Source organism: Nyctereutes procyonoides, unplaced genomic scaffold (assembly GCF_905146905.1).
Source record: "Nyctereutes procyonoides isolate TBG_1078 unplaced genomic scaffold, NYPRO_anot_genome, whole genome shotgun sequence".
NCBI classification, from domain to species: domain Eukaryota; kingdom Metazoa; phylum Chordata; class Mammalia; order Carnivora; family Canidae; genus Nyctereutes; species Nyctereutes procyonoides.
Window position 1 is genome coordinate 54036777 of NW_026575043.1, and position 144179 is coordinate 54180955.

Genomic DNA, 144179 nt, shown 5'->3' on the forward strand with positions numbered 1-144179 from the left:
GAGCTAATTCAGAAGAATGTCCATCCTGTTCTAAAAGGATGGATAGATAGGCCCTTTGGGGCACTTCTTTTAGAAATGGTAAAATTCAACACAGAAAAATGAAGCCATGAAACCTTCAAATGTTTGTGGAAGCAGTCTTATGTAATTCATACTGATTACCCACAAAATCAGCTAATCCAGTTCTGCCGTAATCAAGCTGGAAATCAGCCTAACATCATTAAGTCAATCAACAAACACTGTCATTTCACATGTCACTCAGGCACGCTTTTTCTGATCTCTCACCTAAAATAGCATCCCACTGCCCCACAACCACCACTTCCATCATCTTTTGTTCCTTTTTCTATTACTGTATAACATTGTGATTATTTTTTTTAAACGCTTTGATTCGATCTTCTTTTTTTTATTTTTATTTTTATTTTATTTTTATTTTTATTTTTATTTTTATTTTTATTTATGATAGTCACAGAGACAGAGAGGCAGAGACACAGGCAGAGGGAGAAGCAGGCTCCATGCATCGGGAGCCCGACGTGGGATTCGATCCCGGGTCTCCAGGATTGCGCCCTGTGCCAAAGGCAGGCGCCAAACCGCTGCGCCATCCAGGGATCCCCAACATTGTGATTATTAATCTGTTTTCGTAATTATTCTTTCCTCTGCCACCTGGAAAAAAAAACCCTCAGGTCTTTGGTATTTGTGGCTCTGCCCCAGCACCTAATTCGGTGTCTGGCACATAGTAGGCCCGCAATAAGTATTGAATGAGTGAATGAATGAATCAAGGAACAAGGGAACAGCTCTTTGAGGTAGGCAGAACTGGTCTATCTTTGCATTTGAGTAAACTGAAACTCTGCCCACACCGAAGCAAATAGTTCAAAGGAGGGGGAGAAAGGGACTAATGGGGGTGCCTACCATGTGCCAGGGCCTGTGCCAGGTGTACTGTACGGGCTCCCACCTGAATCCTTTAACAATTGTGATAAGGGCATGATTATCCGCCACCCCCCCCCCCACCTCACAGATGGCCAGCAAAGTTCGAGAAAGGGAGGCAGAAAAATGCTTCCCCACCACCACCCCCACTGCTTCCCTGGCGTCTTCATTCGGATCCCTGGAACCTGGGACTAAGCTACCTTACACGACAAGAGGGAATTAAAGGTACCAAGCAGCTGACCTTAAAATGAAGAGATTGTCCCGGCCCGTCGCAGGGTCCTTTACATGTGGAAGAAGGAAGGAGATCAGCGTGACAGGTGAAATGTGAGAAAGACTCACCTGGCCATTGCTGTTTTAGAGAATGGAGGAAGTTGCCACAAGCCGAGGGATGCGACTGTCCTCCAGGACGCTGGAAAGTGCAAGGAGGAGCGTTCTCCCGATGGCTCCCGAACTGACACCTTCATTTCAGTCCATTCGGACATCTGCCCCCCAGCTGTGAGATAATGAATTTGTGTTTTTAAGCCACTACAAGGACACCAGGGAGGCTCAGCGGTTGGGCGTCTGCCTTTGGCTCAGGGTGTGATCCCAGGATCCAGATCCTTCATCCCTGTGAGGAGCCTGCTTCTGCCTCTGCCTGAGTCTCTGCCTCTCTCTCTCCATGTCTCTCACAAATAAATATTTAATTAAAAAAAGAAAGAAGAGGGATCCCTGGGTGGCGCAGCGGTTTGGCGCCTGCCTTTGGCCCAGGGCGCGATCTTGGAGACCCGGGATTGAATCCCACGTCGGCTCCCGGTGCATGGAGCCTGCTTCTCCCTCTGCCTGTGTCTCTGCCCCTCTCTCTCTCACTGTGTGTGTGTGACTATCATAAATAAATTAAAAAAAAAAGAAAGAAAGAAAGAAAGAAAGAAAGAAAGAAAGAAAGAAAGAAAGAAAGAAAGAAAGAAAGAAAGAAAGAAAAAGAAAAAGAAAAACTTTAAGCCACTACACATATGGCCATTTGTTACAGCTTGGGTGGTAAACCGGGGGTACCTCATGACCACCCCAGAGTAAGTGTTTGCGATAGATGCCTAGGTCACTGCTGCCCTCAAGGGGACTTGCACGGCTCCCAGACAGACCGTCCTGTCCCTGTGTTGTGCCCAAGATCGCGAATCCGAGAAACCACCAAAGGAGCCGACACCGATGCAAACACACGAGGGTTTATCTACAAGCTCGAGCTTGGGTCCAAGTGTACCCGACACAGCGCAGCAGGGACTTGGACCCCGAGGTGGGTTCCAGCTTAGTTTTAAGGGCTGGTCTCGGGGACCTCCAGAAGGGGGGGAGGAATTTCTCAAGTTCTGTTTACATTCTGATATGGGGCTTTCAAGAGCATTGAGCTCTGTTCTCATTCTAACAGGGGCTTCCTGCCCCTGGCTTGGGCTCTGTTTTTATTCTAATATGGGGCTTTCTAGGGCGTTAAGCTGTAAGCTGTTTTCTTCCTGTAACTGTAGTAAGGTAAAGTTCAGCTCTTATTCACAGGGGCCTGGGATGGCTGTACTTGTGCTAACGCTGAACTTAAAGCGGAATGGCCTTAATTTCCTCAGCCTCCACACCTGGCTGAGTGGGCAGCAGGGCCATGACCTCTCTCCAGCCATGGTTGATTGGACCAGAGAGGGACAACCAAGCCCAAACAGGTGAGAGACTCCGCCCAGAATTTGAAATGGACACAGATGCTTCAAATTAGTTTCTGTTTGGAGCAGCCTCAATGCCAAATCTAGTTTGTGAATGGGTTTTGTTTTTTAAGATTTTATTTATTGATTTGAGATAGAGCAGGAACAAGGAGAGGGGGGCAGAGGGAGCCTGATGTGGGGCTCGATCCTGGGGTCCTGGGATTGTGACCTGAGCCGAAGGCCAACACTTAACCTACTGACCCACCCAGGTGCCTGAGAACAGGGTTTATTAGACCTGCACTATGCTATAAAATATTTTTTTCTTTAGTTACCCATATGTTTTGATCTTAAAATTTTTTACTTGCAAAATCTGGATGACCTGCTACTCAAAACCCAGAGGCCCTGGCAACCCCAGGCCACAGCCCTGCACAGCAGTAACCGGCCAGAGTGGTGTTCAGTTCCTGTCCTTAGGAATCTCACACTCCTCTTTGCCGCACGTCATCCCACTCTCCATTTCCTTCCCAACACCAAGAGCAGGCACCCATCAATATCTACCATCCTGCCTGGACTGTTTGCCTCACAAATAGAGAGATGTTTCTCCAGACTCACACTTGTCAGCCCCTCCACACCTGCTCTCCCTACTCCCCATCCTGGCCAAAGCATGATGACCCTGTGGACAGCCCAGTGGGTTCCCAGGCCCTCTGGATTCCAGCTGGATTCGACCACTGGGAGGTGCCAGTAAGAGATCGGGAGGCAAGAAGGGTGTGCTGTTGGATTATTTATTTTACTGACTCCCTTCATATGGGGTCAGGAATGGCTGACTGCAACCTTCCACTGAAGGCCACAACCCGTGCCCATAACTCCAAGGCATCTGAGATTCTAAGCTCAAACCTAGATCTCCGGGTCCTTCAGGTATTTGCACCAAAGTAGGAGGACAGATGATGTTTGATTTAAGTTTATTTGCATGATTTGTAATTTTCAAATATGTAAACAAACGGCATATGGGCCTCCCTTTGCACTCTTGCCTCGAGGGCCGCATGTGTTAGGTGTGGATCTGCAAGGTGCCCCCATCTCCCCAGGCCAAAATGTGGGCATGAACCCCAGCTGGGCTGATTGGATGCCCCCTCCCCACATGCCGAGCCTTCTAGGGATGCCTTTGACTTAACGGGGCCTGAGCTGATTTCTGTTGCTTACAATCAAAAAACCCTGACAGACACACAGGTCTGCTCAGCACCCCTCCTCCCCGTCTCTTGTTCTTCCTGTTAGACAAGGAAGTAAATACATATACATACCAGGCTCGCACAGAAGATACAGAGGATTTACAGAGAGAGGAAGGAGAGAGCAGGAGCGCATCCTCAGGTACATCTCACAAGAGGAATCCAGAGAGAGAATTGGACCCACTGCTTCCCAGTGTCCTCCTCCCTCCCTCCCCTAGGACCAAACTCTTAGGTCCCATCCCCCATTCCCTATTCCCCCTACCCCAACTGACTCAGGGAAATTGTGCATGAAAATCGCTGAGTTGCATTAAAAGGTTGTGCCTTCAGCTCCAACCTCTACCCTCAAATATATCAAACAAAACAACAAAAAAAACTTTTTAAAATTTTCACTAGAAAATCCTCAAAGCCTCTGCACTTGATTCGCCGTCTTTTGTAAATATTTCTCATTCCCTAAAAGTGATCTCGCTGAATGGATTAATACTAATCTGGAGAGAGGACCGAGGAAATTTACATCATTTAAATGAGAGCCTCTATTATGCAAAATTATTATTCAAACTATGCAAACATTGGGCTGGACTGGCTGCTTGACTAGTGGCAAACCACCATGTGGGGTGGCCCAGGAGGTGGGCAGAGAGAGAATCTGGACACAAAGCAGAATGGCTAGAGGACACCGGAACCTGGGGATAGTCTCTGGCAGGTTGGGTCCTGGAACATTGTTTGCCCGTGCGTCCATCTCTCGCTTAAAATATGCAAAAGTCTGAGTCATTCCCCTCGAAAATCACAGGAAATGAACCCCTCGGATGTTGTGGCTATAGATCAAAACTACTTGTAACAGCAGCTCCAGATATTCCTGAAGACTGAGAAGGATGAATTCCCTCCCAGCAGGATGTTTTGTAAAGATGAGACAAACCGCCCCACCCCCCAAAAAATAGCTTTCAGGGTAAATGGGGAAAGAACAGAACATTTGATAGAACAGAGACCAACATTATTACCATGGGTGCTGATACCACTAATAAGAACTCCATTCCTTTGTCATGGCTTTTTGTTGTTGTTGTTTTGTTTTTGTTTTTGTTTTTTAAGGTAATCCGATTGGGATGTTCACTTGCCTAAAGCCTTTTAGTGGCTTTCCATTGCACACATCACACTGAAGTCTATGTCTCCATCGTGACTGGACCCCTTTCTCATCCCCAGAGTCTTCCTAGGCTATTGGTCTCCTCCCTCACCCTCTGCTATCATGCCATTAACTCCTACAATATGCACAACTCCTTCTACCCTAGGACCTTAGACTGTGCTGCTTCCTCTGCCAGAAATGCTCTTCTCCCTGCTTTCTGACTGGCTACCTCTTTCTCTCGCTTCAGGCTTTATCCTAAATGTCCCCCCTCATACGGGCCCCTTCCCTGACCTCCAACCCAATGTTCCTTAAATATTCTCTAATTATTCACTGCTAGACACACATAGCTGCTCTTCCTAGCCCCTACCATTCTTTCTTTCATGAAATGCAATTATATACTTATTTGTGTCTTTGCTTATTTTCTTGTTTACTCTCCGCCACCACCACCAAGTTATTATAAACTCCTGCCTGCCAGGAACTGTGTCTTTCTTGTTCAGGGCCAAATTCCCAACACTTTGCACCATGCCTGGTACCTAGTAAAGAGGGATCAAGACCTGAGCCAAAGGCAGACGCTCAATCACTGAGCCACCCAGGTGTCTCAGAACACAGATCTTCTGACCAGTTCAGAATCTGGGGCTCCTTCTGCAGGCCACGCTGCCAGATATCTGACTATCACTTCATGAGTTCAAATTCCCCTGAAATCTGGTGAACCTTTTCTTCAGCCAGAGTACAGATTCATGTGTAGAAATAAGAGTGGAAATGTTTTAAAGGATGAAGTATTTTCAAAGGCCCTCAGTAATTAAGAAGTTTTCATTCATTCATTTATTCAAGATTTGATTGATTCTCTGTTCTGTGCCAGCACTGTTTCCATGGACTTGGACCTGAACAAGCTGCCTCAGTGATCCTGATGTGCACCCAACTGTGGAAACCACTGATCCAATGCCACCCCTTCCTTTGACAGATTGTGAAACCGAGGCCCAAAGAACAGTCATTCACCCAAGTAGGAGAAGAAGGCTGTGTGCCCCAGGCCTTTCCCATGTACGATTGCACGTGATGCACACAACCACAGTGAAAGGTAGGCATGATCCCCATCTTACAGATAGGAGTGAAGAGACATGGTCAAGGTCCCAGGGTCAGTCTGTCAGGAGGAAATGTAATGACCAGACACTGTCCTAGGTTGAAGTTCCCAGAAATCCTACTCTGAGACAGTCTAGCATACTGGCTACTTATGAAGGAGGATCCTTGGGATCAATCCCTGTGGAAGGAAGCAGGAGTGGGCCGAGGGGGAGCCGAGGCACAACCGCATCCTCAGCCTACCCCAGAGGGAGTCAGGGAACTAATGTGGTGATGTTCCCAGTGGGTCTGGATGGCTGGGCCTTCATGTTCCTTCTTGATAGGTCTTAAACTGTAGGCTGGCCTGGAAGGGGACACGAGCCAGGTGGCTCTGCAGCCGAGGGATCCTTGAAGGCATGAACAGAGAGGCCTTCCAACCCCCAGCATCTGGGGCCATGTGTCCTCTGCTGAAGTGAGATCAGCATGACACTTGGAACTGAGGTTTCATGCATGTCTCATAGATGGAAAGCAGGAGAGTTAGGATCTGAACCCAGGTCTATCCTAGGCCAACATTTCCCACCCCCTGCACTTTTTTTTTTTTAACCACTGGTCTGCACTGCTTAGTAAGAAGCCGAAAGCCAAAGAAGTTCATAACTACTTGGACAGAGGGAATAAAAGAGAGAAGATTCCAAGATTTTATCAATCCAAGGTTTAACAACCTAGGAGCCTTGAACACATGACATCTTCCCTGACAAATAAGAAAGTTGGGATTTGGAGCCAAAGGAGGGAGAGGGATGGCGGGTTAAGATCTGACCAAGCTGCTCGTGGCAGAGGTGGCTGGAATGAAAATTTGCATTCAGGGGCAGATAATGAAACCATCATGTTTTGACCTCTCTGAGATGGCAAAGGGCAAGGAAGACAACCCAGCATTTGTCTGGAGCATTGCATGATGGGAAGTGCCATTAACACCTGGAAAAGATGAAATGCAGCTGGGGAGATTAAAAAACACCACCACATGTCCTTCCAGGGAGTGTGAGGACTCAGGCTTGTCCCAAGAGGCAGGGAGCGATGGAAGACAGTTTCACAGATGATGAGTTCCAGCCCCAGCTCAGCATTGACAAACATGCTGTGTGTCCTTGAGCAAACCACTTGCCCTCTCTGGGCCTCAATGAGAGCAAATTAACAGCGAGTACAGTGAGTTCTGCCTTACGGAAGCCAGACATATTATACAGCAAAATCAGATGGCTTTGCCTCCTGATGATGTCTTAGATTGTATTCTTTGTCCCAGCCACACTAAACCTCTAGGAAGACCATTATTTCCACAAGGAAAAATGTTCATTCTTCATCTGCTTCTAAGACAAAGCCCTCTCAACTTTTGTTCTTCCTCTTTTGAAAGGGCCTTAAGTAAAATATACATTTCACTTTCCTCTCTACTGTAACAGCAGCTCCATGCTGATGCACACCATCTGGGGCCATTTGATCTCTACCTCGTGGAGGCATACCCAGTGGTCTAGGAGGAGCCCCCAAGGCAGGAGAGGAAGGAGAGGCGGGCTGTTTCCCTCCTGGCCTCCTCTGCTATGATAACCACTGCACACTTCATGACTTATCAGGAGCTCCCGTCAGCGGCCCCTCTGCCACAGCGCCACCGGTCTCTGGGTGTCCCCCACCCCCTGCCCTCCCTCTGCCCCAGCGGTGGTAACAGCTCCTTGCTCTGCTAGCTCCTCAGTTCTTCGATATACCCTTGAGATCCCTTCTTTGCACCTACATCATTATCAACAGTCTTTGTACCAAACTCTCCCCAACTGCTCAGTTAAAGTGTGCTGTCTCTTTCCCACGGGAACCTAGCTGACATGGATGAAAAAAATAAACAAATGAGTAAATGAATAAATGGGTGGCTGGAAATGGTAACATGTGACAAGTGTGCTAATTACTGGCTGATATACCATCACTTCACAGTATATACATATGTCAAATCATCACAGTGCACATGTTAAATATGGATAATTTTTAAAGGTTTTTTTTTTTTTATTTATTCATGAGAGACACACAGAGAGAGGCAGAGACACAGGCAGAGGGAGAAGCAGGCTCCTTGCAAGGAGCTCGATATGGGACTCGATCCCAGGATCCCAGGATCATGCTCTGAGCGGTAGGCAGATGCTTAACCACTGAGCTGCCCAGGTGCCCAAATATGGACAATTTTATTTGTCAGGTATGCCTCAATAAAGTAGGGGGCTAGGGGTTAGGGGGTAAGTGGCCGAGCGGGTGGATAAAGGGGAGAAATAGCAGATCAGGTAAGGATTGTGTTAAGGTTATGTTAGGAGTTAAGGGTAAGGTAAGCAAGAGGGTAGGGGTCAGGGTTAGGCTAGGAGTCCCCGTGCGGATCCCAGGCAGGGTTTGTTTGCAAAGCAGAGGGAGGTGGGAGGACTTGGAAGGCCAGGTGACCTGCCCACAGTCCCCTCGGCTGCAGGAAGTCTCCTCCCCTCGTGAGGTGACTGTGCTGTGCAAAATGCCCATTGATTACGCTGGCCAAAGGTCGGCCAGCACGCCCACACTCGTGCATTGGACAGTACATTAAAACCACCTTCAAAAAAAATAAAAATAAAAATAAAACCACCTTCAAGAGGCAGCTGGCACCTCGACAAAAGGACACTGGTCCTTAGCCTGGAGCAAGGTCAGATGGAAGGAGTCCGGCATGCCTGGCACCCTCAAGGGAGTCACCAGCTCCGTGGCCATGTGAGGAAGACATTTCTCATCTTAGACAAGCAATTCTGGAAGCTACCAGTGCTGTGGCTTAGAATAGACTCAGGAGCCCCCATCTGGCTTCTTCTTATGCCTAATGCAGGCATTTTCCTCACGTACAGAATTTCAGATTTCTACAGTATCCAGCATTTCCCACAGTTCGGTGACTCAAAGCTGAAGTCACAATTGGTCACAATTTTGTCATATCCCCATCGTGCGTGCTTTTATTATTTATTTAATGTTTTCTTTGAGATTGACACTCATCCAGCACTCCCCTTTTTCTTGAATACATTTTTTAAAATATTTATTTATTTGAAAGAGAGAGCATGAGCAGGGGGAGGGGGAGGGACACAGAGGGAGAAGCAGACTCTCTGCTGAGCAGGGAGCCCAACAGAGGGCTTGATCCCAGGACCCTGAGATCACGACCTGAGCCAAAGGCAGATGCTTAACCACCTGAGCCACCCAGGTGCCCCTTGAATATGTTTTAATAGGAAACATTATTTCATGCCTCAGCAAAGTAGAAGGGTTCCAGAACTCTGGAAGCAGACTTTCTGGTTTCAAATCCTGCCTTTTGTCCCTACTAGCTGTGTGACCTTGGGCAAGTACTACTTTCACCTCTCTGTGATTTGGTTTTCTCATCCATAAAGTGGAAATAATAATAGTATCTTTTAAGAGAATGAAATGAATGCAAAACCTTTAGAAAATTGCCCAGAATAAGTACGGTTTAAGTGGTGGTGGCTGCTCTTTTTTTTTTTTAAAGATTTATTTATTTATTCATAAGAAACACACAGAGAGAAAGAGAGAGGCAGAACACAGGCAGAGGGAGGAGCAGGCTCCATGCAAGGAGCCCAATGTGAGACTCGATCCCAGGTCCCCAGGATCATACCCTGGGCTGTAGGCGGTGCTAAACCGCTGCGCCACCGGGGCTGCCCGGTGGTGGCTGCTCTTGCTGGAAATGGAAAACTAGAAAGAACGCTACATAGAAGGTAGAGGGAAAACATAAATTCAAAATAAAAAAAATTATGAAATTCTCTGTTGGAAAGAGAAATTAGCAAGCACCAGGCATGAAAGCCATAGTGGCACAAAGCTGAATTTTTCTTCATGGGATAATCAATCAGAGACTGAAAGAGATCTGAACAAAGCAGATCACCTTAACCAAGTGATTTAAAGCCCTGTCCTTGTATCAACTACCATCATCCTTTGTATAAAAAAACAAAACAAACAAACAAACAAAAACAATCATCCTTTGTACTCTACCCTGCATTCCACTCTGGTTTCCCCCTCCAATTACAGGGGCAAACAGGTCCAGGAGATGGAAGAGACCTGGCCCAGGACACAGGTAAATTCATACTGTAGTGTAAGCGCCAACAGCAGCTGTTCTTGGTGTCACCAAGTGTCTGACTTCAGCTTGCGTTGCAGAGACATTCACTTCCAGAAGCATCCATTTCAGAGAAGCATCCAGGGCTATCTTGATAAACACACGGTCAGCCATCCCGACTAAATAAAGAGCCAGCCTTCCCCCACTAAGATGCCTCTGTTTTAGAGATTTTGGTTGATTTCCATAATTGCCCATTGGGGCCACTTTTTTTTTCTTTTTTCTTTTTTTTTTTTTTTTTTTTGCCTCTTTGGGCACTTTGAATTCCCACTCTTATATTTCAAATTCATCAGTAAAGAGAGAGCCCAAGAAACCCTAGGACCCATTCTCAAGGACCCACTCTCGATCCCCAAAAAGCAGAATCTCTCTCTCTCTCTCTCTCTCTCATTCCTCAAACCTTTCCCTTTACCCACCCTCCCCCTCGCTTTGTGGTGCCTAGCTCACGTTGTGTGCTCTGGGGCTTATAAGTAATAAACTGCTTTCCTTTAAAGTTTCCTAATGGTTACTGCTGATGGGCATCTTGCAATCATAATAAGAACCACCAGGATAGGGCACCTGGGTGGCTCAGTGGTTGAGCCTCTGCCTTCGGCCCAGGGCGTGATCCTGGGGTCCTGGGATGGAGTTCCGCATCGGGCTCCCTGCAGGGAGCCTGCTTCTCCTTCTGCCTGTGTCTCCACCTCTCTCTGTGTGTCTCTCATGAACAAATAAATAAAATCTTTAAAAAACAAAAAACAACACCAAGGTAGGTCCAGTCATAACCTTGGATTGGAAAGGGGAAGTGTCTGTAGGAAGCTCCCCCGGGGTATTCCTTGCAATAACATTACTATGAAAAGGCTGAGAGCAGCACCACACAAATAAATACAGGTGTCACTGCCAGATGCTTTGGACACGGACTCCTGGAATCTATCTTCAACATGAATAACTGAGAACCTCAGTCTAGCTCTGTTAAATGGGTTTATATCTTCAGGCATCGGCCATAAAAAGGCCTTACGTGTAAAGAAAGGCCTATATGAAAATTCCAGAAAAATGTGAGAAGCAGTCAATGGCCATTACACAAAATGACTTGCAGGAGTCTCTGAATATTTTCAACTTCACCAAACTGCCTTTATGAAAAAGAGCCATAAAAGGAAAGACTTCAGCAACCTCCCAGAGGTTATGAACACTGGTATATTGCAATCAGTGTTGCTCTAAGGCTCAGGAAACTCGATTTTCTTTGCCACTAAAATTGCCTGCGATATTCTCCTTCAGTTTTCAAAATTAATTAATTAATTTTTTTCCAAAATTAATTTAAATGTGCATTCCTCTAGACAAAGAAAAAGTAACAAATAAAAAAATTAAAATGCCAGGCTGGAGGTAGTAAAACCAGGAGATAGGGGTCGCCATGAGGGGGCAAGCCAATTATTTTCCCTCTTTCAGGGTCTGGGTTCCTGGTGTGAAGAAACACGGAACTGAAGCTAATGGTCTCTGAGCACCAGTCATTTTGCTTCCCACATACATAGGCAAGCACATGCATGCACACATATGCACATATGCACCATACATACACGTGCTCATGCATATACACACTACACATATGCACACACGTGCATGCAACACACCTACGCAAGTGCAGGCGCGCACTCACACACACAAGGGATAACGCGACAAACTATCTGCTCCTCCTTCCCACTTGGTCCTCCTCCACATAATTCTTAGTCCCAGGTAGGCCGGCACAGGAACCCAGACTCCAGACTTGAGATCTCCAAGCTCCTTATCTCCTTCGTCACACACATCCAAGTATCATGCCAAATCTTGCTCTCATTTTGTTATTTTCTTTTGTTTATTTATACAATGCTTATTACTGTCCAGAAAAAAAATGGATTCAGAGGACAGCAAGCATTATCGCCTAAAATTCTTACAACCTCAGGCACCTGGGTGGCTCAGTCCGTCAAACCCCTGACTTCAGTTGGGAGAATAATCTCAAGGTCCTGGGATCAAGCCCCAATCCAGCTCCCTGCCAGGTGGGGAGTCTGCTTGTCCCTCTGCCCCTCCCCCCACTCATTCTTTCTGTCTCTCACATAAGTAAAATCTTTTGTAAAAAGATAGAGTGCATGCACAGAGGGAGAGGGAGAAGCAAACTCCCTGCTGAGCAGAGAGTCCCACAAGGGGCTCAAAGAAATAAATCCTGTGACTAAGTAAATGGCAAATTTTATTTTGCAGCCCAGCACCTATTTCTTCTTTTGGAAACACCCTTCCCTGGCTCTCAATCCAAGAGGCTTGGGAAAAGCCCAGGCTCACCCCCTGCCAAGGAGCGGTCACCTGGCCCAGGCCTGACCAATGAGAGAATTCCATCCGCTGGCCAGAAGGATTGGCTCAGCAATGCGCATATGACCTATAGTGCTCTAATTAAAACCAATCCCTTAATTTTTATAAGAACTGTTAGGAAAGAGGTACTCTCTCTTCATAGGAGCTGCCTAGGGGGCAGGAGTTAAGCCTGGAGATACACTGGTAGCCATCTTGCCACCATGAAGAAAGAAACAGCCTAAATAAAGCCAACACCGACTCAAGAGATAAATCTTTAGTAACTTTTTTAGAGCTTCTGGATGTAGCCATACCCAAAATTAGATCCATCTTTAGTGAGCATACAACACAAGTAGTTGCCTTAGGGTAGCCCCGGTGGCACAGCGGTTTAGTGCTGCCTGCAGCCCAGGGAGTGATCCTGGAGACCCTGGATCGAGTCCCACGTCAGGCTCTCTGCATGGGGCCTGCTTCTCCCTCTGCCTGTGTCTCTGCCTTTCTCTCTCTGTCTCTGTCTCTGTGAGTAAATAAATAAAATTAAAAAAAAAAAAAAACAAAAACAAGTAGTTGCCTTAGTAGGAGAACAAAGAAAGAATGTTTCAGGTACAAGAACAAGTGAAGCTGATGCAAAGGCTCTGAGGCAGAAGCATTTTTGTCAGAAAGAAAGCCATTGTAGCTAGGGTTCAGAGACAGGCACCAGTGGAAGAAAATGAGATCTGAGAGAAGGATAAGGACCAGACCATCCAGGGTAGATATAATTCTAAGGATTTTCATCCAAGGAACAATAGGCAAATTTTTAAGGAGAGGGTTGGTAATTTAAAGTTTGTAAAGAGCACGGGAGGCTGCCTTAAGGAGAATGGACTGGGATAAGGAAGCAAGCAGGGTAGATGTTGGAGGGACCATTAGGGGACTCTTGTAATCAGGTTAGAGAAATGGTGGCCTGGAACATAGTGGCACGTGTCCACATTGCTGCTCTTGGAAAAACCATATGGAGGAGGGGAGGCTGGCCACGTCCCATCTTTGTAACTACACAATTTGAAAACTAATGCGACCACCAAGGAAGATTTGTCGCACCCAGCAGCCCGCCTGAACCACCAAATCGTGGAGAGTTAACACAACCAATAAATCTACAGTTGCTGCGTGACAGCGCTGCTTTGCATACATACAGCCACAAAGCAAGGAGCCATGAGCTGTGTTTCTCCGTTGAATGCAGTCGCTCTTCAGCTCCTAAGAACCTGGAAGCTGTCAGACCCCTTGTACCTGTTTGTCCTTTCCCCGCTTACACCCTCCAATGGTTCTTCCCTTGAATGGCATTCCTTTTGAGTTAACAAATGGCAGGTGTTAATTGTGAAGCAAAAAGACTCCTTTACGGGAGAGAAATCAGATCCATCACCCTAACCGCGTGAACTAGGTTAACATCATCATTGCTAGGATATTGCACCTCCCTCTAGGACCCACTGGGAACACAACATCACCCACAAGGCATTTTTGCCAAAAACGTTTAACCTGAAACTAATCATAAGAAGCAATCAAACAAATCCAAGTTGGAAGACTTTGTACAGAACAAATGGCCTATGGTTTTCAAATATCAGTGCCAGGAAAGAAAAAAAAAAAAAAAAAAAGCAAGGAGACTATTCTAAATTCCAAGAGACTGAATAGAAAGAACAACTAAGTGCCAAGCACGATCTTTGGTTGGATCCTGATTCGGAAGGAAAAAAAAAAGTCTGTAAAAGACATTTTGTGGACACATGGGGAAATTAAAATAATGACTTCATGGTAGACGATAGTATTGCATCAATGTTCAACTTCCTGAGTGTGAACATCATGTCATGGTTATAAGAAAGGATGTCCATGACCTTAGGATTTGCACACTGCAGTGTTTTGTTTTGTTTTTTAATTTTTTTAATTTTATTTAAATTCAGTTTGCCGGGCAGCCCGGGTGGCTCAGCGGTTTAGCACCTCCTCCTTCAGTCCAGGGCCTGATCCTGAAGACCCAGGATCCAGTCCCATGTCGGGCTCCCTGCATGGAGCCTGCTTTTCCCTCTGCCTATGTCTCTGCCTCTCTCTCTTTCTCTCTGTGTGTGACTCTCATGAATAAATGAATAAAATCTTTAAAAAAAAATAAAAATAAATAAATTCAGTTTGCCAACATAGAGTATAACACTCAGTGCTTATCACATCCCATGCCCTCCTCAATGCCCGTCACCCAGTCACCCCATCCCCCCGCCCACCTCCCCTTCTGCAACCCTTTGTTTGTTTCCCAGAGTCAGGAGGCTCTTATGGTTTGTCTTCCTCTCTAATTTTCCCCCACTCAGTTTCCCCTCCTTTCCTTATGGTCCATTGCACTATTTCTTATATTCCATATATGAGTGAGACCATATGATAATTGTCTTACTCCAACTAACGTTGGAGTAATAATACCCTCCAATTCTATCCACATAGACGTAAATGGTAGGTATTCATCCTTTCTGATGGCTGAGTAGTATTCCATTGTATACGTACCATATCTTCTTTATCCGTTCATTTGTTGAAGGACATCGTTGCTCCTTCCACAGTTTGGCTATTGTGGACATTGCTGCTATAAACATTGGCGTGCAGGTGCCCCGTCATTTCACTACATCTGTATCTTTGGGTGCACACTGTGGTAATGAACGTTAAGTGCCATGCTGTCTGCACCTGGTTCTTAGATAAACAATGATAGGTGATATATATAAAGGTAGAAAGAGATACATAGTATAAACATGACATAATGTCAAAAATGGCTCCATCAGGGTGACAAGTATATGACTGTTTATTGTGCTGATCTATTATTCTTGCGCATCTTTTGCAAGTTTGAATGATTTCAAATTAAGAATTGTGAGGGAAAGTCAGTAACTGTTTTATATCCACGCACGTGTGTGTGCAAATACAGAGACATACAAGCCAATGGCCTGCTGTCACTATGGTGAAGAACCATCTCCCAGTGGGGAACATTGGGATAACCAAGCATCCTGGTTTGCCTAGGACAGGCATTATTAATATCACCCCCTAAAAAAGTGCTCACCCTACTTATGTCAAGGGCAGTTGCCAAAAATGGGAGAGAAAGTGTCACCATCATCTGACATCTGCTATATCGTCTTCTAGTCATTCACTCCCCGAACATGTACTGAGTCCCTAATGGTGTGCCAGCAGCTAAGTATACAATGCTGAGTAAAATCAACCAGGTTCCTGCCCTCATGGAACTGACCATCTAAAGTCATGCTTGGCCAACTATAACCCACTGGCCAGATCCAGCCTGGTTTTTCATAACACATGAAAATAAATAAAAAATAAAATTTAAATGGTTGGGAAAAAATCAAAAGGAAAATGTAATCCCATGACATGTGAAAATTAAATGAAATTCAAACTTCAGCATCTATCAAAGTTTTTTGGCACACTGCGCTAGTCATTCCTGCATTATCTCTGGCCGATGTCTTGTTCCAGCCACAGAACTGAATGGTCATTAACGGGCATTGTGTGGCCCACAAAGCATAAGAGATTTACTATCTGGCCCTCTACTGAAAAGGTTTGCCAACCCCCAGTGGAAAGCCATGTTTCTGGTGTAGTGCCCAGGGTTACTGGAAGATGAAATAAGATAATGCAAGAATAACAGTACCGCCGGTGCCTCACACATAACAAAGCATTCAATCAATGTGCATTGGCTATCTGCCTCAATTTGCTGATCTGTAAAATGAAAGCAAAAAGAACACCTCTCTGGTGTGGTGGTTGTGTGAATTGTAATAAGAAAATGCGTGTCAGGGATCCCTGGGTGGCGCAGCGGTTTAGTGCCTGCCTTTGGCCCCGGGCACGATCCTGGAGACCCAGGATCGAGTCCCGCATTGGGCTCCCGGCATGGAGCCTGCTTCTCCCTCTACCTGTGTCTCTGCCTCTCTCTTTCTCTCTGTGTGACTATCATAAATAAATAAAAAAAATTTAAAAAAAAAAGAAAATGCGTGTCAAAAAAAAAAAAGAAAGAAAACGCGTGTCAAGCACCTGGCACAATACCTGCATATAGTAATCACTCAATAAACAGTAACTACTGGCTGTGAATGCATCTGGCTGCAGCAATGCCCCTTCTATTGACAGGATGATTGTTACATTTATTAGCTCGGTTAATCTGTTTAACGGAAGTATCTCCAATGTTCAACAGAATAAATGTAACATAAAATCTTATATGATCTTCTATAGTAGGTAATAAAAATTAACAACCTTGCTTGCTTATTGGTTTGTATGGTTCATCTCCCCCCAAATGTGATCCACTCCTCTCCTCTGCTGTATCAGACATCAGCAGATGGGAAACACCCCACTGAGTCCGTCCATTCTTCTGCAGAGGTGGCCATTTGGGGCATCTTCCATCGCTTTGCTCCTACAAACAAATGGCTATTCTTGTGAATGCCTGCTAACTCATGGTTCTGCACAGTTGCACAGGCAGTATTTTACAACCTTTCTCAGCCCCTTTCTCAGTGAGGCTCTGAAATCTTAAGTTACTTGCGGAAGTCACACAGGCAAGACTCATGACTGGGTCTTTATTCTCTGCCTTCCCCAAACTCACCTCTTTCAAATCACCCCCACCTCACATTGAAGCAATTTGTCACTTTTCCAAAGCAGAGGATGCAATCAACTCATTTCTGTTCCCAAGATTAAAAGCCACTAGCAAAAAACAAAACCATGTTGGAGCTTCCAAGGTGTGTTTGAATTAAGTTTTGCATTTCTGTGCCGCGGAGGAAGGCTAGTTGAGGATTTGCAATACTAATTGACTGTAAAGGAGCAAAAGATTTTTACTCAACAATTACTTTTTTGAATGGCTGTGTAAACCCTAATGGAATCCATGAATTTTATTCATATCTTTCCTGCTATGTGCCATCAACTGGTAAATTTGTATAACACAGAAACAGGCTATGTCAGGGGCCTGCAAGACCTTTCCAAGCCCTACAGGAAGAACATAGATGTTTATTGAGCATGTACTAACTATGTCCTAGAGATAGCACCTACTGCCATAAACTTCTCAATAGTCTTTCACACTAGATACCATGATTTACATTTTCCTAAAGAGACATCAGGATCAAAGCCTTAACTGACTTGTCCAATATCACACAGCTAGTAAGTGGCAAAGCTAGGAAATAAACTCAAGCCTGTGCTGTCCTAAAGCCCTGATTCTCCAAAGAAATCCATACACCGAGGACAGAAATGTCCCATCTCCACCTGGACCCTAAAATTCAAATGTATTTATTCTAACTTACCCTTATCAGAAACCTGATGGTTTAACCTAAAATCTAAAGATGAGAATATATGGTCCCAAGCAAGGATTTAGTCCATTTTCAAATGCGGAAAAGGTATTAAACACGATAAATCAGTTCACAATAGGGCAGGACTAGAGGATCATTCATGTGGCTGAAACTCAGGGATATTTTTCTGTCCATAACTCAAAACTTTGTTAGGTATTTTCTTTTCTTTTTTACTTGAGAAAGAGAATGAGTGGGGAGGAGGGGCAGAGAGAGAGGGAGAAAGGGAGCCTGACACGGGGCTCCATCCCAGGACCCAGAGATCATGACCTGAGCTGAAGACAGACGCCTAACCAACTGAGCCACACAGGAACCCCTATTAGGCAATTTCTAAAGACTTCATACAATGTAACACTTGGGGTAATCAACTCTTTAGAAAGACGGAAAATGATTTTAATGAAAAAAAAAAAAAAACCATGGTAATATGGAAAGCAACAAACATGTATGAATGAAAATGAAAAAAATTGCTTTTACAAGTCTAGAAATCTATCAGGACCCAGACATCTGTCACCTCCTGAACAGACTTTAATTTTAGAGTTTGCTTCCTTTAAAAAATTTCCCCCTTCTCTTCCCATAGTTAGATGGATTTCACATATGTTTGGGATTTCACAAACTCGATCTTGGTAGGTGTGATATCTAAGAATATCTGAAGCTGTTTCCAAGTGTGGGATGACGCTTGTCTTGTTCTTTGAAATCCAACCTTTGGATTTTTCTTACTCTTTGTGGCTACTCTTGTGACGTCAGGTGATTCTCAAATCCATGTCTGCAGACACGAACTGACCCAAGCCTGAGTATCATTTCCAGTGGCCTTTATCTCCTCCTAGACATCCTCCAGTGCATCATGTTACAACCTATAAATGTGTTTCTACATCCTCTGGTGATCTTGTAAAAATGCAGATTCTGATGCAATAGGGCTGAACACAAGACAGGGTGACATAACAGAGAGTGCCTTAAGGTGGTTCATAAGGGTATCTTCAGGAAGATGACATTTGAACTGAAATATATATGACAAGAAGCCAGCCATGTGAAGACCTGGAGGGAGAGCATTTCAGCAAAGACCTGACCCTGGAGAGGGTCAGCATGTGCAAATATCCCGTAGCTGGAATTCACTTGACAGATGCTATGAATGTAAAGCTGTAGGGAGATCCCAGCATGGACAGAAGCCAGGAAATCACACAGAGCTTCTCAACCAGGAGAATTTGGTTATGTACGGGGTTTTGTGGTTGCCATATGGACTATGGGCACCATTGGCATTTACCAGTTTGGGATCAGGGATGCAAAATACTCTAAAATATGAAGGACAGTGCTATGCAGTGAAGTTCTCTCCACTCCAGAAGTCCAGTAAGGAATTGGGATTGGATTCTGAGTGGGACAGGAAGCCACCAGAGACAAGAAGACTATTGGAATCTGATGTATGTGTTTAAAAGACCCCTTTGTGGGGAGAAAGGCAATAGTGGAGCATGATTGGAAATGGAGAGGCCACTTAAGATCTTTCCGGGTTCCAGGAACACTGTTGCCCTGCATCCTTGACCTGCACAAGCAGCCGTGGCTGGATTAGGGTGGCAGTAGTAGAGATAGGGAGAAGACATGATGGGGTATACGTTTTGGAAGGACCAAACCAGCTCTTGGGGTGGACAAGCCAAGGGTAGAAAGTGAAGCACAAGGAGTCGTGAGCGAGCCCCATGTTTCTGGCCTCAGCAACTGGGTGGCAGTAATGCCATCTCCTATGCTGGTGAAGTAGGTGCAAAGAATGGCCACCCAATCTTGAGTGCCCCCAGCACTGAGAGTGACTGCTCACAGCTCACAGCAACCCCAGCAGGCCGGGTTGAAGCTTCCTCCATTCGAAACCATGTTTGTCCATCCATCCATCTGTCTCACAGCACTTAGCTTTTTCCCTGGCCTCTCCTGCCTGTCTTGAGGGCTTTCCTTCTGCAGATCACTTCCACGGGAACCCCCGTCACAGACTCCACTTCTAGAGAACCTGTCCTCCCTGTAATCTTATGGGAAAAGTCTCTCTATAATCTTATTATTTAAATGAAACCTTTTTATTTAGAAAAATTATGTCTGTGCTTTGGAATAGGACGGCTGGGGAGATAGCCACAGGGAACAGGGTTTCTTTGGGGGACGATGAAAATGTTCTAACGTTCACAGGGGGTAGAGTTGTACATATCTGTGAATATACGAAAAACCAAATGGTACATTTTAAATTGGTGAATTGTATGAAATGTGAATTATATCTCCATAAATCTGTTTAAAATAAATAGTTGTCCATCTTCTATCCCAAACAAAAAAACGAAAAAGCCCAGCCTCCTTGATCATGGCCCCCACTTGGTTTTTCAGTTGTTATCTCCTTCCTGCCTTCAGATTCCCTCTGCTCCAGCCAGAGCCAACTGCTTCCAGCCTGGTCCCCCAAACCATGTGCTTTTCTGCCCTCCAGGGATGCTCTCCTGGGTCCCCCACTCTTCCCCTGCCCAGGTCCCCAGCCATGTGTGATGTCCTCCCTTGGGGCTCCTGTCCTCTCCTGGGGTTCTGCAGGGCTCAGCGTGGTGATGAGGAAGCACGGGGACTTTGGAGAAGTCGGTTAATGTCCTGGATCCTGAGTTTACTCACCTATAATATCAAGATCGGCCGTTCATCCTATGACTGAGCATCAGGTGCCATGCACTGGATACACACAGCAGTGAGCAAAATAGACTGGAGATGGTACCGACCTTACAGGTAAAAAATAATCTGTCCAAACCTTCCAATAGTGGCTGACACATAACCGTCACTTAGTAAATGAGTGGGAGCGTGGTCATTTCCTTCTACTCCTTTAGTCTTTTTTTTTAAGATTTTATTTATTTATTCATGAGAGACACAGAGAGACAGGCAGAGACATAGGCAGAAGGAAAAGCAGACTCCCTGCGGGGGAGCCCAATGCTGGACTCGATCCCAAGCCCCCGGGATCACGACATGATCTGAAGGCAGACGCTCGGGATCACGACATGATCTGAAGGCAGACGCTCAATCACTGAGCCACCCAGGAGCCCCTGCCCCTTTAGTCTTGAGCCAGGCCTCACCCAAAGCTGTTTTATTTTCCATCTTGTATTCAGCCTGTGTGTCTCCTTCCCCTAAATGGGCCATAAAGTCCTTTAAGCCATGCATTAAGACAGACACCTGTTTTGTATTCCCCCCAGCACTAGCCTGATGCCTGACTCATTGTACTTATCAATAAGTGGTTGAATGGATGCATGCTTGCATGCATATTGTTGGGCACTTTTGAATATGAAAGAAAATCTGAGTCATTCTCAATCCAGTTGCTGGGATAATTAAGACGGGTCTCATGTGGTGGCTGATATATAGAGCTCCAGCATCCCGAGAGTGCTGAGAACGTGTTTCCTGGACTGGTCTCTTCATTCCCCTCTGAGAATTATAATCACAGCAAGACCAAAACCACAACTCCCAGCCCAGACAGGTGTATCCCACATGCACCTACAGAAGAGTATTTCACAGAAATTGATCCTGGTGACTCAGTAATGCCAGCCACCTCAATCAGTTGCAGATAATTAAATATCTTTATTCCCTTGGGGCTGGGGAGAAAATAAAATAAATTTAAAAATATATATTTAGGGCTCCTGGTGGCTCAGTCAGTTAAACATCTGCCTTTGGCTCAGGTCATGATCCCCAGGTCCTGAGATGGAGCACCAAATCAGGCTTTCTGCTCAGCAAGGAGTCTGCTTCTCTCTCTCTCTCTCTCCCCTTCTGCCCTTCCCCACCATTCATTCTCTCTCTCTCTCAAATAAAATCTTGAAATATATATATATGTATGTATATATATACATATCTTTATTTCTAAATGCAAAACAAGACAGATCCAGAACTCAATAGAAAAAAAAAAAAAAAAAGTCGGGATCCCTGGGTGGCGCAGGGATCCCTGGGTGGCGCAGCGGTTTAGCGCCTGCCTTTGGCCCAGGGCGCGATCCTGGAGACCCGGGATTGAATCCCACGTCGGGCTCCCGGTGCATGGAGCCTGCTTCTCCCTTTGCCTGTGTCTCTGCCTCTCTCTCTCTCTCTCTCTCTCTCTGTGACTATCATAAATAAATAAAAAAAAAAAGAAAAAAAGTCAAATGACATAAAGAGTTCACAGAAAGGCATACAAAAGCACTTGAAAAAAAATGCTCAGCCTCATTCTTGTGACAAATGCAAACTTACTTACATCGAACTATGATTTTTTTACCCATCGGATGGACAGGAGTGCAGGTTCGAAAGCATGTCCATCTGACGAAGGTGTGAGGAAACAGACTGCTAGAGATAAAGTGGGTTCAGACTCACTGAGGGACAATTCAGCATTACCCACCCTAGTAAGAAGTGTAAGACCCCCTGGAACCAGCACTTTTATGGTGGGACATGTATTCAAAGTTGCTCATGGTCCTGGGGATATGATGGGAAACCGTCCATGGGAGAAAGATGTGGAGAGATTTTTCCCTGTGTGCTCTACTGAACCTTTTACATTTTGTTCTAAGTGGATGTATTACCTATTCAAAAAATACACAAAATTCCAAAATTCAGAAGAGACTTAAGCCTCGGGGAGGGGGATAACTTTATTTTTTTTAAAGATTTATTTATTTATTTTATGATAGACACAGAGAGAGAGAGAGAGAGAGAGAGAGACAGGAGGAGGGAGAAGCAGGCTCCATGCCGGGAGCCCAATGCGGGACTCGATCCTGGGTCTCCAGGATCGCGCCCGGGGCCAAAGGCAGGCGCCAAACCGCTGAGCCACCCAGGGATCCCCTGAGGGGGATAACTTTAAAAACAGCTGTAGGGCAGCCCCGGTGGCTTAGCGGTTTAGCGCCACTGTCAGTCCGGGGTGTGATCCTGGAGACCCGGGATCAGGTCCTGCCCGCGTCGGGCTCCCTGCATGGAGCCTGCTTCTCCCTCTGCCTGTGCCTGTGCCTCTCTCTCTCTCTCCCTCTGGGTCTCTCATGAATAAATAAATAAAATCTTAAAAAAAAAAAAAAAAAGAGACACCTGGGTGGCTCAGCGGTTGAGCATCTGCCTTTGGCTCAGGGCGTGATCCTGGAGTCCTGGGATCAAGTCCCACATCAGGATCCCTGCAAGGAGCCTGCTTCTCCCTCTGTGTCTCTGCCTCTCTCTGTGTGTCTCTCAGGAATAAATAAATAAAATCTTAGGAAAAAAAAAAGTTGTATTGGTGAATGGGTGCAGAGTTTGGGTTGGGATGATGAAATGGTTCTGGAGATGGACAGTGGTCATAGTCATACAACAGTGTGAATGCACTTGATGCTACTGCACTGTCCACTTAAAAATGGTTAAAACAGTCAATTTTATGCTTTGTGTATTTTACTATAATATAAATAGTTTGAAAACAAAACAAGCACACAAGACTGAACCATGAGGCCACATTCAAATGCCATCATTTGGAAGACTCAGTCACACTGAGAAAACTCAGGAGCTTAGACCGCTTGAATTCTCTACAAATAGTCCTGCTTGAATATAATGTTATCATTCTCTCTTTTTTAAAAAAGATTTATTTACTTATCTATTTATTCATTTATTTACTTTATCAGAGAAAGAACACAAGCAGGAGGGGCAGAGGGAGGAGAATCTCAAGCAGACTCCACACTGAGGGTGGAGCTAGACACAGGGCTGGAGCTCACAATCCTGAGAACACAACCTGAACTGAACCCAAGAGTCGGATGCTTAATTGACTGCATCACCCTAGGCATCCCATAATGTTATCATTCTTGATAAAGGAACTTTATCCATTGTAAAACTAAATTGCTATGTTTTTTATTTATTTAAGTAATCTCCACACCCAACACAGGGCTTGAACTCATGACCCCGAGATTGAGATTCACCTGCTCCTTGGACTGAGCCAACCAGGTGCCCCAACTAAACCATAATTTAACTTTTGTGAGTTTCTATGAAAACACAATGTGGGGGAAAAAATCCTTTGCCCCTACTACACGAATTTGATTTTTCCCTTTAAAAAAAATGTGATCTTAAGAAAAATTAAAATAAAAATAAAATAATGTGATCTTGGGGCACCTGGGTGGCTCAGTGGTTGTGCGTTATCTGCCTCTGGCTCAGGTTGTGATCCCAGGGCCCGGGGGTCGAGTTCCTCATCAGGCTGCCCACAGGGAGCCTGCTTCTCTCCCTCTGCCTCTGCCTGTGTATCTCCTGAATAAATAAATAAAATCTTTTTTTTTTTAAAAAAATACGTGATCTTGGTGATGATCACATTCAGAATGAAATGGTTCATTCCAAACCATAATGTACACTCTAAATTATACTAGGAAGTCTTATCAAAACTGACCTATATTACCCAAAATATTAATTTATTTTTTTATTTTTTTAAAGATTTTATTTATTCATAGAGACGCAGGCAGAGACACAGGCAGAGGGAGAAGCAGGCAGAGGGAGAAGCAGGCTCCATGTAGGGAGCCCGACGTGGGTCTTGATCCTGGGTCTCCAGGATCACACCCCCGGCTGCAGGCAGCACTAAACCACTGCACCACCGGGGCTGCCCCCAAAATATTAATTTAGACATCAATAACTGAAGTAAAAAATACAATGGATAGATACACAGAGAATGGAAACACTAAAATATGTAAATATGTACTGTTTTGTTGCAAAAATGTGCCCAATAAAGAGAATTATTCTTTGTTCAGTGATAGAGATGCAAGAATTGAACAAAGAAACAGCTATTTGTCTTGCACGTTCATTTTTAGAAAGAGATCTAGACATATACACACACACACACACACAGGTTCCCCACTGGTCAAGAATAAGCTCAAGTGACCCCCAGCACTGAATTCTAATTGCTCTCTAATTCACTCCTCTATGTAACTTTCACTTTACAGTAATACTCTGAATACTGTCTACTCCAATCCAATTATAACTATCTGCCTCCCTGGGTACACCTAGCTCCTGGAAAGCAAGAACTATTTTGTTCATCCATTCCTCAGTGCCTAGTCCCTGGGTGGAAAGGGGGTGGGATTTCATCTTTGCTAAATGGAAGAGAATCTGAACCCAAAATCCCTGCCAGTGCGGTAGAACAGCTGTCTTATAAGGTAGAGAGGACTTCAAGATTGAGTATCACCCCAACTCCTTTGTCCATACACTGCCACCAGATTTTACAGTGCAGTATCACTTTCTTACAAAAAAGTATTTAGTAGTGATTTTTTAATTTAAATTCAATTAGCCAACATAGAGTACACACTTCCTTTCAGATGTATAGTAGTGATATTTTTTATCATGTTACTTCAGGATTTAAATCGTCTGACCTCAGATGACAAGAATATCAGCTCATTGGTAACTGCTGTTATTGATAAAACAGCAAATCTCTATTTCTGGCTCATTATCATTCTGCAAATTCAGTTATTTGGAAGCTTTAGCTAGTTCCCAGGGGGGGAAAACAGCACTTGCAGTGAAACCATTCACCCGAGATCATGACAATCCCTTTTTGTGGTGTCTCACAGAGCCAAAGCAAATGGCTGGCTGCAAAGCATACACATGTAATGTGATCCAACAATGAGTAGGAACTCTCTTCAGAAGCTTTTCACTGACAAGATGACCGTATCAGCCCACAAATGATTTGTCATGGGACATCCTGCTTTGCATCTTTTTATTAATTTTTTTAATTTAAATTCAATTTGCCAACATATATAGTATAACACCCAGTGCTCATCCCATCAAGTGCCCTCCTCATTGCCTGTCACCCAGTTATCCCATCTCCTTGGATGGGAGACCTGCTTTGTCTCTAATCTGCACGTTTTCTTGGGGATTTTTCTTGTAAGTAGGAATTATAGAACTAGAAGTCTCTTTCTTTCATGCCTTCTAATTTAACTCAGGATCTCAGGAAGGATGATGGGGAATGCGGTGTCTCCAGGCCGAAAGCGCATGCAGTACCACCTCTGAAAACCCAGAGGATAACCACCAGGGTAGCGCAGAGGCCCTCCTTCTATGGGAAGTCAGGTTACCCTGGAACAGACACACCCAGAGCCCCTCCTCATAATCCTCATCTCGGTCTTTCCTGCTGTGTCTTGGCTGCCTGTCTCCAAGCAGTGCTGTGTCCCAGTTAGAATTTCTGCCTTCTGACTCCTGTGAGGCCCAGCTCACCCTAGGACATCAATGCGGCAAGGGTGGCCCCCTATCTGTCTCAGTCACTGCTTGGCCCGAGTCTAGCACATGGGTGGTGTCTGGCATTCGGTTTGTATGTTTCCTGATCACTTCCTGTATGTTTTACAGACATATTTCCTATTCGTCGCTTACTCATAAGTTCTTGGAAGTGGAATTCCCTGCCTGTCTCCTGAAGCTATTCATAAAGTGGGCGCTCAATAAATGCTTGAGGAACTGACTCGTGTATTCTGTATTCTGACTTAACTTCCAGATAAGAGCCACTAAATGTCAGCATTTGGCCAGTATAAGAGGCTGAGTGACCTATAATCCCAGTTTTTCCTGGACATCTCCAATGAAGTAAATGACATACCATAATATAAGAAAATGGTTTTATTCCTAATTTTTAGTTCCCATACAGTTTACAAATACACGTCTACTCTGATAATACGGCTTTGCAACTAGCAACGCAGTTGAACTAACACCCATAAATACAGGTGGGGAGACAACATCCACTAATGCTTCTCTACATAAACTATTCTTTTCATGTCATTTTTTTTAAAAAACAACTGCAAACAGACTACATAATACGTGGGCAAAAAGGCAATTAAGTGAATCTTTTGAAACACTAAATGTATAATAAACAGTGCATATTATCAACATTTACATGATTCACATCAAAATGATGACATCCTAAAATGTATTCCTTTTAAAGGATAGATTTATCAATAAAATATTACATATCTTTTAATACTCTGGTACAATACTTCATATACTGCAGGAAAATTAAATGTAGGTCTAGTCATCAGCTTAATAAAGGATCCTTTTCCATTAGCTTTTATTAATAAAAGAATCACAATTATGTCATAAATAAACAGGCAAATTATTAATTACATGATTTGAGGTTTAGGATGAAAACTTGTAGAAATTAGTTTGATATACAGTAAAGTTATATAACACACTAAAATCAACTGTTTAATATTTTTGCCTTTGTGTGAACTGCCCATATGAAAAAAAGAACAAACTTTTTAATGATGGAAGATACAATAAACTGTATTTTGGAACTTATCTTTCAAGAGGAAGAGGGAGAAAGGTTTCCACAACATTAAGGGCTAATACAGATCCTAATAAAGGCATCTCGAAATCAGGGAGGCCATGTGCTTGCTATAGAAAACTTTTTCCCCCCAACAACAGAAAACAGAAACTGCACTGGGTGTGTCCTTATGTCTACGGCCTAAATTCCCCTTATGGACTAATAAGCTACAACAAAATACTTCACAACTGCATACCTTTCCACATTTCCCTGAACTAGAAATAACCCAGGATGTTATATTAGTTCTTAAGAGCCCCAGTAAAAACAAAACAAAACAAAACAAAAAAAAACTAAAAATAATCTTGATAATCTTTGCTGTTCCAAAACAACAAGGCTCCGTAAAGAATGTACAAACACCAAGTAAATCATACATCAATTTGCTCATCCCCATTTAGCCACATCTGAAAAGTCACTGATTCAATGGGAGAGAGGACCATAATTTTCAGGAGGGTCACATACTGGAGGTGAGGTGTCTTTTTATTTTTTTTTAACCAAAGGGGGGGAAAAAAACTATTAAGACTCTGAAATTTGGCTTTTAAAAAAAGAAAAAAACAATAAAACAAAAAACCCCAATACCATGTGCCAGATAATTTCTTCACCCCAAATATAAAACCCTATGCTTATAATTTTTAAAATACTTGACCAGCTATGGGATATTGTGCAAATTTAATGTCTACCAGCAGCTCAGAAGCAGACTGTATCCCTGTATCTATCACACCTACTTGCCAGGTTACCCGATTCAACCTATTCAAGTACTGACGCTCTGGCCCCGCGCACTCTGACCTCCTCGCAAACCACCTCTTTGGAACTTTCATTTCCACAGTTTTTTAACACCTGCCCCTCCAGCTCCCCACATCTTCACGGCCTCTCTTCCTGATTTCATCTCATGGAGAGTAACCTCATCTGAGAACCTGCAATCACCTTTCACCAAAAACATGACAAACCTTTGCAACCCAGGGACTCCCACAAAGTTATCTTGGCATGAATTCACATAACATGATAGTTTGCTGACTTCATGGAGGGAAATCTAAATGAAATCAATGTCCTGTAACAAAAAAAGCTAGCCAAGATCAGGTATTTCTGTTTCAAGCGCAAAATAACTTGATCTTAAGCTACCGGCAGAGACGTTAATGTAGCAGATATATTTGTACAATCAAACCCTTGTGTGCTGGTGAAAGACTTTGCCCCCCAAGTCCAGAGTCTAAACTATACTACAAAAAAATCAAGGCAAACAAGAACAATCAATGTGACAATGAATGAAAAAGAATATGATTCAAGATCCTTGCTGCAAATACTGAACTGGAATCTCTTTCTTTCCAGGCTTGACAAGAAGACAGTAGTCATTGACCTTCCTCTCAGAAGGTAATTACCTCTGGGCCATACCTGTGTTCTAAAGCAATTCTAGGTTCAATGGAGGGGGGGCAAGGGGGACCAATGTGCATTTTGTCTGTGAAAATGGCAGTGAAGGCAGTCTTCAAACTACCTCAAGGTTTCATGGGAGGTAAAGACCTCAGTACTACCAGGACTGGATCTGGAGCCAAATCAAGAAGGATCTGCCATCAGGAGACCATAAGCTAACAGCAAAGCTGCCATGCATTTTATGATCTTTACAATGTCAACCAATGATACTTTAACTGAAACACATTCAGTGAAGGATGATCCAACACATGGGGCAAAGAGGATGTCTTTGGAGAAGGCACTTCAGGTAGAACGGTAGCAAATCTTACGGCTTGATTAAAACAAAAATGAACTACTGCTAATTCAATCTGATTAGCGGCCTTGTTTGGACTGCCCCTTCTTCTCCGCAGCCTGAAACCACTGGCAAGGAGAAAGCACCACATTCACCTCCTCCTGTGGGTCAACAGCAACAGGTAGTTCTGCTTTCAGATGCTCTGCCCCTGAAACACATCCATCCTTACGAGACTACTTTCCCTAAGGGATGGTTCAGAAAATATGCTCAGAGCCAGCAGAAGTGGTTCAGGGAGCTTCTAGAAGGCCCTCTCTGTTTGACCTCCAGCTTACACCAGCTCTTGAAAGCAACTTCAATTTCCCAACATCACTAGCAGCTTCTACTTTTGCTAACTATTGCTGTTTTCCTGTGGCACTGATTCTGACAGTCTACTACTCTGACCCCCCACCCCCATCCCCTGCGGTGAATCATACCTCCACTTGGCACCCTTGTGCCATCTCCTCTTCCTGAATCTGGGCTGGGCCTGTGATGCTTTAATCAACAGAGGATAGTAGAAGTTCTGGGTTTAAGTCTCAAGAAGGCCTGGCCATGCCTGCTTTATACCCTGCGGGCTCTGAGCTGCCATGTAAGCAGTCCAGCTACCGTGCTCTTGTGGCCACTGGAGCCACATGGAGAAGGAGAGGCTCATGGAACTGCAGAAAAAAGCCCAACCATCCCAGTGTCTTTGGCCAACCTGCTGACCAAATGGGTGACACCAGCGAGAGGACAGAAACAGCTCACCTGAGCCCAGCCTAGACTGAAGAATAGTGAGGAGGGGAAAAAAAAAGGACAAGCCACTGCGTTTTGGGGTGGTTTGTCACCAACAATCGGTAATCACGACTCTAGTTGGTTCTCCACAGATGCATTTCTTTTTTCTAAATACAAGACAATTACTCAAATGAAAAGAAAATATGACAAACATTTTCCCACCACATCCTCCTCAGCCAATAGGCTGAAGGTAACTGGTCATCTGCTAAGAAGAAAACATGCCTATTCTCCCAAGTTTCCATGACTCTTTTTTTTCCCATGATTTTTTAATGGCAATGCAAAGGCAGACAGTCGACTTCTCACGGTCTGGACCACTGGCTTAATTATCACTCAGCCAAAAACTGAGGCCATCAAATGAATTATCCACTACTGGATAAACAATGATAAATGAAACTGTTCTCACTCCCACAGGATGCTGTCACCTTTTCCAGAACATTTTCCTCTTAAAAGTGCCGTTATCCCTCACAAAGAGAAAAATAATTGAATTTTTAAGGTTATAAAAAGAAAAGAAAATGCCAATATAAGTAGAATTTGAATCACCATCATCTGTAAAATATAGAGCACAATTAACTGCTTCCTCAATTTAAAATAAAATTCTATAAAATATAACACTGTCTACATTGTAGAGATGATTTCTTCTTATCTGAGGAAATGAGTAATTGGTAATCAGGTATTGTTGAGTTAGAATAAAGTGGTCTTTAAATGGTTTCAAATTTTGCTTCTCCAAAGGTCCACAACACAAGCTTTCCAAATTCAAATTCATTCTCGCATATTCTTTCTTGCATCTGTTCTTGATCTTTTTAGGGAGAGGGTAAAGGTCCATATCTAGGGAAGAAATGTTAGAATTTTTAAGGAGTACACATCTCAAAGTTTCTCAAGGCACTAAACCATTTTCAAGTAGATTGAAAGCTTCTAGATATACCACCCATTAAAATGGGAATTGCAACATGCAATATTCAAACTGTGAGTTTCCAAGATATATCACAACCTGAGTCACTGTCTACAAAGGTGACTGACAGGGAAGAGACATACCAGGGAGAAGAGTTCCCAGCCACAGAGCTGGAAGGGGTGTGGAAGGTGAGGGGGTGGAGGCCCATGAGGCCAGAGCCTTGTGTCACACAGCCAATAAGAGGGCCCAGGGGGATGAGAATTTGGGCATCCTGACTCCAACCCTCTGGAGCTGTGTATCCCTCTGCTTCCCGGGTCCCCACAAATCATCTCTCAGCACAGACTGGGGTATCCAACTCTAATACAAATTTAAGGAACAGTGATGCCCGCTCTTCATCACCCATATCAACCATCTCTCCACAGTAAGGGCCAGCTTTGCCCCTCACAGAATGAATTCTGTATTTGGTTTCAATCCTTAATGAACTTGAAGATAAATCTAACTTAGATAAAGTTTAGGAAGAGAAAAAAAGGAGGCTGGTTTGTAAAACTTAGTTATGGTACACTTCACTAGAACACTCACAAATTATGTGCCACGAATGATGTAACAACCAGTGAGCGCATCCATTTAAATACCTACGTCTGTGCTGAAGTCTTGGTGGGTGTTCTCATCTGAAACTTTTCTGCTGCTGCATCAGACCCACATTTTCATAGACTCTAGCATTATCTTCTCTCATTCTGAAAAGGAAAAAGAAGGAAGGAAGGAAGGAAGGAAGGAAGGAAGGAAGGAAGGAAGGAAGGAAGGAAGGAAGGAAGGGAGGGAGGGAGGGAGGGAGGGAGGGAGGAAGGAAGGGAGGGAGGGAGGGAGGAAAGAGAGAAAGAATAAATACATGAATAAAAACACAGACCATGCTGACCAAGCTTGCACAGTATTTATAAAGTACACACTCCATTCTTGGGGGGCCCGATATGATGCAGACACAGCCTGTAAGAACTAAAGTTCTGGGACGAGCTGTAAAACATAAACGTACAGCAGTATCAACCTAAAAGTGGAATAAGAGCCTTAAGTCCCTGAGTTCTCTGGGGTTGGAGGAAAGTGAGCTGTTTTTTTCTGGTGGGCAGAGCCAAGGAGGCCTAGACAATGAGGACTTTGAGTAAGACCCTGAAGCAGGGTGAGACGTGAGCATGTAGAAAGGCTAGGTATTCATTCCAAGTGAGCAAGAGGTCCAGGAAAGGAAAGTGCAGGAGCAGTGAGGCAGGGCCTAAAGGCCCATTTGGCCCTGAATCCAGCTACATGAAGGGCAAAAATGAGTGTGAAGCTCCATGGTGCTTTAGGGCCCTGAGACAAAGGTCCAGTGAATGCATCAGAGGCCAGACTCCATTCTGATGAGCAGGGAGTGGAGATCAGAGCAGTCTAGGGGGACAGGGTACCCAGCAGCCATCAATGCCAACCCAATAGGGACAAGACAAAATGGGCAGAAAGGCCTCAGGGTCTGGGGTATCCTGGGTGACAACCTGCACAGGGTATAGGCCACCACCAAGAAGGGAGTCGTCAGATATTCAATATTCGGGGAAAGCCCTGATATGCAGCTGCCATGGCAAATTACTGCAGATAGCAATTTAAAATATCAACTTTACCCATTAGTCCACTGGGAAAGGAAAAAGCAGGCAGGAGGAAAAAGCAACTTGGTGGAAAGAATACTTTTGCTGTATAATTTCATTTCAACATTAACTAGAAACCAAATGTAAATATAAGTGCCATATTTGTTATCTAAAATGTTTATATAGAGTATTAAAGTCAGCAGGGGTTTAAAAATCCACATCAGAAGCAAACAGAGATAAGACTCATGGGGGAAAATAAAAAAGTAAATGTTATACCAAAGACTACCTTAGAATTTATAGAAAAGCAACGATTTACAACTGCTGTTCACATAATCAATTTAACAAATGTTTTCCTAATGCATGTTTTAGCTTAAACAAGGGGATGGCAAAGTTTTTCTATAAAGGATCAGAAGGTAAATAATTTAATCTCTGCAGGCCACACTCAGTCTCTGGTACATAATATTCTTTGTGCTGGTGTTTTTTAAAAAATATATAGCCCCATAAAAATCATTCATGAGCTGTACAAAAACAGGCCATGGCCGGAATTTGGCCTGGAGGCTGTAGTTTACAGACTCTTGGTTTAAAGGCCCAATAGATTTCTGTTGTGTGTTGACTGGAAAATCAGCAGATCCTGACAGTGTTGAGACATTAGTGGTCAACTGATCTATTTTTACTTAGCAAAGAATCTTACACGTCAAAAGGCCAAAAATACCTACCTTTGTTGTGTATCATTAATAACAGATGTTATCCCCACTGCATAAAAAGAAAAATTAGATTCTTCGTAGAGAACCACTACTTGACATACTTATAACCTCACATAATCATAGCTAGTGTACCAATTAGCCTTCGGTTGAGGTAAATTAAAATTTAGTTTAGAAAGCCATTGACTCGTTTGCTAATCAGCTGGGCAACAATGACAGGCTTGTGCTGCCAAGACCTGTTGTTTTTTAAGCTTTTCTATAGGACCGTGTTCAGATAGAAAGAATTTCCTTCATTACTACTTACTCTGCACAAGATGGTGTTGGGGTACAAGGCGGGAGGGGACTCTGATCTCCACTTGTCTGGTCCGTTAGAGAATACTTAATATTTGTATATTCATGCCCTTTCCTCTTGCTTTTCTGAAAGGTGAAGATTGATATATGAGGAATTGGATTTTTTTTAAGGGAAAAAGAAGCAAAGAAGGCATTTCACCAAAGAGCGACGGACACATAGGCAAACAGAAAGGTTGGACCCTAAATAACACGTTGATCAAATGTTAGGGAATTCATCTCCTCAATGTAAAAGTGAAAAGTACTTTTGAACCATGCAATTCAAAAGCAGAGTCATGCACTAACAACTTACTGTATTAAACCAAATGTATCTATTTCTGAGCTAAAAGAGAATTCTCACTTTCTTTGCTACATTAACATCTAATCATTTCATAATTCACTTGCAACACATTTAATGATTCTCAGATAAACAGTTGGGAAAAGAGCTCCAGAAATAAATTCACTCCGAGTAAAAATAGCACACAGGTACAAAAGATGGTAGTACTCTTAACAGAAACAGTAATATGCTTTATTATATCTTCCCTGCCTCCCACCTCCATCCCAGAAAAGACCCTAGCACCTTTACAACTTCATTTTTGGCTCTAATGATACTTTTTTGGGGAAAAAAAACTTGGCAAAGAAAACCAGTAGAATGTAATCTCCTCTTAGATGCAGAGTGAACTAACTATATATTTAGTAGGAGTCCCGGTTATATGATTTATCACTCTTCACTCCTAATTTCACCTAAAAATAACCAATTCTGAAAATCTAACCCACCAATCATCATTATATAATGTTGCCTTCATTCTAGGATTATTCCAGAAAACTAGCAAATATTAGAAAGGGTATCCACATACCCTTTTTTGAAACACTGACATACAGCAGTGACTTCCATTCATGGCTGGTGAGAGGGTAAATTAGTGCACTACTGGTCAGAACTCACAGTACTAAAAGTGGAATAAGAGCCTTAAGTCCCTGAGCTCTCTGGGGTTGGAGGAAAGTTAGTATCTAGTAATACTAGTACTAAACCACTTAGTAACTAGTAATAATAAAACTTTATTCTACAACATTGAACATTTGCTTCTTGAGAAACTCATACACAGGAGCCTAAAAGAGCTGTAAAAGGATGTCTGATGACATGTTATTCTTTTTTTTTTTTTTTTTTTTATGATAGGCACACAGTGAGAGAGAGAGAGAGAGGCAGAGACACAGGCAGAGGGAGAAGCAGGCTCCATGCACCGGGAGCCCCATGTGGGATTCGATCCCGGGTCTCCAGGATCGCGCCCTGGGCCAAAGGCAGGCGCCAAACCGCTGCGCCACCCAGGGATCCCTGACATGTTATTCTTAATAGTGTTTATACCCAGGGAAGGAATCAATGTGATGTATTCATATCATGAAGTAATATGCAATAGTGAGGAGGAACAACATGAGAGATTGTGTCTCAAAAAAGGCTTCATAATCAATGTTAAGTGGAAAAACACAAATTATAGAATAAAACAGTATGATACAGGCTGAGCATTCTAAACACATACAATAATGTTATCTATTATGTGTAGACTATTGGGGTTTTTAAAAAGATTTTATTTATTTATTCATGAGAGACATAGAAAGAGGCAGAGACATAGGCAGAGGGAGAAGCAGGCTCCATGCAGGGAGCCAGATGTGGGACTTGAACCCAGGACTCCAGGGTCACGCCCTGAGCCGAAGGCAGATGCTCAACCGCTGAGCCACCCAGGTGTCCCGATTTTTGGTATTTTTATTTTAAAATATAAAAAAGAGTGCAAGCAGGGGCACCTGGGTAGCTCAGGCTCGCTTGAGCCTCTGACTTTGGCTCATGATCCTAGCCAGAATCCTGGGGTGAATCAGGCTCCTCACTCAGCAGGAATTCTGCCTCTCCCTCTGCCCCTCCCCCTGCTCATACTCTCTCTGTCTTAAATAAATGAATAAAATCTTAAAAAAAAAAAAAAAAAAAAAAGATTGCAAGCCAAGCAATTGCCCTGGGGCTCCAAGGGTAGAAATAAGGGTTGTACCTGGGGCTGACAGCTGTAACTGCCACATTCGATTGCTGTTATAAAAGGAAAAAGAGGGATACCTGGCTGGCTCTCTTGGAAGGATGTGTGCCTCTTGATCTTGGGTGCAGAGATTAGTTTAATTAATTTTAAAAAGGGGAAAAAACTTGGAAGAAATGTAACAAAATAAAATGATCGACAACAGATATAGTACTAGTAGTATTTTACATTTTTTTCAAATGAAACATTAAATAAATTTAAATCCACTGAAGTTTCTTCCTCTCCTTACTCAAAACTCACCCCAAAACAACAGCGAATAAAAAGTAGAAAATCTTATTTCACATACAACAAGAGTTGTTACGACTCCAACCTATAAATTATAAAGCACCTGCTACCATATGTGAACATGAGAACAAAATATTAAGGATGCTGGACAGCCTAAAAGATTCATTGTCTGACTCTTCACAGAAAAAGCTTGACATTAACAGGCAGCTAGCTGCTTGCTGTCTGCTTCCTTGTGCTGTCTGTAACCATGTAGAAAAGGAAACATCCAAAAGGACAACTGGGGGACAAGATACAGAGTCCCAGATGACCCTATGGAGCGGAGCTGCCCACTTTCTCCCCAAATTGCCTGCCAACTTGGATTTTTATGTTAGAAGAGAAATGAGCTTCTATTTTGTTGAAGCTACTATTATTTCAACTCTGTTAAAGCAGCCCAGCCAATTTGTTAACTAAGTAGCCATCACAGAACTTAAGAGTCTAGGAAAGAAGTTGCAAAAATGAAATCCAAAGAGAAACTGTTTTGTTTACTCTACAGAATCTTTTAATGTTTTGAACAACTGTTCTTAAAAATCTAATGGCCTTGAAAAGCAGCCACAGGTTTTTAGCACTGAAATAGACAAGAAACAATTTCTTAAAAGATAGGATTTAAAATGAAATATTAAATGGAAGACCTGGCTAAGAACATCACTTATTTTAAAACTTATTCTGGATAGCTGGGCATCCAACTCTTGGTTTCAGTTCAGGTCTTGATCTTAGGGTTTTGAGTTCAAGCCCTGTGTTGGGATCCACACTGGGTATGGAGCCTACTTAAAAAAACTTAAAATTAACTCTTTTTTAAAATAAAAATTTGAAATATACAACCAGTAAGTTGAAGCATAAGCTTGCTTTCTACTCAACACTTTTTAAAAAATTGTTGTTAGAAGAAAAACAACAGATAACATGAGATACAGGCTCTTGACAAAATTTTGAGTATACACTACAATACTGTCAAGTATATGGTATCATTGTGCAAATCTCTAGAACTTTTTCACCTTACATAACTGAAACTCTAGATCCACTGAACAGCAACCCTCATTTTTCCTTCCCTATTAAATACTTTCTTGAAAAAAAATCAGTATTTCTACATAAAGCAATTACAAAAGAATTTTCTAACGGGGAACAATTAATACAAATGGGACAGGAATTATTTCAATGAACTAAATGGCTCAAGAAAAAGCATAAAAATGTTGGAGCTTCTTAGCTTATTTAGAAAGAACAAGAAATTAAACCCATCTACAAATTAGAGGAGTTTATTTCTCAGTACTATGACAGCCCAGGCTGTCCTTATAGAACAGGAAGAAATCTCAGGGGATAGGGGTTGTTTTCATAGGGAGGGGTGAAGGGAGATTTGTTACAGAGCCCTAAAAAATGGTCTGAAATTGATCTATCCTCCTGAATTCAAGGACAAAGCAGAGTTACCAAACCTTTTGTAATATTTATAATAAATCTTAGAGCCTTGCCAACAGTCAAGGTTGAGAGGAGGGTCCAATCGTCTCTAAAATCATCTGGCATTAAATATCTTGCCATATGAAGTAACTCTAGTCCATTTCTAAACTTTAAATTACAAAAAAGCCTGGGGTGCGTGGCTTTTTTCAGTTAGTAGAGCATGCAACTCTTGATCTCGGGGTCATGAGTTTGAGTCCCATGGTGGGCATAGAGATTACTTCAAAAAAAAAAAATTAAGACTAAAAAATAAAGCATATATTAATCAGAAAAAAAAAAAAAGATAGAAAGAAAAGCCCAAAAGCCAAGAGTAGGAAGAAAGGGTCAAATGAAAATGCTCTTGGGGCACCTTGGTGGCTCACTCATTTAAGCATCCCAACTTGATTTCGGCTTAGATTACAATCTGAGGGTCATGAGATCGTGGCATCAGGCTCTGTGCTGGGTGTGAAGCCCGATTAAGATCCTCTCTCTCGGGATCCCTGGGTGGCGCAGGGGTTTAGCGCCTGCCTTTGGCCCAGGGCGCAATCCTGGAGACTCGGGATCGAATCCCACGTCGGGCTCCCGGTGAATGGAGCCTGCTCCTCCCTCTGCCTGTGTCTCTGCCTCTCTCTCTCTCTGTGTGACTATCATAAATGAATAAAACATAAAAAAAATAAAGAAAAAAAAAAGATCCTCTCTCTCCTCTCCCTCTGCACCCCCACGAAAAAAGAAAAGAAAAGGGGAGGGGATGGGAAGGAAGGGGAGGGAAGTGAAGGGAAAGGAAAGGAAATGAGAAGAAAATGCTCCTATATAGGTTCCGGAGAAACAATACTACTTGGGCAGGATACTCTGGGTTCAGACATCAGGATTACAAACACCTTGATTCCCCCTTACATCTCATCACAAAATGAGATGATTACTAGTTCTGCTTCTCGCTGTGCTCACCATTAGCCCTCTCGTCCTGTCCAAACTGCTCTCAATCCTTGCCTACGCTGGTCACCTCTGCTTGACCCCAGAGCCCACTCACTCCTCACCCTCTTTTCAAAGTGAGGATCTTTTTATGTCACTCTCCCGCTTCTGAATCCTCAGTGATATCCCATTTCCCTTGGGATAAAGCCTAAAATCTTTAATATGGCCTGCAAGCCATACCCCCTAAAAATCAGGTTTCTGCTTACTTTCCCAATCCCACCTATGACATCCCCTGCCCCTCTCAACAACTTCTAGTCCAACCACACAGATTTCTTTCCATATCAGGAATATCATCACTTATACCCCCAGCACAGTGCCTGGCACCCAGTATAACCTACTTTAATTAATGTGGGAATGAATGAACAAATGTAAAAGGGCCTTTTGATTGGACCAAGGAACTTAGGAAGATATGTGAAAAGCACAAGTCCAGGGAAATGAATAAAAGACTTGGAACAAATGTAGACAAGGGCCTCATAGTAACTCAAACTTTGTATATGGTGGAATTTGAGTTCCATTAAGGCAATAGCTATGTCTGTCTTCTTCTATTACATCCTCAGCATCTATTCAGTGTCTGGAACACAAAAGGCACCCAAATATTTCTTTTTTTTTTTTAAATTTTATTTATATGAGAAAGAAAGAGAGAGAGAGAGAGAGAACACACGAGCAGGGGGAAGGGCAGAGGGAGAGAGAGAATTAGACTCCCTGTTGAGTGTGGAGCCCAACCCCAGGACTCTGAGATCAAGACCTGAGATGAAGTCAAATGTTTAATCGACTGAGCCACTCATGTGCTCCCAAATATTTCTTACAGGAATAACACCAAGGGCACTTTGGGTGGCCCAGTAGGTTAAGGGTCTCCCTTCAGCTTGGGTTGTGATCTTGGGATTCTGGGATTGACTCTTGCATTGGGCTCCCTGCTTCACAGAAAGCCTGTTTCTCCCTCTGCCTCTCTCTCTCGTCTCTTACAAATAAATAAATAAAATCTTTAAAAATACATATGTATTTTTTATTTATCTATTCATGAAAGACACAGAGAGAGAGGCAGACATAGGCAGAGGGAGAGGCAGGCTCCCCACAGGGAGCCCAATGCGGGACTCAATCCCAGGACCCCGGAATCATGCCCTGAGCCAAAGGAAGACACTCAACCACTGAGCCACCCAGGTGCCCCTGATTACAGAATTTTTAAAGATAACTTCTGTCCTACAATGATTCATTCAGAGCATACCACCTAAAAGCCTTTACACAGCAGTTCAAGGACGCTTGCTGTGGAATGTGGAATTATTTCCTTCAAACAAGAGTTGCCCACATGGTAAATTCGATTCTCACAGGGACACAGGTCTCTCTGAAACCATTTCACATGTATACTAGGGGTAAACAAATGAGTAAATAAATTGTAGATCATGGGAGCCAGGTTTCTCCCAGTTAGAGAAGTTACAAATTAGCAATGGGAAGGCTAGACTGAGCCTTGTGGTACTGAGTGAGAGCCGAGACATCAACAGGAACTGAGGTTTAGCTTATATAGATACACATTATTGATGCATGTAGACACGCATTAGTACACAGACATCATTTCCTAACACTGTCCACAGAGGGGACCCAGAAGCAGTAATACCCAGTAGCAACAAGCATACCCAACACCCAAAACTTTAATTTTAAATACTTGTCTTTAATAAACAGAACCAGGGCTCCATAGAAAAATGACCAATGCAAAGGCTGGGACAGGGAAGATATAAGATGAGCCTGGAGCATCTTGCATGCCAGAAAGTAAGCAAGTGCACAGGAGCAAAAGTCTACAGACATGCAAAAGGGACACAGGAGGCAACCTGAAAAAGCTCCCAATGGCCAAAGCTGCAACAATTTGAGCAACAAATAGCATAATATTGGATTATTACCCCAAGTATAAAATAAATATACATGAATCTATTAAGATATAAAGAAATAACTAGATAAATATGGGCACCTGGGTGGCTCAGTCAATTAAGGGTCTAACTCTTGATTTTGGCTCAGGTCATGATCTCGGGGTCATGAGATCAAGCCCCATGTCACATTCTGTGCATGGCAAGGAGCCTGCTTAAGATTCTTTCTCTCCCTTGGCCTCGCCCCCACCCCTCACACCCCACTTACACACATATACAAACATGGACTGTCTCTCAAAAAGAAAAAACTGAATAAACAGAGAGAAGAGACAAATTTTCCTTACAAAGGAATTCTAAATAAGTTACATAGAAACTACTCATTCCAGAAGATGGAGCTTAATTCCCCTTCCTTTGGGTATGATCTATACTAAATGACTTACTTCAAAGAACAAAGTAAGGACAGGGAGTCGTTACAGTAAGAGAAATCTGGCACCTTAGCCAGGTGATGAAAGTTTAATATCCCTAGGCCATGTTGTTGTTATCAGGTGCCCCTTGAGTGATGAGAGGGTACCTCACAAATCACCTTGCTGGTACTCTACCCAAAAATCCACTACCCCAGTCAAACAAGAAATAATCAGATAAACCCAAACTGAGGAACCCTCTACAAGATATCTGACTAGCACTCTTCAAGTGTCATGGTTCATGAAAAACAAGCAAAGACTAAGAAACTATTACAGACCAGAAGGGACACTAAACTCAATGTGGGATCCTGGATAGGATCCTAGAACAAAAAAGGATATTTAAGGGGAAACTGGTGAAATCTGAATAAATTCTAGAGTGTAGTCACCAGCAATTTATTGGGATTATTTAGTTTTGATAAAGGTATTACGGTTATGCAAGATGTTAACATTATGGGAAATTGGATGAAGCACCCAAAGGAACTCTTAACATTATCTTTGCAACTTTTCTAGAAGTCTAAATATTATTCCAAAATAAAGTTTATTTTTAAAAAGCTACTGGAGAAGTGTGCGTATATATATCTATTTCTCACATAATATATAAACCCCATATAAATATGAGGTTATACAGCAAGAGCTCAACAATTGAACAATTAAAGTGGTAATTAATTGGCTATTTTTTTTTAATTTTTATTTATTTGCGATAGTCACACAGAGAGAGAGAAGAGGCAGAGAGAGAAGCAGGCTCCATGCACCAGGAGCCCGACATGGGATTCGATCTGGGGTCTCCAGGATCGCGCCCTGAGACAAAGGCAGGCGCTAAACCGCTGCGCCACCCAGGGATCCCTAATTGGCTATTTAGCAATACAAACAATCCTATACCAGTACAAATAAACACAGCCAGTACCCAGCTCTTGGCTTCAAAATACCACTCTACAATAAAGAGGCTCCTGTGAAAATCAGGGCTCCTATGAAAAATAGCTGGGAAAGTACAAGATGAGACTTCATATTCTGGTGTCCAAAAGTGTAAGGCAGTAAGAAACTAAACAAACAATTACGGGAGAGAGGGTGCATGCAAGGCATAGTTTGGCAAACTAAGAAACAGACTCTTAACTACAGAGAATACACCAATGGTCACAGGGAGGGTGAACTAGGTAATGGGGATGAAGGAGTGCACTTGTTGTGATGAGTACCAGGTGTTGTATGTAAGTGCTGAATCAGTAAATTCTACACCTGAAACTAATATTACAGTGTATGTTAACTAACTGGAATTTAAATTAAAACTTAATTTAAAAAAAATTTTAAAAAAGTGTAATGAAGTACTCAAAAATGAGAACTATCAAAAGGACAAGAACCATTTTGAACAGATTCCCACTAGCCAAATTTGGGACAATTTAAGGAACAAAATAAATACTAGAAATGGATTATCGGGATCCCTGGGTGGCGCAGCGGTTTGGCGCCTGCCTTTGGCCCAGGGCACGATCCTGGAAACCCGGGATCGAATCCCACGTCGGGCTCCCGGTGCATGGAGCCTGCTTCTCCCTCTGCCTGTGTCTCTGCCTCTCTCTCTCTCTGTGACTATCATAAATAAATAAAAGTTAAAAAAAATTAAAAAAAAAAAAAGAAATGGATTATCACCCATTCTGACATGAATGAATGCATGAAAAGAGAAAGCTCTTCCTAAGAGTAGGCTCCAAACTAATGAATGAAAAGGGAATTAGGAAGTAGGAAATCACCATTGGGCAGATGTTGCAGTAGTCATTTTTCCAGGCAAGAATAGTGAATACATGCAAAATCAGTAGGCAAAACGTATTATGGAAAATAGGTTATTTATATAGTCTCAAACATCTTCCTATAAGATATTAATTTAAAAAGGGGAAATCGTTACTGTACAGTGGAGAAATGTGACAGACAACACCTTAATTAAGCGGTCAAAGAGAACGCTGCCAGGTATGATATGCATCAACAGAAGTGCTCCTGACGTGAGGTATCAGAATGCAACATGACTTCTGTGACAGCCCTGTCAAAAATACACGACCTGATTCTAATCAAAAGAGCACATCACACAAATCCACACTAGGGGCATTCTATCAAATAACTGGCCTGAACTCTTCGAAAATGGCAAGGTCACAGAAGATAAAGACTGAGGGACGCCTGGGTGGCTCAGCAGTTGAGCGTCTGCCTTTAGCTCAGGGCGTGATCCCAGTCCAGGGATCCAGTCTCGCATTGGGCTCCCTGTGAGAAGCCTGCTTCTCCCTCTGCCTATGTCTCTGCCTCTCTCTCTCTTTCATGAATAAAGAAGTAAAAAATCTTTAAAAACAAACAAACAAAAAAAGATAAAGATTGAGAAACTGTTCCAGACGAAAGTAAAGATACATGACAGCCAAATGTACCAGGGGGCCCTGGACCACTGAAAGATAGAAGGACAAACTGGTGAAATTTGAATATGGTCTAGTGCTCGCTTCGGCAGCACATATACTAAAATTGAATATGGTCTATATTGGTAAGTGCCATATCAATGTTAATTCCCTGGTTCTATCATTTTACTATGGTTAAATAAGAGAATGTCTGTATTTTTAGGACATACACAGGTCAAAATATTAAGAGGCAAAGGGGCACAGATATTTGCAACTTATGAACACTTCATTTTTAAAATTACATAAATGTATATAAAGAGAGAAAATACAAATGAATGATAAAGTATGTTAACATGTTAACAAGGTGAAGGGAATTACGTACACTGTTTTTGCAAATTAAAAAAAAATTAATGCTATAACTGGAAGTTAACAAATCTACCTTCAAGCAAATGGCAGAGTGTGGAAAGAATCTTTTATAAAAACTTGAGAATTTTCTCAAACTCGCCTCATTTGCACCCTCCCCTGGTCGCCCACCTATTTCTGCTTCGCCTCCTCCCAGCACCAGCACTACTTCCTGCTTCCTTCCCCAGGCTCAACACCCCTGACTCACTGTCTTTTTTCATTTACCCTCTTTCAAAAATTCCTTCATTCCCAAAGGTCTTTAACTCTTCAGAATTGTAGAAATGATGGTATTTAAAAGAATAACCAATGATCCTAAATGAGTTTCATTCTTTGGCTCAGTTTAAAACTCAGGTGGCTTCACTAGTTCTTAAGGCTACCACTTAAGCTTTCTACCAGAAGAAGGTACTTCTTAATTTTACCACAAAATCAGGTAGTAAGTTCATACATGGAATTAAATGGAACTACACGTTATAGGATCTCATTTTTAAAAATGAATAATCTAAGCCAACCCATCTTTTTAAACTCTGAAGGCTCAGATCCCAAAGAGCAATTAATGTGCTAATAAGGACAATACTGGCACATATTGGCAGCAAAAAATACTGGCTGAACGAATGAATGCATGCATTCATTTGAAGCACTCTTCAAATAGGATTATCAGTGACATCCGGTTTCGATATTCTAGAAGACTTAAATTATCAAGGAATATGTTCTGTTTTTTTCTACCCCCTCCTGACCCTGGGGTGATAAAGTTTTTTTTTTTTTAAGATTTTATTGATTTACTCATAGAGAGAGAGAGAGAGAGAGAGAGAGAGGCAGAGACACAGGCAGAGGGAGAAGCAGGTTCCATGCAGAGAGCCCGATGTGGGACTCAATCCAGGATCTCCAGGATCACACCCTGGGCTGCAGGCGGCGCTAAACCGCTGCGCCACCAGGGCTGCCTGATAAAGCTATTTTTAAAGGAGTTCTTAGGGAGCCCTGGTGGTGCAGCGGTTTAGTGCCGCCTTTGGCCTGGGGTGTGATCCTGGAGACCCGGGATTGAGACCCACGTCAGGCTCCCTGCATGGAGCCTCTTTCTGCCTGTGTCTGCCTCTCTCTTTCTCTGTATCTGTCATGAGTAAATAAATAAAATCTTTTAAAAAAAATAAAAATAAAGGAATTCTTAAATCCAAATTACATTTTGAGATTTAGGGTCAGAGAGACTATATACGGTAATTCAGAAGATCTCAAGTGCTGTAAGGCTGGGGAAGTCCCTACTAAAGTTGCCAAAACAAGGATAAATACCAAAACTTCTGAATGAAATAAAGAGAGCTTTTCCCCCAGCTTTTCCAAACAAGATTATATGCTTCAGGATATTCCTGAATTTGTACCAACAGTGTGCTACATTTTCTTTATATTTATTAGGAGGTCTTTCTATATGGGCAATTTCATGTTTTATTCCTGGCCCAAATTCAGTATAATTGGAAGACAAATAGAAAATAGCCTATAGCAACCATCTAAATATTTTGTAACAATTACGATAACACCAAATCAGATTTAAAGCACTGAAGGTCAAAACTGATACCATGTTGATTATTTGACCTTATATTTCTATACGTACACCGTTGCTGAAGATGTTTTTGTACAACGAAAACCATCTAGAGTTTTGGATTTTTTATTAAAGATTGTATTTATTCATTCATGAGAGACATAGAGAGAGAGAGGACAGGCAGAGGGAGAACAGGCTCCATGCAGGGAGTCCGACGCAGAACTCGATCCTGGGTCTCCAGGATCATGCCCCAGGCTGAAGGCGGCGCTAAACCGTTGAGCTACCAGGCTGCCCCTAGTGTTTTGGATTTTAAGATCTTATTTATTTGAGAGAGAGAATGCAAACGAGCAGAGAGAGGAGCAGAGGGAGACTCTGCACTGAACACGGAGCCCAGTGCCAGGCTCAATCTCACAACCCTGAGATCATGACCTGGGCTGAAATCAAGAGTCAGACACAACTGACTGAGCCACGCAGGCACCCCATAATCTAGTCTTTTTATGTGAACTGAGAACCTACTAAGCTAACTAACAGATATCTTACTTTGGCTAATGAAGCTTTTGATAATGTGGCTGCTATTCTGCTAGGCTAGAAGTCTCTCAATTCGCTGGCAGGTGCCATTCTGAGAAGCCGGGTTCTCTGGAAGGCAATACACAGGGTAAAGTACGCAGGTATCACTGCTGTTTAGACATTCCCCTGTCTGCAGCAGAGCAATTGGGGGTGGGGGGGTGGGGGGGAGATGCCCAGATCCCCAAAGGAGCAGTCTCCTCATTTCCCTCATCTCAGCGTATTCTTAATTAACTCAGCTTTGTGTCTGTTATGAATAGCTTCAAATGGAAATGCTCCAACTCCACATTCTTCTTCATTATGCATGGCTTATTAAAATTGAAATTTCACTATTTCCAACTCAACCAAGTTTATGGTTCAAACTGCTATGTGCTATGAAGAATGAAGCATTTGTTTAAGAGATGGGATCAGGATAAAGATGGCCTGGATCTAAACAGGAACAGGCTGGAAACTTCAAGGCTTTCAGTTCCAAACTTGCCATGTGAGAATCCTGGGATGTTGTCTGGGAAAATCCTAACCTTTCCACGTGGCAGTTCCCCAATCTGCCAGGCCAGGATGATAGCAGCTATCTCCAAGCTACCCTCTGCTGAAATACCAGAGTTGTGAAGTAGGGAATAGTTTCCAGAGAGGCCCTTCCTGGTTGGGAATGAGTTTCTCATTCCTGAACAGTAACAGCTATCTCTTAGAGACCCATCCTGCTCAAAAGCAGAGTGTATCAGAGCTGCCCAGTAAAGAAAGTACAAATATGCACACCAGCCCCCTCCAGGATTGGTACCTGCTCTTCCTCAATCCTGCGCTGTAGTGTTTCAATGTAATGCTGGACAGCCATATAAATGAATCGGTACTGTGCTTCTGTCTGGACCATCCCTGACCTCTGAGACCGCACCATCTGAATGGTTTTGGGAACATCAATGTCGCAGTCAACACCTGCAAAGCAAGCACCATGAAGCATTAGGAGAAACTGTGGGGCCAGGATGAAGTGGTTTAATGCACAACTTTTAGCAGACTCAGAGATATAGTAAATGTAGTCTTTCATGTTCTAACTGAACGTTTCAAGGGCTACATTGGCCTTCTGACTAATACAAATGATTCCAGAAAATGATCTGAATAAGTATCGGAGGTCAGGACTCTCCATCAGCACCATCCCAGAGACCACCACTGCATATTCAACAAAAGACCACAGCAGCGGGACCATGGCTCCTGGGCTTCATTTTATGTCAAAGGCTCAAATAGAATCACTTTTGTTCTCCTATAAACAACTGAAAGTCAAAGTCTTCAGCCCAGATTTTTGAAAATGTTTTAACATTCAAATTCTCTTCTCCAGGCTATTTTCACTAGCACTTTCCTTCCATAAACTAAAAAAGAACTTACAACCTCTTGCCCTCCAGATGACCCACCTTTCTCTCTGATGATGTCAATAAGGATATCAATCACAATGAACGTCCCTGTCCGGCCAATCCCAGCACTGTGGACAGAAGGACAAAGAGCAATGATGCTGGAGCCATTCATAGGGGTTTTGGACTCAAACCCACACTATTAATATGAACAGAAACAATGTCTGCTCTTGGGAGTATTTATAAGACTGCCTGTTTGTATTTGAGACTAGATTAGCTAAGGGCTTTGGGGTTAGTCCAACCCACACGTGGAGCCCAGCTTCTCTAGGACTTCCCAAGGCAAGTCCCATATCTCTTTGACCTTCAGTTTCCTCATCTGTGAAATGCAGATAATGGCACATACTTTACAGGGTTGTTGTGTGGATCAAATGTTAGTAATGTATGGAAAACACTGAGCACAGAGGCCGGAGTGGAGCACATGCTCAATAAACAGTAGCTTTTAAAAAAGTGAAAAAGTTTCATACACAGCTACTTGTCCGATGTATGGATGAGATTTGGGAAACTAAACTTCCCCCAGTATAATCATGAAGCCCAGACTTGGGTGCCAGGAGGCTGTAAACCGTGGTGAGATGCCACGGGCAGGGCTTCCAGAGGTCTGGGGAGGGAGTGATCCAAATCTTTTGAAGTGAACAAGTGTCTTAACAGGGGGAAAAATGCATCTTATTCCTGTAGCAGAAGAGAATAGGATCACAATCAAAGTGATTAATTCTAAATTACCATATTAAAAAAAAATCACATATACACACAAGCAAACATCACTAGACTAGGTAAAAGCTGCCTGAGGATAAGGAGTAAGTCCACCACCCTCTGCCCGGCCACCACCAATACCTGGCAGTACTGTAGGACCTATGAGAAAAATACTCTATGGTCAAAGTGTCCCTTCATGCAGTTTATGCATGTCTGAAACCGAGATGAAATTCTTCTCACAGTGAAAGGGCTGGGGGTGGGGAGGTAAAGACAAGCCCTGGGCATTAAGAGACGGGACAGGCTGCGGCCTGGAGAGGTGGCAGGGGCCGGTCACCTGCAGTGAACCACCACAGGCCCTGCATCCGTAATGCTCTCCTGCTTATGATGGACCTCCTCCAGGAAGTCCAGCACGCCCCCAGGGTCACTGGGCACTCCGTGGTCCGGCCAGGTCCGAAAGTGGTATTGCCACACGGTTCTCTCTGTATTCCCCTGGAGTAGAGCCAAGAAAAACCAGAAAAGAATTAAATAAATCAAGGGGTTGAGGAATCGCCCAGTTCTGATCTTCCCTGGACCCGATGTGAGCCAATGGAGCAGACCAGCACCAAATCTCCCCACGTTCCATTTAAAGGTCAGACAAGCTTCCAAATCATGTCTCCTTTCGGATCTGGCTGAGTAATCCTGAAGGCAACTGTTTGCCTCTGTCATAAGAACCAAAATGTCCAGTACAGCGATCAGTTCCTTGGGAGGCTACAACCTGAATCAGCTTTCTGAATCTTCGGTAGCAGGCAATGTCCACCTTCCTTGTGTGCGTGTAGCTCAATTCAGGAGGCAACTGAAGCCTCTGGGACTTGGGGCTTTCTTCCCAGCAGAAAAGAAAACAGCTACCCTATCAAGAGTATTCCTCTTTGTCTTTTTATACCCAGCCCTCATCCCCTCTCCCCAAACACCCACTTTTATTATAACATCATAGCAGTTAAACCTTCTGTTTAGTGAAAAGTAGGTAAGAAGACAGGCTTTGTGATCAGAAGGCTGGGTTTAAGCCCAAATTCCAGCATTCAGAATCACTGTCGTCTCCAGGCATCTCTAAGCCTCAATTTCTTCATTTGCAAATAGGAATAATCATCTCTCTCACTATACAGTGAGAGGGATTAAACAAGACCAATTAAACACACAGCCGCTACTCGGCAGCAATAAAAGAATCGGCCACCGGTGCTCTTCTGAGGAGAGGGATCATTAACCAAGGTCAAGACTACAGAAAACCATCCGGGTCTACCCACATGAGGTCACTGTAGCAGAGCTGCTGATTGCTCCATCTGCATCTTATGTATCTGAAGGAAATCCAAGCTAGTGACGTTATTTTTTTTAAATTTTTTTTAAATTTTTATTTATTTATGATAGTCACAGAGAGAGAAAGAGAGAGAGGCAGAGACAGAGGCAGAGGGAGAAGGAGGCTCCATGCACCGGGAGCCCAATGTGGGATTCGATCCCGGGTCTCCAGGATCGCGCCGTGGGCCAAAGGCAGGCACCAAACCCCTGCACCACCCAGGGATCCCGCTAGTGACGTTATTAAAGGAGATTTTGAAAAGAAAGAAAAATGAAGCCAGTGTCTACCACCGGTGACCTTCAGGACATCCAAGGAATCCAAACCACAATTAAGATCTTTTCTTGGGGGGATCCCTGGGTGGCGCAGCGGTTTGGCGCCTGCCTTTGGCCCAGGGCGCGATCCTGGAGACCTGGGATCGAATCCCATGTCGGGCTCCCGGTGCATGGAGCCTGCTTCTCCCTCTGCCTGTGTCTCTGCCTCTCTCTCTCTCTGTATGACTATTGTAAATAAATAAATAAATTAATTAAAAAAAAAAAAAAAAGATCTTTTCTTGGGGATCCCCGGGTGGCGCAGCGGTTTAGCACCTGCCTTTGGCCCAGGGCGCGATCCTGGAGACCCGGGATCGAATCCCACGTCGGGCTCCTGGTGCATGGAGCCTGCTTCTCCCTCTGCCTGTGTCTCTGCCTCTCTCTCTCTCTCTCTCTGTGTGTGTGTGTGTGTGACTATCATAAAAAAAAAAAGATCTTTTCTTGAATTATGTGCATTTAATTTATCGATGTCACAATAAAAAATTTTCTTGACATTACCAGTTAGCTAAATCTCGGGGGCTACACCGTAAGGACACTCAAGGAAGGAGACCCAGCTGCCCTGTACATCCTGCTCCCGTCCTTGGTATATCTCTGTCCCAAGAGATCTCTGACCCAGCTCCTCCCTGCTAAGAAACTTAAATGAGATCATGTCACAGCACTTTAGAAAAAAATGTGTTCTATAAAAAGCAGGTAAAAAATGTGTTTCTATAAAAAGCACGTGACCAGCAATTCTGGAGAAATGATCTGTCCTGTGTCGGCACCTGAATCCACGGGTATAAGACACAAACCCAAATGTCAATGTTTCCTGTACCTGCTGCTCAAAATCTCTGTTAACAAGAAGATGGATACTTTATCACTAAAACTGAAGAAACATCAATCTGCTACTCAGAAACACCTGATAACAAGAAGATGGGTGGTTTAGCCTAAATCTGAACAAACCTATCTGGAATCTTTGGCCAGTGTACTCTAAATCTTTTCCATTTCAGCTTGACAGCTATGCTTTTCCAGCTTCTCAATCTGTGCAGCAGAGTAACCCTCCGTCTCATTCCACCATCAGCAGAATCACACCCCTGCTAATGTCAAAAGTCCCAGCATCCCACCCTGGACCACAGCCACCCAGGTTTCCAGCTACCTTTGGTCCCCTGACCATCACCTTATGGAGCTCAGCAGACCACTGAGCCCTCTTCTATTCTCCACCTGCCTTCTCCTACCCTGCTGCCCCACATCAGGCTTAGATTCTGCATACTATTCTTTTTTGTTATTTTAAAGTAGGTTCTACACCCAGTAGAATGGTCCAGATAAAAGGTGGTGTGGTGGTGGCAGAGTGGTACTTTGGTACTTTCCATCTTTATTTTGGAGCCCAACATGTGGCTTGAACTCAAAACCATGAGATCAAGAGTTGGACGCTCAACCAACTGAGCCACCCAGGTGCCTCTTGAGTACTATTGTGACAATCGCCCTCCACTGCACAGCTCTGCTCCCTCCACTCTCTCTCCATCCACAGCACCCCTGGGAAAAGCCCCAGGCCTGGACAAAACCAACCACCCACCTTCACCATTTTATACCCGAGGAACAGTGTCCTTGGAGAAAAATCACACCAGGGAATTGGTGTCACTAAACGTTCATATTCACCTATTCAAATGGGCACTCAGTGCTGCCTGAAAATTCACTGGATTCCTCATCATTTCTATGCATTATTATTTGGTATTTTTCCCACTTTCCCCAGATAATTCATCTCTGATTCCCTTCTAATTCCAGTTGATGGCCTTGCTATAGACAATAGCAAGAAAATACATGTCAGCTCCTCTACCTGCATCTGTGATCACCTCTTCCTCTTCCCGTTCTGCTGACAGAAGAACTAGCCCTCCATTCACCAAAACCCAGCCAATCTGGGGCACCTGGATGGCTCAGTGGTTGAACATCTGCCATTGGCTCAGAGTGTGATCCCATGGTCCCACAGGGAGCCTGTTTTCCCTCTGCCTATGTCTCTACCTTTCTCTCTCGATCTCTCATGAATAAATAAAATTCTTAAAAAAAAAAAAACAAAAATCCATCCACCCATGATGCTCTGGATCCTACTTCCCCTCGCCATCCAACCTCCATTCCTGCCTCCCTGGCATCTTTACTTTGACATCTCAAAGACATCTCACACTCTACCTGTCCAGGAGGTTGTTTGCCCTTCCCTCTCCGCTCAAATCCACTGCCAACTCCTCACTCAAGATAGAAAGCTGGTGATCATCCTTAACCCACCCTTGCCCCTCACCCCCCATCCACACTGTCACCAAACTCCTTCACATCCACTCCTCAGTTACCTGTAGGCAGTCCTCTTCTGTCTACCACCCTGCCACCACCACACCACCTTTTACCTGGACCATTCAAGCCCTGCCATCCTGTATATCTTCTGCCCTCACCACAGTGCCATTGTCCCCTCACACTGTGTTGGTTCTTCCTCCCCCTCTTCCTCCAGCAGCCCAACCATTCCCACACCCTGCAGGTGCCACCTCAAGGCAGCCATCACCTCCATTGCTCCTCTTCCATTTATTCTGGCATTTTGCATATTTGTTTCTGGAGGCAGGAACAAGAAGGCAAAAGGAACAAGTGCCAGAGTCCCTGGGATCTGACCTCTGAAGAGGAGGCCACCAGACCCAGACCACCGCAGAAGCCTCCAACAAGCCTGCTGGCCACTTGGGTCACCTGGCCCGAACCTCCCTACCCAAAACTGTCAGACACCTTCCCAACACAAGGCTTTGTTTGTGCATTCACTTGGCAAAAGCATCACCACCATAGGTTCCGAGCTAACTAATGCACGGAATTCACATTTCTTAATGTAAGAATTAAGACTCTTTCCCAACTTGGACCCCACCTCTCTGGAGTTTATTCCCTCAATTCTCCACTTGCCTTCATTCCCCATAAATCCCATTTCCAACTTCAGTTGTCACTTCAGTGCCAGGGCTTACAGTGACACCTCCTCCATTTGGGAGGTCTCTCCATCATCTTCTCCAGTGGAAATCTTACCCAGAAAAGCCCAGCGTCTTCTGAAACAGTCTCCCTGACATCCCAGTCAGAAGAAAGCCCAACCTTTACAATCCCACATCACTTCAGATTTGTCACAGCCTGTGTCTGCTCTGAAGCACAGCTGTGTATGTGGCTTCCCACTGCTACATGATTTCAATTCCTTAAGGACAAAGACTTCATTCATCTGTGTCCCCAAAAGACCTTGAAAAAGTAAGTCCCCTCTAACCATGAAATTAAAATGAATTCAAATCTAACCCTGGTTTATGAAGTTAGTCACCCCAGTGACAAACTTAAACTATAAGCAATTGAGATCTGATGCCATAGAATCTGATCACGAAACAGGCCTCAGAGGCTTTGCACTTGCTGTTCCCACTGCTTGGAACACTCTTCTCCGGACTCTCTGGATGCCTGGCTCCTCCACCTTCAGCTCAAGTGATACAACCTCAGAGAGGCCCTCTCTGATTACTCCATCTCAATTACCCAGTCACTTCTAACATAACTTCCTGTAGCCTCCGTAGACTGAGCACAATCAAGCAAGCTGGTTGCTTGCTTTTTAACCTTCTAACCCCCTAGGTTCTGTGAGGGCTGGGATTGTAGCTATCTTGTTTGCAATGTACATACCTGGTACATAGAAGGCGCCTAATAAATGGCTACTATGTCAATGAGTGAATGAGGGCATGAATGCATGCACACGTGAATAACTGCATGACCCTGGAGTACTGCATATGAAAACTGCTTACCAAAGTCTGTAAAATACGACAATATACTTACTTGTCCAACCTTTGAAAGTTTAAGCTCTCTTAATGTATAGTCATGAGCAGCACTTTCTTTGACGTTCCTAACACGCATGACCCCATATTCTTTCAGAGCATACTCGTCAGGCCAGTATTTGACACATTTACTCTGAAAGGGATCAGAGAAAAGACAGTTAACCTCTGTGAACTCTGAAATTAAATCCTAAACAGTGGAAAATAAATATTCAGGAAAAAAAATATTCGAGTCTTAATGACCAATATAAGGAAAAGGATCCATCTAGCATCTGTTGGATTTTCAAAGGAAAGGAAAAATAAGTTCAAATAAGAAAAACAGGTACTGGGATGCATGGGTGGCTCCGTGATTGAGCATCTACCTTTGGCTCAGATCGTGATCCCAGGATCCTGGGATCAAGTCCCGCATCCCCACAGTGAGCCTGCTTCTCCCTCTGCCTATGTCTCTGCCTCTCTCTGTATGTCTCTTGTGAATAAATAAAATCTTTAAAAAAAAGAAAAAGAAAAGCAGGTACTTGCAAAGCCAGGAGAAGGAGAAGACAGAACAGACTTTGCAGAGCTGTGTGATCTAAGACGCATGTCAAAGGACAGTCAAGGATTCTTCATTTATCTCTAAGGAACCAAAGATGCAGAGTGAGGGACTAGCCAGTTTGAGGGTTCTATCTAGCAATCACTGAATTCTGGATTCCAGAGATCTGCCAGTCACTCTCCAGGGAAGGCAAGCAAGCAAGCTACCCTCTGGAGGTGGATGGGTTGCCCAAAGAGCCAGACTGTCTGGCTCATTTCCGCACTGGTGTAGGAGGACTCCATACCTTATCTAACTCAAGTGTGAAAAACTCCAGCACAGCAAGGCAGCTGATGGGATTTTGAACCAGCTGCTTCTTCTATATCCAGATCCATTTGCTACCTCCTATACACATCACCTTTGCTTCACTGGGTGCCTAGGAACACCAAGCCTACAGTAGCTGCTGGCTTCAGAGCAGACAGATTGAAATATATGGCACCAAGTAAATTATTCTTGTTGCCAGAGAGGATGATATTTAGCTCAATGAGAGATGAGTCTGTATATATATTTGGTGACATGTCCTGGGCAGATAAATATTTTTGTGGTTTTTTTTTTTTTTTTTTTTTTTTGTTTAACTGGGAGCAGACTTTCTACAGTCACCAATATGCCAGTATCAGCAAGAGAATTTTACCTTTTATATTAGGAAGACAAAGAAATTCAGTTATAAAACTATAAATAAGAGAGCAGCTGCAGGCATCCCCATAGTCAATGATTAACTGAAAGGAGAAAAAAAAAAAACATGGCAGAAGGAAATTTGAACAGAAGCATTAGCAGATAGTGCAACTTTTTTGCCTGGCAATGGTTTACATGGTCTTTTATTTATTATTATCCTGAATTCAGCTATCCCTGCAGTATTTTGTAGATACAAATACCTCTTTGATAGATTTGATACAATTTTTATTATCCCCAGATAAGCACTTTTAATATTAATTGTACTCAATGCTGTTGCTGGCCAATCAACTCTGTGACTCTTGGCTGCTGAAGAGATTCAGTAGAGAACAGAAAATTAAATCACAACTCTGAAAACATTTCAGCCGACTTTAAACATCACCAGGCTACCACAGCCCTCCTCCCAGTTTTCCAAACTCTTACAGAGACTTTGGCAAACATATTCTAAAATGTGAGAGCTAATACATCAGCTTTTAAACTAAAGACTTTCAAAAAAAATAAAAAATAAACTAAAGCCCAGGAATCGAGGGGAATCTAGAGTCTGAGGCCGAGAGAGCAGGTTATCAGAACTGGCTGTGGACAGAATGCATCCATCATTCTATCCTCTCCACCGGACTGAAGAGCATAATCAGGAAGCAGGTCCAGACTTGAAATGGAGGTGAAGAAGGGGCAGACTGATTGGCCCAATGTCTGTCTGTTCTAGAAGCTTCCAACGGCTCTTCTGAAAGGGACGAAAACTAATACCTCTGAAGTCTGAAGTGACATAAGAACCCTCTCTTAAAAAAAAAAAAAAAAAAAAGAACCCTCTCTTCATGTCCCCAGATCCCATCAGGAGAGGTCATCTCCTATGAATCAGACACCAGGCAGGACAGATGGCTCGGTTTTCTCTTCTATACTCAGGGCAAGTGACACTCATCTGAAGCAGAAACTAGCAAGACCTGTCCATTAAACACCTAATGTGGGATGCCTGGGTGGTTCAGCAGTTGAGCATCTGCCTTTGGCTCGCGGTGTGATCCTGGGGTCCTGGGATCAAGTCCCACATCGGGCTCCTTGCAAGGAGTCTGCTTCTCCCTCTGCCTGTATCTCTGCCTCTCTGTCTCTCATGAATAAATAAATAAAATCTTTAAAAAAAACACCACCACCACCTAATATTACTGCAGGTGGCTGCTAGAGGAAGCCTTTGTTTCACAATAACCAGATCTGGCCTCAAAGGTTTTCAGAAGCATAACGACTAGTTAGCACAATGATGAAAATCTTACAAAACCATGCTGCCCTTCAAAATTGACAGGAAAAATTACATTGGGAGAGCTAAAATGCAAAATCACCCATCTGTCTTAGGTTTAACTCACAGGTATGACTGATAAATTCCATGCAAACTTTATGTAAGCCAATTAAACTAACTACAAAAGAACTTTGACTAAAACACAAAAACACAGAACTTTCCCATATTAAAAACCCACATGGATGGACTCACGTTGGGATAGCACACAGAACTGTCACTCAATGAAATCTGTCTGCTTCACTGTGGATATGGGATGTTACAACTTTTTAAAAACCTGAAGTGTCATGAGGAGTGCGGGGAGATGATTACTTGACAGAGCAGCTGGGAGGGTGGGGGTGGTGCATGCTGGGACAACCACTCTGAGAGCAGTTTGGCACAATCTCTTTAAATTTACAACATGCAAGCCCGATGACCTAGCATTCCTTTTTTTTTTTTAAGATTTTATTTTTTTATTTATTCATGAGAGACACAGACAGAGGCAGAGACATAGGCAGAGGGAGAAGCAGGCTCCATTCAGGGAGCACGATGTGGGACTCGATCCCGGGACTCCAGGATCATGCCCTGGGCCGAAGGCAGGCGCTAAACCGCTGAGCCACTCGGGCTGCCCTAGCATTCCTTTCTGTGACATCTAACCTAGAGAGACACTTGCCACACACACACAAGCAAGAATAAGATTATTCCCTTGATCACGTTTATTAAGAGCAAAAACTGAAACATTTCAATGCCCGATACATAATGGTGAGATTTATGTAAATTATGGATCTTACTATGGACCATCATGCAATTACTAAAAAGAAGGAAATAGGCCACTATGTACTAACAGTAGATGTTAGAAGATTCATTTGGGTGGGGCCCAAGATCCACAACAAAGTTAAGATATGAAAACACTTTTACATGTAGTATTTTTCAGAAAATATTACTATATACTCACATAGGCACACACACATACATACATACATATACATAATTGCAGGTATGTAATGCCTATAATAATGTCTCTCCTACATGTATGTATGAGAAAGCCAGGAAGACAGCAAGGAAGAACACACACACACTGGTAACGGGGATTTCAAATGGGTGGACAAGAGATAGTGACAAATGCAATTTTAACCATGACCATAATGAGTTTGGATATTTATATGAATATACTGTTTGAATAATTCAAATTAATGTTAAAATGTTTACTCATCATAGTAAGTATAATTTATATGACCAGTGAAACCGCTATTTGTTAGTAGTCTAATCCTCTGAAGGTACTAGACTGGCCTTCTCAACACTCCCTTGTGGACCTCTGCTCCTGGATACAATATAGTAAGAGGGACTGGATTCACCTTCCCACCTTAAACAAGTAAAATACAGGCAGAATGAAGAGATATATATAACAGAATTAGTAGCAAGGACATTAAAACAGTTATTACAAATATACTCCATTTGTCCAAAAAGTATAAGCTAAAAAGACAGAAGACATTAAAAAAAAAAAAAAAGTAAAACTTCTAGAGATGAAAAAGACAACATCTGCTATAGAAAACACACTGAATAGTATTAATAGCAGGTGACATACTGCAAAACAAAAGATTAACTTAAAGACATACAGCAAAAGAAACTATCCAAAATGAAACAAGGTGAGAGCACCTGGGTGACTTAGCAGACTTAAGCGTCTGCTTTCTACCTGGGTTCATGATGTGAGGGTCCTGGGATCAAGCCCCACATCTGGATCCCTGCTCAGCGGGGAGTCTGCTTCTACCTCTGTGTGCGCACATGCTCTCTAAATCTTTATGGTGTATGTACTACAAACATCCTTTAAAAAAAAAATGAATCAAGGGGAAAAAGACAACTGCACAAAACGAGCAAAGCCTCAGGAAGCCAAAGGACAACATCAAGCAGCCTAATATATGTGTAATTGGTGTTCCATGTTTGAAGAAATAATAAGCATTTCCAAAGTTAGAGAAAACTATAAATCAACAGATCCATGAAGCTCAGTGAACACCAAGCAGAAGGAACTTTTATGAAAACTACACTAAGGCTTGTCACAAATTTCTTCTACTCCCTTTTCTCCAGAGGGTCAGTTTAGAGTAAGCTTAATTTGTTTACTCAACTCTTAACAGGTTCAATCTGACATGTCTGATATTTAAAAAATATTTTTAGAAGAGCACGGAGTATACCTTTCCTCTCTCCACTTCTTTCGTTGTCATGACAATCACTCGGGAGTTCTCTTGAAATACCATCCGCCAAAAGTCATTCACCGTGTTTTGCAGACAGCCTTGTGTGGCAATGTAACTCTTTTTGGGCTTTGAATTGTTGCATTTGGTTTCAAACTCAGGCTAGAAATTTATTAAGAAAATCCTTCAAACATTTGAACGTTGCTTTCAGGTTACAAGAAATTAAAAAAACAAAATAGAAAAAATGGGTAGCAATATATGGTCAGAAAACACTGTGGAAAGCAAAGATTACCATGATAATATTTGCATTGATGTAATCTGAAACAGGCTCATTAGGATCACCATCATGCAGGACAACCCTGGTATGATCAACTGGAAGAAAAAGAGACCACAGTCATACTTCTTCAGGATAAATCATTTCAGATCAGTTAATCCTCAACCCAATCCAAGTTTTATTCTCTTAGTGATAAAACCACATAAAAAATTAAATCTTAATGAGCACAACAATGATCTGAATACCACATGATGTCTCATAAGACCATATTTAAGAAAAATAAAGTAGCAACAGCAACTCCCTGGTCTTGATGATATACTATAGATACACAGGATATTATCACTGGGAGAAGCTGGATAAAGGGTACATGGGAACCCTCTGTATATTTTTATAACTTCTAATGAGTCTAAAAGTATCTCAAAACAAAAGTTTTTTTTTTTAAAGAAGAGTAAAGTACAGATAAATGACATAATGTCTGAGATTTGCTTCACATAATTTGGGGAGAGAGATACCCCCCATAATAAAAATGGTGGGTGTTTTTTTTTTTTAGTGAAGCAGAATGAAATCTAATCTAGAAGATAAAATTTTTTAAAAGATTTTATTTATGTATTTGACAGAAAGAATGCATGAGCGCACAAGCAGGGGGAGCAGCAGGAGAGGGAGAAGCAGGCTCCCCATCAAGTAGGGAGCCTGATGTTGGTACTCAATCCCATGACCTGGGATTATGACCTGAGCCAAAGGCAGACGCTTAACAGACTAAGCCACCTATGGCGCCCCAGAAGATAAGATTTTGATGGTATCAACTGACTAAATTCTGTAAAAAAGTACATTACTAAAAAAAAAAAAAAATACATTACTGGTATAAAAATCTGAGTGCTCTACTAAGCAACTTATTTTATAATGGGAGGGGTGCCTAGGTGGCTCAGTCGGTTAAGTGTCCAACTCTCAACTTCAGCTCGGGTCATAATCTCTGGCTGAGATCATGTGATATTGAGCCCCATGTCAGGCTCCATACTGGGTGTGGAGTCTGCTTAAGATTCTCTCTCTCCTTCTCCCTGAACACTTCCTACCTTCTCTCTCTTAAAAAAAAAAAAATTATTTTACAACAGGAATTAGTAATAAAGCTGTATGCCTTGGACTCCTCATGTCTAAAGAAAGAAGGTATTAACCAAGAGGAAGCATCTGACTGGGATCTTTAGGAGAGGAAAAGGCAAGGATACTCTATTCAGATACTACATACTATTGTTCCCGTCACCTTTTCCTACATCCCTGAATCTTATTAATGAGTTCCACCAGGTCCTCTGAGCAGAAAGGAAAACTTACGACGGAAGCAGGATGAGGCTTCCCTAAGGTCATCAGGACCATAGTGTGACTGAGATAGATTCTCTGCAAATTCGTATTGTCTATTCCCTATTTTAATGCATCCACTTCCTCCCATCCTCACCTACATATATCTCAAATAACTGTATCGATGTGATGTACATATGTACCATATAAGTGTACATATGTACACAGAAAGAGAAAGACCATGCTACACACACACACCCCCCAAGTTTCTGATACCTGACAAAATGACTTGGATGATGAGACATTTAAGCAATGCTCACCAAATTTGCGCATACATCCCAATAAAGAACTTAATTGTGAAGTTTTTGAACTCTGAAATATATACACATATATATACAAACAAGCCCTATTTTTAAGTTGGTAAATGCATTATGCAAGCACTGCTATCAATCTGTATGTCAGATTTAAATTTTCTTTGTTTCTTTTTTTAGATAAAGGATATAAATCAAGAGAAGTTATTTTTTTTAAGATTATTTTTATTTATTTATGATAGAGAGAGAGAGAGAGGCAGAGACACAGGCAGAGGGAGAAGCAGGCTCCATGCCAGGAGCCCGATGTGGGACTCGATCCCGGGACTCCAGGATCGCGCCCTGGGCCAAAGGCAGGCGCAAAACCGCTGAGCCACCCAGGGATCCCCTCAAGAGAAGTTCTAAATGTTCCTTCCCTTCCCCCCAGTGGACTGCCTTGCACAGACCACTCTGGAGATCCCTCAGAGAGCATGGTGCTAAGGGCAGTGGCTATGGGGGCTCCTACGTCAGTTCTCCAAGTTGCAATCTTGCTAAAATGGTCTATAAAAACCGGAAGAATAAGAACACCTGCTTTATGTGCATGTGGAAGGAAGTAAGTGAGACAAATGCAGTCTGGCACAGAGTCAGCCCTCAGGGGAGGTAGGCTATGACAACTGTTTAGTGTCATCTCTGGGATCTTCACCTAAGACCTTCATCCTTCCAGGCCTCTTGTTCCCTGTGGCTCAGCTTGGGTTCTACCAGGCAGCATTTGGGTATAAAATGCCTTATGGATACCTCGGGGTCCTTTTCAGAGCAAAGTGTAAGTATGTACTTGTATCTCCTATAACTCGAGTTCAGGAGCTCAGGGAGCAGACAGCAGTTGAAGAGTCTTCAGGAGGAAGCTGCCTGTTCCCCAGAAGAGGGAATGGAGTCCCAGAAGGTGTGTCTTCCCCAAGACCCACAAACGGAATCCTGAAGTACAAGGACACAAGCCTGGTACCTCTGAGGGTCTTGGTGTGGCCTGATCCTGGGAGATGGCAAGCCTTGAGATTTTCACTCTTAGGCAGACAAAAATAATCAACAGCAAGAAATAACACGGGCAGCCCGGGTGGCTCAGCGGTTTAGTGCTGCCTTCAGCCCAGGGTGTGATGCTGGAGACCCAGGATTGAGTCCCACGTCAGGCTCCCTGCATGGAGCCTGCTTCTCCCTCTGCCTGTGTCTGTGCGTCTCTTTCTCTCTGTGTCTCTCATGAATAAATAAATAAAATCTAAAGAAAGAAAGAAAGAAAGAAAAGAAAGAAACAAACAAACAAACAAACAACACACTCAAGACCACCTACCTGGTGGCAATTTTACCCAGGACCAGCATCACAAGAACTAGGTGAATTATCAACCATTCCCACCACATTTTCTGATTTTGGAAACCACTCAGAATTCAAAGAGGCTAAGGCCTCAGATCTTCTGAGAAGGCATGTGGCACCCAGAAAGTTACAGGGACATAGGAATCAAACTCTCCAAGAGTGACTATTATTGAACAGAATATTAATACTTACAAGGCAGGATGTTTTTATATCTATTTTTGTTCTTATTTTCTTGCCTCTGACCCTCTTTTCGGCTATAAAGAAGTTTGCACTCCTGTTGTTGTAGTGTCTGGAGAGGGAAAAAAGTAATAAATATTATTGCACATCAAAAACTTAAAAAAAAAAAAAAAGCCTGGCTCAGCATTTCTGCTTTGAGAAATTTATCCTAGGAAAGGTTCAGGGTTGCAGCAGCTATAGGGAAGTTCATCTTAACACTGTATCAATAGTGCCAAAAACAATTTCTAATAAAAAAGAACTGCCTATATAACACTACCATTAATTCATACAAACAAATATTCTGCAGTCATTTAAAAAGACGTTCTAAGAAAATTTTTAATGCCGTGGAAAAAATTATCAGAGTGTTAAGTGAAAAGAAGGTCAGATTTCCAAAACAGTATTATTACATAAGTCATATGTTTGCATTTGCCTATGTACATAAAAAATGGCAGGAGAATATATACCAAAAAAGTAATGTGGATTTCTTTTTCTGGATAGTGGGATTATGAAGGCCTTATCTTCATTTTTTTTTTTGCCTAAATTTTTTACAATGAAAAAAATATTCGTTAGTAGAGAAACTGTTTAAAATAATAATTATTAAGAATGAAAATCGGGGCACCTGGCTGGCTCAGTTAAGAAAGTGTTCAACTCTTGATCCCAGGGCTATAGGTTTGAGATCCACATGGGGTGTAGAGATTACTAAAAATAAATAAACTTAAAAAAAAAAAAGAACAAAAGCCAATGAGCATTGTAGAGTAAATAGATAATAGCTGTGATCACACTCTTGACTTTATGATCTGCTGCCTACTTTTACCACTGTTTAATTCAAAGCAAGCCACACATCAGCTGTCAAAGTTGGATACAATAGAAGTGGTACTGGGTACCACTGGATCATGGGCATGCAAGCTTTGCTCCTCCACACCAGAAACCCACATCAGTGTGCTAGGCAGCCAGCCTGCATCTACTGCGTCTACACAAACACCTGCTTCCTATGTTTTCCCCAGCCAGACAATGAGGAAGAGAATGTCAGGCTCTTGGAGCAAGTAGCCAGGAGGGACACTTCTGCAGGGGAAGGAGGCAGGAACTCAATCAGGGAGAGGCTACCTGAGGCAGCCACAGCGGGACTAGCCCAAGTGGAAGAGAAGACATAGGGAAGCAGAGAAGGACCACCTGCAAAAACAGATGAAGTGGACAGGCCAGGTTGAAGCATGTACAATGGGTAGGTTTTATTTTCAAAATTATAAAAAGTACCTTTTTTTTCTTTTTTTAAGATTTATTTATTTGAGAAAGAGAGAGCATGAGCAAGGGGACAGGTAAAGAGAGAGGGAGAAGCAGGTTCCCCACTGAGTAGGGAGCCTGAAATGCAACTCAATCCCAGGACCCCGGGATCATGACCCAAGCCGAAAATAGATGCTTAAGTAACTAAGCCACCCAGACATACTCAAATGTACCTCTTTAAGGAACCATTAGTTTCCAAAAAGTCTAATTTGTAAGCAGAAATCACAAGTGGGCAAATCAAGAAAGTGGAAGGCAAATTAAGAAGAAAATATAGATGTGTTATATACGCACATTATAAATTTCAAAATGGCTAGCTCATGAAGGTTTCCACCAGGAGCAAGAATCAATTCAGTGTTTTATAGCAAGCAGCCCACTGTATTTCCATTTAATTTATCTGAATTTCACAGACATGTATGAAAGTCAGGATTTTAAACTGTTATTTGACTCTCTATTTGAAAATGCAGTATTTGGCCTTGACACACAGCTCATAACAAAAGTAGTTAGCTAGCTAGAACCTGGGCAGGAATAAAATATAATGTACACAGAACTCTTGACGATGAGACAGCCATTCCAATTTTTAAAATGAGCTCAGATTAAGTAATTAAAGCCATTTGCCTTTTTAAAAGATTTTATTTATTTATTTGAGAGAGAGAGAGAGAGAAAGAGAGAACAAGCAGCTGGGGATGAGCAAAGGGAGAGGGAGAAGCAGGCTCCCTTGATCCCAGGACCCTGAGATCAAGACCTGAGTGGAAGGCAGATGCTCAACCAACTGAGCCACCCAGGCGCCCCAGCCACTTGCCTTCTGAAAACTGGCATTTCTTCTGATTTTTATTTTATTTTTATTTATGATAGTCACACACACAGAGAGAGAGAGAGGCAGAGACACAGGCAGAGGGAGAAGCAGGCTCCATGCACCGGGAGCCCGACGTGGGATTCGATCCCGGGTCTCCAGGATCGCGCCCTGGGCCAAAGGCAGGCGCCAAACCGCTGCGCCACCCAGGGATCCCCTGGCATTTCTTCTGAATTGTAAGCCACTCTTCAGAGCGATATTGCCATGTTAGGAGGAAGGTTCAATCGTGATTTTCAGACACAAAGGTGAGGTTCAAAAAGAAGCTCAAACACTGCAAACTGACTCAACCAATTAAAAGCCAAACAAATGAAGAGAAACATCAACAAAAGCTACAGAGGGAGTGGAAGGGGCTAGGAAATAATTAGCTGCTTGATTCAAAACCAACCTGATAGTGAAGCACTCAAGCGCTCACTTAAGAACCAAATGTCGTGTGACGCTTCACTGGTGGAGGCACAGATCCAAGCTAGCTCTATAAAAGGCAAATTTCACCCAGGCCCTCCCTGTTCAATCTCCTTCAATGTCTCCCCCTGCCTGAGACCAAGTCTAAGTTTTTCAGGACAACTCATACGCCTTCTCTTCTCTGAGCTAATGGAGACCCGCCTCTAACCTCAGCTTCTACTTCGCCAAGTGACGATCCTGTCTGTGCCTCAGCTTCCTCAAGTGTAAAGTGGGGATAATCCTAATTACCAACCCCACAGGGTTGGTGTGAGAGTTGAGATAGAAAACTGTGGAAAGTACAAAAACATGGCATGTTGGCTAGACCATCTACTCAGGTTGACCAGGGGCTCCCCTCATCCTGCATCAAGTTACCAACTGCCTCTTTCATGTGGATTTGGGGTCTGAGCAGCACACAGGCTGAGACAGGCCTTTGGGCCCCCATGTCTTCCAGAAAGAACAAGCCCAGAGCACCTGCGTCCCAGGCACAGTCGGTGCTAACTGGCAGTGGCCAGCAGCTGTCACAGATTAATAATGACTAACTATGTGTCTTACTGCCAGCTCCTTCCTCAGTGCCCATGAATCCATTCTCATCTGTGCCTGGGGCCCAAGTTATCTGAATACATTTCATTTTCCACAGAGGAAGGCTGCCATCCATCTAGAGGGAGGCTGAAAATAAAAAGAACTCAGAAGGGTGACTTGCCATGCTCTACCCACAGAGGCTCCCCAACGGAACCCAAGATGATCAGCCACCACCTGCCATGGGGTGTTTCCTCCCCAGCACCAGGCTGATGGCTGGAAGAAGCAGAAGAATATCCAACAAGCCTGCCCCTGCAGGTTATTACAACACTTTGCTGGTTTATCTTCCACAACCTCTCTCTCACCAGCAGTCCCTGGGGCACAAAAAAACTGCAAATGACCTGTCAAGCTAAATGTCACTTGTGTCTCCATCCCCAGTCTCCACTCGGTGGTGGCAGGGATGCTAATGATAATGACAAGCAGAAAAAGGAACAATGTAAAGCTGCAAGGACAGAGGCTGCAAGGTACCTGTTTGCCCAAGTAATACAAACAAAGAATTTGGATTAAATGATGAACCCTAAAATATGCCAGAGGCTAGTTACAGTCTCCTGATTGCATGAGTCAAAACAGATCCAGAGCCAAAGGGATTATATTAAATTTTAAGCTTTAAAAAGTCTCAAGAGAGAGCCAATCCCCTGATCCACATTGTACATTTTGAAGTGCCCAGGACCTGGGTTGCCTGGCTGGGTCAGTCAGTGGAGCATGCGACTCTTGATCTCAGGGTTGTGAGTTTCAGTCCCACATTGGGTGCAGAGATTACTTAAAAATAAAATCTTAAAAAAAAAAAAAAGTGCCCAGGAGCATGACTAATGGTGTATGGGACAAGTGTCCATTGAGCAGAACCATCCCCTGATGTTTATGGCCAATGAACACCCGTTTCCCACTCCCCGGAGCCCCTGCAGCCTAAATGCCAAGAGCAGCACCCCACCCCCAGTCACTATAATGACCAAGAGACCCCCACAGGACTTCCAAAGCCCTGATTGAAAACCACTGGACCTGACTCCTGACCAAAACGTCATGAATCCAAATGGAGGAACAGGATCAAAGAGAGACAGACAGCCGCTGTTAAACAAACTGGCAGATAGGACACTTGGGTGGCTCAGTGGTTGAGCATCTGCTTCAGCCTAGAGCATGATCCTGGAGTCCCGGGATTGAGTCCCACATCAGGCTCCCTGTGGGGAGCCTGCTTCTCTCTCTGCCTGTGTCTCTGTGTCTCTCATGAATAAATAAAATCTTTAAAAATAAAAATAAATAAAAATAAAATAAAAAACTACAAGGGTGTATATATTAGATGAGGTGGGGGAGGGGTGGTGATAAAGGAAAGAAGATTAATAAAATGTTAGTGAGTTTCAAAGTTGGGAAAAAGAAGGTCCATCACACTATTTTCTCTACTTTGGAGTATTTGAAAGCTTCCATAATAAACGAAGGGGTTTTTTACAGGCAAATTAATAATAAAAATGTAAAAGCTCCCACTCGCTCTCCCTTCCCCCCCCCTCGGCCATGGCCTCCTGAAGGACAGAAAGGGAGCCGAGAAAGGCTGGCAGGCAGATGGTCTCCCTGGCTCTGATGCCATGAATAATTATTAAGACAGTGGTAACCACCTGGGCAGGATCCAAAAGCAAGCATTCTACCCAGTCTGAATGAACTTCTGTTTTCCTTTGGCATCTGTCCTCTATGCAAAGGAACACTGCAATTTCTCATCAGGTCCTCTTTACTGCAAAGCCTACAGTGTCACCAGGAACCACGGGCAGGTGAAAGCCGCCCCCCCCCGGCCCCATCATCATGCTGCACAGCCTGTCACCATTTCTATGCGATGGATTTGGGGCAGCTTGTCCTGAACGAGCATTGCCCAGGAATGAAGGGGCAGCTGTAGACCTGCATCACCAGAGAAAGTCCCAAATGATGGATAAGCACTTAGGAAGTTGACGGACAAAACCAACCCAAGATCTGGTCCCCTCCCGGCTGCCTATTGTAAGCCCAGACACCCCCTTCCTCTAAAAAGGTGGAGAATCGGGATCCCTGGGTGGCGCAGTGGTTTGGCGCCTGCCTTTGGCCCAGGGCGCGATCCTGGAGACCCGGGATCGAATCCCACGTCGGGCTCCCGGTGCATGGAGCCTGCTTCTCCCTCTGCCTGTGTCTCTGCCTCTCTCTCTCTCTCTCTCTCTCTCTCTCTCTCTCTGTGACTATCATAAATAAATAAAGAAAAAAAATAAAAAAAATAAAAAGGTGGAGAATCAGTAGAAAAATGAATTAAAAGGCACAGTCCCTAGAGGAGAACAGTTTCTGACACAATTTGCTCACATATATTTTTTTTTTGCTCTATAATTTGCTCTATAATTAAGTGTGGAATTAATTATGTGGTGTGGAATTTAGGGAGTGATATCCACAAAAACTCACTGAAGCAGGTTTCTGGGAAGAGCTGAGGCCTGAAGCAGGTGAAGCATTTAAACAGGTCCAAGAAAGAAAGAAAGACACCTCACCAAGTTAGGGAAGGCAAGCAAACATGGCTAAGAGGCTAGAGTTACTAAGAGGTAAAGGAGACTGGCAGATAAGTCTAGAAGCTGTATACTAGGAAGTGGGGCAATGGGATTAGATGCAGAGGGTCAGAAAAACAATGGTGGGCCTTAAAAACTGGGCAGAAGAATCGTTAACAGCTGAGTGAAAAGAAGCATGATGTAGCAGACTCGGAGTCAAGTCTACCTGATCACACCACACAGCCAACCATTGCCCCACCCCCAGCCCCACCCCTGGGGACAAGTTTCTCACTTCTTTCAGTTTCTTCATCAAAATGCAAAGGGTATGTCTCAGGTGGGAAATAGGGAGCCACTGATGGTTTCTGAGCACAAGAGGCACAGGAGAAATGCTGAGTGCAGATTCGTACAAAGGGTGGAGGGTGATACACAGAGGGGAAAAGAACAGCTCCTGTCTTCTGGGGTGATGAAAGCCTGTACCTCTGGCATCAGATGAGACTCTATCTCCACCACTGCCTACCTGGGCAGTCCCAAGCAGGTGCCTTGATCTCTCAGAACACATGGATGCAATGAGATGCCTTCTCTAGCCCAATATGCAGCACCAAGTAGACAATAAATGAAAGTTTTCTTCTGTTCTCTAAGAGCAGAAAGACATCAGGAAAGGAGAATCAATAGCATTTGGTGAATGGCAAGGTACAGTAGAAAGGGGATAAAGAGGAGGTAGGAGAGGTTCTGAAGACTCCAGCCTGTGGAGCCAACGGATAAACAGCATGAGCGCCAGAGACAGTGAAGTAAAAGGGGGCATTTGGTTTGAAGGGGGAAATAATAGGCTCCTATTCATATCTTCAAATATGAAGAGACAGGACAGCCAAGAAATGTGGAAAATATAATTTAAAAGGCAAAACCAGAGCTCAGAAGCAAGATAAACTTAGGGGTTAGCCAGAAAAGGATGAGAATGGATGTACTACCCAACGAAAAGCAAATTTTCAAGCCAAATGAACCATGTCCATGTCTTAGGGAATGGCCATAGTCAGCCAGTCCAGACCATGTCTTAGGGAACTGTCAAGTAGCTGGTCAGAAGAAGGGAAGGTAGAGAGCAACCAGAGGCACAGGGAGCGGGAAAGGGCCAAAACCAAGCCTATGCTGCCACAGGTCAGAGAAAGCAAGAGAAGGAAATTGTTGGAATGAGGAGCTGACAGTGGTCTCAAAAGCAGCACACAAGGGAAAAGGGGCTAAAGCAAAGACTATTGGTGTCACAATAAGAAAGCTGCTGGGATCTTCCACCAGTGCTCTCTTGGTATGTGGGAAGAAGTCCCATCCCAAGGTTAAACAGAGCAGGAGCTCAGAAGAAACAGAGGCCACAGCCATGGCCCGCTCAGTGAGGAAGACAGAGGAGAATGGCAGACGCAGAAAGCAGCAAGGTCATTTAAGGGTGACAGGGAAGCCTGAGGCAGAGATGAGATATCTGTTCAAGGGCCTGAAAGCACCTTCAGTTCTTATTCTCTGTGAAGACACCAAGCTCCTCCAGCAAAAGGAAACAACTCTAAAGAGAAAAACCTGACACCAGAGGGGCAAAGAACAGAACAGAGAGAGATGCTGGAAGAGAAAGTCCAAAGGAAACAAAAGAATTTCCCCAGAAAGGAACATTAAGCTTGCAGAATAAAACCTCTAACCACTGTAGAGCTCTGCCCACAGGAAGGCACCAGCGCTTCTGTTAAGCAACTGGGAGCTCAGGCCTATGTGGAAAATCCTAGCTCCAGCTCAGGCCTGCCGTCCCAGAGCATTCTGAAGCACAAGGCCGGAGCCTTGATTGGGGGCTCAGCCACCAAGAGGAAGATGTCAGCTAGAGATCACCAGCAAGAATTATTATTCTAGACACAGCTTTGGGGTGCAGTTAAAGTCTTGTTTCCATAAAACTAACCGTCTCAAAGTAGAATTTATAGCTCCCCTGAGCAGGACGTAATCACTTTAAAGAAATCAAACCGGACTGTGGGTTTGAAGACAGGCATTAGCTCCTCCTAGAGACACGTCGGTTGGCAGAGCTGCTGGCAGAATCCAGGACATCTGTGTAGCTGTCAGGGAAATGACTGCAGCGCCCATGCAAGCTGAAAACAGCTTCAGACCACGACAGAGAGACGCTTGCGTAACAGAAGGAGGATGGGCTTGAAAAACAAAAATCAAATTACTAAGGAAAACAAGTTTAAAGCACTGGGAAAAAATAACCCCAGTTAATATGATGTGTAGGGTTTGTATGAGTGTGTGTTGTGGGTTTTGTTTTTTTTTTTAAGTCAGAACAGGAGGTTCAAAGCTAAAATTTTTCTGAAATTCATTAACTACCATGCTGAATTAGATTCTCTTGCGCAAGTATGTAGAAGGGTCTTGAAGACTAAAATGTGCATTTACACCCTCAAGCAGGGTCTCCACATGAAAAGTACACAGGAGTAAAGAGGAATATATCAAAGCAAAGCCTGGAATATTCCTCCATACTTTGTAAGCATCAGAAAGCTGTTCCCTATTGAATACATACAGTCTGAATCCAATACATCTCTCTCTCTCTCTACTAAAAAGAACTTATATTCAACACCCAATGCAAATACATCCTTTGTGTCTACTTGTGAGCCAGGCTCTCCTGTAGTCTCTCCTGGGGGATACAGGAAACAACACAGGACTATTTGTTCTTCTGGGGCCCACAGACTGCTTTGGGTTCTTTTCAAAGATAATATGCAAATGGCAGACTTATAATAGCAGAATCAAAGTATATCTCTTTATTTGTTCACCATTAGTTTAATTCGAGCAAAACCTCTCATTATTCCAACAGACCTAATGTCTTCTGCTTCTGTGAGTTCATGGTACGAGACAAGCATGAAAACAATAGCCACATGGAGTGCCTGAAAACTCCAAGAAGAGCAAGGATTATAAAGTAAAGGGCTGCTACCTAGGTGCGCCTGTAATAAGAACCAATCCATGGGATGCCTGGGTGGTCAGCAGTTGAGCCTCTGCCTTCGGCCCAGGGCGTGATCCTAGAGTTCCAGAATCAAGTCCCAGACCGGGCTCCCTGCATGGAGCCTGCTTCTCCCTCTGCCTGTGTCTCTGACTCTCTCTCTCTCTGTCTCTCATGAATAAATAAATAAAATCTAAAAAAAAAAAAAAAAAACAAACAAAAAAAAAACAATCCAGGTATGCAGACAGGGATCAGGGAAGGTTTCCCTGAGAAAATGACCCTGAAGCTGGGAACTGAGGAGTGTTAACAAGGTGAAGTGACAAAGGAACATTATCCTAGTATAATCCCACCCATAACATCGTATGAACAATCATATTCCCATCAGATGTCTATCAGGCAGTTAGACATCCAACTTTAACATTGTTCTTTCTGCCTTGAATGTTCTTTCTGAAGTTATCTCCATGGCTTGCTCTCTTATCTCCTTCGAAGTTCTGTTCAAATATCACTATATCAGAGAGACAGACTTGTGTAAAATGGTAATGCTCCCATTAGCACACCCTTCCTATCTGGCCCTATTTTATTGTCTCCATAGCATACATGACCTATATATCACCATCTCACATAACATTCACTTATTTGTTTACTCTCTGTCTCTTCCAGTTGACTACAAAGCTCCAGAAGGATAATAACTTCAATTTGCTTCCTGGTACATCCCCAGGCCCTAGAAGAGAACCCAGCATAGAGTCTGTGCTTAATAACTATTTGGTGAATGAATGAATGAATCACGCCACTACCAATGTCTACTGTTGGGGAAAATATTTGGGGGACATCTGTCTAACTCCCTAGAACACTCATCTCTAACAACTGTTTTTCCTTACAGACTTAGTTGTTCTAAGTGATCATGTCCTGGGTACCACTCCTTGGACCAGATATGGATGGCAACTGAGCCAATGAGAATCCTAGACTTTGGTACAAAGACTAAAGTTGCTGGTTTCAACCTGTAAGGGACCAGAAGTACGGTTTGTAAGTCAAGAACCTGAGGAATCTATGGAAGGAAACAAAGGATGAAGCAGGTATCTAGAGAGCAGGGATACTGGATACAGAGAGGGCAGCCAGATGGAGCAGGAGGGTGAAAGAAGGAGTGGCAGCTGAAGTTCTGTCAGCAGCAAGACTTCCACCCTGCACTTGGGTCTTGCAGTCAGATGTCCAGGTTCAGCCCAGTGTACCCTGGCAGCTCAGGCCCAGAGGACTCCAAAGGGAAGAACGGGTGGAGAGAGAGTACACATACCCTATAAACGTGGCCATACAATACAGATCTCACCAAGATGCACAAAGGCTGAGTTCTGGTTTCAGGTAAAGCACATTGCAGGCACAAAATTCTAAGATCATAACCTGCCTTTTCATTTATGTAGTGAGTGTCTCGTTTTAGCAGAACTTTGCTCCATTACAACAAATCTAGAACTATTAGCTGCCTCTTCACATTCATAAGCAGAGAGATGCAGGAGATACAAGATGTGTACACAGAGCAAAAATGGGCAGTCTCTAGGAACAAAATCAGACTTGGGGTTACAACGTTTCGTCCTACAACAAACCCTAGAAGAAGATCAACAACCTGAATTTATTTATTATTTTTTTTAGATTTTATTTATTAATTTATTCATGAGAGACACACAGAGAGAGGTAGAGACACAGTCAGAGGGAGAAGCAGGCTTCCCACGGGGAGCCCCATGCGGGACTCAATCCCAGAACTCCAGGATCATGCCCTGAGCTGAAGTCAGACGCTCGACCACTGAGTGACCCAGGTATCCCCTGAATTTCTTTTAGAAGCAAAGAAGAAAAGACCTAACCCAAAGAGCTTCATAAGAAGCTTGTATTTACATCCTTTGTATTTAAGGATGTATAAAATGCAGAAATAATCTCTAAGTGTCCTCTGGGGTAACATATCTGAAAGGACACATAGAGTTTTACAGATAACAGAGTTGGCCATAGAAACAAACAAAACACAGCTGTCGGAGTTAAATTACAAGAAGCATTGCAATTTAGAGTTCTGGTTCACTTTTAAAGAGCATGAGAACACACAGTAAGAAGAAACTGATCCCAAATGTATCACCTCCCAGGAAACAACTGAAATAATTGCTAAAATAATAATGCCTTGCTGTTGGGATCAAACTTCAGTTTCACAGGATTTAGAATATGAGTCTCTGCTTCCACATATCTCATTTTTTCTTTCATGGTTTGATTCTGTTCTTAGCCATCCTCCCTTCACCCCAACCTTAAAGGGCATTTTTTAAGAATTAACTGGATTTGAGGGACGCCGAGACCATCAGTGGTTGAGCATCTGCCTTCGGCTCAGGGCATGATCCTGGTCCGGAGGTCAAGTCCCGCATGGGGCTCCCTGCAAGGAGCCTGCTTTTCTCTCTGTCTGTGTCTCTACCTCTTTTTCTGTGTCTCTCATGAATAAATAAATCTTTTTTTAATTAATTAACTAATTAATTAACTGGATTTGAGAAGCGGGTACCTAAGAGACCCAGACAGCAGACTATCAGCTATTATCTACCTTTGGTTATCAGATTTAACACTCTGATGTAGTGAATGATGCTTTATCACATCAGACTGATCTCTACAGAGAAGACATGATCTTGTTTTTTCCACTTCCCCGAAAAGCCAACTCAATCCCCCTCACCTTTTTTGTTAATAATGTATAAAAGATGACCTGAATTTGAAATGCACAGAGTGAAACCAATAGGCCAGCATTTACAATCAACCTTCTTTTTCCAAGGCCAGAAAAGTAAGGCTAGGAGTTCAAAGCTCATATCTTGACCCCACCAAGATCTCGAAAAACACCCCTGCCACCACAAGCTCTCTGGGAAGGTCTGACTTTTCCCCTAAGCATTGCCTAAGTGAACTTAGTGTTCAAATATCCACCACTACGACAGACACCCACCTCACTGTTGTCATTTTTTTTGAAAGTTCAAAGTCACTGTAAAGGTAGTGTGTGTATGAATGATCACCTGAGCTACCATTTTAAAACAATGTGTCAGATGAACATGGATCTAGTCTGAAAATAGCTCACTACGTCTTATCTTTACCAAGAAAGTTCAACATCTTTTAATTTTCTTTTTAAAGATTGTATTTATTTGAGAGAGAGAGAGAGAGAGAGAGAGAGAAATCATGAGCAGGGGCAGAGGGAGAGCAAGAAACAGGCTCCCCACTGTGCAGGGAGCTCGACTCGGGACTCGATCCTGGGACTCCAGGATCATGCCCTGGGCCAAAGACAGGCACTCAACTGCTGAGCTACCCAGGTGTCCTGAATAAATAAAATCTTTTAAAAAACAATAACAATAATTAATAATAATAATAAAAAGATGAGTGACAACTATTGTGTTTTTTAACATGGAACATTAAAAATGTTACTATTAGGGTGCCTGGGTGGCTCAGTAGGTTAAGCTCTGCCTTCTGCTTAAGTCATGATCCCAAGGTCCTGAGCCCCATGTTGGGCTCTCTGCTCAAGGGGAGCCTGCTTCTCCTCTTTGTTGTTGCTGTTGTTGGAGAAAGCAGGGCTTTTGTCCTGAAAGTTCCTTATGGTTTGGATTTTGCTGAGTTGTGATTACTAAAAACAGTTTAATATTTTTTTTCAAAAATATATATATATTTTTTCTACCCCCAAAAGGTGATGATATTAAGAGGCAGGGTATCCTTCTAAAAGAAAGAGACCCCACAGGGGCACCTGGGTGGCTCAGTCAGGTGAGCGTCTGATTCTTGACTTCAGCTCAGATCATGTCTCAGGGTCATAGGATCAAGCCCTGTGTCAGGCTCCATGCTCAGTGTGGAGCCTGCTTGGGATTCTCTCTCCTCCCCCACTGCCCCTCCCTACTGCCCTCCCTACCCCTGCTCACATGCATGTACACACACTTTCTCTAAAAAAGAGAGAGAGAGATACCCCACAGAGCTCCCTCATCCCTTCTGCTATCTAAGCATACAAGAGTCTACAACCCAGAAGAGGGCCCTCACCTGACCATGCTAGCACCCTGATCTCAGACTTCCAGAACTATGAAAAATACATTTCTGTCTATAAACTATCCAGCCTGTGATATTTTGCTACTGAAGACCGAGTGGACTAAGATGAGGGAGAGGAAGAAGAAAGAGGGGAGGAAAGGATGGAAGGGAGCCAAAATATTAAGAGACATAAGACTTTTAAAAGAGAGGTATGTGTGAAGCATATCTAAATCATAATCCAACAATTTTTTTTAATTTTTATTTATTTATGATAGTCACACAGAGAGAGAGAGAGAGGCAGAGACATAGGCAGAGGGAGAAGCAGGTTCCATGCACTGGGAGCCCGACGTGGGATTCGATCCCGGGTCTCCAGGATCGCGCCCTGGGCCAAAGGCAGGCGCCAAACTGCTGCGCCACCCAGGGATCCCCCAACAAATTTTTTTAATTATAAAACAAGTGGCATAATTTAGTGATATCTGATGAACTTGTGTTCTTTTCTTCTAGATGTGGAAGAGTATTTTGATTAATTTTTTAAGAATTCCATAAATACTGAAATATTTACAAATAAAGTAATTGGCAAAGTTGATAATGACATATGGGGGTTCTTTATACAAATCTATATAACACATTCAAAGTTTTTTTTTTTCAAAGTTTTTTCTTTTTAAATATTTTTTTTAATTTATTTATTTATGATAGTCACAGAGAGAGAGAGAGAGAGAGGCAGAGACACAGGCAGAGGGAGAAGCAGGCTCCATGCACCGGGAGCCCGATATGGGATTCGATCCCGGGTCTCCAGGATCGCACCCTGAGCCAAAGGCAGGCTCCAAACCGCTGCGCCACCCAGGGATCCCTCAAAGTTTTTCTTAATCAAGTAGGAAGAGGCACTCTCCATTCACACAAACTGCATGTTTGTGCACACATGCACACATGTCAATCAGGAAAATGTGAACAGTGAATGACACCCATTTAACATTGTTATTATTAATAGTTCTACATGTGAGAATGATATTCTGGTTTAAATCTTTTGAAATGAAATAGTTATACATGAAAAAACACCTGGGATTTGCTTCAAGATAAGACAAGGCTGGGGGCACCTGGGTGGCTCAGGCAGTTGAGCATTCAGCCTCTGGTTTTGGCTCAGGTCATGATCTCAGGGTTGTGGAATCCAGCCCTGGGTCAGAATCCACGCTCAGCATGGAATCTACTTGAGATTCTCTCTCTCCTTTTACATCTCCTCCCCACTCTCACTCACTCACTCTCTCTAAAAATGAATATATAAAATCTTAAAAAAAAAAAAAAAAAAAGATAAGCCAAGGCTAGGGGAATCACTGGGGAGTAGCTAAAAAAGACTGGCCCTATATCAACAATTGTTAATGTTTGGTGATAGACACATTGCTGTGATTATGCTCTTCTCTCTGCTTTTGTATATATTTGATATTTTACATAGCAAAAAGTTTTGAAAAATAGGTTCTTCTTTCAAATTTTAATGCAAGGGCAGCCCCGGTGGCGCAGCGGTTTAGCGCTGCCTGCAGCCCAGGGTGTGATCCTGGAGACTCAGGATCCAGTCTCACGTCAGGCTCTCTGTGTGGTGACTGCTTCTCCCTCTGCCTGTGTCTCTGCCTCTCTCTCTCTCTCTCTCTCTCTCTCTCTCTGTGTCTATGAATAAATAAAATAAAATATTAAAAAAAAACAAATTTTAATGCAAGGTTTGTAAAATGTCTATTTCATGAGGCTTTATACATGAAATGAATGAAATAAAGTGAAAGTAATTAAATGAATAGAAATGCTGCCCTTTATTTTTTCTGCTGGTGGGACAGAATGAAGGGAGCAGTGAGCTTGAGGTTTAAAAATTCTGACTCATTATGTTGATCATCACTTTCTTCCCTCTCTCAACTAGAAGCTCCTTAAAGACAGAAACCCTGTCCATCCTGTTCACCATGATGTCCTCAGCGATTAACGTAATACCTCGTATGAACGAATAAACCTGAGCTCAGCTTCTTGTGGAGCAAGGACTGTAACTGTTCTATTCTGCACTCAACCTAAGTGCTATAGCACAATCAATATTTGTGGTATAGAGATTGGAGGATTTACTCAACCTCCCCAAGACTCAGGCTGCCCCCCTCCATAAAATGGAAATAACGTTTATCTCAACAAGTTTATTGGAAGTACTGTGGTTTCAAGGAATTCATGTGGCCATTCATTCATTTCACAAATATTCATGAATTCTAAAGTCCTACAGAAAGTATGGAATAGTCAATCATTCCCATAAACAGAATAGTAATAATAAAACAATACAACGTTACCTTAATGTAAATATCCATCCATGGCTCCATTCATGGAGTTTCTACTGTGTATTAGGTACTGTGCCACATGCTAGGGGTAACTATTAAGGTAAGTATGGTACAATTCTTGTTTTTGAGGAGGTTTCCAATCAAATGGATAAGAAGAGAGAACGACATTACGATATGAACTGGTAAGTAACATACCAGAGGGAAACAGGAACACAGCACATTCCCTCTGGAGACATTCTCCTACCCAAGTTGGTTTCAGGAAAGAAATCAGTTCACTTAACTTCCCAAAGTTATAAATGTCAACTCCCAAATTAAAACCACCATGAGGTATTTCATTTTTATTTATTCACTGCAAGAAGGCTATAGATTCTTTCTAAAGAAGCCAGCCAATGCTGGAAATCTTCCAAAGGAATTAGATCCTTTTGTTTTTCTGGTTTTTTGCCAGCAGTCCAAACCAAAAGAGCCAAATGGAGCTATTGGCTCATCCATTTAATATTAACTGCCAACTCCCTTCTCCCAGAACACAATGCCCTTCTATTTCAAAGAAGCCCCCTCAGCAACTTGTGTCATGTCAATCAATGGCTGAATTAAGAAAGAATACAGATTCAAGTCTTTTATCCAATTCCAAATACAGGGCCAACTTTTCTCTCATTAAAAATAGTATTTAATAAGTTAAAAAAAATTTTTTTGATAACTTACCTCAAATTCTTCCCAAAAGCCTTGTTTGACTTTATCTGTGGTCTCAGCTAATTTGCTTAGTTCTCGAACCCGGCTTTCTATTTCAGCTGCATTGATACGTGTTGTGTTGAGGGGCTAATCAAATTCAGCAGTTGGTGTGAAATGAAGAAAATATTACCAAAAAAAAAAGTGTTAATGCAAAAAAAAAATTCCATGTTTATATTCATAAGGCAAGAGTAAGAAATTCAAAGGACATGGTAATTCACAATCAAAGTTTTCCAATACACTTTCACTTTCTTTTCTATTTTGTGAGGAAATCTTTCTTCAATCTCCACACATACTTTACTCCAGTAACATAAATTCAAACCTATTTTTCTTTATAAATAGATCACAACATTACTTAGAGAGATGGTATAATCTGCCACTAGGTAAACTCTGAAATAGCAATAGCTCCAAAGTGAGTAAGGTAACCCAAAGTAACCAAAGGTAAATCTAGAATAAAAAATTGGTAAAAGCTTGCTTTAAAAACTCTAGGAGAAAAAAAAAAAAACAAAAAAATAAAAACTCTAGGAGGGGAACACCTGGGTGGCTTAGTGGTTTTGGTTCAGGTTGTGATCCCTGGTCCAGGATCAAGTCCCACATTGGGTTCCCTGCATGGAGCCTGCATCTCCCCCTGCCTGTCTCTGCTTTTCTCTCTCTCTCTCTGCATCTCACTCTGCCTGTCTCTGCCTTTCTCTCTCTCTCTCTCTCTCTCTCTCTCTCTCTGTCTCTCATGAATAAATAAATAAAATCTTAAAAAAAAAAAAAAACCTCTAGGAGGCCTTTTAGAGATACACATGAAGACAATCCTGGAAATGATGCAAGATCTGGAATTTGTTTCCAAACACTGAAGGTGGAGAACAGTGAGTGCAGTAACAATGAAACAAGACTTGGTAAATTGATCAGTGTGTGTGTAAGTTCATGACACTATTCTACTACTCTATATTTGAAATATTCCATCAGGAGTTTTTTAACTCTATAAGGAGATAAGAGTTTTAGCTCACCTGCTTAAGTTGTAGTACTGTGCCCAAAGTTTCCACCATGGGATTCTTCTTATAATGCTCCACAAGATCTGTCAAAGAGTCAAACCGTTCTCCTCCACCAACATCATATTTCAGTTCCTTTCAAGACCAAAAAAAAACAAAAAGTCCTGCTTTTTATCTTTATGTTAAATTACTGTTTTTCCCAACTGAAGTATACAGACTGACTCTCACCCAAAGATCAAACAGCTATAGTAGTACAAAGAGAAGGAAATGAGGACAATGGAAGGGCAAAGGCTGACCCAATGTGAAAGAGCTGACTGCGAAGTGTGAGATGCTCTAAGTATCTCTCAGCAACTCGAGTACAAAAAATTGTCCCCTTCATAAATTCACTAAGTAGTTAAAGAAATGAAAAACAGTATTCTTTACTATTTACTTACATTCTAGGCTAAGCAACTATACGGCAGGCTGCTGAAGAGAAGATAAGTAACAACTTCTCTCTGAAGCACAACAAATTCCAAGGCTGGGTAGGCAGCACTGAAGGCAAAATATACATGTCTCTACTTTCCTCTTGTAATGAAAATTTAAAAGGGAAATTATAAACAGACACTAGGTAACTTTTTTCTAATAAAAAGATCAAAATAGGATATTTAAAGGAAACAACAGGAAAGGATGTTATTATTATTATTATTACTAAGAAAATAGAATACCGTAGAAATGATATATGAAGATATTCAGGTACAATCTTTTATTTAAAAATAAAACTGATCGGGATCCCTGAGTGGCTCAGTGGTTTAGCACCTGCCTTTGGTCCAGGGCGCGATCCTGGAGTCCCGGGATTGAGTTCCACGTCAGGATCCCAGCATGGAGCCTGCTTCTTCCTCTGCCTGTGTCTCTGCCTCTCTCTCTCTCTCTATCTTTATCATGAATAAATAAAATCTTTAAAAAAATAAAAATAAAAATAAAACTGTGATGGGAGTGTGGGGAAGAAGTATTTTCAGAATGACAAAGGACTTCTGAAAATCCATTCTTCCATAAAAGCAACAAAAACACTAATAAAAACTGTCATCAGAGGTGCCTGGATGGCTTGGTCAGTTAAGCATCTACCTTCAGCTCAGGTCATGAGCCCTGCAAGAGAGCTTCTCTCTCTACTCCTCCCTCCTCTTTGTGATCTGTCTCTCTCTCATGCTTTCCCTCTCTCAAATAAATAACTAAAATCTTAAAAAAAAAAAAAAAAAAAGCTCTCATAATATTTCTCAGAACCCTCGAAATTAACCAAGAACTTGCAACAGTCCAAGAAACATTTATTCAAGAAAAATGACTAAGGAGCAAACCACAGCATTTTAACTTGCCCTATATTCCCATGTATCTCTCTTCAGCTCTTCTATAGCCTTGAAAACAAACAGCCTCATAACCACAGTAGCTATGAAAGCCAGCAACCTAGCACAGCTACAGAGGACAAAATGAATTTAGAGCTCTCTCATGGGACCTATCCCCAGAGAATAATCCCTCCAGGCAAACCTTGTTTCACTGCACTTTGCTTTATTGCGCTTTGCTGATATGTATTTTTTACAAATTAAAGGTTTGTGGTAACCCTCCATCAAGCAAGTCTATTGGTACCATATTTCCAACAGTATTTGCTCACTTTATGTCTCTGTGTCATATTTTGGTAATTCTTTCAGTATTTCAAACTTTTTCATTATTATTATATTTGTTATGGTGATCCATAATCAGTGATTATAACTCACTGAAAGCTCATATGATGGTTAGCACTTTTTAGCAATCAAGTATTTTTTAATGTTGTCCCCCAAAAAAGTACGTCTATTTTTTCAGACATAATGCTACTGCACACTTAATAAACTACAGTATAGTATAGCATAAATGTAACTTTTATATGCATTGGGAAACCAAAAAATTCATTTGACTTGCTTTATTGCCATATTAATTTTATTATAGTAGTCTAGAATTAAATCCATAATATCTCTGAGATACACCTGTATTTGGCCTGGTTAGCAGCTCCCTTAAAAAGTCCTGTTTTCAGAGCCTGTGTTTATTTGACCTGACTTAGAGCTCACTTAGTCCTGTCTTCAGGGGATCTGCTAAAAATAATCAACAGCAACTGTTTAGTATCACAATAGCCTGCAGCGGGGAATACCAGTTAAGGCAAATAAGAGACTGACCAAAAGGAAAGAAGGAAAATCTAGGCAATGTCTACAGAGGGCTTGGAAAACTTCTAACATAGAGAGGCAAACCAAAACACAGATTGTTAATTATAGAGAACTATTGGTTACTAGAGGGGAGGCAGGTGGGAGGATGGGGGAAATAGGTAATGGGAATTAAGGAGTGTACTTATTGTGAGAAGTACCAGCCTTTGTACGGAAATGCTGAATCACTATATTGTACACCTGAAACTATTATACTGTATGTTAACTAACTGGAATTTAAATTAAAAGTAAAAGAAAAAAAAAACTAACATATTCTCAAGAAGCTAGAAGGCTATGTGTATGTGCAAGGCCATGTGAAGTCCAGGGAAGATCCAAGAAAACCCTAATCTTCACCTCTAGCTCATCCTGAAGTTCTGTGCAAACAGAAGGTGAAGGCTAAGACAGTGTTATAATCTGCCAGAGCAATGAAACCGTGCCCCAATACACACACACGCGCGCGCGCACACAGCCCCCTTGGCAAAGGCTGGGAGACCTAATGATTCATGGCACTTAAGGAAATCTCAGTCCAATCATTAACTGACCACTAAGCTAACCAAGCAAAGACTTCAGTGGCTCCTCATGGCAAAGAATAAAGGAAAGTCACGAAACACAGAAAGAGCAACAATAACTACAGCAACAATAAAAAGTAGCAAAAACAAACCCTGGAAAAGATGTCATCTAATTTCCAGAATCACCATATTACTTAAAATGTCTTGTTTCCAACAAAAAAATTAGGAAACATGCAAAGCAACAGGAAAGTATGGACCAAACATGGGGGGTCAGGGGGAGTACTCAATAAACACTATCCTTGAGAAAGCCCAGATAAAGAATTGAAATCAACTAGTATAAATATGTTAAAAGAACTAAAGGAAACTGTACTTTATAAATTAAAATATGAGGATGTTGTCTCACCAAATAGAGGGTATCATAAACATCTATACACAAATGTTTATGTGTACATAAACAGCACTATTCATAATAGCCAAATGCCCATCAATTCTTTTAATGAATGAACAAAATGTACTCCAGCCACACAATGGAATATTTGACAATAAAGAGTTTGTTGGCATACACCACAATATGGATAAACCTTGTATGTAAAGTAAAAGAAACCAATGTAAAAGCCACATTTTATAGAATTCCATCTATATGAAACATCCAAAACAGGCAAATCCATAAAAATAAAAAAAGATTAGTGGATATCAAGAGCTGGAAGGAGGAGAAATAATGAGGTAATGAACACAGGGTTTCTTTTTGGGGTGATGAAAATGTTCTGGAATTAGGGTCAGTGGTTGCATAATATGTGCACATACCAAAAATCACTAAACTGTCCAATTTAAAAGGGTGAATTGTATAGTGTGGAATCGTACCTCAATAAAGTTGGGTTTTTAAAATATATATGTGATTTAAAAACAATCAATAAGTCAATAAGTGAATTGACTTATTTTTTAAGGAAACTATGTCAAAACAAAGTTTGACATAGTTGACGAAGAATCAACCTCCTTAGTCCTATTACCATATTAAAAACAATAAATAGGGCAGCCCGGGTGGCTCAGCGGTTTAGCGCCGCCTTCAGCCCAGGGTGTGATCCTGGAGTCCCAGGATCGAGTCCCACGTGCGGCTCCCTGTATGGAGCCTGCTTCTCCCTCTGCCTGTGTCTCTGCCTCTCTCTCTCTCTGTGTCTCTCATGAATAAATAAATAAAATCTAAATAAATAGATAGATAGATAGATAGATAGATAGATAGATAGAAAGATAGATAGATAGTGGGATCCCTGGGTGGCTCAGCAGTTTGAGCGTCTGCCTTCAGCTCAGGGCGTGATCCGGAGTCCGAGGATCGAGTCCCGCATCGGGCTCCCTGCAAGGAGCCTGCTTCTCCCTCTGTCTGTGTCTCTGCCTCTCTCTCTCTCTCTCTCTGTGTCTCTCATGAATAAATAAATAAAATCTTAAAAAAAAAAAAAAAACAATAAATAGTGAGTTCAGGGGCACCTGGCTGTTTCAGTCAGTGGAGCTTCACCTCAGGGTTGTAAGTCTGAGCCCCATGTTATGTGTAAAGATTACTTAAAAATAAAATCAAGAAAGAAGGGAGAGAGGGAGGGAGAAAGAAAAGGAGGGAGAAAAGAAGGAAGGAAAGACAGGAGGAAGGAGGGAAGGAATAAAGGAAGGGGAAAGGAAGGAAAGAGAGAGAGAGGGAAGAGAGAGAGAGAAAGAAAGAAGGAGTTCAATTTTCCCAGAATTAATGCAGGAACTCTGGACTATGAATGCAGTCATAGGCCACGCTGTGAGAATCGGAGAAGCTGAGGCCATCACTTCCGAAACATGGCAAATGAGGCTGACTTCAGCAAAAACAGATTAGCCAGTACAGGGCAAAAGGTGATACACTGAGGCATAACTTAATCTGCCAGCGAGAGACTGGAAATAATTTAATAAAGTTCTGAAACGATGAAACAATTATAATAAATAATGTTCTAAAAGCATATACGCCTATGATTGGAGGAGCCAGGAGATTCTGACCAGAAGTGATGTCCGTCTTCCTCCAGCAGAAGAATCACCCAAAGACGACATTCTGCCAGACCAGTAGTTCAAGTGGGACCTTACCTGACAACGGATCATGACATGGGTCACTTTAGACTTGCCATCATTGCTCTCCCCTTTGTCATCACCAGTGCGGACAGAGAGAACAAAATCTCCAGGGTGGCTCTGGCTCTCTCGTACCAGGAAGCTACCATGTTTTCCTTTCTCAGTTAGTAATTTCTCTGCTTCTTTCCCAGACAGGTGTCCATGAAACCACCTAAAATGAAATGTTGATTTTAAATGAAAAATCAATAGAGTTCTGCCACAGGTTCATAGTATTCTTTCACAAAACTACTATATAGAGCCATCTCTCCTGAACACAGTTAAAAAACAGACTCATTCCTCTAAGAGACTGGCCAATCCCACATGAGACAACATGCTTCCCAAACAGGCAGGAAAAAAATGAGAAAGATGTTAAGAATAATCATTAAACTTTTTAAATGGGCCCACAGTCATTTGTAAACAAATGCCCTCACTCTTTCCTATTTTCTTTCAAATCTCCCATCTTTTAAAAATACACTTTGCCATTTCTCTATGCCCTACCCTAAAAGGACTATTGAATCACGGTCATTTAAAGAAATTAAAATACTGGCGCCTGGGTGGCTCAGTCAGTTAAACTTCTGCCTTAAGCTTGAGTCATGATCTGGGGGTCCTGAGATCAAGTCCCACATCTGGCTCCCTACTCAGGAGAGGGTCTGCTTCTTCCTCTGCCCCTTACCCCCCACTCCTCACTCGTGCCTTCTCTCAAGTAAATAAATAAAATCGTAAAAAAAAAGAAAGAAAAAGAAAGAAAGAAAGAAAGAAAGAAGAAAGAAAGAAAGAAAGAAAGAAAGAAAGAAAGAAAGAAAGAAAGAAAGAAAGAAAGAAAGAAAGAAAAAGGAAGGAAGGAAGGAAGGAAGGAAGGAAGGAAGGAAGGAAGGAAGAAGAAGAAAGAAAGAAAGAAAGAAAGAAAGAAAGAAAGAAAGAAAGAAAGAAAGAAAGAAGAAAGAGAAAGAAATTAAAATAGGTGGTCATGGTAGAAACAAAAAAATTGGGCAGCCTGGGTGGCTCAGTGGTTTAGTGCTGCCTTGGGCCCAGGGCCTGATCCTGGAGACCCGGGATCGAGTCCCACGTTGGATTCCCTGCATGGAGCCTGCTTCTCCCTCTGCCTGTGTCTCTGCCTCTCTCTCTCTCTCTCTCTCTCTCTCTCTCTCTCTCTCTCTGTCTCATGAATAAATAAATAAAATCTTTAAAAAAAAAATCATTTGAATGTTTGTCCTTGCTTTGGTATGTGAACATTACATTAAAAAATTTTCATTATAAATTAATTTAAGCACTCCAAATTCCTTAATATTTCCAACCAATACTTCAACAGCTTCCAAGTTTGCTGTCAGTATCTTTAGACTGTATGCTGGGTTATCATTTCTAAAGCATATATTTATGGAAAGGCTGAAGGATTTTGCTAAAAAAATGAATTCCCATGCCTCCCAACCAGAAATAGCAATATACTACATTTGAAAGGAGCCCAGCAATCTGCATTTTTACCCAGTACTCGAGAGTCCTGATGCAGGTCACGAGAGGACAGATTCTGAGATATCACTCTAGGATACTATAAAAAAACATTTTAACGGGGCATCTGGCTGGCTCAGTCAGAAGAGCCTGTGACTCTTGACCTTGGGGTCATGAGTTCAAGACCCATGTTGGGGATAGAAATTAAATAAATAAACAAACAAACTTTTTAAAAAACCTTCACAAAGTTATATTAATAATGTGGCTTTTTCCCTCAGGATCTTGATAAGAAAGCAAGCACTAACTATCATGGCAGATAGTGCTAGTGTAGTGGCTCATCACTAGAGGAATATACAGTGAATTGTTTTTCATCCACCCTCAAATGAACAGAGTAAAATTCAGAAATAAACTGAGTTGGCAGACAGCCTTTTGCTTGAAGTTATAGTATAGCTAGAGAAATTATCTGTCTGTAACAGCACTGACATGTAGATGCAAGTTGAAGAGACCTATTTGAAGATACAAAATATACAAACCTAATTAAGTAGACCCTGAGTTTGTACTGAGTCAGAGAGGAGAGTGGGAATGTAGAAAACCATAAAATCAATAAAAATAAGTCAAGTCTCAGCTTTCATCAGCTTAGTTCCAAATCAAGCGACAGATGATCTCTGAAATAACGTAATTCCCTCTAAGCAAGGTCATTCTCCCACATTTGTGGATATAACAGAACAGAACTGATGAAAAATCTGACCCTCTGCAAGCTCTGACTTTCAGCTTCTGAGCTTAAACTGACATCTGTTGGTGGCATGGCTGAATAGCTGATGGGGAGCTGCTACAGGGAACTGCTGCTTCTTGGGCGCCTCCATTAGCACTTATTTTCCTCTCCTAATTCTTAAAGATTATGGGCTCGAATTCAATAATCTTAAAATTACTGCATGTACCAAGTATATACAGAAATAGTCTGTGACCCCTGCAAAATTAAGCATAAGGAACGTTAATCGAAGCTTTCACCAGAAAAAAGGCACTCTGAAAATAATTTCATCCTATGATTCTTGTTTCAGTAAAACTTAATTAGTTGCAAAGATTGCAGCTTGAGAAACAGGTAAAGCCAAAGCCCCGTAATGCATTCGTAGAACACCTATGGCATGGAAGAGGTGCATTAAACGTCACTGACCTTTCAGAGGTAGGATCTGCACAGTTCAGAGGATATTTAAGCTCAATAACATCTCCATTCTTCTCTTTTAATTGTCCGTGATGTTCCATATAATACTGGACCAACTCAGCCAACGTGGCAAACTTTTCCCCTCCATACAAGTCATAGTAATCACCAGTGTTCTGAATCTTGATGTGGGTGACAGCGCCATTTCTTCTAAAAGAGTCCATTGGGGGGAAACAAAAACTAATAAAGAGCTATACTAGTAAAAATGGATCTCATATTCTATATCAGATTTCACCTAAACATTGAAACATACCCAAGGAGCCAGTTTACAAGTCATCCATTTCAACACAAAGGCTTTGTTGCCTGGCTCCTTTCCCTTGTACAACTTCTATTTTGGAAGTCTGACCGAAATGCATATATTAAGTGGCAATAATTTTTCTCATCAGTAATTAATCGAGACACATAAAGTTAGGGATGCCTGGGTGGCTCAGCGGTTGGGCGTCTGCCTTCGGCTCAGGGCATGATCCTGGAGACCCAGGATGGAGTCTCACATCAGGCTCCCCTCAGGGAGCCTCCTTCTCCCTCTGCCTGTGTCTCTGCCCCTCTCTCTGTGTCTCTCATGAATAAGTAAATAAAATCTTTAAAAAAAAAAAAAAAGACACATAAAGTTAAACATCTATTTTCTAATCCAGTAAAACCACTCATAAGTATTTTGCGCCCCCCCCCAATGAAACTGTATAGCTACCCAAGGACTTGTAGAAGAGTATTATTGCAGCTTTATTTGAGATAGAAAAATCCTGGCAACTCAAACATTTATCACCAAAATGGACAAATAAATAGTTACATATTCAGACCACAGAACACTGCACAGCAATTAAAAAAAAAACACACTGATACATACAACTACATGGATAATCTCAAAAACATTACGTTAAGAGAAAGAAACCAGGGGTGCCTGGCTGGCTCAGGAAGGGGAGCATATGACTCTTGGTCTTTGGGTTGTTGAGTTTCAAGGCCCACACTGGGTATAGAGATTATTTAAAAATAAAACCTTTAAAAAGAGAGAGAGGGCAGCCCAGGTGGCTCAGTGGTTTAGCGCTGCCTTCAGCCCAGAGCCTGATCCTGGAGACCTGGGACTGAGTCCCACATCGGGCTCCCTGAGTGGAGCCTACTTCTCCCTCTGCCTGTGTCTCTGCCCCCCTCTCTCTGTCTCTCATGAATAAATTAAAAGAAAAAATAAATAATAAATAATAAATAAAAATAAAAAAGAGAGAGAGAGAGAGAGAAGCCAGACACAAATGAATATATACTGTATGACTTCAATTATCAATGAAATTGTAGAACAAGCAAAACTAGTCTACAGGGTTTGAAATGAGAACAGTGGTAGCTATGCAGAAGGAAGGAGATTAGAAATGGACACAGAGTAATCTTCTAGAGTGATAAAAATATTGTGACTGTACCGTTGGTTACATATATAGTTGTCAAAATTCATGTCATGGTGCACTTATTTTTTTTTTTTTTAAAACAAGAAATGATATTTCTTTTTTTTTTAATTTATTTTATTTTATTTTATTTATTTATGATAGGCACACAGTGAGAGAGAGAGAGAGGCAGAGACATAGGCAGAGGGAGAAGCAGGCTCCATGCACCGGGAGCCCGATGTGGGATTCGATCCCGGGTCTCCAGGATCGCGCCCTGGGCCAAAGGCAGGCGCTAAACCGCTGTGCCACCCAGGGATCCCTCATGGTGCACTTATGATACTATATATAATTGTACCTTAAATAATCACTTTAAGAACACAATTGACAGTTTCCAGCATAAAATGGCTAAAATGCTATCCCACTGAGTTGACAAAACATTGACCAAAAGTTTCTAAAACTTGGTATTTGGGGATCCCTGGGTGGCGCAGCGGTTTGGCGCCTGCCTTTGGCCCAGGGCGCAATCCTGGAGACCCGGGATTGAATCCCACGTCAGGCTCCCGATGCATGGAGCCTGCTTCTCCCTCTGCCTGTGTCTCTGCCTCTCTGTCTCTGTGACTATCATAAATTAAAATAAAAATAAAAATAAAACTTGGTATTTTAGTTAGCTGAAGCAGTCGGTGACTTCCATTCAGTTTCCTGAGCAAATGAATACATCACAAGGACACCCATTATTACCTTGGGGGGTAAACCCCCCACCCCCACCCCACAAAGGACCAGGCACTTCTAAAATGATAACCACTGACCTTAGTCTGACCCTGTAGCATTACTGATGAAGCTTCTGGAAAATATAAACACATTTCTACCAAAGGAAAAAGAACACGGGAACTAAAGAATATAAGAAAAACTATCCATAATGTTACTGACAATACTCACTTCTAATTTTTGGTGACAACATTTTCCAGTAAGTGAAAAGAGTCCTTTGGGTCACCCTCCTCCCAACTGTATCTAATTCTACTTTAACACTTGAGCTTCCCATTTCTAGCCTTTACTTAATGACATAACACAAAAAAAGATATTTCAGGGGATGCCTGTGTGGCTCAGTGGTTGAGCATCTGCCTCTGGCTCAGGTAGTGATCCTAGGGTCCAGGGATCGAGGCCCCCACATCAGGCTCCCCACAGGTAGCCTGCTTCTCCCTCTGCCTATGTCTCTGCCTCTCTCTCTGTGTCTCTCATGAGTAAATAAGTAAAATCTTCAAAAAAAACAAATAAAAAGATATTTCAGGTATGAGCTACGTTAATACACAGGCACAGAGATGGATTTCAAAAATATAATACTACATGAAAGGAACACAATGTAGAATGATATGCTCAGCATGTATCATTTATGAAAATATAAGCACACAGACAAGTAATACTATGTATTATTCAAGATACAGATCTACATACACACATATACGTTATATATATATATATTTTAAAGATTTTATTTATTTATTCATGAGAGACAGAGGGGGGGGGGCAGAGACACACACAGGCAGAGGGAGAAGCAGGCTCCACGCAGGGAGCCTGACGTGGGACTCGATCCCGGGTCTCCAGGGTCAGGCCCTGGGCCAAAGACGGCGCTAAACCGCTGAGCCACCCGGGCTGCCCTATACATTATATTTTATTACCATAAAGATATTATTTCCATGTAATGTTACTTACTGTATTACAAATATACACATATATACTATTTTTTAATGGATTAGAAGTACAACAAGCTCATGAAAGTAGCTGCCAATAGGACAAAAGGAAGAATAGGACCAAGAGTGGTGAGTAAAGGGAAATTTTGTTTTATTTTATATTCTATTTTGAAGGATAAAATGACTGGCAGGAAAAACAACATGGATAATTTGCATAATTTTATTTTTCTGGGATTCCTTTTCCTCAAAATTAAAAAGGGAGAGTGGGAGGACAAGGGGGAAAGGAAAAGGGATCTTCCTTGACAAACTGAATGAATATAAGGCAACATGATGATCAATTTTTAAGCATGGGCACATAACAAAAAGGTTAGACTGCACAGAACCAGAACACATCATACATGCTTGCATACATGCACACACAGAGGAATGTGCACATATATGACAGTGTCTGTATGATATATGAAGAAAAATAAAAAATGAAACTTGGCAGGGCTGCACAGTCATTAAAAGCAGTGGTTCTAAGAGTTCACAAAAAAGATAATAAAAATGGTCATTAAACATATTAAAGGATGTTAAACTTCAATCCTGAGAGAAATAAAAATTAAAATTCACAGAGATACTATTTCTCACCTATTAAGTTAATAAAAAAGAAAAGCTTGACCACACTCAAATGGTGAAGCTGTGGAAAAATAGGCCCCTCATATATTATCGGTGGAAGTACAAAATGACACAATCACTACGGAAAAGAATTTGAAAAAACTATGCTATCATCGCATTTACTCTCTGCCCCAATCAACTCACTCTAAGAAATTCACCCTGAAAACAGATTTTCAAAAGCACAAAACATATGCAAAATGTGATCACATTCACTGGAGCCTTATCTATCACTGTTAAATAACTATTAGAAAAAACTGACTTCAAAAAAAAAAAAAAAGAAAGAAAGAAAAAACTGACTTCTCATCTATAGGTATCCCTAGGGAAATTGTAGAAAGGTATATGCTATTCAGTTGACTACAAAAATGAGAAAGATCATTAAAAGATTTCTATAAGTGCAAAAAGTAAACTATAAAGATAGTATTCGGGGATCCCTGGGTGGTTCAGCGGTTAGGCGCCTGCCTCGGCCCAGGGTGTGATCTTAGAGACCCAGGATCAAGTCCCATGTCGGGCTCCCTGTGTGGAGCCTGCTTCTCCCTCTGCCTGTGTCTCTGCCCCTCTCTCTCTCTCTCTCTCTCTCTCTCTCTCTGTCTCTATGAATAAATAAAATCTTTATTAAAAAAATGAAAATAAAAAATAATGATGAGGCCAGAGAATTACAGTACACTGGATAAAAAAGAAGAGAAAGGGATGCCTGGGTGGCTCAGCAGTTGAGCGTCTGCCTTCGGCTCAGGGCATGATCCCAGGGTCCAGGATAGAATCCCGCATCAGGCTCCTTGCAGGGAGCCTGCTTCTCCCTCTGCCTATGTCTCTGCCTCTTTCTCTCTCTGTGTCTCTCATGAATAAATAAATAAAATATTAAAAAAAAAAAGAAGAAGAAGAAAAAGTATCACTATGAATCCATAGTGATTCTCCAAAATATAAAGGGGGAGGGAAGGTTGGAGCATTTCTTTATAGAAGAATGACAACTAATAAATGTAGAAATAACAGAATTAGAGGGGTGCTTGGGTGGCTCAGTCAGTTAAGTGTCTGCTTTTGGGGGTCCTGAGATCATCCTGCATTGGCTCTTGCTCACCAGGGAGTCTGCTTCTCCCTCTCTCTGCACTTGCTCCCCACTGCTCATGCACTCCCTCTCAAATAAAAAAAAAGAAAATCTTTAATTTTTTTTTTAAGATTTTATTTATTTATTCATGAGAGACCCAGAGAGAGAGAGGCAGAGACACAGGCAGAGGGAGAAGCAGGCTCCACACAGGGAGCCCGATGTGGGACTTGATCCCAGGATTCCAGGATCACGCCCTGGGCTGAAGGCAGGTGCTAAACCGCTGAGCTACCCAGGTGTCCCAAATAAAATCTTTAAAAAAAAAAAGAACAGAATTACAAAAATAAATTTCAGGCACCAATATGATTTATTCAGACAAATTTCATCAACATATGGTAAAAACATGAAATAAAAAAATGTTGGGGAAGAAGATACAAACTATCATCCCTCAGATCACTTATTAATCACTAAAAGAACAAAGCATCTTTGTAATAAAAAAATCTGGCAAACACCAGAATCAAGTTATTAAACTGAGTATCACCAAAAGATGGGGCAAATAGACATCCTGTGTTTCCTCCTGTCAAATAATGGGATGGATCCAGCATCACCTCTGGAGTGTGCTTGCCAAAAATGTTTTATCTATGTAAAAATGAGAAAACAATCAGTGAATTGAGATTGAAGGACAACCTTAGAAGTGACCGGCCAAAAAGCCAAAAGATGGAGATTTAAAAAAAGGTGAGAGAGACCAGAAACATAAAAATTAAATGCAATAAATGATCCTTGACTAGATCCTCGTGACTCTAGTCTCAGGGTGGGGGAGGGTGGAAAGTGAGGAGACTTTCAACTGCTTCAAAAGCCATTACTGAAATAAGGGAAATCCAAATACAGATGACATATTATATATTAGACAATATTATTAAAGCAAGGTTAAAATGTATTACCTATAACGATTTTGTAGTTATACAGGAGAATGCCTTTATTTGATATACACACTAAAGTATTTAAAGATAAAACCAGGGGCACCTGGCTGGCTCAGCTGGAAGAGCATGTGACTCTTGATCTCGGGGTTGTGAGTTCAAGCCCCACATTGGGTGTAGAGATTACTTAAAAATAAAATCTGTTGGGGGATCCCTGGGTGGCACAGCGGTTTGGCGCCTGCCTTTGGCCCAGGGCGCGATCCTGGAGACCCGGGATCGAGTCCCATATCGGGCTCCCGGTGCATGGAGCCTGCTTCTCCCTCTGCCTATGTCTCTGCCTCTCTCTCATTCTGTGTGACTATCATAAATAAATAAAAAAAAAATTAAAAAAAAAAAAATAAAATCTGTTGGGATCCCTGGGTGGCGCAGCAGTTTAGCGCCTGCCTTTGGCCCAGGGCACGATCCTGGACACCCAGGATCGAATCCCACGTCGGGCTCCCGGTGCATGGAGCCTGCTTCTCCCTCTGCCTGTGTCTCTGCCTCTCTCTCTCTCTCTCTCTCTCTCTCTCTCTCTCTGTGACTATCATAAATAAATAAAAAATTTTTAAAAAAATTAAAAAAAATAAAATCTGTAAAAAAATGTTTTAAATAAAATAAAGGTAAAATAAATATCCTGATTATCTGCAATTTATTTTCAAAAAGTTCAGGGGAAAAAAAAGTATATACACATACTCAGGGCAAGCATGACAAAATGCTGACAGGTGAAAACAATGTGGGTTTTCACTATATTCATCTTTCAAGTTTTCTATAGGTCAGAAATTTTTCAAAACAAAAAGTGGAAGACAAAGGGAAAAAAATCCCACCAATTCCCTAGTCCTGGTTCTGTCACTGACTAGCTGTGAGACCAGCTAACTAACTTAACCTCTGTGCCTCAGCTTACTCACCTGGAAAATGAAGATAATTATGAAGATAATTATTCCTCAGTTGTTGGGAAAATTAAATACAATGATATGTGTAGAGTGCTTGACACAACAGCCTGGTGCATATGTCAAGTCCTCAGTCATGTTTGCTATCATCATGATCATGATCACTATATATTCTCCTCCAAACTCTTACAGCTCAAATATCATACAACTTTAAGTTAGAAGCCTGTGGTGAGACAAGCCCTGAGGACTGAAAAACCCATTCCTTATATTAAAACCCAAGTCAACACTAAGGACAGGAGATCCTCAAAGAACTAATCTAAGCCAAAAAGAGATTTCTCAAGTCCCAAAGGTATCCTAAATAAACCTACAACAGTTTACCCAACCCTCTATTGTGGGACACTGAGTTGTTTTTAGTTTGTTTTAAATCTTTTTGAAGAGGAGGTACATCTGGGTGGCTCAGTGGTTGAACATCTGCTTTCAGCTCAGGGCATGATCCCAGACTCCCGGGATCAAGTCCCACATCAGGCTCCCCATAGTCTGCTTCTCCCTCTCCTGTCTCTGCCTCTCTCTCTGTCTCTCATGAATAAATAGATAAAATCTTTAAAAAAAAATTAATAAGTAGATCTGTGTGTACCAGCAGAGAACTCAAAAACTTTAAACAGGAAGTTGCAGAATAATAGATGTATTATAAAGGCCATGCATGTGAATGCTAAAAACACACAAACCAACTCTATGTTGTTCACAATAATACCAAGGCAGGACAAGTATAAAAGCATATTCAGGAAGGATATATGCTAACCTCTGGCTGGAGGCTTCCTTTGGGGAAAGAGGGAGGGGAATGGGACTGGGCAGGGGAACCAATGGCACCACAACTTCCTCAGTGATGTTAATTTCTTGAAAAAGAAAAGGGAGCTGAAGAAACTCTTCAAAAGCATTTTTCCCATTAAGAAATCAACAGAAGGAAAAGGAAAAATGCAGGCAACCAGGTTCAGGATGAATGGAACCAGGATCAAGCAGTGTGTGGCTTAAGGACTTGTGACACTTTGGCCACCTCACCCACAGGGGTCTCTCGGGGAAAGAAGATATGCCCATCGTGATGCCCCTCCTGCCGCATTCCCACGCACCCACTCTCAGGAGGCCATACCTGAGCCCCCACAAGAGGGCCTGAGTCACATCTGATTCATAGGTTGGGACTTACCACAGGCCCACAAGCAGGCCTTCAAACTCTCAGTGAGGGTAGGAAGTTGGGGGCGTGGGGGTGGGAAAGGGACAACATTTCCCACCTGAAAAACCCTTACAGGGTTCTCTTTTTTTTCCAACTTACCTGACGGAAAGGGTGAAGTCTCCAGGATTACTTTTACTGGGCCTCGCCAAAAAACTGCCATCAACTCCTCTTGTCAACAGCAGGTTTTCTGCCTCCACGCCAGTGATGTTTGGGTGAAACCATCTTGAGAGAAAAATGGAGAGAGAAATGAAAACCAAAAGACTCTGTCAGCACTACTTTCCACACTATCAGAGCTAAAATGCCTATGAGTAGAGTAGCTAATAAAAATACAAAACAAGACCTTCCCTTCCTCTTCCCCCTCTTCTCCTTGGTCACTGCCCCCTCCTTGACTTCCTCTTGATAGGAACCTGGGATCCTGCTAGCATAGTCAGTAGGGCCAGGGGCACGGTCCATGGGACTGGGGCCAAGAGTGTGCATCTCAAGCCAAGCCCAAAGCCCAGAAAGACAGTCCATGTGATCAGGAGATTGAACACATGGAGTAGAATTAAACAAGTAAAGAAAGAAACTAGTGAATAAATAGACATATTAGGGATAATGAGAGCCAGGTTTCTCACTATTGGAGAGGGGATACAAATATGGAAAGGGAGAAAAACTTTATAAGCCCTGGGGTGTTAGATTAGAATTGGAGAGGGATGCCTGGGTAGCTCAGCGGTTGAGCGCCTCCCTTCGGCCCAGGGCATGATTCTGGAGTCCCAGGATCGAGTCCCACATCAAGCTTCCAGCATGGAGTCTGCTTCTTTCTGCCTGTGTCACTGCCTCTCTCTGTGTGTCTCTCTCATGAATAAATAAATAAAATCTTAAAAAAAAAAAAAGAATTGGAGGTAATGTAAACTCTAGTTCTTAATATACATATAAAGATGTAGAAATATAGATGTACATCTATGTTTGTGCATGTCTGTGTGCATATGTGCAGGCTCATATACAGATTTATCTTCCTAGCTCTCTCTTCTAAAAGGACTCTGAAGCAATGACATCCCAGTAGCCATCAGCATAACCAGCACTATTAGTATGGTTTCTAAAAACCATTTTCCAACAAAAGGAACTGGGTTCCTTGGAGAAAAAGCTGATTCCAGGTCTGTGGCACTAAAGGTAAGATGATCTTGGAACACCTCACTGTGCCACAGGACCCAGCTCCAAAGAGGACATGTCAAAAGAATAGAGGAGCCAGCCTAAGAGACTCCTGCCTGCCAAATTAGAGACAATTTGTACCTCAAAATAAACAATGATAGTGATAGATAGTAGGCCATTGAATAAAATAGGAAACCAAGAGTCCATGCAGATAATAATTTTATTTTCAACTAATTAAGCTTCCTCAAAAAATTAAGCACAGAATAACCATGTGATACAGAAATTCCACTTCTGGGTATATACCCCCAAAAGAAGTAAAAGCAGGGACTCAGAGAGATAGTTGTATACCCATGTTCATAGTAGCATTACTCATAACAGCCAAATGGTGGAAGCAACCCAAGTATTCATCAGCGAATGAATGAATAAACAAAGTATCATTATATGTATCAATGGAATGTTACTCAGCCTTAAAAGGTTAAAAATTCTGTCACATGCTACAACACAGATGAACATTTAAGATATTATGCTGAGTGAAATACACCAGTCACAAAAGAACAAATACTATATGGTTCTACCTCTATAGAAGGTAGCCAGAGCAGCCAAATTCATAGACAGAAAACAGAATGGTGGTTGCCAGGAACTTGGGGGAGGAGGGAATGGAGAGTTATTATTTGACGGGTACAGAGTTTCAGTTGGGAAGATGAAAATGTTCTGGAGATGGACTGGGGTGATGGTTGTACCACAATGTGAATGTTCTTAATGCCACTTAGAGGGCAGCCCCGGTGGCACAGCGGTTTAGCACCGCCTGCAGCACAGGGTGTGATCCTGGAGACCCAGGATGGAGTCCCACGTCAGGCTCCCTGCATGGAGCCTGCTTCTCCCTCTGCCTGCGTCTCTGCCTCTCTCTCTCTCTCTCTGTTGCTCATAAATAAATAAATAAAATTTAAAAATAAATAAATAAAATAAATCTTCAAAAAAAGCCACTTAGAAATAGTTAAAATGATAAATTTTATGTTACATATATTTAATCACAATTTTAAAAAAATACTTGGGGACAAAGGGAAAGCTCTTTGCAGTAGAACCACCGCGACAGTATTTACAGCAACTCAAAGTACCTCCCAACAAAATGCTTATTAATTACTTGTTAATTAACAAATAAAAAACACTCATGAACCTCGCAGTGGAGAACTTGACAGATACTACCTTAACCAACTGAGAAAAGTTAACATCATCAGTTATGGATTAAACTGGCATCATATGCCTCCTGACGTCACTGAGAACAAGTGCCATTTCTGTGATATTCCTGTCAAAAATACATCACCTAATCTAATTAGGAGGAACATTAGACAAACTCCAAATGAGTGACATTCTATAAACTAACTGGCACATACTCTTCAAATATGTCAAAACTGTGAAAGAGGGGGGCGTCCAAAGAACTTTCCAGATTTCAGGTGAGTCACAGGACACAAGTAATACACTGCATGGTTCTTTCTGGATCATATCATTGACCAGAAGGAGGTAAGAATTTGATGCTAATCCCATTGTAATGCAAATTTCCTGATTTTGACAAGAGTACTGTAATTATGTCTCTGTCTGTTTTTAGGAAATAGGCACAGAAGTATTTTAGAGTAACAAGACATCATGTCTGGAGCTTACTCTCAAACAGTTCAGAATGAAGTATGTATATATACATATATATATATACATATATATACATATATATACATATATATACATATATACATATACATATATACATATATATACAGTATGTATATATACGGGGGGAGGCAAATGTGGTACAATGTTAGCTGCTAAATCTGGGTAAAAAGTAAACAGAAGTTGTAGTATTTATACAACATTTGTGTAAATCTGAAATTATTTCAAAATTAAAAGTTTTTAAAAACACACAAATAATGAAGTCCACCATGAATGCCATCCATTTCAGAGGATTCCTCTATACTTCCCAGCAAGATGTCCTTCATGGATGCCAAAAGTCACCAAGATTAGTGGTAAAAACAGTAATTTCTGAAGTCAAATTATCCGGGACCTTTATAGACTAATTCAACACCCCAGGGAACAGACATCAACTATTAAATGTAGAGTCCTGGTACTGATAATCAAAAAAACTTTTAAGAGACTTCTCAACAAATACTTGCCCAATTAAAGTTACAACAGTGAAGGAGAGAGAACACAAGGGTAAAAAGCTGTCATAAATCATGTATTAAGGATACGGAGAGCTCTACAGCATTGTGGTTAGGAATCAACATGGACCCAAGTGCACATCTACCCCTTACTAGCTCAGTGACCTGAGCATGTTCTTTCCACTTCAGATTCATCATCCTCAAAATGGTAATGATCAATCATTTCTTTTTGCAATAATTTTTATGTTCCTTTTAAGAATAAACTGAGAATCCATACAGTACAGTATCATTCAGCCATTAAAATAACAAAGTACTGGGGGTGCCTGGATGGCTCAGTTGGTTGATGGACTCTTGGTTTCAAATTGGGTCATGCTCTTGGGGTCATGGGATCCAGCCCCACATCCAGCTCCACACTCAGTGCAGAGTTTGCCTGAGATTCTCTCTCCCCTTCTCCCTCCCCTCTTACCATCTACCTGCTCGCATTTTCTCTCTCTCTCTCACATAAGTAAATAAATACAATCCTTTTTTTAAAAAAAGGTAATAAAGTACAAATGCTACAATTGGATGAACCTCAAAAATACTATGCTAAAGGAAAGAAACCAGACATAAGAGGCCACATGTATGATTTCATTGATGTGAAAGGTCCAGAATAAGCAAAGCCATAGACAGAAAGTAAATTAGTGCTTGCTTTGAGAAAGGGAATAGGTAATAGGTATAGGGTTTCTTTTCGAGGTGATATAAATGTCCTAAAATTAGAATGCATATGTGAATATACTAAAAACCACTGAGCTGTATACTTCAAATAGGTGAACTGTATTGTATGTGAAACACATCTCATTAAAGCTGTCTTAAAAAAAAAAAAAAGGAATAGGGGCTGGGCAAAAAATAAAATAAAATAAAAATAAAATATGGGATCCCTGGGTGGCTCAGCAGTTGAGCGTCTGCCTTTGACTCAGGGTGCGATCCCGGAGTCCCAGGATCGAGTACCAAATCAGGTTCCCTGCATGGAGCCTCCTTCTCTCTCTGCCTGTGTCTCTGCCTGCCTCTCTCTCTCTCTCTCTCTCTCTCTCTCTCTCTCTCTGTTTCTTATGAATAAATGAATAAAATCTTTAAAAATAATAATAAAATAAAAATTAAAAAGGATAAACTGAGATAATAAAATAGCTTACTAAATTCACTCATTCCACAAACACTGAGGACACCCCAGTTAACAGAATAACATCCCTCTCTTCGAGAGGGTTTCTTTGCAATGAAGGCGATAAAAACAAGGAAGTAATAGTAAATAAATAAAATGTCAGATGGTGATAACAGCTACAAAATAAAGCAATGGGGCACGTGAACAATGAGCAATGGTGGCTCAGTCGGTTAGTGTCTGCCTTCAGCTCAGGTCATGATCCCAGGATCCTAGGATCAAGCCCCACATTGGGGTCCCCACTTAGCAAGGAGTCTACTTCTCCCTTTCCCTGTCCCTTCTCCTGCTTGTGCTTTCTCTATCAAATAAATAAATAAAATCTTAAAAAAAAAAAAACTCTACTGCACAGGGATAGCACACAGATCAGTTAAGAAAACCATCACGATAAATAATCCAAACAAGAAATGATGGTACAAAAAAAAAAAAAAAAAAAGAAAGAAAGAAAGAAAAAAAGAAATGATGGTACCAAGGACCAAGATGGCCAAAGTGGGAAAAGTGATAAATAGTCCAACTAGGAAAATCTTAAGGGGAGCCAATACAATAGGATTTCCTAAGGAATGACACATGGGTTGGGAAAGAAAGGAGTAAGAACACTCCAAGGTTTGGAGCTTAGCTAACTAGATAGAAGGCTGGAAATACAGAAAGGATGGAGAGAGGAAAATCAAGGGTTAGATTTGGTACGTGTTAAGTTTGAGATGCTTAGTTGTCCAAGTGTTGTTGCACACAAGGCACTAAATGTTAGATATTATTGACAACTGTAATAAACATAAGGTTGCTCAGATAAATAATCAGAAAAAGCAAGAATGCAGACATAATCTATTAACATTCCTGTTGTTTACATTAACTGAAACTCATTTTGTTTTATATTTTTCCTATACCATCTCACTAGTGTTTTATGGGGAATCTAACCATTACTCTGATTGGCCTATGGACAAAAATCACAGGGTTGAGATCAAAAGGAAAAAATATTAGTTTGCTTTTTTCTCCCTCTGAGAGTTTGTCAAAAGACTAAACCAGAATTTCACCCAAGGAGAATTCAACCTCAGTTTACATACCTATCATTCCAGCATCCCATACTTCTGCATTCAGTCCAATTACTTATCTATCCAATTTTTATTTATTTATTCATGACAGGCACACAGGGAGAGGCAGAGACATAGGGAGAGGGAGAAGCAGGCTCTCTGCCACATGCCCAATGCAGGACTAGATCCCCAGAACCCGGGATCATGCCTTGAGCCAAAGGCAGCTGCTCAACCACTGAGCCACCCAGGTGTCCCTAACCAATTTTTTTTTAAATCTTGCCCCGTTTCTTTGCTCTCTGGTTCCCACCTGAGTCCACCTGTTTCCACAGCCCTATGGAAACAAAAAGTACTATCAGAGGCTTCCAGATATATTTATAAACTTTTCAAAACATATCATAGAAATCCTACATTAACCCTCAATTTGTCTACCTACATAAACTAATTAAAATGTCAAATTCCTTTTGCTTTTGGCTGCAAACCAATTATATTACTTGGTGTGGTACTCTGAAACAGAGTGGCATATATACTGCCTTCTACCAAAAAAGAAAAAGAAATGGGAAAGCCAATTGTTATATGATAAATACAGATTTGGAAATAAATTTTTTTTCAGAATATTGGGTTTATGGTTAAAAAAAAAAAAAAGGAAACTGCCTGGGTGAAAAAGCTGGGAACCACTGGCACATGGTGACAAAGCCTTATGGGTAGGAATATGGCCTGCAGTGAGATGGCTCTGGTTCACATCCCAGCTCTGTGTGACTGTGGCTAATGATTTCATCTCACTGTTAACTCATCTGTAAAATGGCACAGTAACATATATATGTGTGCAAATACACTACTGCCTCCACAAACACACACACATGGAATTCTCTTGATCTACACCTCAATTTTTTTCACTTACAATTTGAAGATCCTTCTATAGCTGTACATTCTTTTTAATGACTACACAATATTCCATCATGAATACATGCCCAAGAATTTAATCCCTGTTATAGGACATTTATATTATGCCTAGCTTTTGTTACTACAAATAATACAGCAGAGGGGAAAAAAAAATACAGCAGAGGGGGACCCGGGTGGCTCAGTTGGTTACACATCCAACTTTTGCTTTCCACTTAGGTTATGATCTCAGGGTTGTAAGACTGAGCCCCACCTTGGGCTGCATACTCAGTGGGGAGTCCTGCTTGAGATTCTCCCTCTCCTCTGCTCCCCTCCCCACTCGCACACACGCACTCTCTCAAATAAATAAATCTTTAAAAAAACAAAACAAGGGCATCCCCGGTGGTGCAGCGGTTTAGCGCCGCCTGCAGCCCAGGGCGTGATCCTGGAGACCCTGGATCGAGTCCCGCACTGGGCTCTATGTATGATGCCTGCTTCTCCCTCTGCCTGTGTCTCTGCCTCTCTCTCTCTCTGGCTCTATGAATAAATAAATAAAATCTTAAAACAAAAACAAAACAAAACAATGCAGAACATATCCTTTACAATTATCATTATACACTTTTTCAAGTACACCCATAAATTAAATTTTCAGAAAACTGCTTTGACAAGAGTTTGTCTTTCACTTTGACAAATCTCCCCAGCTGCACTCAAAAGAAGGTATCAGTTTTGACCCCCATTAAATGAGTGTGAAAGCCCGTTTTCTCTCACTTTTACCAATACTACATATATTATCGAATTTTTTCATCTTTATCGATCTGATTCATGGAAAAAGTACCATTCTAGTTTGCATTTCCTTGTAACACTAAGCACTTTTTCATGTTTTCAAAGCCCCTTTTTCCTCTTTTTCTGTGAGTTGTCAGTTTGTCATTGCTCATTTTCTCCTGCATTTTTTTTTCTTACTGACTTACAGGAGCTCTTATTATAACCAGAAAAAAAGACCCTTCATTATATGTGTAGCAAATATTTGTCTTAGCTTTTTGTACCTCTCACTCTGTTTGTGGTATTCTTTTTCCATAGAAATTCATCTTGGCATGGTTAAACTTATGAGATTTTTCCTTTATGATTTCTGGGCTTCTCACTATGCTTTAAAAAACTTAACTTACAGCACTGTTTTTAAGATAGAAATAAATTAATACACATAAAATGCTTAGCACAGAACCAGTCCTTTGAGTTTCATCTTTGGAACCAGGAATTTCCTTTTTAGTAAAAATAAAATAATTAAAAATAAATAAATAAATAATAAAATTAAATAATAATAATAAAATAATAATAATTACAATAAAGGCATAGATTTTTACAGGAGCCTGCGAGGTGTGCCCCAAGCTAATTCTCTCTCTCTCTTTTTTTAAGATTTATTTATCTATGAGAGAAAGACAGAGAGAATACATTCACACTCAGTGGGAGGAACACAGGGAGAGGAAGAGAGAGCATCTTAAGCAGACTCCTCACCGAGCACAGAGCCATGACCCCAAGATCATGAGTCAAAATTAAGAGTCAGATGCTTATGGGATCCCTGGGTGGCGCAGCGGTTTGGCACCTGCCTTTGGCCCAGGGCGCGATCCTGGAGACCCGGTATCGAATCCCGTGTCGGGCTCCCGGTGCATGGAGCCTGTTTCTCCCTCTGCCCCTCTCTCTCTCTCTCTCTCTCTCTCTCTCTCTCTCTCTCTCTCTGTGTGTGTGTGTGTGTGTGACTATCATAAATAAATAAAAAAATTTAAAAAAAATTTTAAAAATTAAAAAAAAAAAAAAAGAGTCAGATGCTTAAATGAGCCACCCAGGCACCCCCAACCTGACTCTCTTATTCTGGTGACTTCTCTGTTTTTCTCAAATATGCCCCATGTGGCCTTTGCACGTGTTTTTCTCTGGTCAGATGTTCCCATCCCATCTTTTCACAGCACACTGAGCATCCCTTGGGTGATACCATGAAATCTAATCACATATTCCTCCAATCACCAAGTTAAAGACGGGACTGGCAGTTCACAAGGGAGAGAACCCGTCTGCTGCTGTACCAATGTGTGTCATACTCCACACAAAGGGGCTAACACATGATTCCCTTCGTACTTGTGGCTAAAAGGGAAGGACGAAAGCAGCCATGGGGGGGAGGAGAGATGCCTGTCACTGCTCTCCCACACCCACAGTTCCCCATAGACATAGGTCACTGATGGTGTCACAAGAGGCTATAGGAAGAGACACAAGTGTCAGCTGGCAAAGGCCCCCTAACTAAGTTAATACCCTGGGGAAAGAACTCTCTTAGTCTACTCCTCTTCATCTGTTACCACATTGGCACCTTTATAGTAATTTACCCAGTTTTGATCTGTGCCCCAGGTATCCCATCAGTGTATATTTTCTAAGAATAAAGCTATCTTTTAAATGTTTTAACTGTAGTAATTTTACCATCTCTAATAATCCTTTGTCAAACCTGTTGTATTCTACTGTGCCAGTTGGCCCAATCATGCCCTTTATAGGATTTTTTTTTCTCTTCTAGTACAGGATCTAGTTGTATTTAGTTGTTAGATCTCTTAAATCCAGAATATTTCTAAGGCTTTTGTCATTTATGGTAGTGATTTTTGGGAAAAATACACCCCCCTTCCCCTTTCAAAATTAAGATTTCTCATTTTGGATTTGTCTAATTCATCAGTATTAGATTTCAACCTGAGTGCTATGTAGGTGATATTGTGTCCTTCTTTAGGTATTATATCTGGAGGCACACAATGTCCATTAATGATGTTAATCATCATCAGTGACTGCCTGGTGCAGAGTTTGTCCACTTTCTCTTTTGTATAATATTTTCTTTTCTGGGGATGCCTGGGTGGCTCAGTGGTTGAGCATCTGCCTTCAGCTCAGGTCGTGATTCTGGGGTTCTGGGATCAAGTTCCACATTGAGCTTCCCATTGAGCCTACTTCTCCCTGCCTATGTCTCTGCCCCTCTCTCTGTGTCTCTCATGAATAAATAAGTAAATATTTTTTTTTTAAAAGAAAATATACACTGAAATATTTAAGGGCAAAAGGCTACGATCTACATAACTTACACTCAAATGTTTGGGGGAAAAATTATAAAATATTATATATGTTTACTTACACACACACACACACACACACACACACAGAATATAAAACAAATGGGAAAAAGATAGGGATCCCTGGGTGGCTCAGTGGTTTAGTGCCTGCCTTTGGCCCAAGGCGCGATCCTGGAGTCCCAGGATCGAGTCCCGCATCAGGCTCCCAGCATGGAGCCTGCTTCTCCCTCCTCCTGTGTCTCTGCCTCTCTCCCTCTCTCTCTATGTCTATCATAAATAAATAAATCTCTCTCTATGTCTATCATAAATAAATAAATCTTAAAAAAATGGGAAAAAAATAATAAAATAAAACAAATGGGATGCAAAGTTAACAGTAGTGAATCTGGCTAAATGGTATTCCATCCACTTGCATATTCTTTTTTTTTTTTTTAAAGATTTTATTTATTTATTCATGATAGTCACACAGAAAGAGAGAGGCAGAGACACAGGCAGAGGGAGAAGCAGGCTCCATGCACCGGGAGCCCGATGTGGGACTCGATCCCGGGTCCCCAGGACCGCGCCCTGGGCCAAAGGCAGGCGCCAAACCGCTGCGCCACCCAGGGATCCCCGCTTGCATATTCTTTGCAATATTCTTATTCTTGTAACTTTTCTTGAAGATTGAAACAAATCCCAGGTAAAAGATAAAAATTATTTTAAAATTTTCTGAAAATTTTGCTAAAGTCACCAGCATGAATCACATCATCAGTTAAGTTATCCATCCTTACTCCTGAAGCTGGCTATATAAGGTACGAAAAAGGGATGACAGGGAAAAGAAACTAAGTAAAACAAAGATGAGAACTTACTTGGAGAGAGAATATGGGGACAGAAAGACAACACATTTATAGTTTCACTACCAATATTATATATTTGAATGAGAAGTTACAAATTATGAAATAGAAAAGATCTCTCCATGTTTATTGCAAATGCCTTTTTTCAGCAATTGTGAACCAGCTCTGATACCAAGGACAAAATAATGTAGTATTGGCTATCATATATCATGGCTGATTAAAATTACCGCAACATTTACTGAATGCCATGTGCCAATGTAATCATTACATTCTGCTATTTATTTCTAAAAGTTTCTAAAGCAGGATCTAAACCCACACTTTGTCTTACTGTGACCATTATCCTACCGTAACCACATGTTCTCACCTTTGCATGTTTCACAGAAATAATGCTTACATAGATTATCCTGCTGATGCTGAGGGTGCAAAAGACAATATAAAAGTGACTTCCATTATTGAAGGTGAAGCCTGGTAAACACCACCCTACCCGTCAGGTAGATTGGCAACAGGAGATAGGCCAGTGGTGGGCTCTTTACCCCTTTATTAAATAAACTCTATTATCTCCTTTACAACTTACCATTATACCTATCATGTTATTAAGAATGAACAGAGGAGGGTGATGTTTACAGGGGAAACAGTAACGAGCATTTAGCACAAAGGCCGGACAGAGCAAGAGCTTAATAAACATTGGCTATCACCTTTGTTATCATCATTATTACTGGTGGAAGACAGCAAGAAAGGTTCTTCTCATGCATAATTATGTCAGTATCACATAGGCCATTTTGACATATGTATCATTTATGTTACACTGCCTTTTAATAAACTTAACTTCAGGGTTCAGGGGCTGTCCCTATATTATTTCAAAGAGCATATAATTAGAAATTAGAAGTTCTAGTCCATAATCTATCTACTTGAGCTTTGATTTACTTTAAACTCTTCTTCCTTAGCTATTTTTCCAAAAAGCACTGGTAAGCACTGAAAACTTTTTCCACTTATATTTAATATTTGTCTTCAAACACTGACAATTCGTGATATGCAGCATGCTTATCACTAATAAGAAGTTAGAATTCACTCAGTCCCTTAGATCTTAGTGAAGGTAAAGACAAAGAGTAGAACTAGTAGAAATAATATTATGGGGCTAGCCTCAAGGATTATGAACAATTGTAATACTAGGCACTGAGGCTACACATCTCAAAGCCTGGCCCCATCTCCTACCTCGTGTGAATGTAAACAGTAGAGGTTACTCTACCAAAGAAAGAAAGAAAGAAAGAAAGAAAGAAAGAAAGAAAGAAAGAAAGAAAGAAAGGTTAAATACATTTGTATTACCTAAAAAGATGGGTAAAGGCAAATTAGTAGAACTCCATTTGAGTATATCAACAAAGTGATTAATACCATGGATCCAGACAAGATGAGAAGAAACAGATAAATTCCCAGTCCTCCCATGTATATAGTAGGTATTTGATAAATGGCTGTTGGCTGAATGAATTTGGGAGAAGGATAAAGAAACAGGTAGGATAAAATATAAGAGGGAAGTAGAGAAAAAGTCACATGGTGGGGGAGGAAAAGTGTTCCCTTTTTGCTAATTCTAATACCTGCAAACCTGCTGGCCCCTGACACCTTCTAACTGACCATCCTCTGGCATTATTATTTAGTAAGGATCTTGGGTTATACATGGCCCAGGCAGGTACCACCCATCTCTTCGAAAGAGCTGAAAGCGTGTGTGCATGCGCACACATACATACACATCACTACCACCACTTGTGAGAAAGAGCCACAAATCAATGCCTAAAACACATGAACCCGAGTGAGTCTGAAGAAACAAAAGACAGAATCTCTGCCTGCAGGAGAGTTTACAAACCCATATAATTTGCTGGGAAATCACACCAGAAATCTAGACACCACCCCACCACCCACCCCTCCCCATCAGTGAAAACAGATTCTGCAAAGGCTTAGCTCTCCCAAGCTAGGAACTTATTTATGTCAAGTGAATCTTTAAAAAAAAAAAAAAAAATGCTGATGAACCAAAAAGAAAATACAATGATGCTGAATATTTTGTTTTATCTACTGCACCCTCTTCCCCCAGGGGTGTGGGGAAACAGTCAAGCAGGCTTATAATTTCAGGAACTTATTCTTATTCAAGGCTGCCATGCTAAGAAGAAAATTTAAACTAGGAATCCAAAGTCTAATTTCAGTTTCTCAACTAAATATAAAATGACATTGGGTATATCTTTCTTACCAGCTGCTCAAAAAAAAAAAAAAAAAAAACCTTTGTCCTTGGGGAGAAAGTTTACAGTTTGGTACTTTCTGCAGATTATAGGAATATTCATCTTTTCTAATTAAATTTTAATATCCTATAGGAAAAGGAAAAGGATAAGTTATGAAGAAAGAAAAAAAAAGTTATGAAGAAAGGGTAGTCAATAGGGGCAAGCAGTCTAAGTAATGGGAACTAGAAAAAAGTTGTGAAGGAAGTTTGTTGGTTTTTTTTTTTGTATGTGTGTGTGAAGGAAGTTTTTTAAAGGTAGTAGATAGCTCTATCTTTGTATCTTCTCAGAGTTTCAGTGGTCAGCATCATGGCTCTGATGACAAGGCAATGAAAGCAAACTGCCTCCAAAAGTCTTTGCACAAACAGCTTCTACCCTAATTCAAAGCCTCTCTCTCACTTGTCTGCTCACCCTGAGTCCACTCATGTCCCCTACTATCCTTCCTTCACAGAAGCCAGAAGGATATTTTTAAACTGACCACCTCCTGCCACTCCCCTGATCACAACCTTCTATGGCTTTATGCTGCTCTTAAAATACAATCCAAACTTCTCTCCATGCTCCACATGACCAGTGAAGACCTTACAAGTTCCTGTGTGGTCCAGTCTCCACCTACCTCCCCAGTGTCCCCAATGTGCTCCCTTTAGCTCTTAAAGTGCTTCAAGAACTTCCGCACATTAGCACTTCCACACTTGCTCTTTTCCTAACACCTGAATACTCGGCGCCTAGCACAGCACCTGGCACACAGTAATTCCACAATAAATAGTTCTTGAGTGAGTGGATCAATGTTTCGTTAGAATGGCTCCATGGGATGATAAAGACTTGGATCTAGAATTCATTACCTTTATAAGAAACATACTGTATGAAAAAAAAAAAAGAAAAAAGAAACACAGTGTATGTCTGTATAACATATGTGTGTATTATAGACACATATATAGAGCATATATACGTATATATCATGGGTATGCGTGTACATGTGTTCTAAACAGAATATTCTATACTGATAAATTTCTTTTTTTTTTTAAGATCTTATGTATTTATTCATGAGAGACAGAGAGAAGCAGAGACATAGGCAGAGGGAGAAGCAGGCTCCCTGCAGGGAGCCCGAAGTGGGACTCAATCCAGGGACTTCAGGATCACAGACCTGACCCAAAGGCAGACACTCAACCACTGAGCTACCCAGGCATCTCTATACTGATAAATTTCTATTTCAATTTGGTACTACTTTTATCAAATGCATCTGATGCTGGCACACAAGTCTTTCTCCCTCTCTGAATTCAGTGTTCTTGCAACCATAAATAGTATCCACATATCAGTGTTGTCAAGACCACAGGACATGTAAGTCTGCAAAATGCACACAACCCTCCAAAACTCAGTGATGAATGAACTGCCATCTAGGGAGTTTGAATTTCAGTTAAGGGTCTCAAAGCCTTGGCTGCAGTCCACAGCTCCCATAGAGCATGAGCATTCACCTTGCCTTATAGGTAAGGCAGTGTCCCACCTTGCCTTAGAAACGTCAACACTGGAAGGCCAGTGCTGTTTCCCAAAGAGAAGGAAGAATAAGTATCCTATTGTTCTGTAGCTGCCTAACAAAGTACACTGAGGCCCACTAGTAACAATCACAAAAGAGAGTTGGCTCTGCTTTTTCAGGATCTTGTGTGCCTCCAATAGTCTCTGTGCTGACCATGTGCAAGAAGGGTAAGTAATCTTAGCAGTGTCCCCGCTTTGAGCAGCTCTGGCCAAAACTCTGAGCTTATATTGGGACACAACATTAATAAAGACATCTCAGTCGCAACTGGAAAGGCACAGGACTGCTATTTTTCAGCAAGGCAAGTTTATTTACTCCCACAGGAGATAAACCAGCATGGCCACCAGGGAGAGCCTGGGACAAAATGTACTTGACCTGCGACAGATAAACCAAAAGCCTGGAGTCTGAGAACAAGCTAAATCTTCTCCTCCTCTCAGTTCAAGTCACCATACATCATCTTTCAGAACAAAGCAAAATGTAAAGGACCTGCCATATGCTGAAAGAAGGCCTGGAGAATACAGGCAGTTTTGTCAGCTCAGCAAGGCAGAGTGGGGCATGCAAGCAACCTCAAAATCTAAAAACGGTACTACCACCGGTAAATCACCCGGGGCGGGGGGTGGGGGGGTGGAAGAAAGTCTATCACTGTTCACTGCCTTCATTTCCCTACTTATGACTTTAAGAATTATCAGCATACTGAATATACTTACATTTTAATTACTAAATGCATACAAAATCTAAATCCTAAACACACGGAAAAAAATTATTTGGTAATTAAGCAAAACAAAATTGAGAATACTGGTCACTCAGGAGTCAACTCCTATCCTCATCTCCTCAGAGAGATCATTATTAAACTTGTCAAACTAACATTATCCACACTTGCTTTGTTTTTTTTCTCCCAGCAGCTATTACTACCTGAAATTGCAATCTTCATTCATGTTTTTTCTCTTCTTTCTCTCTCAACCAAAAGAATAATATCTTTGCCAATCTTACTGCTTTATCCTGCCTGGTTCAAGAACTATTTGATTGAATACAGAAGTTAAAAAAAAAAAAAAACTGAAAGAGAAGAACAAAGCTGGAAGACTAACCACTGATCTCAAGCCTTATAATAAAACAATAATCAAGACCATGTGTTATTGGCATATGGACAGATAAATAGATCAATAAAACAGAATGAAGTCCAGAAACAGACCCACATATAAATGGACAACAGATTTTCTACAAAGGTGCAAATTCAAAAAAGGCAGTCTTTTCAACAAACAGTGCCAAAACTGGATATCTATATGCAAAAACATATACATGTATATGTGCACATACATACATATCTCCATACCTCACCACATACAAAAATGAACTCAAAATGTATCATAAACCTAAAGCCTTTGAGAAAACATTTGAGGCCTTGGGTTAAGCAAAGATTCCTTAGCATGATCCATTAAAAACAAAAACAAAAACAAAAACCACTGACGGGTGCCCAGCTGGCTCAGTCAGCAGAGCCTATGGCTCTTGATCTCTGGGTTGTAAATTCAAGCCTCATGTTGGGTGTAGAGATTACTTAAAAATAAAATCTTTAAAATTAAACAAAAATAAAAATTGATAAACTGGGCTTCATTGAAATTAAAAACCTCTGTTCTTCAAAAGACACTGTTAAAATGATGAAAAGACAATGGGACTCAGTCAGTAAAGCATCTGACTCTTGGTTTCAGCTCAGGTTCATGATCACAGGGTCCTGGGATCGAGCCCCATGTCAGGGGCTCTTTGCTCATAGGGGTCTGGAGAATCTGCTTGAGGATTCTGTTCCTCTCCCTCTGCCCTTCTCCCCACTTAAGCTCACTCTCTCGTTCACTCTCTCAAATAAGTAAATAAATCTTAAAAAAAAAAAAAAGAGAGAGAGAGAGAGAGACACCTCAGTAGCTCAGTCAGTTAAGTATCTGCCTTTGGCTCAGGTCATGACCTCAGGGTCCTGGGATGGAGCCTCAAGTCTGGCTCCATGCTCAGAAAGGAGTCTGCTTGAGATTCTCTCTCTCCCTTCCCCCCAGCTTGTGCTCTCAAATAAATAAATAAATAAATAAATAAATAAATTCTTTAAAAAGAAAACGATAAAAAGACAAGTCACAGATCAAGAGAAAATATTTACAATTCTGATAAAGGACTTATATCCAGAATAAAGAATTTTTTAATCTTAACTAAAAAAAACTAAAGGAAAATATTTTATCAAATAGACATGTCACCAAAGAAAATATACAGATGGCAAATAAGCATAAGAAAAGATGATCAAGGGGATCCCTGGGTGGCTCAGCAGTTTGGTGCCTGCCTTCGGGCCACAGCATGATCCTGGAGTCCCAGGATCAAGTCCCACATAGGGCAACCTACAGGGAGCCTGCTTCTTCCTCTGCCTGTGTCTCTGGCGCTTTCTCTCTCTCTCTCTCTCTCTCTCTCTCTCTCTCTCTCTCGATCTGTGACTCTCATGAATAAATAAATAAAAGCTTAAAAAAAAAAGATCAATATCATTAGTCACCAAAGAAAATACGAATTAAAACTACAATGAGGGGATTCCTGGGTGGCTCAGCAGTTTGGCACCTGCCTTTGGCCCAGGGCATGATCCTGGAGTCCTGGGATCAAGTCCCACATCAAGCTCCCTACATGGAGCCTGCTTCTCCCTCTGCTTCTCTCTCTCTCTCTCTCATGAATAAATAAAACCTTAAAAAAAAAAAAAAAACTACAATGAGGGGCACCTAGCTGGCTCACTCGGTTAAGTATCTGCCTTCAGCTCAGGTCATCATCTCAGGGTCCTAAGATCCAGCTCCCTACTCAATGAGTTGTCTGCTTCTCCCTCTGCTCCTCCTCTCATCACTCATGCTTGCTTGCTTGCTTGCTTGCTTTCTCTCTCTCTCAAATAAATGAAATAAAAAATCTTAAGAAAAAAAAAAAACCCTATGAGGTACCGTGACACACCCACTAAAATGGCTACAATTTAAAAACTGACCATACCAAGTGTTGCCAAGATGTGGAGTAACTATAACTCATATGCTACTGGTGGGAATGTAAATGGTATAACCACTTTGGAAAACAGTTTGGCAATTTCTGAAAAAGTTAAATGTACATTGACTGTATGATCCAGCCATTCCCCCCAAAAGGTATTTTAGTAAATACTTCTTGTGCACAAACATTCACAGCAGCTTTGTGATAGCCAAACTCCACAACATCCCAAACGTCCATCAACAGGTGGTCAGATAAACAAACGGTAGTTTGTAGTACAGCCATACGATGGAGTATTACCAAGCAATAAAAAAAAAAAGAACTTTTTTTAAAAAAATATTTTATTTATTTATTCATGAGAGACACACAGAGGGAGAGACAGAGACACAGGCAGAGGGAGAAGCAGACTCCATGCAGGGAGCCCGACGTGGGACTCGACCCTGGGTCTCCAGGATCACACCCTGGGCCGAAGGCAGCGCTAAACCGCTGAGCCACCCCGGCTGCCCAAAGAAATGAACTTTTTGATATGCACTACAACATGATGAATCTCAACATAATTATGCTGAGCATAAGAAACCAAACATAAAATTCCATTTATATATAAAATTTCTAGGAATTGCAAATTAATGTGTAGTGACAGAAAGCAGAGCAGTGGTCACCTGACAAGGAAAGGATTAAAAAGGACATAAGGAAATATCATAAGGGATGATGCATATGTTCATTATCTTGACTATGATAGACGGTTTCGTGATGATTATGCATGTGTCAAAAAAACAAATCGCACACTGAAATATATGCAATCTATTGTGTGTCATTTCTACCTCAATAAAGCTGGTCAAAAATAAAACAGACCTGCAATCTGAAAATAGAATAAATAATTCCCAATTATAAGCATTATGTTTACAAGCTGACTTTTAAGGTGGCACACATTTCCTTTCAATAATATAGGAGGGCCAAAGAAAAGGAATGATCTTTGCCGCTTACAGCTTTGGCTATACCCCTAGTTCTCCACTCCTACACTAACAAGCTGGACAATGTAGGGTCTATTACTACCCGGCCCCTTCCCCACCCCCAACCCCCAGTCTTTTTGTCTCCTAAAGAAGCAGATCCTTACTTGTCTGGAAAAGCAGACACAAGTAACAAAAGGTTCAATGACTATTTGACAGATTAAAGAATAGACAACTGTTTTATTTAAAAGCTCCCTAAAACATTAGAACATTTGAGGCTATACACTGTCCTGTTGAAATAAAGTTATATATTACCCAGATCTGTAAGCACTTGCCAACAGACCTGTCCAAATCGCTCAATTTCCTAAGAGTTCTTGGTTTTCTTTTCTCTCCCCCTTTTCATTCCACGAATGAGTAACGTGCAGGTGTGTTTTGAAAAGGCATTCCTAATATTTTAAAAATTCTCTCATTCAAATAACCCCAACAGCTTGAAATAGTTTTTCAAATGTCTAGGACAGTGACCATAACAAGACAATAAAGGAAAAGGCCAAACAACGGATCTTATGTGTGAATCGTATATAAAGAGTGGCAATACAAAATAACAAGATCATTATCTGAAAACAATAGGTCACACTACAGTTCAACAACAAAATAAGGCTCACAAACGATTAACAACAGTTATAAAATAATAATAGCAACATGGTGATTAAAAGGGGAGGGGGGAGATTCTGGCTCCACCACTAATTGGTTGAGTGGCTTCAAGCTAGCTGCCTAACTTCTGAAAATCAGTTTACTCATCTTTAGAACCAGGATAATAGTAATAATAATAACAAGAGGAATAATTTCTCTTCTCTTAAGGTTATAGGGAGGATTAAAGATGTTTGGCTTACAGTAAGAGCTAAATAAACGTTAGCTATTAGAAGTGTTATTACTACCCCGAACTTCCAAAGGATCTCATCAATTCACTGATCCCCCTTCTGATTCTTGGGTGCAAATCCTGACATTCACTAGCATGTAACTTCTGAGCCTCAGTTTCCACATCCGTAAAACGGAGGCAATTAATGGTACCTGACTTTCCAAGCTGTGGTTAAGGATTAACTAACTAGAGACACAGCTCCCCTCCCTCCCGTCTCCCAAAGCGAAGACCGCGGAGGAAGGAAATACTTCTAATAGCAGCAGATACAGTCAGTTTTTCCATTTCTGGCACGTGAGGGGTGGGGGGGGGAGGTGCAAAGAGCCACAGAAAGGGGTCAAGTTCCTGAGTGCAGCCCCCAAAGGCAAGCGAGAGACCGAGTGACCCAGAGCGGCTCGACCGTCGGGGACCCGGCCTGCGAAACTCCCTCGGCTCCCCTCCCGCGTCCCGGGGCGAGGAGCCTCCCCCAGCGAGCGGGGTTATTTCGGAATCACCATGAGGCAATTCTCATGAGGCAATGGGTCAGGAATGCGGCGCCGAGCCGGGCCGCTGGCGTCCGCCGTTCCCCGGGCGGCTCTACCTGCCCCGGTCCCGACGGGCATCCCCAGGGCTGCGAGAGCCGGAACTCGGGGAGGCAGGAAATGAATGGGGACCCGAGAGGTGGGGGCGCGGCGGTGCCGGGCCCCCGACCCCGGGAGGGCGAGAAGTTGGGAGGGAGCCGGCCCCCGCGACCCCCGGGACGTCGCCCGAAGCCCGGCCGGGGCGCCCCCTCCCGGGCGGGGCTAATCGAATGCGGCGGGGGCCGGGGCCGAGGCCCGGGCCGGGCCCTCGGGGCTCCTCACCTCCGCGATGTCATGTTCCTCCCGCCCTCCGGCTCCGCGACGGACCCGCTCCTTGCTCAGGCTGCTCCGGGCCCGGTCACATCGGGCTGGCCCGAGGGAGGCCCGCTCGGGACCGGACGCGGGGGTAGAGCCAGCCGGCCGCGCGCAGACCCCCCCTCCAGGCCTGGGGATCCCGGAGACTGTGCAGCCGCCCCCCAAGCCCGGTTCGCTCCTCCTCCTCCCCCGCCTATCCCGGCCGGCGCCGCCGTGACGTCACCCCGCGCGACGCCCGCCGCCACTTCCTGCTCTCGGTCGGCCTGGCACTGAGCGGCGGCGGGTAGCGGCCGTGCGGCGGCCCCGTGGAGCCTCCGCCGCGACGCCGTCGGCGGCGCACCCTCCCCCGCCTGTGCGCCTGGGCTGCGGGGCGCGCGCGTGCACGAACCCCTCGCGGCCGCTCCGCCCTGTCCGTTTCCATCCCGGCCCTGATTGCCAAATCGGATTTCCATTCATTTCGTCCCGCAAAGCGCCGCTCCGCTCGCTGCTCGGCTGTCTGACCTCACCGTGGCCGAGCCTCTGAGCTTCAGGGTTCGCCCTCTCTTCGTTTCTGTGAAACGAAGACAGGAGCTGTATTCTTTTCGTGGGATTATCGGGAAGATTAAATATGCAAAATGCTTAGACCTAGGCCTGCCCTATTTCATAAGGGCTTTGTGATTGTTACCTGGGTTACCATTATAATTAAACATCTGTTGAAGGCTTTCTCTCTTTTAGGCACTGTTTTAAACGATGGGGATACGAAAGGAAAGAAGAAAGAAAGAAAGAAAAGAAAGAAACAAAGAAAGAAAGAAAAAAAAAGAAGAAAGAAAGAAGGAAGGAGAAAGAAAGAAAGAAAAGAAGAAAGAAGGAAGGAGAAAGAAAGAAAGAAGAAGAAGGAAGGAAAGAAAGAAGGAAGAAGAAAGAAAGAAAGAAAAAAAGAAAGAAAGAAAAGAACCCCACACAACTATGGGAGTACAGTAGTGAACTGAACAAACAGAGATCCCTGCTAAAATACTGAAGACAATACTGTACTTCCATCCTCCTTTCTTGTCGTTTCTCCACACCCCTCCATATTATTGCTTTTTTAATTTATCTGCGAGAGAGAGAGCACAAGGAGGAGGGGAAGAAGGAGAGAGAGAATCTCAAGCAGACTCCAGTACTGACTGAGTGGTGGGCTCTGGGTGGGGCTCCGCCCTGGCTCAACCTCCAGACCCTGAGATCTGGACGTGAGCCCAAACCGAGAGTCTGCAGCTTAACCCACTGTGCCATCCAGTCGCTGCTATATTATTGCCTTCGTAGTGTACGAATTCACTGAGGAGGACAATTGGAGTGTAGATCTGATCCTGGAGCAGTCAGTGGTAATAACTGGTGAATAGCATTTCAGGCGTAGGGAGAGGCAGGTGCAAAAGCCCTAAGGCAGGAGGCTGCCTCCTGTATCCCAAAAATTGTAAAGAGGTCTCTGGCTGGAGCACAGGTGGAGGTGGAAGGGGTGAAGGGAGAGCAGTAGGAGATGAAGTGAGAACACCATAGAGATGATCTAAGGCCTTTTTTTTTTTTCCTGAGGGGGGGGGAGGGAGAAGGAGACTCCCTGCTGAGCAGGGAGCCCTATATGGGGCTCCATCCCAGGACCTGAGGATCATGACCTGAGCCAAAAGCAGATGCTTAACTGACTGAGCCACCTAGGCACTCCCAATTTTTTTTTAAGATTGTATTAGTTTATCTATTTGAGAGAGAGCATGCATGAGAATAGGGTAGGGAAGGGATAAAGGGAGAGGGAGAGGCAGACTCCCTGTTGCAAAGGGAGCCTGATGCAAGGTTCTATCCCAGGACCCTGAGATCATGGCCTGAGCCACCCAGGCACCGTGAGATGATCTAAGGTCATATATATAGAGAGAGACTATTTAAATGAATGATAAAATGGAGAGCCGTTGAAAGATTTTTAGCAGAAAAGGAATATAATCCATGTTTTAAAATGTAAAGTAATAAAGTAAGGGTACTCTGTGAGAATCAGATCAAGAGGACAAGTCTGGAAACAGACTAGTTCAGAATACTACAATGCTGTAATATTCCAGACTAGAGATGATGGTGGTTCAGACCAGAATGAGAAGGTAGAGCCTTTACCTGATGAATGTCCTTGTAACTCATTAAAGGCCACAGATCTAGTAAGTGACAGTCAGAATTGAACCCATGTCTATGTAGCTCCAAAATCATTTTTTTCCTCCCAGTGCTCCCACCTCATTCCTATAAGAGAATCCTGATATATTTTTCTCACTGCTTCAGCCTTGGTGATAAAAAAAAGGGGGGGGGCATCTGGGTGGCTCAACGGTTGAGTGTCTGCCTTCAGCTCAGGGCATGAACCCAGGGTCTCAGGATCAAGTCCTGCATAGGGCTCCCCAAGAGAAGCCTTCCTCTCCCTCTGCCTATGTCTCTGCCTCTCTCTCTCTCTGTGTCTCTCATGAATAAATAAAATCTTTTTAAAAAAATCCTTACAGGGAAGCCCAGGTGGCTCAGCAGTTTAACGCTTGCCTTTGGCCCAGGGCCTGATCCTGAAGACCCAGGATCATGTCCCGCGTCAGGCTCCCTGCATGGAGCCTGCTTCTCCCTCTGCCTGTGTCTCTGCCTCTCTCTCTCTCTCTCTCTCATGGGCCTGCTCTCTCTGCTGTGTGTGTCTCTCTCTCTCTCTCCCTCTCTCTCTCTCTCTCTCTGTGTGTGTGTCTCTCATGAATAAATAAAATCCTTAAAAAAATAAAAATAAAAATCCTTACAAAATTTGTTTTTAATATATGTCATTTTAATTTATGTAATAGGCATTCAACAAGCAGTTGTCGTCCACCCTGTTTCTTTCCAGACCCCCTCAATTCTGGGCGTCTAGGCCAAGTGTTATTGACTCAAACAACATCTAACTGATCTTATTAGGCCTGCAGGCTTGCCCTTTCCAACCCATTCTTCATCCACCAGAATAATCTAAAATGCAAAACTAGGGATCCCTGGGTGGCGCAGTGGTTTGGCGCCTGCCTTTGGCCCGGGGCACGATCCTGGAGACCCAGGATAGAATCCCACGTCAGGCTCCCAGTGCATGGAGCCTGCTTCTCCCTCTGCCTGTGTCTCTGCCTCTCTCTGTATGTGTGTGACTATCATAAATAAAAAAATAAAAAATAATAAAAAAAAGATTTAAAATGCAAAACTAGTCACTCCCTACATTGAATACTTCAATGGCTACTCATTGCTTTGAGGATGAAATTAACAAAAAATTTTAACCACCTAGTCTGGGGACTCCTGGGTAGCTCAGCAGTTTAGCACCTGCCTTTGGCCCAGGGTGTGATCCCAGAGTCCCTAGATCAAGTCCCACATCAGGCTCCCTGCATGGAGCCTGCTTCTCCTTCTGCCTGTGTCTCTGCCTCTCTCTGTGTGTCTCTCATGAATAAATAAATAACATTTAAAAAAAAACTACCTAATCTGGCCCCCACTTACTTCACCAGCCCCTCTTCTCGCCACTCTATTACCCAGCTATGCTCAATGACCTTCAGTTCCCCCTCAATATATCATGCTCTTGCACAGTCCAGGCTCTCTACACAATCTGTTCCCTCTCTCTCTAGAGGGTTCTTTCTGAATTCCCACCTCATGAACTCTAGTTAATGCCTGAAATCTCAAACTAGAGGTCATCTCCTCTGGGATAGGAAGACTTACCAGATTCTCCTGGTCCAGGTTAGATGGTCCCCAAACACCTATCCTAGCTTAGAACTAAACACACAGTCAACTCTAAGACACATTATCATAAGTTCTTGATCTGCAAAGCTCAGCCTGTCTGCCTGGGTGTCCATAGGGAAGTCACTTGACTTCTCTTGTGTCTCAGTTTCCTTCTCTGTAAAATGGAGGGATCACCATACTACTACATAGGGTAGGTGGTGAAACATGAAAGATTTGTTGTTTATGAAGTACTTAGTGCTGGGCAAGTAAGGACTTGCTAAAAGCCGGTTATTATTTGTCTCTTTTCCAAACTAAACTGTAAACTCTTTGAATGCAGAAACCATTGCTTCCCCAATCTTTCCTATATCTGTACATTCTGCTGTTGGAATGATCTTTTTGAGAGTACAAATCTAATCATACCATTCTCCTGTTCTATGGGGGAGTTCAAAACCTTTAGCAATAAATGAAAACCTCGCATTAGCACATCAGGCCCTTCTAAATATGAACAATGCCTACCTGTTCAGCTTCATTTACTCCCACTCACTCACATAATCTGGCAGTTTCCAAAGGCCTCCCTGTCTCCCTAAATTTAGTTCCTTCTTTCTGGGAAGGAACTAAATTTCTTTAGTTCCTTTAATTTCTTTAAACCCATCTCCAACTGGAAAACTAAGCATCAGGCAAGATTCAGCTCTAATTCAATCAGTTCCACCAGGAATCATTCTCTGCACACACCCCTGAACAACTTCCTGAGAATAAAATAGAGACCCTCCCTCCCTATGCTTTGGGGGCTGCCTATTCATCCCTCCATATGCCCCCAACACAGTTTAACATCATTGTTGGTTGATTCTTCTGTCTCTTCCCTTACAAGTTTCTTTTAGAATAAGCTCACTATCTTCCTCACCTTTATTTTACATTATCTTTAAAGTAGGCTCCACACCCAATGTGTGGCTTGAACTCACGACCCTGAGATCAAGAGTCACATGTTCCACTGACTGAGCTAGTGAGGTGCCTCTTTCTTCATCTTTATATGCCCAGAGCCTAGTAGAGTACCTGGTTTAGAATAGGCTTAAGAAATGTTCACTTAGAAAAAAATATTCATTTAGAAATACTTTATTTTTTAAGATGTTATTTATTTATTCATAAGGGGCACAGAGAGAGGCAGAGACATAGGGCAGAGGGAGAAGCAGACTCTCCGCGGGGAGCCTGTTGTGGGACTCCATCCCAGGACCCCAGGATCACACCCTGAGGCGAAGGCAGACGCTCAACTGCTGAGCCACCCAGGTGCCCCCACATTATGTATATTATATTAACTGTGTGGGTAGGAGTGAACATGAGCCTGGAGTCAGATGGGCTTCTGAAGCCAGCAGGCGATGTATGTCCTCTTACATTCAGTGGAAAGGATAGCCTTTGAGACCCTTGACCAAGGAAAGGTCCAGCTACTGACACTCTGGGAACAGATGGACTACGGACTCCAATTTGCCTCTTCCAGTAAATTCTTCAGCATCTCTCCATTCGTATTCTCCTGGCCAGCTTCTACACCAAGTAGGATGCTGCTTACTTCCTCATCAACACAGCCTCATTGCTCAGTGTACTGCTGCCTAAGTTACTCCGATTCCCTGCAGTTCATCTCTTTGGCATCAACAAATACTGAGGGATGAGGATGGGGATAACACCAGACCAAAGGGATGTAACATCCTTTCTTTCTCCCCATTGTCCTCTATATCTTGAAAGCCTGAGAACTATCTAAACTTTCCCAAACTCCTAAGAAGAGAACAGATTGGAAAATGGGGCTCTCTGGGCCCAGCCCTGCTAAGAGGATTTATCTGAATCAGTAAAGGTGGAAAGATCAGGCCAAATCATTCTCCCTCACAGCAGGAACCCATGTTTAAGCAGCTTGTTTGATTGTTTTTCCAGATCTTCCACCCACACCAGCTTCCAGCTCTGTTTTGCTGTGTATTTCCCTTATAATAAAGATAATTTTGGGATGCTTGGTGATTCAGTGGTTGAGCATCTGCCTTCCGCTCAGGGCATGATCCTGGAGTTCCAGGATCAAGATCAAGTCTCCCATCAGACCCCCTGCAGGGAACCTACTTCTCCTTCTGCCTATGTCTCTGCCTCTCTCTGTGTGTCTCTCATGAATAAATAAATTAAATCTTTTTTTTAATTTTTTTTATTTATGATAGTCATACAGAGTGAGAGAGAGAGAGAGAGAGAGAGAGAGAGAGAGAGAGGCAGAGACACAGGCAGAGGGAGAAGCAGGCTCCATGTACCAGGAGCCCGACATGGGATTCGATCCCGGATCTCCAGGATCGCTCCCTGGGCCAAAGGCAGGCGCCAAACGCTGCGCCACCCAGGGATCCCAAATTAAATCTTTTTTAAAAAAGATAATTTTGGGGCACCTGGGTAGCTCAGTTGGTTAAGTGTTTACCTTCAGCTCATGTTATAATCCTGGGGTCCTGGAATCCAGACCCACATCGGGCTTCCTGCTCAGCAGAGAATCTGCTTCTCCCTCTCTCCCTCTGCCCCTTTCTACTGCTTGTCCTCTCATGCTCTCTCTCTCTCTCTCTCTCTCAAATAAATAAATAAAAATTTTTAAATAATTTTTTTCAAAAAAGTGAGTGTACATATGCATATAAAATCACAAAGATGTATGTATCTTTGACTTAATGACTTAATTTTTTCTCTGTTTTTTTTAATTTTTATTTATTTATGATAGTCACAGAGAGAGAGGCAGAGACACAGGCAGAGGGAGAAGCAGGCTCCATGCACCAGGAGCCCGACATGGAATTCGATCCCGGGTCTCCAGGATCGCGCCCCGGGCCAAAGGCAGGCGCCAAACCGCTGTGCCACCCAGGGATCCCTCATTTTTTCCTCTTAATGTATCACAAATATCCCTAGACCAGCATTATTGTCCAATACAACTATAATGTGAGCCATATATGTAATATTAAAAGTTATAGTATTCACACTTAAAAAAGTAAAAAGTCGCGAAATCAATGCAAATATATTTAATCCAATATATCAAGATATTATTATTCAAACTATAATCAATACATACAAAAATTAATGAGATATATATTTTTTAAGATTTTATTTATTTATCATGAGCGACACAGAGAGAAGCAGAGACATAGACAGAGGGAGAAGCAGGCTCCTCCTGGGGAGCCTGATGCAGGACTTGAGATCACTATTTATTATTTTAGAGAGAGAGGAAGACAGTGCTCAAGCAGGGGAAGGGGCAGAGAGGAAAGGAGAGGGACAAGCAGACTCTGTGCTGAGCAGGAAACCCCAAGTGGAGCTCCAGGCAGGGCTCCATCTCATGACCCTGAGATCATTACCAGGGCCAAGATTAAGAGTCACATCCTCAACTGCCTGAGCCACTCAGGTCCCACTGAAGGAAGCATTTAATATGAAAGAACTGAAGCTCATTTACAATAAGTAAGTTATCCAATGTCACACAGACACATTGAATCCTACCTCTTGGTGCCACAGAAAGACAGAAAATCAGCAGGCAGTCGTACTACACAGAGGATACTGACCTTATAACCTGGAGTTCACTTGATATATGATCTGATGATAAGCTTCTGCATGTGATATTCATAAAATGTGGATGATATTGACAACATTGATAATACCTTCGTAAGTTAAGGTCAACATAGTGATTCACTCTTACTCAGTTTCTCTAAAGTGTTCATGGAGGGGGCACCTGGGTGGCTCAGTGGTTGAGCATCTGCCTTTGGCTCAGGTCATAATCCCGGATCTGGGGATCAAGCCCCACATCAGGCTCCCTGCTCAACCTGGAGTCTGCTTCTCCCTTTCCCACTGCTCTTCCCTGCCCCCTCCCGACTTGTGCGTGCTCACACTCTCTCTCTCAAATAAATAAATATAATCTTAGAAAAGGGGGGGGGGGCGGGGCGGGCAGTCCAGGTGGCTCAGCGGCTTAGCGCCTGCCTTCAGCCCAGGACGTTATCCTAGAGACCCGGAATGAGTCCCACCTCAGGGTCCCTGCATGGAGCCTGCTTCTCCCTCTGCCTGTGTCTCTGCCTCTCTCTCTCTCTCTGTCTCTCAAGAATAAATAAATAAAATCTTTAAAAAAAAAAGAAAAATTTGCTTTGTACTTAATGAAGCACTGTGCAAAAAATTTTTTTTTGTTAAAGATGTTTATTTAGGGACGCCTGGGTGGCTCAGGAGTTGAGCGACTGCCTTTGGCTCAGGGCGTGGTCCAGGGATCTTGGATCGAGTCCCATATGGGGCTCCCTGCAGGAAGCCTGCTTCTCCCTCTGCCTGTGTCTCTGCCTCTCTCTCTCTCTTTTGTGTCTCTCATGAATAAATAAACATCTTAAAAAAAAAAAAAGATGTTTATTGGGCAGCCCGGATGGCTCAGAGGTTTAGTGCCGCCTTCAGCCCAGGGCATGATCCTGGAGACCTGGGATGGAGTCCCATGTCAGGTTCCCTGCAGAGAGCCTGCTTCTCCCTCTGCCTGTGTCTCTGCCTCTCTCTTTGTCTCTCATGAATAAATAAATGAAGTCATTTAAAAAAATAAAAAAAATTAAAAAGATGTTGTTGTTTGTTTGTTTGTCGTTGTTGAAAGAGAGCCAGCATGCACAAGCTGGGGAAGAGACAGAGGAAGAGGGAGAAGCAGACCCCCCCCCCAAAACCGCTCCATTATTAGGGAACCCAACATAGGGCTCAATCCCAGGACCTGAACCAAAGGCAGATACTTACCTGACTAAGCCATCTAGGCACCCCCAAGCACTGCACAAATTTAAAAGTATTTTAAATATGACAAAAAGAGGTGCTTGATAATAACATTTACTTTATAACTAATATATTGACAATATTTTGTCCAAGGAATGAACAGTAAATTTTGCAGTACCACAACAAAACACAAGAGGGGGTTCATTTATGTTTTTTATTTTATTTTTAAAGATTTTATTTATTTATTCATGAGAGACACAGAGAAAGAGGCAGAGACACAGGCAGAGACACAGGCAGAGGGAGAAGCAGGCTTCATGCAGGGAGCTGGATATAGGACTTGATCCTGGGTCTCCAGGATCACACCCTGGACCAAAGGCAGGGGCCAAACCACTGAACCACCCAGGGATCCGTGTTTTTTATTTTCAATTTTTTTTTTATTTTATTTATGATAGTCAGAGAGAGAGAGAGAGAGGCAGAGACACAGGCAGAGGGAGAAGCAGGCTCCATGCACCGGGAACCCGATGTGGGATTCGATCCCGGGTCTCCAGGATCCCTGGGCCAAAGGCAGGCGCCAAACCGCTGCGCCACCCAGGGATCCCCGTGTTTTTTATTTTAATGGCAGGTCATTTAAATATTTTGATGCATGTACTACGTGAAAGTTTCTAAGTTCGGTTTTTTTGTTTTGTTTTTTGTTTTTTTTTGGGGGGGGTTTTTTTAGGGGCTTAAGTGAACAGCTCTGCACTTCATTCCAATTCGTTTTCTTTCTTTCTTTCTTTCTTTCTTTCTTTCTTTCTTTTCTTTCTTTCTTTCTTTCTTTCTTTCTTTCTTTCTTCTTTTTCTTCTTTCTTTTTCCCCAATACACTTTCTGAAGTAACTGTTTTTAGGAGGTGTTTTGCTCAGGAAGCTGAATAAATAAAGGTGCTGACATTTCCATTCTTAAAAAAGAGCAGTGCCCAAGCTTTTCCTTGGGAATATTACAGGTCCAGACAGTGAATAATCCTACACTGGCATAAAATGCAGCCTATTAGACTCACACTCATCCTTAATTTGTATGGAAGGAAGACAGACTCGTTTAGAACCCGCATGTTTCAGCAGGTATAGCCAGTCTGTATTCACTGTAGTCTAAAGGTTTCCACTGAAATCTCTGAGGCTTTCAGAGATATCTGATCACTCTATTTGTATCTTCAGTCAACCAGAATGGGAAAAAGACTACATGATTCCCAGGGAACACAGCCACAAAGCAGGTGACTTAGATCTGAAGAAAAGGTGAAAAGCTCTCCACCAGCAACAAGCAAATGAAAGAGAATAGAAAATTCAAGCCAAAAAGGTGTCACATATGTGTATATGTTGTCTTAAGGGCTTAGATGCAGTGTTTTGTTTATTTTGCAAAGGTAGTAAGTATTCATAATTCTAATATAAGCAAAGAACTTTTATTCATCTTCATTAGTCATCTTTCTTTTTTAACATTTTATTTATTCATTTGACAGAGAGAAAGAGAATACAAGCAGGGATGAAGGGCAGAGGGAAAGGGAGAAGCAGGCTCCCCACCGAGCAAGAAGTCCTATGCAGGGCTCAATCCCAGGACCCTGGAATCATGACCTGAGCCAAAGGCCTAACCTAATGAGCCACCCAGGTGCCCCTAGTCATCTCTTTAATCTTTACAGATGGATAATTAAAAGTACAATCTCTAAAATCAAATCCATGTTATGAATAGGTTATTTGACCTGAGCCCCAGAGTCCTCATAATAGAACCCTTCATAGGCTGTAGAGAGGATTAAATGAAATAAAGCAAGGCACATAACACAGTTCTAACTACATAACATACAATATTTTTCTTATTCTCTTAGCTGCATAAACATTAGCAGAATACTTGCCATATAGTAGAATCTCCAATAACTATGATGTTGGTGGGGCAGCCCGGGTGGCTCAGCGGTTTAGAACTGCCTTCAGTCCAGGGTGTGATCCTGGAGACCTGTGATTGAGTCTGGCATCAGGCTCCCTGCATGGAGCCTGCTTTTCCCTCTGCCTGTGTCTCTGCCTCTCTCTCTCTCTCTCTCTCTCTCTCTCTCTGTCTCTCATAAATAAATAAATAAAATCTAAAAAAGGAAAAAAAAACTATGATGTTCGTGTTGATGACAGTGGTGTCATGCAGGGGGGCAGGTGATGGTAACATGAGCTGACATTTATCTAGCATTTATGATGCATCAAATAGTGTTCTTTATGACTTTGTGTACAATAATTTATTTAATCTTTCCAACAACCTTGTGAGGCAGGTACTATTGTTTTTCTTTTTTAAGATTTTATTTATTTGAGAGAGAGAGGGTACACACACATGACCAGGGGGAGGGGCAGCAGAAGAGGGAGATGCAGACTCCCACTGAGCAGGAAGCCCTACCTGGGGCTTGATCCTAGGATCCTGAGATAATGACCTGAGCCAAAGGCAGATGCTTAACCCAATGAGCCACTCAGGTGCCCTGGCAGGTAATACTGTTATCCTCATTTTAGAAATAAAGAATCTGGGGGTACCCAGGTGGCTCAGTCTGTTAAGCATCTGACTCTTGATTTCAGTCCAGGTTATGACCTCCAGGTTGTGGGATAGAGCCCTGAGTGGGTCTTCCTGCTCAGTGGGGAGTCTGCTTCTCCCTCTCCCTCTGCCCCCAACTCTGCTCATGGGCACGCTCTATCACTCTAAAATAGATAAGTGGGATCCCTGGGTGGCGCAGCGGTTTGGCGCCTGCCTTTGGCCCAGGGCGCGGTCCTGGAGACCCGGGATCGAGTCCCACGTCGGGCTCCCGGTGCATGGAGCCTGCTTCTCCCTCTGCCTGTGTCTCTGCCTCTCTCTCTCTCTCTCTGTGACTATCATGAATAAATAAATAAATAAAATAAAATAAAATAGATAAGTAAATAAAATTAAAATATTTTTAAAAAAAGAAATGAAGGAGCACGACACCTGAAACTAATGCAACATGTGTGTCAATTATACTTTGATAAATAAAATGAAGTAAAACAAAACTTCCAAAAGAAGTACAAAGTAGCCAGAAATGCTTGTAGAAGGGATGAACAACTGTACTCCAACATGCTTTCATGCTTCTTGCTTTTATTCTCCAATAATCACTTTCACCTGCCAAATTTGTTTATATTCTTCCAAATCCAACATGAAACTCAACTCTTTTGTAAAAGTTTCCTAAATCTCCCAGAATAAATATCTTATAATTATTCATTTTTTCTGTTTGTTTTTCCTTTGAATGTGTGTTCTTCGAGAACGGGAAAATATTTTATTCATATTATTTTTTAATTTTTAAAAAATATTTTATTTTGAGTAATCTCTACGCCAATGTGGGGCTCGACCTCATCAATCCCAAGATCAAGAATGACATGCTGTAGCAATTGATTCAGCCAGGCACTCCTATTTTATTTATGTTAGATTCTAACTTCTCTGACTCTCTGCCGTTGAGCATAATCTATAGTCTGAAGAGGGGATATTGGCCCTAAGTCAACTGCGGAGAAAATGTCCATGGAAGGTCCCCAACGAGCCTTTCATAGGAATGATTTCACTTTATTTGGAGATTTGGTTTTTCATCTATGTATCCTTTCTTATATTGAAAATGATAGTCCTTTCTAATGTCCTTAGTGAGCAAAATAAAAAGTTGTAATTTATGTCAGCTTCCAAAAGTGTTTTGAGAATTTGATTGGTCTATAAAATGAAACATTTTCAAAGTTTTCTTCGCTTTTGCCTCTTATAAAAAGAAATAACACACACACACACAAAGAAATAACACCGTCAAAGGAGAGAAAACTACATTTCCCATAATGCCACAGCTCAGGAAGGACGTGATACTCAGCATCTCCCGTGATGCCTTATAGACCGGAAGCGGGGACCTTAGTTCTCTTTTCCATCTTGCAAGGTAAGAATGGCGGGTCCTCTCTGCAAGACTCGATTTCGGAATCCCCAATCCTTCTCCATCCGAACCAGGAGGGTTTCAAGTGGACACCTACAGGGGTCGGACATGGTCGGGGCCAACTGAGAGGCCTCCCAGACGGTTCATTTATCTCGCCTGGGTTTGCTCATGGCGCGAAGAGGGTGAGGTGAGGTGCCGGAGAGGCTCCGAAACTCCGGCTGCTTGTCACCCTCCTGGGTTGGGGATACAGGGCCCTTTTGGGGATCCGTAGCTGAGGAGTGGGGCCTCAGGGACCAGAGTGAGGGCGCGCGCTCCGGAATCCCGGGTTCGGGTACCAAAACACAGCTCTGAACTTGTCTGAGCCACGTTGGGCTTTGGGGCTGAGGCCAAGCGCTACTTTTCCATCTAACCACGTCCGCGACCGGAAGTCGCCTCTTGTGTTTGCGCTTTTTGGTCCGCCCTGAGTTTGGGCTGCGTGTTTGTGTGTTCTCGTCTCCTAAGCCGAGATTCTTGAATGAGACAGCAGTTTGAAAAGCGCAAAAGCCCTGGAAACCAACGGTTTCCGGGTCCGGCCTCACTGCTTCATACCTGTGGCGATTTGTTAGATTTCTAAATCACAAACCAGCAACAGTGAACGAGTGGAATAGGGACTTTTGACCACTAATTTATTTAAGTTTTATTTATTCATGAGAGACACAGAAGGAGAGAGAGGCAGAGGCACCAAGGCAGGCTCCACGCAGGAAGCCTGACGTGGGACTCGATCCCGGGTCTCCAGGGTCATGCCCTGGGCCGAAGGCAGGCGTTAAACCGCTGAGCCACCCAGGGATCCCCTTGACCACTAAATACTTAGCAAATGTAAGAGCTCTTCAAATGTTTACATATATGAGGGCTGTTGCGATGTGTGTGGCTTTGGAAGGCCTGGATCTTACAGGGGAGAGAGGGTGAAGCCTTATCAATGTACTGTTTACGTAATGTTTTGTCATGGGATAATTGTTGCAATGCATTTCTCTTTAACACACCCTGGTAGATGGCGGGCGAAAAAGCCGAGAAGCCGGATACTAAGGAGAAGAAACCTGAAGCCAAGAAGGTTAATGCCGGTGGCAAGGCAAAGAAGGGTAACGTGAAGGCTAAAACTAAAACGCCAAAGAAGGGGAAGCCCCACTGCAGCCGAAACCCTGTCCTAGTCAGAGGAATTGGCAGATATTCCCGATCGGCTATGTATTCCAGAAAAGCCATGTACAAGAGGAAGTATTCGGCAGCTAAATCCAGGGTAAGGGTTGAAGGAGATGACTGAGCATCACTTACATCTTCACCTTAAAAATTTTTGTCTGCCTCTGACTTTGATGCATTTGTGTCGTGATAGGTTGAAAAGAAAAAGAAGGAGAAGGTTCTTGCTACCGTTACAAAACCAGTTGGTGGTGACAAGAATGGTGGTACCCGAGTGGTTAAACTTCGCAAAATGGTAAGTAAGGTTTGGAAGAGATTGTAAACGGGAAGCCTAGTGGAAGCTTGAATACCAGGAGTGGTTTGTTTTTATTTTTAAGGTTTTATTTATTTATTCATGAGAGAGATACACAGAGAGAGAGAGGCAGAGACACAGGCAGAGGGAGAAGCAGGCTCCATGCAGGGAGCCTGACGCGGAGGACTCGATCCCGGTACTCCAGGATCACGCCCTGGGCCAAAGGTGGTACTAAACCGCTGAGCCACCCGGGCTTCCCCCAGGAGGGGATTTTTGTGTGGTTTTAGAAGTTTGTGTTGGGCAGAGGATTACTAATGGAGGACTCTGGGTTTACACCAGGCTTCTTAAACATTTGTTGTTTGATGTTAAGTAGAATTACTTTTCTGTGTTTTTATTTCCTCGCCTGTAAAGAATAAAGGTTTACTTCAGAGTGTTGCGAGAATTAAGTGGGGCATGTACCCTTTTATGCTGCCAGGCCTGTGGAGCAGTTATATACCAGAGCACTGTTGTTTGGCTCCTTTACACCCACAAGCCGCAACATTTCCTCAATGTTTGTAATTTCCATTTTGGGAATATTCCCAGTTGGATTATAGTCATAACAGTTGAAAATTACTATCCCAGAGGGAAAATGGTGCTTCGATTCCTTGTCATAGTTTTTGTGGGCTGGTTTTTCTGTTGGGTACTAATGTTTGTGATAAAAGCAGGAGGTCATCGTGAGTTACTTGTCATACACGTAATAGTCTGTGTGGGGTCTTGTTTTGTTTTCCTTTGTGCATTACATGGTAGTGATGCACATTAATGTGAAGAATGTGAACACAATTTGAATGGAAAAACAAGCCTTGCCTCCTCTGTAACTTCCAAAATGTGTGTCAGAAGTGTTTCTGGAGAAGTACAGATTAGGTTAAGTTCCGGGAGCCCAGAAAAGCTTGAGAATCACTGCTACGCCACAGTGTGTAACGATAGGACACAGAGCTTGCTGTATAATTCCAAAGTTTGGTTTAATCCCAAGCCTACAAAGGTAACTTGCTTAATGCTTTCTGTCTTTGTTCCTTTAGTTAAATGGATTCTCTCCTGTGTTTTGCCTAGGAAAGGATAAGCAGCATTGATCTTTTCTGAATTTACTGTCTACTTAGAAGTGGAAGTGAAATTTTGTAAATCATTTCAAATAGGCGAAGAGGGGTATAACCAGTGTTAAGACTGACACAACCAGCAATACTAATCTGATTAGCTTGTTTAAATAAGTTGGACCTATGGATTCCCTGCAGCCTAGGTATTATCCTACTGAAGATGTGCCTCGCAAGCTGTTGAGCCATGGCAAAAAACCTTTCAGTCAGCATGTGAGAAAGTTGCGAGCTAGCATCACTCCTGGGACCATTTTGATCATCCTCACTGGGCGCCACAGAGGCAAGGTGAGCAGAGCCCCTCAGCTCAGGTGTTTAATCCTAATGTGTTCACGCTCTGGGTAGAGTTTCTTTATTTGCCTATGGTACCTGTAGTTTGAGGTGGGAGGGCATAACAATACCAGCAGCCCAGTCACTACTGTAATGTGGTTTAGTCCATAATATCCAATAAATTATCATTTCCCACTGTTGATAGTACTTATTACAGTTGATTCATATGCCCCTATACCCAAAAGTGTTTATATATTTACTTCCTCAGGATAATTTTGCAGGGATAGAATTACTGAGTTATGTTACCTTTTTTAGAATTTTTTATTGTTAGAAGTTAATAGCTGCACATTATAAACTAGCACACAAAAGTATCGCTCATATCCAAGGGTCTGACCCCTGTTGGTGGTTTCGTATAGTTCATTCCAGAATTGCTAAGCAGATACATATTTTGGAATTTCCTCTACCAAATTTAGAAGCCTGTGATTTGATGAATTTAGAAGTCTGTTTTTAATCACAGAAATGTCTTCAATTTACAGAGGGTAGTTTTCCTGAAGCAACTGAGCAGTGGCTTGCTACTTGTGACTGGTAAGAAAATCACCAGGATATTATATTCTCAGAAACTTGATATTTTCAAATGTATTTTTGCTCCCACCTACATGGAAGTTCCAGTGCTGTGAGATTACGTACCCCATTTCATTGTCTTGCATACACCTGAATTCTAAAGAAGCAGGTATTTAAGTTTTGTGTGGCAACATACCACTAAGTAACTGCCACCTAAAGTGCAGAATGGTTGGCTATTAACCCCAAGGAATGATCCTGCATAAGAGTTGTACTTGATCTGCCACTTGAAACCAAAGGACAGTTGCCAAACAGGTAAAAAGTGTACTGTTCACTCTGGAGAGCAGTGCTTGGTTTAAATTTGTCAGGGACCTGTGTTTTTGGCGAACGTGTATGAGTAAAAATGCTGTGTCCTAGCTTGGACACTTAAGGTTTGAGGCGGGGGAGCTATGGACAAACATGTTGAAAAAGTCTGAATGCTGGCAGTAGAAAGAGCAGCTTGAGATTTCTTCAGATGCTGAGAAAAAGAAAATTCATCTCATTGGATTTCTTTAAATCCAAAGTCCATTCTTAAATCTTTGCTTTCTTTTTCCCTCAGTATGTTGATTTTTTTTTTTCCCTAGGACCTCTGGCCCTCAACCGAGTTCCTCTGCGTAGAACACACCAGAAATTTGTCATTGCCACTTCCACTAAAATTGATATAAGCAGCGTGAAAATCCCCAAACATCTCACTGATGCTTATTTCAAGAAGAAGAAGCTGCGTAAACCCAGACACCAGGAAGGGGAGATTTTTGACACAGAGAAGGAGGTAAGCTGCTCTTTCTTTGCCTGTGATAGTTCCAGCTTCCCTGGGTAGGAGTGAAAACAAAGTTAAGAATTCACAAAGAGAAGTAAATAGAATATCTGGGGAATCACCTTGTTCAAGGTGGTGCTGCATTCAGTGGTTTGTGGTTGTTGTTGGTTTTTTGTTTTTTTTTTTTTTAAGATTTTGTTTACTCATGAGGCAGGCAGAGACCTAGGCAGAGGGACAAGCAGACTCCCTGTGGGGACCCTGATGTGGGACTCAATTCTGGAACCCAGGATCACATCCTGAGCTAAAGGCAGATGCTCAACCACTGAGCCACCCAGGTTCCTCAACATTCAGTGATTATTTATTTATTTATTTATTTGATTTTTATTTATTCATGAGGGGGTTAGGCAGAGGGAGAAGCAGGCTCCATGCCGGGAGCCTGACCTGGGATTTGATCCCCGGTCTCCAGGATCACGCCCTGGGCTGAAGGTGGCACTACACCACTGAGCCACCAGGGCTGCCACATTCATTGATTCTTAATGGGAATTGAGAACTCAGCTTAGAATCCTTTTGAGAGTTTAGTAGAGCTCTGTGAATTAACTGCTGCTGTTCTTTTAGGAGTTGACCCTTATTTATCCTTTTTTGGGGGGCGGAGGAGGGAGTGCAGAGAGAGAGAATCTCAGGCAGGCTCCATGCCCATGCAGAGCCTCACACAGGTCTCAATCTCAACAACCCTGGTGGGATCATAACCTGGGATGAAATCAAGAGTCACATGCTTTACTGACTGACTGACCCAGGTGCCCCCACCCTTGCTGATCTTTGATGTGTATTGAAGTGGAGAAAAGAAAGAGAGCTAGTATTTTTATTATATTAAAAACAAGATTATACTTCACAGCCTTCTAAGGAAAGGATGGTCAAAGTTGCTTTCTAAATCTCCCTGGGATTGAGTACTTGTGAGATAGAATTACTGGGTTAGCTAGAGTCTGGTACTTGTGCCCTACTTTTAAATTCTTTTCTTTCTTTTTTTCTTCCACCTAGAAATACGAGATTACAGAGCAGCGCAAGGTTGATCAGAAAGCTGTGGACTCGCAAATTCTGCCAAAAATCAAAGCTGTTCCTCAGCTTCAGGGCTACCTCCGCTCTGTGTTTTCTCTCACAAATGGAGTTTACCCTCACAAATTGGTGTTCTAAATTTTTTACAAAGAACCTAATTAAACAACTGATCCATTTCTTTTGTGTCTTTTTTTATTTTTACCTGCCTGGAAGTGTGGTTTGACTCGGCCAGCTTGTGGGATCTTAGCCTCTGCGTCGGCTCTGGACTAGCATTTAGCTCCCTTAGTCTCTGGCTTGTCACCCAGCACCCACCTGCATTTTTTTCCCAGGTCATCGTTGAACCAGATAATACTGGACTATGAGGACTGGAAGCCGCCCTGCTCTTTAGGCCACAGACTTCCATTTCTCCCCCATTGGCCCAACTCTAAGTCCTTCCCCCATAATCATTGCCATTAGTCTTGTGTATCTAGTTTTTTTGAAGTGTACACAGCAAATGAGTATAATGATTCACCATTTTTTTTTAACCCGAAAACCTTGTATACTGTATATACTGTTACACAGATAACAATGTGTTCTGGCCCTTCCATGAAGTCCATCTTCATTGATGTAGAGGCTAGTGTGCCGTTATATGGTATTTGGGTTTACATCATTTGTAAGTATATACAAAGTAGTAAATAAGCTCAAGTGTGCACACAGATGAGTATCAGGTAAGAATTATTTTTGGCGGAGTACGTTTCTGCAATTTAATTTTAGTAGATTGTGCCAAACTGCCTTCTGTGGGGTTTGAGCCAGTTTATGCTCTTGTACAAGAGTGTCGTTTCTGGGATCCCTGGGTGGCGCAGTGGTTTGGCGCCTGCCTTTGGCCCAGGGAGCGATCCTGGAGACCCGGGATTGAATCCCACGTCGGGCTCCCGGTGCCTGGAGCCTGCTTCTCCCTCTGCATGTGTCTCTGCCTCTCTCTCTCTCTCTCTCTCTCTCTGTGACTATCATAAATAAAAATTAAAAAAAATATTTAAAGAGTGTCGTTTCTCTATAAGCTCCCTTAAACATTGGGTTATCAAATTTGCGAATTTGAAAAAAAAAACCTGCAAATTATTGGCAGTAGATAAATGAAAGATGGCCCCTGTGGACTTTTTGAAGCTGCTTTTATTGGCAATTGACATTAGGTAAGATTCATAATTAGAGTGTAGTTCTGTGACATCTGTGTGATTTAGTTAAACGTTATCCCCACCTTAAAAGTTTCTTCAGGCTTATAGAATCAGCTCCCACTCCTGGCAATTCCTGATTAGATTTGTGTTCTGTGGTTTTGCTTTTTCTGAACGTTCTAGACAGTATGCTACTGAGCATATTACTGGATGTGCTCAAATCTACAGTTCTTGTCAGTTGTTGGTCCATTAAGTCCTTGTATCACTATTCTAAAACTCGCACATTGAAAGACATGTAGGTTGTTCACAATTACTGGAGGTGATGAATAAAGCCACTATCAACATTTGTACAGGTTTTTGTGTGCGTATGTCTTCATTTCTGTTGGGTAAAAAATGTAAGCTTGCTGGATTGTATGGTGAAAGCATGTTTTAACTTAGAAACTTGTCAGACTTTCCCATTTTGCATCCAACTCATAATGTGTGACCGTTCCAGTTATTTCACTTTCTTCTCTGCACTTGGTATGTTTATTTTTCTTAACTGGGATATAAGTGACAGGTGTCAGTTGGTGTACAATTCAGGGGTACAGTAATGACTACCGTTAAGTCTAGTTCACACCCATCACCATGTGGGCTTAGGAACTCATGAGAACTAACAAAATCTAGCAACTTTCAAATCTATGATACAGTATAAACAGCCCCCATCCTCATCCCCGTGAGCCACTAGGTACATTATAGCATGTGCTGATACTTGAAACCAATCCAAGCTTACTTCTGTATGGTCCCTCCTTCGTGGCTCTTTATCACTCAGGTTCAGTTCCAAAATCATCTTGGCCACAAGGCCCTGTGGCCGTTTCTTCAGCCTACTCTTCCTCTCTGCTCTTTCAGACACCAATTAGGTAGTAGATACCCCAGGTTACCCCACTTCTGTCTGACCTGGCTGCCCTACAACCTTCTCAGGTTTAGTAATTTACTGTGATGACTGAACAGAACTCAAAACACCTTAGTGTATTTATCACTAAAAATGAGGCAACTCAACAGCCAAATGGAAGGGATCTATTGCACAAGGTGAGGGTAGCGGGGGAAGCAAGGATTTTGCATGTCCTCTCCAGGCACAGTCCTGTCCCAGCGTCTCCATGTGTTCAGCAACCCAGAAGCCCATCAAACCTTGTTGCTCAAGGGTTTTGTTTTCCAAGAGTTTTTACAGAGCTTAATCTCCAGCTTCTCCACTCCAATCCAAGGCCCACCATCCCATTTTGCCTTAAGTCTGGGGAGGGCTGAAAGTTCCAACTCTATAAAATCTGTTGGACACTGGTGACCAGCCCCATCTTGAGCCTGGGATCCTAGCCTAAGTCACTTCATTAGCATAAATTCAGTTATGATCTAAAGGAGCTTCTTAGCAAAAAATACCCCTATCACTTAGGTAGTTACATGGGTTTTAGGAGCTCTGTACCAGGAACCAGGGACAAAGGCCGAATATATTTTTATGTTCTAGTACATTCCCCATCTCAAGATTTTTTTTTTTAAGATTTTTATTTATTCATGGGGGGTGGGGGGCGCAGAGGGAGAAGCAGGCTCCATGCAGGGAGCCTGACCTGGAATTTGATTCCGGGTCTCCAGGATCACACCCAGGGCTGCAGGCGGCGCTAAACCGCTAAGCCACCTGGGCTGCCCCCATCTCAAGATCTTTAGCTTAATCACACCAAGTCCCTTTTGCCATATGAAGTAACATATACAGGCGGCTGGAGATTAGGGCATGGACATAATTTGGGGCCATTATTCAGCCTGTGGCACCTCCCAAGCTGTAGTGACCAGAGTCTAGAGCCTGATTCCCAATTTTAGAGGCTCTAATAAGTGTTAAACACAACTTAGTGCTATTTTACCATGTGCAGTTAACAACAACCACAAAAAAAAGGCTGTCAAAGTACAAAATAATGTGAGGAAAGGCAACAATGTTCTGAATTTCCCTATAATAGAAGCATTAAATTGGGATTTCTTTGGGGAAAACGTGGGATATTCCATTCAAAAGATATGCATCAAGAGCAAGTCAATTGGAAACAGTGTAGAGGTTAATGTTAGAGCTTTTTTTTTTCTTTAAGATTTTATTTATTCATGAGAGACACAGAAAGAGAAAGGCAGAGACACAGGCAGAGGGAGAAGGGAGACTCCATGCAAGGAGTCCTATGTGGGACTCAATCCTGGCACTCCAGGATCATGCCCTGGGCTAAAAGCAGGCGCTCAACACTGAGCCACCCAAGGATCCCCTATTTTAGAGCTTTGAGAATTGAAAGGACTTGGATTTGAAATCCTGGCTTTGCTTATTCATTTAACTTTCAGATAATCAATATAATAATAGGAAAGGCTATGATCCTGAGTATGTGCTAAGCAGTTAAAGCGTAAAATTTTTTTCTGTATAATTGTTTTGTTGTGATAAAACATAACAAAATGTACTGTTTTAAACATTTTTAATTGTACAATTCCTGTTGTGGAACCATTACCACCATTCATTTCCCCAACTTTTTTGTCATTCCAACCTGAAACCCTGTACCCATTAACCACTGACTTCCCATTTTGTGTCTGGCTTATTTCACTTTGCATGATGTCTTCAAGGTTCATCCATGCTATAGCATGGGTCAGTACTTCATTCCTTCTTATGGCTGAATCATATTACATTGGGCAGGTATATTACATTGTGTTAACTCATTCACCCATGGACGCACATTCAGTTTGTTTCTCCCTTTTGGCAACTATAAATAAAGTTACCACAAACATTGATATACAGATATTTATTCAAGTCCCTGCTTTCAATATGTTTAGTATATATTAGAAGTGGAATTACTTGGGGGCAGCTGGCTAGCTCAGTCTGCAGAGCATGCAACTCTTGATCTCTGGGTTCTGAGTTCAAGCCCCACATTGGGTATAGAGATTACTTAATATTTTTTTAAAGAGTATGTTTAAAAAAAGTGGAATTGCTTAATTATATGGTAATTATATATTTAGTTTCTTGAAGAACCGCCATACTTCTTTCTACATTAAGATATGTACTTTTAACTCTCTTTAATACTACCACCATAGGAGAAGGTTCTTGTATTTTCATTATCATTCCCATTTTACAGATGGAAAGACTAAGGCACAAAGAGATTAAGTAACTCCCCCAAATGGGATTGGTATCTGGATTGTCTGGCCCTTGGATCCATGTTCTTTTTTTAAAAAATTTTTTTTATTTACTTATGATAGGCACACAGTGAGAGAGAGGCAGAGACACAGGCAGAGGGAGAAGCAGGCTCCATGCACTGGAAGCCCGATGTGGGATTTGATCCCGAATCTCCAGGATCGCGCCCTGGGCCAAAGGCAGGTGCTAAACCGCGGCGCCACCCAGGGATCCCTGGATCCATGTTCTTAACCATGTCCTCTGTCACCTCTCAAGTTATTAAACAGAGCTTTGGTTCAATTAATCTCCCTACCTATAGACTTCCCTACAAAAGATGACCTGGTATAAATGCATTTAGTGATTCTTCAACTCTGTATTAAGTACTGACTATGTGGTAAGCATTGTGCTAGACATAATGTATCTTACAGTCTAGCAAGGGAGACAGGCACCTACATTTTTATTACTAATTATTCAATTGTAGGTAAGGACTACCAAAAGAGTCAGCCTTGTGATGTTTGTGGGGCCAGGGGCATTCTGTGTGAGGTAGCTGAGACCTGAAGGATAAATAGGAGTTTGCCAAGCTACACAGGTAGGGGAGTGCTTCTGGGCTGGCTAACAGCAAGTGTAAAGGCCAAGAGGTAGGAACAGTTGGTAAAGAAATTGAAAGAAGCCAGGGTGACTTTCTTGGATCACCATGATACTGGTCCGAGATGAGGTGAAGAAGCTGCTGAGGGGTCGGAGCATAGAGAGTATGTAGCACATGCAGATCGTAAAACCACATCGTGGATGAATGTGTGAAGCTGTTTGCACAGCATCTTCAGATTCCCTAAGCACTAAAAGCCTTCACGAAGCAACTACTTTATTTTAAGCACCGTGCCAGGCATTAGGGATTTAGAGATTAACCATGAAAAAAAAAAAAAAAAAAAACCCTCAGTATTGTCAGTGGCTGACAATAAAAAGCAAGTATTTCACCCATCCCGGGTCTGTGGGTAGGCTGTGAATTGGCTTTAAGTCAGGGTAGGGATCTGTGGGGCTCCGCTCCAGGCTGTGGGCTGGTGGCTCAGGTCTGCCACACGTCTCATTTGGGGAACCCACAACTCCCAAAGCACGTACGTGCTTCTCTAGACAGATGCCAAACTGCAGATTTAACCTACGCTCGCATCACATCTGCTAAAACTCCATTGGCCAAAGAATGTCACGTGCCCAAGCCCATCCTTAATGGGGCGGGGAAATCTGCTTCACCGGCTCCGGTGGGAAGTCAAGGGAAGTCCTTTTGTTGGTAACAAGGTACCACTAACTGGGCTGTTGGTAACAAAAGACCGCTGAGTGGTTTGGAACAACAGAAATCCAATCCCACAGTTCAGGAGGCTAGAAGTCCAAATTCAGTGTGTCAGCAGGGTTGATTCCTTCTGGAGGAATTCTTCCTAAGGGAAGAATCTTTGCATGTCTCACTCCTAAATTCTGGCGGTTGGGACGCTTGCGTGGCTGAGCGGTTGACTGTCTGCCTTCGGCTGGCTCAGGGCATGATCCCAGGGTCTGGGGATTCGGTCCTGCCTAGGGTTCCCTGCGTGGAGCCGGCTTCTCCCTCTGCCTCTCTGTCTCTGCCTCTCTCTGCCTCTCATTAATGAATGAATGAACGAATCAATCAATCAATCAATCAATCAATGAATTCTGGCGTTTGCTGGTAATCCTTGGTGTTCCTTGGCTTGTGGATGCATCACTCCAATCTGCCTCTGTTGTCACATGGTCTTTTTCCATCTTTATTTTTCCTGTGCATCTGTTTCCAAATGTCCCCCTCCCCGCCCCCCCTTTTTAAAATAATTTTCTTTATATAAGTCTTGAGCTTTTCTTGTTATTTTTTAAAATTTTTTATTTATGATAGTCACACACAGAGAGAGAGGCAGAGACACAGGCAAAGGGAGAAGCAGGCTCCATGCAGGGAGCCCGATGTGGGACTCGATCCAGGGTCTACAGGATCACACCCCAGGCTGCAGGCGGCGCCAAACCGCTGCGCCACGGGGGCTGCCCGCCCTTTTAAAAAAAAAAAAAAAAAAAAAAAAAAAAGATTTTATGTATTTATTCATGAGAGGCACAGAGAGAGAAGCAGAGACATAGGCAGAGGGAGAAGCAGGCTCCCTGTGGGAGCCGGATACAGGCTCCCAGGACCCCAGGATCACAATCTGAGCCAAAGGCAGATGCTCAACCACTGAGCCACACAGGTGCCCCCCCCAATGTCCCTCTCTTATAAGGATACCAGTCCGGATTAGGGCACCCCCCTCCCTGACCCTGCTCAATCTAGTATAACATCATTTTGACTTGATTACATCTGCAAAGGCCCTTTTTTCAGATAAGGTCACATTCACAAATTCTGAATGGACATGAATTTGGGGAGAACACTAACCCAGTACAGTCACATCACAAAGGGAATGGCTGTATAATTTTAATAAAGGGATAAAGGGAAGAATTGAGAAGACCCTTTAATTTCTTTTCTTTTCTTTTTTTAAAGTATTTTATTTATTCACGAGAGAAACAGAGAGAGGCAGAGAGAGAAGCAGGCTCCATGCAGAGAGCCTGAGTGGGAGTTGACCCCAGGTCTCCAGGATCACACCCTTCGCTGAAGGTAGTGCTAAACCGCTGAGCCATCCAGGCTGCCCCAAGAGAGGACCCTTTTCAATCTACCACAGAAGTACAGCAAAAGCCCAGAGAAGGGAATGATGATTACTAGTCTGTGAACCCTAAGTATTTTAGTGTCTTCAGTAGGTAGAAAGGGGATGAAGACTGTAAGAAGTGACACTTTAACCCAACAGGAACCTGATCCTGAGAATTTTGTGGGGCACCAAAGTCAAGGAAGATCAGGATGTTTGAGCCAGAGAGGAACTTGAGAAGCATATTTTCATTTTTGAAAGATTCTATATGGACACAGGTATGTTTTTGGGGGATTTTATTTATTAATGAGAGACACAGAGAGAGAGAGAGAGAGAGGCAGAGACATAGGCAGAGGGAAAAGTAGGCTCCATGCAGGGAGCCCACTGTGGGACTTGATCTCAGGACCGCAGGATCATGCCCTGAGTCGAAGGTAGGCGCTCAACTGCTGAGCCACCCAGGTGTCCCCAGATACAGGTTTAAAGGGGACACAAGGGAAAACTAAAACATCTTAGTAAATGAACAGTTGCAGGAATCTGATCAACTTATTGGTCTCTAACTCATTAGAACCTTCAATGCAAATTTTTATGGAAAACAAACTTGCTGACATAAAAATAAGTAACTTCCAGGACAGAGCCTTAAATAGCACTAAAATTATGGGGAATAAAACCCCACAAGTGCGACCCTGGAATCCTAATGTTGCTTCAGACTGAAATACTTCATGACAAGAATATTAAAGAGAAAATATTCGGGATCCCTGGGTGGCGCAGCGGTTTGGCGCCTGCCTTTGGCCCAGGGTGCATCCTAGAATCCCGGGATCGAATCCCACGTCGGGCTCCCGGTGCATGGAGCCTGCTTCTCCCTCTGCCTGTGTCTCTGCCTCTCTCTCTCTCTCTGTATGACTATCGTAAATAAATTAAAAAATAAAATAAATAAAGAGAAAATATTCACCCTTATGCTCATCTCACAAAAATTTCAGATTACTAGGTGCGTATATCTGTAGTTCTAGAAGTATATGTACATTTCTGTGTTCTGATTTGCTTCATAGAATATTATTTCATAAGTCTTTTACATTGTTATCAAAACTTCAAAATTATCAAAATTTTTCAATGGCTACATACTATTTTTTTAAGTTTGTATTAATTTATTTGAGAGGCAGAGAGAGCATGAGCAGGGGGAGGAGCAGAGGGAGAGGGAGAAGCAGGCTCCCCACTGAGCAGGGAGCCCAATGTGGGGCTTGATCCCAGGACCTCAGGTCATGACCTGAGCCAAAGGCAGACACTTAACTGACTGAACTACCCTGACACCCCTTGTTCTATTTTTTAATATTTATTTATTTTAGAGAGAAAGAGGAGTGAGGGGATCAGGGGACAGAGGGAAAGAATCTTCAAGTACACTCCCCACTGATCATGGAGCCTGGTCTCAGGGCTCCATCTCATAACCCTGAGATCATGACCTGGGTCTAAACCAAGAGTTTGACACTCAGTTGACTGAGCCACCCAGGCGCCCCCTATTTTATTTCAAACGTACATTATTATCTCTTACCTCTTGGATTTTGCACATGCTATTCTGAAGGCCTGGAACACTCCTTTCTAATACTTCTCTTCCCCTAACTTCAGTCATTGCTTTGGATCAGTTTCTGAGCCTCCACATTAAAGACATTTGGGGCTGGATAATTCTTCCTGTGTGTGTGTGTGAGAGAGAGATATGTTCTGTACATTGCAGAATGTTTAGCAGCATCTCTGGCCTCTATTCACTAGATGTCCATAGCATTCAATCCCATTCATGATGATAAAGGTCATTTGCAGACACTGCCAAATGTCACCTGGTAGACAAAATCATCCTCAGTTGAGAATGACTGCTCTAGATTTCCTGCCCGCCCCCACGTCTCACCCCAGATATGAATCAGGTGCTTCTCCTTTATATACTCCACTTTCCCTATCACGGGTAGGACTACTAATATTGTAGCGCAAGGTCTCCCCCATTAGGTTTTAAGGTTCTTGAAGATAGGAGCTATGACTTAGTGATAAGGGCCCAGCAGAAAGTAGGAATGTAACAACTCCTTGTTTGGTGAAAGATTTCCATGGGTAAATATCCAGGAGAGGAATGATGGATCAAAAGGCATGGTCCCTTTATGACTTTTGGATATATGTGGCCAAAGTGCTTTCCCAAAAAGACCATGCTGACTTAAAGCGCTACCAACAATAGATGATGTGTTTGCCCAAGATCTTCGCCAACTCTGGATTGAGATTAAAATCTTATTTGGGAGTGCCTGGGTGGCTCAGTTGGTTAGGCATGCCTTCGGCTGGGGTCGTGGTCCCGGGGTCCTATGGTCAAGCTCTGCATTGAGCTCCCTACTTGGTGGGGAGCTTGCTTCTCCTTCTTCCTCTGTCCCTGTCCCTGCTTGTGCTCGCTCACTCTCTCATGAATAAATAAAATTAAAAAAAATCTTATTTGAATTAATAAGTGAACAATGGTTCAGTGCCACATTTAAAAATAGCTAGTACTTGTTGAGAGCTTTGTATATTTCAGGCATGGTGCTAATAGTCCTGCCCATCTTAACTCATTTGATCTTCACAAAAACGCTATGAGGTAGGTACGATTACTATGATCCAATTTTTAAAAATACGATTTTATTTATTTATTCATGAGAGACACACACAGAGAGAGGCAGAGATACAAGCAGACAAGCAGAGGGAGAAGCAGCTCTTCCCTGGGGAGCCTGATGCAGGACTCGATCTCAGGACCCTGGATCATTACCTGAGCCAAAGGCAGATGCTCAACCACTGAGCCACCCAGGTGCCCCCACTATGATCCCATTTTACGATGGGAAAACTGTAGCACAGATGTGTGGAATGTCTTGTCTGAGGTAATGTGCAAAGGATCTGGGACCCAAACTCAGGCAGTCCATGCATGATTCAATCCGTACCATCCTCACATTATTTAACCAACTCACACGCATCATTCAATGCACCGTCCTCAGGGAACCTTCCCTGTTTCTCAGTCCTGGTCCCTGGACTTCTCATTCTCTGTGGAATAACTTGCTCCAAGTCTCTTCCCTCTCCTAAGCTTCACGAACCTAACCTTTCCCTGCACAAAGTAGACACTCAGCCCAAATATGGAGCAGGTGCTTCTGTTCTTTTGCTCCACTTCCCTCATTACAGATAGGATTTCTTGCCCTTGGGGAATACTGAATTAATGAAAACATAAAGTGTGGGGATATCATTTTTTTTCTTTTTTTTTTTAAATTTTATTTATTTGTGATAGTCACACACAGAGAAAGAGAGAGGCAGAGATATAGGCAGAGGGAGAAGCAGGCTCCATGCACTGGGAGCCCAACGTGGGATTACAACGTGGGATTCGATCCTGGGTTTCCAGGATCACGCCCTGGGCCAAAGGCAGGCGCTAAACCGCTGCGCCACCCAGGGATCCCAAGGGGATATCATTTTTTAATTTAAGTTTTTGCAGTAGAGGAGTTTGCAAATTGGTAACTCAGAATTTTCTGGTGCAGCAAGGCCTCTGGTGCCCACAAGGCGACGCCAGAGGACACAACAACTCTTGAAGCTCCTATTAGCAACAGGATCTGTACTTAATGCTGCTTCATCTTGGGCTTTTCATCAGTGTAGAGGCTTGTCCCTTAGTTATGGTAATTCAAAGGAGCGCCAAGGAGAATTTCTCCCTCTTCCTTTTCATTTTTTTTAAAAGATTTTATTTATTTATTCATGAGAGACAGAGAGAGAGAGAGAGAGAGAGAGAGAGAGAGAGAGAGGAGAGGCAGAGATACAGACAGAGGGAGAAACAGGCTCCCTGCAGGGAGCCCGATGTGGGACTCGACCCAGGGTCTCCTGGATAACGCCCTGGGCCAAAGGCAGGCACTAAACTGCTGAGCCAGCCAGGGATCCCTCCCTCTTCCTTTTCAAATATCTCTTTCATCCGATTTCCTTTCCGTGCTGCTTCATAGACCCACCCATGAGTTGAAATAATCTTCCTTGAATGAAGAAGGAGGAGGAGGAGGAGGAGAAGGAGGAGAAGAAGGAGAAAAGAAAGAAAGAAAGAAAGAAAGAAGAAAGAAAGAAAGAAAGAAAGAAAGAAAAAAGAAAGAAAGAAAGAAGAAAGAAAGAAAGAAAGAAAGAAAGAAAGAAAGAAAGAAAAGAACAGGACCTTACCGGATCATTTGGGGGAAAAAAAAGATACTGAGTAGGTTTATGTTTCCTCTTTGAGACTGATTAGTGAGATGGAAATAATCAATTTCCCCCACAGTTTCTGTCAGGGTGTGTGTCTGTATAGCAGATGTGTGCATGTGTGTGTTTTTTTCCTTGGTGTTTTGAAAAACCTTAAAAATTAACATGGATGCTTTGTTTAAAACTATTTCAAGCTCTATTAAGGCTTTTCAAGGACCACTTATCTTCACACCACACCGCATTTTTGTGAGCCCAGTAAGGATTACAGACTCATTTTAGACAGTCAGCTGGTACAGAAAAGCCAGCAGAAGGGAGAGATATTGCAAAATCCCAGAGGGGCCCCAGCTTGAGCTGAGGCCAATGAACATCAGCAGCAGCTAGGGCAGAAGGGAGATGGTCTCCATCAACAAGCTTGCTGTCTCTTGAGGAGATGCCTCCCAGGGGAAACTGAGGTCCAACCTACCAAAAGCTATTCTTCCTGTTTTCTCGTGTTTCCTTTTTTCTTCCAACTTAAGGGTTACTCAGTCAATACCTTCTCTTCGTTTCCTGTCCCAAACTCCATTCTTGAATGGAAGAGTGGAGAGGACAATTCTAAAGAAAAGAAATCATCAACCATAGGGGGTCCCTGGGTGGCTCCCAGTAGTTTGGCGCCTGCCTTCGTTCAGCCCAGGGCGTGATCCTGGGGTCCTGGGATCGAGTCCCACTTTGGGCTCCCTGTGTGGAGCCTGCTTCTCCCTCTGCCTGTGTCTCTGCCTCTCTCTTTCTCTCTCATGAATAAATAAATAAAATCTTAAAAAAAAAATCAACCATAAACCTTTTCTTTTTATGATCCTATGAATATGTTTCCTGTGTGCATGGTGTGTGTGTGTGTGTGTGTGTGTGTGTGTGATCTTGACTAATTTTGGATTCTCTGCCCCCAGGCTTGCAGCAAAGAGTTCTTATGACCAGGGACTTTCTTTGTCTTTCTGACCATTCTAGAAATTCCCAATAAATAGTCTTTTTCCAGAGGAGGTTCTATAAATATTAATTCATCAGCTGCCTTATCATGGCACGGTGGCAGCCACGCAATCTTATGACTAATTAATAACTGTTGCTAAAATATTAAATAACTATTCATTATGCAGTCTAAAGACTTGCAGCCCTGGATATGTGCTGTTTTCATTAATTGGGCTGAAGGACAAAAGTTATTGGTGGTCTTGACTCCTGATCTTGAAATATAAATAATAAGAGCAAGAGAATGTTTCTCTGAGCTATACAAGAAGGTTGTTTAGATTCTCAAACCTGGGCATTTAAGAAATTGTGATGGTTGCCATTAGATTTGGAAACTGTGAGCAAAAGGAAAGAGTAGTTTCCTTACAGCCAAAATAAGGAAGCTGAGGGGCACCTGGGTGGTTAACCATCCATCAGTTTGTTAACCATCCAACTCTTGAATCCCAGCTCAGGTCTTGATCTCAGGATTGTGAGTTCAAGCCCCGCCCACATTGGGGTTCATGCTGGGCATGGAGCTTACTTAAAAATAAAAAACAAGGTAAGGAAGCTGGGATTGTAGAATGAGACAGACATGGGTTCAGATCTGAGCTTTTAAAAGATTTTATTTATTTATTCATGAGAAACACACACAGAGAGAGAGGCAGAGACACAGGTAGAGGGAGAAGCAGGATCCATGGAGGGAGCCTGATGTGGGACTCGATCCCAGGTCTCCAGGATCAGGCCCTGGGCTGAAGGCGGCGCTAAACCGCTGAGCCACCTGGGCTGCTCCAGATCTGAGCTTTTATTTATTTATTATTATTATTATTATTATTATTATTTTATTTTCTTTTTTATTTATTTTTTATTATTTTTATTAAAAATTTTTTTTTTCAGATCTGAGCTTTTAATACTTACTGGTTGTGAGACATTGAGCAAAGAATCCTGTTGAGCCTTGATGCCCCAACTGGAAGGGAAGATAATGTTACTCCACTCAGAGGGCTATTGTGAGGATGTATGAAATGGTCATTTCATCACATTCGTCTGTTTTATTGTTTTCATGGCACTGATCTGCTCCGAACTGCTGGACTTCGTGTTCTTTGCTTCCTGACTGTCTCCCTTACTTGATTGTCACTATCTCGCGAGAAGACTTTTCTGCCTTAGAGCAATGTCTGTTACACAGCAAGAATCAAGAAATATTTGTTGAATGAATAAAAAGAGAAGGGCCATCTTTCCGTGGAATATCTTCAACAGTTTTTTTAAAGATTCTATTTATTTGAGAGAGAAAGACAGCGAGAGCAAGCACAAGCGGGGGTGTGATGTGGGGAGAGGGAGAAGCAGGCTCCCTGCTGCTCAGCAAGGAGCCTAATGCGGGGCTCTATCCCAGGACCCTAGGATCGTAACATGAGCCAACCGGGACCGGATCATGACCTGAGCCCAAAGCAGACACTTAACCGACCAGGCTAAGACTATTATAGCTGTCTAGGTCTCAGAACAGACAGTAAGTTTTTCATATATTAATTCATATAATATATGAATTATAATAATATTCATATCTCCATTCTATATACCTCCCAGGATTTGACATCTACTACAGAATTAACAAGTGGAATAAGTATCAAAAAAATGAAATTAAAATCATGAGATCATTGTAACAGTGCTATGAATATGAATTATTTATTTAGGAGGGAGGCAGTGCAGAATGGAGCCTGGTATGGGTTCAGATCTCAATTCTGCCAATTCTTAGATGCCAATCACTTAATTCTGAGCTTCAGTTATTTTTTTAAAAAGATTATTTATTTATTTATTTATTTGAGAAAGAGAGTGAGTGAGAGAGAGAACAGGAGAGGCAGGAGGAGCTGAAAGAGAGGGAGAAGCAGACTCCCCCCTGAGCAGGAAGCCCGACTGACTCAGGGCTCATGGATCCTGGGACTGCAAGCTGAAGGCAGACTCTTAACCTACTGAGTCACCCACGCACCCCCCTGAGCCTTACTTCCCCCCCCTTTTTTTAAATTTATATTTATTTATTCATGAGAGACGCACAGAGAGAGGCAAAGACACAGGAAGAGGGAGGAGAAGCAAGCTCCATGCAGAGAGCCCGATGCAGGACTCAATCACAGGACTCTGGGATCATGCCCTGAGCCAAAGGCAGACATTCAACCATTGAGCCACCCAGGTGTCTCTGAGCCTTACTTCTTGTTCGATGGGGCTGTTAACGAATACTCTGAAGGTGTTCTGGTGGATAAAAGAATAGGTGTATTCTGACTCCTAGGTGCTCAATAGCTTGCATTATTTTGTCATGAACATTCACTTGCATTAATATTCTTCATAAACATTATTCTGAATGACTTCATAATATTTAATCTTATGGATATACCATTATTATGGTTAACCATTTCCATATTGTTGGATGTTTAGACCAGTTACAATTTTTCTGCTCATAAACAGTACGGACCTGCACATCCTTGTACATGCAACTTTGACTATACTGGTCTGATTATTTCCCTTGAACAACTTCTTCAGAGTTAAATTACTGGATCAGAGGGTATGCATCTTAATGTTCATCTGATTCATTTGCTTATTTATTCCTTATGAAAACTATTTTTTCAGAGCAATTTTAGGTTCATAGCAAAATTGAGAGGAAGGTACAGAGATTTTGCATATGCTCC

At 42.4% G+C, this 144179-nt stretch overlaps 2 protein-coding genes across 5 annotated transcripts; one reads left to right on the plus strand and one right to left on the minus strand.

Annotated features, from left to right (window-relative positions):
• Positions 1–26129: 26129 nt before the first annotated feature.
• On the minus strand, positions 26130–112085 carry PTPN11 (protein tyrosine phosphatase non-receptor type 11). The gene is made up of 16 exons (XM_055322455.1): positions 111881–112085; positions 92253–92375; positions 84305–84499; positions 81670–81862; positions 76893–77009; positions 75871–75984; positions 60307–60403; positions 57199–57278; positions 56910–57068; positions 52236–52367; positions 47152–47306; positions 46134–46201; positions 45512–45663; positions 32834–32946; positions 30867–30964; positions 26130–30166 (listed from the first exon to the last, which is right to left on the minus strand). The coding sequence occupies exons 1-15, from the start codon at positions 111892–111894 to the stop codon at positions 30895–30897; spliced, it is 1782 nt and encodes a 593-aa protein (XP_055178430.1). The 5' UTR covers positions 111895–112085; the 3' UTR covers positions 26130–30166; positions 30867–30894.
• A 12023-nt stretch (positions 112086–124108) lies between these two features.
• RPL6 (ribosomal protein L6) lies at positions 124109–129605 on the plus strand. 4 transcript variants are annotated; one of them, XR_008664152.1, is made up of 7 exons: positions 124109–124182; positions 125204–125446; positions 125540–125638; positions 126901–127044; positions 127563–127611; positions 128208–128712; positions 129413–129605. XR_008664152.1 is itself a non-coding variant. In XM_055323205.1 (7 exons), the coding sequence occupies exons 2-7, from the start codon at positions 125204–125206 to the stop codon at positions 129563–129565; spliced, it is 873 nt and encodes a 290-aa protein (XP_055179180.1). In that variant the 5' UTR covers positions 124213–124363; the 3' UTR covers positions 129566–129605. The 4 variants fall into 4 exon arrangements, 1 of the variants encoding a protein (XP_055179180.1); XM_055323205.1 differs by lacking the exon at positions 124109–124182 and adding an exon at positions 124213–124363 and having other exon boundaries at positions 128208–128392; XR_008664153.1 differs by lacking the exon at positions 124109–124182 and adding an exon at positions 124214–124363 and having other exon boundaries at positions 128208–128727.
• The last annotated feature ends 14574 nt before the right edge of the window (positions 129606–144179 follow it).

Excerpts from the sequence above, each read along its gene's own strand:
- RPL6 (XM_055323205.1), top strand. The coding sequence starts at position 125,204 with ATGGCGGGCGAAAAAGCCGAGAAGCCGGATACTAAGGAGAAGAAACCT. Across the intron at positions 125,639-126,900 it reads TGGTTAAACTTCGCAAAATG|CCTAGGTATTATCCTACTGA; the intron begins GTAAGTAAGGTT and ends GATTCCCTGCAG. Across the intron at positions 127,612-128,207 it reads TGGCTTGCTACTTGTGACTG|GACCTCTGGCCCTCAACCGA; the intron begins GTAAGAAAATCA and ends TTTTTTCCCTAG.
- PTPN11 (XM_055322455.1), bottom strand. Across the intron at positions 57,069-57,198 it reads TCAATGCAAATATTATCATG|CCTGAGTTTGAAACCAAATG; the intron begins GTAATCTTTGCT and ends ATAAATTTCTAG. Across the intron at positions 32,947-45,511 it reads GCAGGATTGAGGAAGAGCAG|AAAAGCAAGAGGAAAGGGCA; the intron begins GTACCAATCCTG and ends TTCACCTTTCAG.